Genomic DNA, 144,179 nt, shown 5'->3' on the forward strand with positions numbered 1-144,179 from the left:
AAGCGTAATATTATTAAAACAACAATTTATGCATATAATAACAGCATTTCACACTAAAAATACTTGGATATATCGAAATTTGGTAGTGAATTCCAATCTAGGAATCTCCTATGACTAAACTGTACTTTTTAATTATTTTTATGTACTTACTACTTATTATTAAATTATTAAGTACTTACTATAATAATTAAATAAATTATTTTATTTAATATTTAAATTAAATGATAAAATAATAGGTAATAATCATTGTGTAGGGGGACAGGCAGCCAGTGTGTATATATACATGTTAGGCTTACACCAAGATCCCACAAAGGTGCCACAAAGGTGCCAAATTAAAGACTGGGAGCTGCCGGGGCGGGCCCAAGGGCTGCTGGCGGCCCTGGCCAGGCTGAACTTCCGCGCTCTTATAATCACCATTGTTTAATAATCTTCACAGGGAGAAACAACTGTAAATATAGAAATAGTTTATTACAACATACACGGTAAAGAAAACAGCTCGGAAACTAAGGAAATAAAGCTGCCGAAAAAACATTAAAAGTCCATTTCAAGTTCAAGTATGTTTATTGTCGGTTCGTTCATGCTAGGCTTGCAGTTACACAACTGGTCGGGGTTCTGGGCGCATAATAAACCACCACTCATTGGTTGAATAGGGGATGAACTATCCACCTCTGGCGGCAAAAAATCAATATATTGATTCTATACAATATATTGATCTTCCTACCAACAACAATATATATATATATATATATATATATATATATATATTTATTTATTTATTTATTTGAAAAACAACACAGTGTGGTGTACCATTAGAGGTGTGAGACAGTTGATGGGTTGATATCGGAGTGTTTAGCATCACGGAAAGACATGTTGAATTAGTGCTAATATATGCTAATTAGTCAGCGGCTTCAAAGACCCGAGTGGGGGGGCTATTAAACCCCTCCCATTCTACCCCAACCCCCCCTCCTCTATAACCTCTCCCTACCCCTCCCCCCTCCCCCTACCCTCCCTACACCCCTTTCCAGCACACCCTGCCTACCGCTCCCAGCACACCCCTACCAACACCTTCCTACCAACACCCCCCTCCAAGGTATCGCAACATCCTGCAACAGGCAGCTCCGTCACTCTCTCCCTGCTGTAACTTATCCTTGGAATATAGACTTTCACGCCACAGCTCTCCACAACCACACAAAAAAGAATGCTGGACTTGACCTCTTAAGTTAACATCTGAGATCCTACATTCTACTTCAAGAACGATTGACAAATAATAATCCCAAGGCGATAAGAAAACAGTAGTGGATGTGACCTTTACCCCGGGGTAGTAATAGGGGTGACCTTCCCCTCGGGGTAGTAATAGGGGTGACCTTCCCCTCGGGGTAGTAATAGGGGTGATCTTCACCCCCGGGGTAGTAATAGGGGTGACCTTTCACCCCCGGGGGCTATATAACCTGGGTCTTGAAGAAGGCGCTGGGGTCAAGTTCACGTCTGAGAGCCTCTGAGTCAGGTATTTCCGGTGGGTTGCGCGATGGTGCTGGGAAAAGGGGTCAGTGTCTGTGTGTTCCTTTGTCTGTGTGTTCGTTTGTCTGTGTGTGTGTGTGGGGGGGGGGGATGGGGGATATGTACTAGTCTAGTAGTGCTTGCTGGGATTGACTCCATATGTAACAAGAGAGCAGTACATAGTAGAACAACATGGACAGCTGAACAGCCACAGGCGAGCGGCGCAAGACAATGGAAAATTCACACCTCAGAGAGCGCTAACCAGGCTACAGGTCAACTACGGTCAACGATCACGAGGTTAAACGATGCCGTTCAAGTTCAAGTTCAAGTATGTTTATTGAGATAAGCAATAAATACATCTCAAAGGGATAGAGCAGCTTAGGCTATTTCTACCCCCCCCCCCCCCCAACGATGCCGTCATGATAACTTACGGGGATTAACCCGTCCACGTCAAATGCAAGCCGAAGACCTCAAGTCCAGCTGGATAGGAGAGAGGACATCCAGAGGACACGATAGTGGGAAAATTAGAGTGAGGTGGAAGTGTATTTAAGTACATCATCTCATGAACACATGTGAACAACCGGTATTAGTAAATACGGTTCTCTTGTACTAAGTACCTTACCATTCAATTATCTTTGCCTCTGTTATGGAACGTAGGAATTGTTTTTTTAAAGTGTTAAATAGTCATATTTTCAAGTGCCATTCCAGTGTGTATTAATGGTTCCTGTTTTAGTGATATTGGACTTAACGTCCCCTCTGACTCCTAGTGACATAATGCCCTTATTACCCTGGTACTCCTCCCCCGTCAGTCCCTCAGTGAGATGTGTCAATACTTAGAGTATCCCACCGCTGCTACTAGTGTAATGCCAGATAACAAGAGTACCTCTACTACCATTACCCAGTCGAGGGACAACAGTGACCTTCCCACCTCTGGGTGAGACGACAGTGACCTACCCTCCCTGGGATCAAGATAAAGATGGCTTCTTCACTCTGTTCTTCCTGCCTCTGCCCGCACGTGTGAACCATGAGGCTCCATAATGTGGAAATGGCGTGATAGATGTCTGCTGTAGCCTGTGTGTATGGCTTTGGTTGTTGCCTGCAAGATGGAACTGTGTGTGTTGACACTGGTGTTGGAGCTGGAGGTAAGTGTTACAGCTGGTGTTGTAAACTCGTGGTGGAATGGCAGATTCCTCGCCCGAAGGGGTTCTTGTGGCTCGACCTGTAATTGTCGCCTTCCTCCCGTTTCTCGTAATTATTTACTTTTTCCGCTATCTTTTTCTCTTGCGTTCCGGCGAATATTTTTGGGGGGCGATTTCGTGACGTAATCGCATGTATACTCTTCGGCTCATGCTATCTCGCTTTTCTTGCTCGTCTTCCTTCCTGTTCTCCTGTTTCTTTTAGACTGCGGCCGTGTCAGGTTATCTTAAGATGATTTCGGGGCTTTAGTGTCCCCTCGGCCCGGTCCTCGACCAGGTCTCCACCCCCAGGAAGCAGCCCGTGACAGCTGACTAACACCCAGGTACCTATTTTACTGCTAGGTAACGGGGGCATAGGGTGAAAGAAACTCTGCCCATTATTTCTCTCCGGCGCCTGGGATCGAACCCGGGACCACAGGATCACAAGTCCAGTGTGCTGTCCGCTCGGCCGACCGGCTCCTGGGAGGGAAGGACTGACATTCGGAAGGCAGTGGAAGGGCGGGTATAAGGGAATAGGAGGAACATGGTTGTTGAAAGACCTGTGTTAGTTGAAAGTCGTATTAATATGTTATGTGAAGATTCGTCGGGGGGTCGCTTTAGCACCATGTCCAGTGGCGTTCATTTCATTTATGAAACCCATTCCCGCCATTGTTAGGCGCCATGTACCCAACAGCATCTATTATTAAAAGTTTAGTGAGGCTAGCCCCAGGCATCTGGCTTCCAAACTCGAGCAGACAAACACGCTTTCTAATTTGTAGATATAGTTATTTGATGTTCATTATCTCCATACTTTTTAAATGATTAAATCTTTAAAACCTTGATATTTAAGTTAATTCTGAATGAGTTAATCAGCACAAGAGACTGAAGGCGACATTATAACCAAAGTCAACACAAGTGTTCAGCCGCCTGGCTTCTCTTCCCTGCGCTGCCGACACACACTACGAAATAGAGACGGGAGCATTTGTGCTGAACCTTTGAAGAACAGGGAACCAAGAATAGACACCGACGTTATAATGAGCGTCGCCTTGCTCAGACTTGGCTTTATACTAGGTCTTCTTTGATGGTTCCGTTGGTGTGTGTGTGTGTGTGTGTGTTTGGGGGGGGGGGGAGTTGTCACGCTCCGGTGTATGCGCCGCCACAAAGCTGTCGAAGGTTCAGACAAGGATAGTGGTGAATCACCTGATTCAACAATGAATTACGTGCGGAGTGGCAGGCAGCGGCGCCGGACAAGCAACAGAGCAGAACCACGAGAGGCGGGAGAGGGAACATGTTCCAGGGATGAGTAGCAGCAGTTATGGTAGTCGCCTCACAACGGTATAATTCCCAGGCAGGGTGAGGTGCTAGATCATGTTTCCTTACCCTCCTTCGTCTTTGTTCATCTTGTAGTAAATATGTACCGGGGAGAAGGCGACTCTTCTCGGCTGCATCTTCGGGAAAGCCAATCGTTGAACTAGAAGGACCTGAATAATCATAGCAAGTTTCCAATCCCCAAGAATGATAAGGGATTAGGATAGAACGAGCGCGCTCCACGAGCCTGGAAGTCCCATGAAAACAAAAGACAGAAACACCGCGTCTGGCAAAGTGGGGTAACTTTCGACAAAGTGCATCATGAGTCATAGGTTCGATGACGTCTCATTCTCGACCTCTTCAGTAACTTCTACCACAACATCGTGCTAATATTAGAGGCACACTAGAGTCCCAGGATGGTGGTGACCACAGGCGTATTAGCCTAGCCTCCTACACACGAATGCTAAAGTTGACGTTTAGAAAAGACCAGGCTCAAAAATCATGCCCAGGAGTTAAATTTCCGATATTTCAGATATTTTGAAAACTGCAGGGGGGTTTGGGGAAAATATGACCCATCGCCGTTCTCAGTAATTAGCATATTTTCGGTATAAAAGGTCGTAATTGAAAACTGCAAATAGGTGCAGAGAGCCAGAATTCGGCTCAAAAATGACGCCCATGAGTCAAATTTCCGATATTCCATATATTTTGAAAACTGCAGGGGGGTTTGGGCAAAATATGACCAATCACCGTTTTCAGTAATTAGCATATTTTCTGTATAAAAAGTCGTAATTGAAAACTACAAATAGGTGCAAAGAGCCAGAATTCGGCTCAAAAATGACGCCCATGAGTCAAATATCCGATATTTCAGATATTTTGAAAACTGCAGGGGGGTTTGGGCAAAATATGACCCATCGCCGTTATCAGTAATTGGCATATTTTCGGTATAAAAAGTCGCAATTGAAAACTGCAAATAGGCGCAGAGATCCAGAATTCGGCTCAAAAATCACGCCCAGGAGTCAAATATCCGATATATCAGATATTTTGAAAATGCAAATAAATATTGATTTCGAAATAGGGCAGTTTTTTTTTCAAACAAATCACAAGGTGGGGGTAAAATAGATGTGGGATAATTGGATCGTTTCAAGTGAAGGTTAGATATATAGATAATGAATCAGTTTGGGAATAATTAACCTCACATGGACCAATAAGAAATGCACTTTCCTTTATTTTTGTGTCATGTTTTCATGAGGCTACGGGAGCTTGCCTCTATTAGACTCTGGGACAGTTTGTTTTGATGGCCTTAGTGAAGAATTAGGTTCATTTTCCATAATTATTATATAGAATTTGAGCTGTGTTAAATCCTACACTCTTCAATAGTCTTGTGGACGTTACTTTTAATACCACAATTCCATGACGGAATTGAGGAAGAGAAGTAGCATTTGCCGATGAATTACTGATACCAATCCCAGCATTTGTGAATATTAAACGGTCCATATGTGGTACTGGTAAATTTTGTCTCTCTCTCTTGCCCCAAACAACATCGACAAAAACTAACTTAAAGATCATATAGTCGGCAATAACAGTGTCGTGTAATTGGTGATTTAATTCACAGATTAATTGACAGTAGTCGAAGTGAAACACAAGTCGACGACTAACTAGTATTCTGATCGTTTATAGATTTCAGCAACAAATTTGGAGTATGGAGGAGCAATATGAATTATACCGGCCATATGAATACGTAAACAACCTCTCATACTCACAGTATGAATATGTTGTTCACGAGTACGTACATCATACAGCTCCAGTATTCGTACTCATCATTGTTCAAAATGACGTTACTGAATGCTGCGACATTCAGCAAGAGTGAGACAAAGTGGTACTGAACAACAATCGTTAATTTGAAGACAAACTACCCCAACTACTATTAAGAGCTACACGGACGCGTTGCGAAGTGAGGGATTGTACTAAGAGTCCACCTCTTAATCCACTTTCCTTCACTGTCGGGTGAGGGACGCTCTTGTCCGGAGAGAGTGTGTCGTATCCTCGTGTCTAAGGAATGATAAAGTGCTTATTGGAATTATATTCATTGACTCGTCTATATTCAGCCACAGCGTGCAATGAACTATGCACTATGCTTCATCTCCCAAGGTGAGAAGTATTTTGATATAAATATATTGCTGTATATTTTTTTTAATTTGAATAGGCTGTGTATTTCTGTCGCTAGGCTGGTGACGTGCTTACAATGTGTTCAAAGCATTGTGTATAGAGTATTTGTTTTACAACCATGTATAGTTTGATTACCAAACTGATTGTTTGATTTGGTAAAGGACTAAATGAGATTGGAATGAATTTTCAGTTATTTTTGTTATCAGTATTTTTTGTAACTGATCTCTCTTGTTCCACGGGTTCATGAGAACTAAAGTGGCTTCTGATAAAGGGCGATATTTGTTCTTAATTCCTTCATGTTGTTGAGGATAGTACAGATGTTGATTTGTTGAGACTGATGACTTCCTATTGCTGCTGTTGGATAACTTGACGTAACGCTAGTTAAGTTGACACTATTCCTCTGCCTAGAGATCAAGGGACATCTTCCTCTTAGGCTTGTCAATGCTTGAATGACTCCCTAATCCTTGAGGAGATGCCGCCCGCCTGTCCCAATTGAGATGTATTGGCGGGCTTTTCTACGGCCAATCAGAGCAACGCCCTTCTGGCAAAGGCCTGTTTTTATTGGCCGAAAAAGCACCACTGTACATGCTTGAACCTTTGCAGTGGTGTGGGGGGATGAGTGTTTTTTTTATTTAGAAGTGGGAAGAGGGGTCGTGACACGGCTCCTTGACCTTCCTAAGATGGGCTAAATATGCAAGTTGTAAGTATTCTAAAGGATGCCATTATTATCGACTGAGAAGGCATGATGTTGGTACCAGGGGTCACAGAGCCCTCCCTACAGATTAGTTTTTTTCTTTTTTTTTCCTACCACAGACGTGGCCACACATTTACAATGCTAACTAACACATACTATATACATTTTCTTCTGTCCTCCATGGACAGGGTGAAAGATTTGTCAAAATACAGTTCAGAGATTTATTGAACCACAGAAGGTGATCGTAGTGCTTTTAAAATGTTAGGCTAAGCTACATACGTAAATACATACACAGATTTATGAATGCATTAATGAGAATTTATAATGATGAAATGTAATTCTGAATGTGTATAAAGTATAAAGCTGATCAAAATAGGAGTGACAGGTTTAGTGGGTTGCTTGACTTTGTACGTTCCTAGTTAAGTTAGCAGGTTGTGTTTTCTAAGTACTGGCAAATCAAGAGAACGTGAGCTACCCACATAGCATAGAAGCCCCGAACTTCGGACCCAACCACCAGTGCGTGAACGGCACGGTCACTCAGCTAGGTGATTAGCCTGTTGTGAATGATGAGTTTTCTCGTAAGGAGTTGGAAGATGTCGTCCTTGACCAGGCTGCTAAACAATTTAATAAAGATAACGACTGTTATAAACAGAGAGAGCGATAATTAACCCACCACTAATAACCAAGGTTTATACCTTCAAGCAGCGTCATAAATAATTAGGGCCTGTTCGTCATAATTGAGTAGCCTCGGGAGGGAGTATATTGTGTGGGCCCCATGTATGGGTTTACTATGTGGATATCAATTTATGCAGAACAAATACACTTCTACACAAGTCATTTTCATTGGAGATTTTTTTGTCTGCAGATGACACTAGGCTGCGATTTGTATTTTTTGTCTGTATCTGATATGAGAATAAGAAAAAGCAGTTATGTAAAGACTGTATAGAGTACAGTCTGTACTGTGCTCTGTTCTGATACAGGTACAGAGCTTTTTACTGCATTTGGACTTGATTTCGTTTAATTGCCTTTTTTTTTTTTTTTTTAGATATATACAAGAGGCCAGGATACGAACCCATGACAAAGCGCTCGCGGAACGCCAGGTGAGTGTCTTACCACTACACCACAGGAGACTGGTGGATCTGATCTGATATTGATCTGTGCATTCTGTTTGACAGGAAATTGAATATTATTACCTGTTAATCCAATTGATCTCATTTTGTATGTTCTCATTCTATGGTCTCACTAATCAAATGCCTTTGCAAAGTCCGCGTATACCACATTTCCGTTATAGTTGTTCTTGTGCTTCCGTAATTTCCTCATTGTCGAGTAGTTGCGAAAGGCATGATCTTCCTGCACTAAATCCACGTTGACCTGGGTTGTAAAAGGCATTGTTCGCCATGTAAATGGAGATCAGACTCCTGATCACTCTTTCAAAAACTTATATTATGTGTGATGGTAGTGGGACTGGTCTATAGTTTTTAGCGAGTGGTTTGCTCCCTACCTTGTGTAGAGGAGCTATATATCTGCTGATTTAAGTGCTTCTCGTATCTCCTCTACATCCAGGCTCTTCTTCTACTACATTGAGTACTCGTGCTACTGGCACTTTACATTTTTGTCAAATTCCTCGTCATGTTGTCAATTTCTCTGTCAAACTCTTCAACGTTCATGTTTGTCGAGGTGCTAAACATAGCCTCATAAACATATTTTTGGATTTCACATGTTTGTATTATAATATTGCCGGAACAACCGTGGACATTTTCAAGAGGAAACTAGATTTATTCCTCCAAGGAGTGCCGGACCAACCGGGCTGTGGTGGGTATGTGGGCCTGCGGGCCGCTCCAAGCAACAGCCTGGTGGACCAAACTCTCACAAGTCGAGCCTGGCCTCGGGCCGGGCTTGGGGAGTAGAAGAACTCCCAGAACCCCATCAACCAGGTATCAACCAGGTTTTCTTGACTACTTGGGTTGGACGGTAGAGTGACGGTCTCGCTTCATGTAGGTCGACGTTCAATCCCCCTCAAACTTATTAAAATAAGTTAATTGTAATAAGCATATTACCGAACATTCTGAGCCGACCGTCCAAGTGGTTTAGTCAATTTATTTTGCACCCAATACCTATCGTGTGGGCGGTAGAGGAAAGGGTTACAGAGGCACATAATGGGCTCAGGGGACTGAACCCCAAAATTCATATAGATAAACAAGTTACAATCTTGATAGTTGGGCACCATTCTTTCACCCTTTTCCTATCCTAAACCCTTATCCACGTATCCCTCCCAAGTGCTGTATATAGCCGTAATAGCTTAGTGTGTTCTGATAATTACCTTAGATGTATGTATGAACCTTCCCTTGTAAATGTAGATAGTGTCAGCAAGGCGGACATTCCGCCGATCACACCTGGTTCTATAGATTGGTAGACTTTTCCTTTCGCGAGTGACGAGGCGCCGGTGTGACGGAGGTCAGGGAGGGGGGGGGGGGGGAAGTGACATGGAAAGGTCACAGGTGTTCTGGTGGAGACGGAAGGTGCTCGCCTCAGAGGGTCGCGGACGCGTAATTATTTTCACACCTGACTGACCCACAGACCTTTGTGCTTACCTGACTGTGGCTGCCTCACAGTAGCTGACTGTGGCTGCCTCACAGTACCTGACTGTGGCTGCCTCACAGTACCTGACTGTGGCTGCCTGACTGTGGCTGCCTGACTGTGGCTGCCTGACTGTGGCTGTCTCGCAGTACCTGACTGTGGCTGTCTCGCAGTACCTGACTGTGGCTGTCTCGCAGTACCTGACTGTGGCTGTCTCGCAGTACCTGACTGTGGCTGTCTCGCAGTACCTGACTGTGGCTGTCTCGCAGTACCTGACTGTGGCTGTCTCGCAGTACCTGACTGTGGCATGTCTCGCAGTACCTGACTGTGGCTGTCTCGCAGTACCTGACTGGACCCTTTATGTCCCGCCTACCAACCTTGTTGTACTACCTGCGTTGTTCCTTAATTATTCACAAGTTGGAATTCTTTGCCGAGTTTGACCTTAAAAATGGTGGATGGAGGTGGCTTCTACAACTTTTTTTCAGTGCAATTCCGCTTGTTGCCCACCGTACAAGGTACAGGTATTTCCTAACATGTCTTTTTCTCTTATGTCCTCTTTCCAAGTTAAAATAAGCCGGTTCTCGTCCGTTTTGTCTATTCGCCTCAGTATTTAGAATGCTGTGATCATGTCCCCTCTCTGTTTCTTGTTTTTTCCAGAGATGTGAGGGTTGGTTTCGTTAATGTTAACATTTGTTCGTAGTTTAGTTCTTTAAGTGAACCTGCTTTACACTGATCTTGTTCAGTGTAAGGTCGAGTTGAACAGGGGTGACGGAGACCATGTTCAGTATAAGACAAGGTTGAACAGGGCGACGGAGACCATGTTCAGTATAAGACAAGGTTGAACAGGGCGACGGAGACCATGTTCAGTATAAGAGAGGGTTGAACAGGGTGACGGAGAACATGTTCACTATAAGACAGGGTTGAACAGGGGTGACGGAGAACATGTTCAGTATAAGATAGGGATGAACAGGGTGACAGAGAACATGTTCAGTATAAGACAGGGTTGAACAGGGGTGACGGAGAACATGTTCAGTATAAGATAGGGATGAACAGGGTGACAGAGAACATGTTCAGTATAAGACAGTGTAAGACATGGGGGATAAAGAGAGAACCTTGACGCCTAAATGAGTTTAATAATTATATAAACATTTTGTTAACGTTATAGACACAATAAAGCGAAGGAGGAGGGGGAGGGGAACCTGTGGCAGGACACCTAAGATGAAACCTGTGGCGGGAACTGAGACTCTGGAGCCGCTACCTGAGACCCTCCCTCCCTCCCCCTCAGCTAGTTGGGCCCAGGAACTAGCACTCGACTCTAGAGTTCACTTAGGTGACCAGACCGTAGAAGGTAAAGGGACGACGACGTTTCGGTCCGTCCTGGACCATTCTCGACTTGAGAATGGTCCAGGACGGACCGAAACGTCGTCGTCCCTTCACCTTCTAGTGTGTAATTACCTAAGTGTAGTTACAGGATGAGAGCTACGCTCGTGGTGTCCCGTCTTCCCAGCACTCTTTGTCATATAACGCTTTGAGACTACTGACGGTCTTGGCCTCCACCACCTTCTCACCTAACTTGTTCCAACCGTCTACCACTCTGTTTGCGAAAGTGAATTTTCCATCTCAGTGTGGTCTGGTCAACATACTTCAGCCACGTTATTGTGACTCATCGCCTGCACACTTAGGGGAGCTCATTGTGGTAAACACACACACTGACTGTCAACAAAAGGGGCACATGAAGAACACTGTGAGAGGAGGAATGCGTCGCTTACCAACCTCAGACTCGCTTTTAATTACATGGATGATGAAATACTAAAGAAACTGTTCATGACTTTTGTGAGACTAAAAATTGGAATATGCGGCAGTTGTATGGTGTTTATATGTCAAGAAACACATCAATAAACTGGAAAAGGTGCAAAGGTTTGCTACAAAATGGCTTCCGGAACTGAAACACACACACACACACACACACACACACACACACGAACACACACACACACACACACACACACACACACACACACACACTAGCTAGAAAAACACCATTCCATGACCATATTAAAGTCTGAGTGAAATCACTGCAGGTCCGAGAACAAGGAAAAGGAATTACCCAAACGCAAGAGCTGAAGGGAAGAGAAACTGAGAGAGGGGGGTGAGGGAGAGAGAGAGAGAGAGAGAGAGAGAGAGAGAGAGAGAGGGGGAGGGGTTGGTGAGAGAGAGAGAGAGGGGTTGGTGAGAGAGAGAGAGACAGAGAGAGGAAGTGACCGAGTACCCGTCTATAACCTGACTGTAAGACAGACGGGGGGCCAGGGACAGGGAGAATGGACAGGTAAGCCACAGCCAGACTCCACACCCAATAAGAGATGCCGTGACAACCTCCGCTGAAGACGGGGCACCGAGTCATCTCTTCTTTATTGCATGATTAAGCAGTGTAATTGAATACTGCTTAATTTTCCCACAGTCACTGTGTGGGGTGATGGCTGGTGGGGAGGGGGGGGGGGTGAGGGGAGAGTGAGGATTATGCGCTCTCAAGCACACACCCGCAAATGAGAGCACACATCTCCCATCAAGAGTAAGAGCGTGCAACAGCACATTGAACACCTGCCACTGCAAGTGAATGCAGTGAAGCACGTATTAATTCATGCCTTTCCGTATGAATATAATGATTTCAAGCACTTAATACAGCAATTAATACAGAGGTAGGATGGTTTATCGTCAAAGCTCTCTTCCCCTCTGCACCTCTCTCTCTCTCTTTCTCTAGAGAGAGAGAGAGAGAGAGAATTCTAGAGGTTAAAAATTCTATTTAATACAAATCCCCAATTAAGACTTCATTAATTTTTAAAAATACGAGCTGATATTTCTTATAGGGCCGAACTCGACTTACCTACGACACTCCCACACCACCCATGTATCATTTTGAAAACTTGGATGAGGCTGACGACGTCTGACCTGCTGGTTTCGCCACGTGATGACCGCATCTGATAATTATAGCCACGCCCTTTGTGGTGTTTGGTCCTGGGTTCGATCCCCGGGCAGGGCAGCCTCTGGTGAACACACAGCGCGACCCTCACGGCAGCTTCCGTGTTTAGCGTGCACACACATGAGGAACTCTTCTTAAGGGAAGATGTTGTTTACTAACATGATCTTAGAAACATGGAGGGGGATGGGGAGGTCGTAGCTCATACTCCTCATAGCCTCATACCCCTCAGCTCGGGTACTAGTCTGGTGGCATACCTCTGAACCGTCTCCAATTTAGTCTTGTGCTTGACGAGATACCGACTCCATGCTGGAGCTGCATACTCCAGGATTGGTCTGACGTATGTGGTATACAAGGTTCTGAATGATTCCTTACATAAGTTACTAAAGGCCGTTCTTATGTTGGCCAAGTTGAAATAGAGGGAATATGATCACAACATACAAGATACTGAAAGGAAGGGAATGCAAGAACAGCCTCTCTACACTGAGAGAAAATGGAAGCTAAACGTGCCAATATATGGAAGGTCAACAAATGGAATACACTGAAAAAAGTTGTGGAAACCACCTCCATCTATAATTTTAAGGTCAGATTCGACAAAGAATTCGACAGTCCGAATTGTTAACTTACGCAATGTAACACAACTTGTATTCTTGGGTAATAAGTGTCATGAACTTATTGTTTACGCCTAAAAATATAGAAAATTATTATTAATCCTCTGAAACTTTGCTTTCGTCACCAGGATAACAATATTTTGAAACTTCTTCGAATTAGAAAACGGCCGAATTTGCGTCTTTTCGTTCACATAGAAAAAACTACTACATAAATCCAAATTAACACGTATTTAAACAACAGTTATACAAAAATTACCAGAGAAGATTAAGGAGTAGTTTTTAAGATATACGACGTACTGTAAATCACTTTCACAAATCAGCCCCAAATGTAGTCTATCCATGATGGGAGCGTTCATGGTGGCAGCGAACATGATGACAGCCTTCCAAGTCCAGTATATCCTGGTGGAAGCCCTCACCTTGCTCCTCCAAGTAGGCTTCCAACTTGTCCTTGAACTTATCAAGATGAACATCACAGATATGGGCTTTGAATGACATCCTACAGCCCGACGTGCCGCAGTTCTTCAGCAGTCTCTCGACCACAAGCTCCACACAGTGTTGAACCTTGTGAATGCCCCAGGAAGCCCCCCCCCCCCCCAGACGACACAGTGGTCTGGGGGGGCCATGCTGTTTCAAGTCAGTTTCTCCTTTCTACTCATCTTGTGATAATTCCTTCCACTCCAGAATCTTCTTTATCTGTGGCCCGACGAAGATACCGAGGTCGACCTTAGTCCTCGGGCAGTGTATAATGAAGACCGTCCTGAAGGCACTTGAAGGCTGGCTACTCCTTACCTAGAGCTGCGACAAAGTGTTTCATGAGGCTGTGGCGGAACTGCACTTTCCGATGGTCCACCAGAGTCCCAGGTTTGACGTTGTTTCTTCCCACGAAGAACTCTGGCTGCTGTAGTCAGTTCCACCTGTGGAACAGTCCACACATCCACAGGTGGAACTGTGGACTGTTCCAAAGCGGAACAATCACTTGGGCTGGACGGTAGAGTGACTGTCTCGCTTCATGCAGGTTCAATCCCCGACCGTTCCAAATGGTTTGGCATCATTCCTTTTCCTCCCTGTCCCATCCCAAATCCTTATCCTGACCCCTTCAAGTGCGGCTTGGCGGATTCTGATCTCTCAAAGACAAAGATAGCGGGGGGGGGGAAACTTGTTAAAACCGCATTGGACACAACTGGTGAATACACACACACGCCCACAACACACACACACACACGCGCGCCCACAACACACACACACACGCACGCCCACAACACACACACACACGCACGCCCACAACACACACACACACGCACGCCCACAACACACACACACACGCACGCCCACAACACACACACACACGCCCACAACACACACACACACGCCCACAACACACACACGCACGCCCACAACACACACACACACGCCCACAACACACACACACACGCCCACAACACACACACACACGCCCACAACACACACACACACGCCCACAACACACACACACACGCCCACAACACACACACACACGCCCACAACACACACACACACACACGCCCACAACACACACACACACACACGCCCACAACACACACACACACGCACGCCCACAACACACACACACACGCACGCCCACAACACACACACACACGCACGCCCACAACACACACACACACGCACGCCCACAACACACACACACACGCACGCCCACAACACACACACACACGCACGCCCACAACACACACACACACGCCCACAACACACACACACACGCCCACAACACACACACACACGCCCACAACACACACACACACGCCCGCAACACACACACACACGCCCGCAACACACACACACACGCCCGCAACACACACACACACGCCCGCAACACACACACACACGCCCGCAACACACACACACACGCCCACAACACACACACACACGCCCACAACACACACACACACGCCCACAACACACACACACACGCCCACAACACACACACACACGCCCACAACACACACACACACGCCCACAACACACACACACACGCCCACAACACACACACACACGCCCACAACACACACACACACACGCCCACAACACACACACACACACGCCCACAACACACACACACACACGCCCACAACACACACACACACGCCCACAACACACACACACACGCCCACAACACACACACACACGCCCACAACACACGCACGCAACACACACACACACACACGCGCGCACGCAGAGGAAACCCCGCCTCCTACACGCCACCAGTGTTGTAATCACGATGACAACACAGGCGACCCCTGACGTGCCTCCCTCCTCCTGCTGGGCTGCTGGAGCTGACAAACATTGTGAAAGCAATTATTGCCACTGTGTGAGTGACTTAGTGGTCGTTATAGCCAGGTCGTTATATCGCCAGGTCACTGTGCATTTAGGTAATTAATATATAGGTAGTTGATTTAAACAAGAAGTTGATGCTGATAATATATGATCACAATCATGTATTATCAATTAGTAATTGATCCTAATAGGTGATTCATTAAAGGTATGTCGCTGTTATAGTTTATAACTTTATTAGGTTATAACCTAACTTAATTAGGTATAACCTAACCTGATTAATTAAATTTCCATTCATTTTATTGATTAGATTATAACTATAGTTAGGTGATGATTTTAGGAAATTGTTATAGCTATATATATATATATATATATATATATATATATATATATATATATATATATGATATAAGAATGGAGGAAACAGCAGTTGGCCAATTTGTCCCTATTAGTTTTTATTTGATTTTATATGAAAGCAGGAGGGAGGGAGGGAACTATCAAGGGAAAGCGCCAAGCCATTACGACTATATAGCACTGGGAAGGGGTCAGGATAAGGATTTGGGATGGGACGGGGGAAAGGAATGGGGCCCCAACCACTTGGACGGTCGGGGATTGAAACGTCGACCTGCATGAAGCGAGACCGTCGCTCTACCGTCCAGCCCAAGTGGTTGGGCTCTGAGGCAGCTCCTGTTTACATCTACACAAACTACTTCGTATATATGTCTATCCTACGCTTCGAAACTATCAAGCGATCCCGTCTATTATCTCACCCGGTAATTGGTTCTATAAAATGAACCCACCCTATTTTTAAACCAGTATTTACCCAGGTCTTTCCTGAATCTAAATAAATCTAACATCCATTGTTTTGTGTTCAATGTTGTGTTGATATATTTACCAGTTTATTAATATATATAATTTTCCGCTTTTATCCATTCGTGTCCTTTAATCCTGCCCCCCCCCCCTCACTGTACAGCCCGTCCTCCTAACGTTCCCCCAACGTCAAGAAACTGAAGTACTAAAGTGCCCCTTTATCCTAACCTACCAGAGGACCCAAAACAGAAAACGGAATAGTACGTCAACTTCGCGAGCTGCTTCCATTTTCTAGTACGACACTTTTTTTGGCCTTAGGTGGAGCTATACGTCAAAATGCGACGTTCTAAATGATTCTTGGGGGGCTCAGCCTTGGCTGCTGTGTCTAGTATATCGTCATAGCTAGGTAGGCTATGTTGCTGGGATATCGTCATAGCTAGGTGACTATGTTGTAGGAGATCAGCATTGCTAGGTAACTGTTACTAGGTGATTAACATTGCTAAGTAACGGTAACTAGGTGATTAACATTGCTAGGTAACGGTAACTAGGTGATTAACATTGCTAGGTAACGGTAACTAGGTGATTAACATTGCTAAGTAACGGTTACTAGGTGGTCGTCATTACTAGGTAACTATGAGGCTATCCGAACCCTTTTTACAAACACTTGTCACACACCTGTCCGAACGCTCTCCATATCTGTCCAAACAGGAACCGGAATGTCACAGAACTCCTCCTCCCCCCCCCCCTTAAATAATTTAAATGAGCGTTGAGCAGCTGTTTGTAACAGACGTTTTGTACAGGTGTTATTTATAGGCAGGTCTCAACAGGTGTTTAGGGGGGGAGGGGGGAGAGGGGATGCCGGGTTTAGAAAGCCCGGGAGATAAAGAGATGAGGATGGCGGCCTTACACTGATTGTCGCAGCCTCACTAGGTGGTTGATGCTCATCTTGGGCTGTTTGTCACTTATCTAACTGGATTATAGTGTTGAGTTCCTGAGTCCATTATGTTCTGTGTAACTCCTTCCTCCCCCGCCCACGGGATGGGGGGGGGGTATGGGGTGCATAATAAATGGGTAAACTAAGCAAATTGGATGAGATAGCCATCAACTGTATCATCGTCTTCCCTACGATAGCTTGAAGGATGTCATTCATGTGGTTAACATCTTTTTTGGTGTGTGTGTGAAAAAGTCAGAGTGTGTGTGTGTATGCTATAGTCTCTCGTGTGATCTTATTGAAGCCATGGTAGATGTTTCATAGGAGTGGCTCCACCACACTACCCTGGGGTGTTAACAGGAGGATTGATTTATTATTATTATAGAAATCTGCAGCGGAATCTATCATTTTCTTGAGAGGAGTTTCGACACTGATGTTGTGTGTCTGAGGCAATGATCTGTGAGGTCGTGTCGACATTTGTCTTCCATCCTCGTTCCACTTTTTTTTAAGACATTTCTAAATGTGAACACACTCGCACACACGTTCAAAAAATTCGTACGTCAGAATAGTCAGTGTTCTCTCAGGAAGATACGCAATCGACGTCCACCCAGGCAGGGAGGAGCTGTTCGCAAGATGCAACTGTCTGATGGCTCCCAGCCTGACTATGTAAACAGATTCAAATACCTTGGCCTTGAGGTGCCACTGTATGGTCCTGTTGTATTCAGACTCTGTCGTCAGTATAAAGAGAGGCTCCGAGCTCTCAAGACTGTTGCTGGTTATCACTCAGGCTATGGTGACATTGTCAGAATTGTCAAAATGATGTACCTTGCATACATTAGATCTTCAGTGGATTATGCTGCACCTCTGCTTGTTTTGATGCCTGAAAGAAAGTTCGGAGGGCTTGAAAAATTGTAGAACGAAGCCTTGAGGATATTCCTTGGGTGCCCTCGTACCACAAAGATACTTAACATGAGAACGGAACTTAATATTCAGAGCATCGTTGATCGTGTTACTGAAATTAACTGTTAATTTGGTATGACAATGATTAGGTTTGCTCATCCTAACCCTTGCACAGAAGCTCTCCAGAATTTCTTTATTGAAGGTCAACATTGTTCCAAATGGATAACTGGAACTGAACTCAGAATGTATCAGGTTTATAATTTATACCAAGAGAAACAACAACGGCACTTTCCTGCACCGTGGGAGGTTACACCCTTTCCACCCAAGAAGCAAATTAGAGATCAGCCCAAGCTTCGTCTTGAGGCAAAGCTCAACGCCTTAAGCCATATTGATGCTCTGTCCACAGAGCATTCTCTCTCTCAAATCATGTACTCTGATGGTTCCCTACACCGCACCACGGGTGCTGCTGGAAGTGCAGTTGTCCTAACAATGGGCGATGACTTATATTTTGAGTGGGGAGTCCGTATAAACAACTGGGCCTCTACCCTTCAGACCGAACTATTTGCCTTGCTCCTTGCACTGAAATGTGTACAAGTCTCCAAACTTGATTAATTTTAAGTAACTCCTCATCATCCTTAATTGCTCTCAACTCTTTAAGACATAACTGTAACATGCTCGTGTGTCTGAAGCTAGACACGAGTACAACAAAATTATTAATGATGATAAGAGTCCATTTCATGTGGACTCCATCTCATGTTGGCCTCCGAATGCATGATAAAGCTGACGAGTCAGCAAAAAAATCTGCCTTTAAAGGAGAAATTGAGTATAACCTTGGATTGTCAATGAGCAATCTGAGAGCAATAGTGCACCAAGAACTTCAACAAAATCTTGTATATCTGAAGCAAAGTATAATTGACACCAGTAATTCCATCTATCATCATACTATCATGCAAGAGGAGCCACACATCTATGGTTCATCCAATAAAATCAGCAGTCTTCTAGATGTTACTACTGCTCAGCTTAGACTCGGTTACAAGTATCTCTGGGAATTCTCATTATCTGCTGATGTAGACCTGACCAAATGTAAACTGTGTCAACAAAATTATTCGCACACTCCTCCGTCACTGTGATGGAGTGCGGAAAGATACGTGAATTCAGAGACAATTCTATAACAAATGATTCAAATAGCTGTGTAAATATTTTATTCAAAATGATTTGCTACCAGAAGTCTCGGTCAAATATTCCCAGTTTGCTAACTGTAGGTAGTAACTAAGTGATTGTAACCTATCCACCGTTGTCCACTTGGACGGAAGGGGGGAGGGGGCTTGTGCAGGACAAACAGATAAACATATCAACTGTGACACTAGCTCTCCACATGTCAGTTGCTTAATTTAGAAACTGTACTTGTGGTCGGTCTCGAGCTCATTGTTGATTGTGACGATGTGCACTGAATTTTGTAACTAGCTCATCAAGATTGTAACTTGCTTAGCCTAATGAATTGTGGGGTTCAGTCCCTGAGCCCATTATGTGCCTCTGTAACCCTTTCTACTACCTCCCACGGGATGTGTATGGGGGTCCCCTACCACCCACAGGATGTGTATGGGAACCACTACCGCCCATAGGATGGGTATGGGGTCCACTACCGCCCACAGGATGGGTATGGGGTCCACTACCACCCACAGGATGGGTATGGGGTCCACTACCACCCACAGGATGTGTATGGGGGTCCACTACCACCCACAGGATGTGTATGGGAACCACTACCGCCCATAGGATGGGTATGGGTTCCACTACCACCCACAGGATGGGTATGGGGTCCACTACCACCCACAGGATGTGTATGGGGTCCACTACCGCCCACAGGATGTGTATGGGGTCCACTACCGCCCACAGGATGGGTATGGGGTCCACTACCACCCACAGGATGGGTATGGGGTCCACTACCACCCACAGGATAAGTATGAGGTGCATAATAAATGAACTAAACTAAACAAGGACGGTTGGCGGGATGTACTGAGCCAGATCTCGCTCCCTCGTAGTCACTGATAGCTAAGTACTGGTAGGTACTCCCTCCCCCTCCCCCACGTACCCACAAGATACCAGGAGAGATGTGTGCATATATTACAATCCTGAGCAGTCCAGATCAACCCACCTCAAGACTGGTAGAAAGGTCGTTGCGGACGACCCCCGTCTCAACCCTCCCCCCCCCCCTTCCTTCCACCTACACGACACCCACTCCCAAGACTTAGCTGTGTCCTGTTTATACCACAGCTACTATGGTACAATATACCCCTTAGTTGCTGTGGCATATACCCCCTTAGGTGTTGTGGCATATACCCCCTTAGCTGCTGGTACTCTGACCCCTTAAACATTCCAGTAACTTTAAAAGTTACAATGAAAGGCTTTCAGTTTCTCGTCGACATGTTGGTTGTGGCGAAGAGTCAACTTATCCTTGCTCACACAGCCTATCCTTGTGCTAGACCCGGCCTAGCCACAGGTTGGTAACCTGTGGCTAGGCCGGGTAACCACACGGATGCTAGTCTCAGGCTAGTATTGATATCACTAGTTCGTAATGATACCGCCGGCCCCTACACTCCTGCTAGTCACTAGATAGCAATTCTGCGGATATAGTTCTTGCTGGTAGTCAGGACACTGGTCTGTGGGTTGGTACCCGCTGGGATATGGGGGAGGGGGGGGGGGGGAATGAACCGGTGGTACTCGGGAAGCGTTGTACCCTGCGTGGGTGGTACCCCCAATACCAAGCGCCCAGGGTATAACCCCAGCTTGTTCCGACGATTGTAAAGCGTCCAGTTCTGAAGTTAAGTTGCTTAGCCATTAGCGTACGAGCGTGGACGTATTGAGAGCAGTGAGACGTACGTTTGGTGTGGGCGCTAGAGTGGTCGTACCCCACGCTAGCTTGGAACCACTCCCACCCACCCCCCTGAACACGACCCCGAGGCTCATGCGACCCTCAGCTAACAAGGTCGTAGAGCGACCCTCTCCTGCGTCAGCGAGCACGCGCTGGGCTCCTGCAGCGTGCACGTGGTGGGCTCCTGCAACGTAGCTCATCACGTGGGTTGCAGGCGTCCCGGGAGCGGAGGTACACGCGCTGCTCCTCAACCTCCCGCGTGCTGGCACAACCGGAATGTCACAAATATTTCGCTGAGCAAAAAAAATTACAGAACAAGGTTAGAGACTGACCTGTTTACACTAGATCCTTGAGTGTTTGTTGAGGCTTGCGTGGGTTCCCAGCCTACACCAGCCCCCAGGAGGGTTCCCAGCCTACACCAGCCCCCTAGGAGGGTTCCCAGCCTACACCAGCCACTAGGAGGCTTCCCAGCCTACACCAGCCTCCTAGGAGGCTTCCCAGCCTACACCAGCCCCCTAGGAGGGTTCCCAGTCTACACCAGCCACTAGGAGGCTTCCCAGCCTACACCAGCCCCCTAGGAGGCTTCCCAGCCTACACCAGCCCCCTAGCAGGCTTCCAGGAGGCTCGCGTCACTATGCTTGCTTTACTGAGCATAAACATGCTCCATATTGCCTTAGAAGCCACAGTTACAGCCCCTCTCCTGTGCCAGGTAAGTCCACTACGGGCTCACCGTAGCCTATGCTACTTGGAACGTTTTGTTCCCAGTAGATGAATCTTAAACAACAACAACAGGCTTAGAAGCGCAGGAGGGTAATTCTAGATTACAACAATCCCCTTCTTTTCCATCATCGACAACAAAAAGTCTTCCTCTGAGACTTACAAACAACAGCCTGAGGCCTGGCAGGACTAAAGAGCAGTTCGGAGGCGCAGAGATAGTACCCAAATTAAAATTTCACGCTGTTCGCCCACACGATGGTGTAGGTAACGAAGTCCTCCACCAATGCATAATGAAATCCCAATAACGTGCGTCTAAGGTTGATCAGAGACGTGACTTCGAGTCCACCGCCCTGCTTCAAAGACTCTCTCGCGGCTACAGCACATTACTGTGGCTTTACTGTGTATTGACGGCAGCGTTGAGAGAAGGACTTCATTACCCGAGGGATAAAAATGAAGTAGATTTATCCCTTTCTATCAAGCAGTTCACGCTGTCCAACCACGTGGTGTGACCTGTCCTTTATTGGTACTGCTTGTGTGGGTGTAGATGGTTCGTATGTAATTGCGTCGTTAATGGAGGTCAACTTCCAGGTCAACCCCGGAACTCACAGTTCCTGCTACGGCGCTGGGAATATCATATTGGCGCTTGACTTTCCAGTGGAGAATTTCGGCGCTGTGAAGAGGAGGGAGGGACCTGCTGCATGGATACCAGCTTCTCCACCATATCAACCTACCCTGGCTTTGCGCCCTGGATGAGGCCACTCCAGACCGACAACCAGAGCGCAACTCCATAGTCTCCTGAGACTGATGGATGCCTACTACGTTGTACTAAACGGAGTGAGAATAGCTTGAGCGACCTCGTCCCTTTGTATTTATTCCTCACTAAACATATTTCATCCCCAAACGTTCAGTAGACAGTGAGTGAGAGTACACACAGCAGCCAGCCGCCCCCGCGGGGTCCCGTTATCAGGAGGGGTTGCCGTTGCAGCTTAGTATTCAGACAGGAATTCCCTGCACCTGTGTCAGGCTCCAGCTGCCGACTACGGCTGTGCTGGAAGGACAAACATCAATATTTATATAAAGCGATACTCAAAGGAATACAAGTGAATGTAAACAACGTTTGTGTGTGTTTGTGTGCGTGTGTGTTCGTATTGGCGTCTGCCTTTCCATTGGAGACTTTCAGCGCCGTGGAGAGAGAGGGGGGACCTGCTGCTTGGGTAACAGCTTCTCCCCCGAATCAACCTACCCTGGCTTTACGCCCTGGTGAGGCCACTCCAGACCGACAACCAGAGCGCAACTCCATAGTCTCCTGAGACTGATGGATGCTTACTCCTCCTATTTACTATTTGTGTCTGCAGAATCGAGCTATTAGCTCTTGGACCCCGCCTTTTTAACCAATCTATTTTTACTCTTATTATGTTTACTACATATATTTCTCTCTAACAAGCACACACATCCACGGGAAGCGGTCCGTAGCAGCTGTCTAACTCCCAGGTACCTATTTATTGCTAGGTGAACGGGGGCATCAGGGGTGAAAGAGACTCTGTCCATTTGTTTATTTCGGCCGGGAGTCGAACTTGGGCCCCTTAAGACTATGACCACCAAGCGTTGTCCACTCAGCCGCGAGGCCACTGTGCACTTAAGTGTACTTAAGTGCACAGTGTACTTAAGTGTACTTACGTAACTACACTTACTTAAGTGTAGTTACAGGATGAGAGCTACGCTCGTGGTGTCCCGTCTTCACAGTACTCTTTGTCATACACCTCTTTGAAAACAAACACAAACACACACATGCACACACGTGCGCGTGTGTGTATTAACATAGTTGTGCACACCTAGCTGGGATGAGCTGTGGTTTATAGTTCCCGCCTCTCAACCCTTAATCGACTAGTGTATAGGTTCCAGAGCTGTTATATCAATATTTAAAGATGTATGTGTATGAAGTTTGCCTCCACCTCTTCACTTCTTAGCGCATTCCATATGTTTACTTCTCTGACGCTGAAAACGACCTTAAGTTCCCATCTGTATCCCCTTGTTCGTGTACTACCCATGCTAAACAGTATGTCCTTGTCTGCCTTGTCTGCCTTGTCTGAGTATTTTGTATGTAAAAATCGTCTCCCCTGTTTCTTCTTTCATCCAATGATGTGAGGCTTAAGTCCTTTAATCTTTCGTTGCAACTCGCATCTCTCAGCCCTGGATCTTGACAGGATGTGTTCCTCTGAACTTTCTCTAGCTTCGTTTTATGTTTAACGGCATAAGGGCTCCACGCTGGTGTAGCATACTCTAGCACTGGTCTGACATGAGCATTATACAAGATCCTGAAGTAAAGGCATTTCTTAACCAGCCATCCGTATGCTGCTGAAGATATTCATTAGATGTGGGCTGCTTGTTATAGGTGTAATATCAATCTCAAGTCTTTTTCTCTTTCTAATTCCAAAAGGATTTCCTCTCCTACTTGACACCTAGCATCCGGCTGCCTCTTATTATCCATAGAGATGTCTTACATCCTCAGTCGTATCTGGCTCCATCAGTGCCTGTTTAGTGATCAGATCAGTGCCTGATCTGGCTCCATCAGTTACCTCTTTACTTCGTCTCTTATTCACTCAAAATCCTCTAGTGCTGATTGATGTGACATTGTCCCTCATGGTGACATCTCGTGTTATCAAAACTCTCAGGTTCGATCTCTCTTGTGGATTCTCTTTGATAGTTATCCTCTAAAACCCAGCAGCCAGGACGAGGCTACCAAGTTCCCTGCATCGCGAACAGAAGAATATAGACAACTGCAGAGGACACACTTGTTGTTGTTATAGATTCAGCTACTCGGAACAAGTTCCAAGTAGCACGGGCTATGGTGAGCCCGTAGTGGACTTACCTGGCACAGGAGCGGTGCTCTCCCACGGACACACGTGCTAAGCAGCTCCTATTTATACCCAAGCAAACTCATGCTGAAACGCTCCTGTGCCAGGTAAGTCCACTACGGGCTCACCATAGCCCATGCTACTTGCCCCGCTCTTGTCAGGTAAGTTACGGGCTCACCATAGCCCGTGCTACTTGGCACTTGTTCCCAGAAGCTTAATCTACAACAACAACAACTTCATGCTGAAATCACTGTATCTTCAGACCTCTCGCTCTCCGAGCCAGCTTTAACCAGACACTGCAGCTAGCTATGATTACACTGCTAATGAAACCCGTTTTTGCAACCTTGACAGTGACTCTGCATCGTGTTCACCTTCTTCTCCCTGTCACCAAGGGCGAGATGCAGTGCAAGAATTATGCATATATCTATATATATTTGGCCAACTTATTCGAAGCGATAAGAAAGTTGACACATTATCAGCATCTTATCTTGCTAACTTGGATGTGCAGACACTCGTCTCTCTTAAGCATGTTGTCAGGGGTCCTAGATGTTGATGTCAGGGGACCTGGATGTTGATGTCAGGGGACCTGGATGTTGATGTCAGGGGACCTGGATGTTGATGTCAGGGGACCTGGATGTTGTCAGGGGACCTGGATGTTGATGTCAGGGGACCTGGATGTTGATGTCAGGGGGACCTGGATGTTGATGTCAGGGGGACCTGGATGTTGATGTCAGGGGGACCTGGATGTTGATGTCAGGGGGACCTGGATGTTGATGTCAGGGGGACCTGGATGTTGATGTCAGGGGGACCTGGATGTTGATGTCAGGGGGACCTGGATGTTGATGTCAGGGGGACCTGGATGTTGATGTCAGGGGACCTGGATGTTGATGTCAGGGGACCTGGATGTTGATGTCAGGGGCCCGAAATGTTGATGTCAGGGGCAATGGATGTTGATGTTAGGATCCGGATAGTGATGTTAGGACCCGGATAGTGATGTTAGGACCCGGATAGTGATGTTAGGACCCGGATAGTGATGTTAGGACCCGGATAGTGATGTTAGGACCCTGATAGTGATGTTAGGACCCAGGATAGTGATGTTAGGACCCGGATAGTGATGTTAGGAACGCGGACGGTGGTGAGCGCAGAGGCGCAGCTGCGGAGGTAATGAGATGTACGTCCATGATCACGTCCCCTGAGCTGACTCCCGCCACAGCGATCAGGACACGAAAATGGTGTTCCCTGAGACGCCTCGTCCCTGCCGGCCTCGTCCCTGAGATGCCTCGTCCCTGCCGGCCTCGTCCCTGCCGGCCTCGTCCCTGAGATGCCTCGTCCCTGCCGGCCTCGTCCCTGCCAGCCCGCACGTCTTTCTAGTTTTATATTAAGAACTTGAGAGTAGGAGACGCTGTCGAAGACCTAATATTCAGATAACGCGTATTTATATCTCCCCTTCCTAAAGCCATTCATACATGTCTAAACTAAGCTTGAGTGAATCCATCGCTCTTATATCCAGTAAATTGTTCCATAAATCAACAAACCTGTTTACATACCGGTATTTACCCAGGTCTTTTCTCAATCTAAATTTCTTGAATTTATGTTGGTGGCTTGTCTAAGGTCCTCTCTTCCCCATAACGTTGTGAAGAAACAAATTCTGGTAAGATATTTGTGTCCTTAATTGGTAGACTTTATGAATTGCTTAGTTTCGGCATTTGTTTTATCTCTAGTTAAGACTGATATGATATTTGTCATGACGGGTACTAAGATCTTCGCTGGTTACCTGTCCTGATTATGTTATCAGCGGAGCAGCTCTTTGTTGACTCACCTGGATAAACCTTCTCAGAAACCAGGTGTGTGTGCGCTTGCTTGCTTGCTTGCTTGCTTGCTTGCTAGCCAGCTAGCTAGGCGAGCGTGTGCTGTGGCATTAGGTGTACGTGTAATTACCTAAGTGTAGCTACAGGATGAGAGCTACACTCGTGGTGTCCCGTCTTCCCAGTACTCTTGGTCGTATAACACTTTGAAACTACTGACGGTTTTGGCCTCCACCACCTTCTCACTTAGCTTGTTCCAACCCTCTACCACTCTGCAAAAGAAAACTTTCTACTAGTTTTTTTCGGCATCTTTGTTTCTTTAGCTTGACTCTATGACCTCTTGTTCTTGAAGTTACCGGTTTCAGGAATTCCTCTTCTGTCAATTTGGTCTATTCCTGTTATTATTTTGTAAGGTGTAAATTCTAGACATATATGCATGAGTTGAGGTGGATATAAGTAGGAGTCGCCTTGTTATTCTTATCACGGGAGACATCTCCCGTCACGCAGGGTGCAGTCGCACCTCCACAGATCTCCAGTATCAGCTCTTGATACTGGTAATGGCTCAAAAGGGCCACCACTTACGGGCTATTCATGCCCGTGCCACCTTTTCGGTAGCTTAATCTTCATCTCTCTCTCTCTCTTTATTCTTATCCTCGTATATTCCAATCTTGCTCAGTTAAAGTGTCTTGATCTCATCTTGGCTTCCGGTTCCGTTGCTCTCATTTTAAATAGTTTGTCCTCACCATGTGCCGGATGTTCTGATTATACAGTTCACGAGATGTTGAACTACGTAGTGACAACCAGGGCGAGAAACATCATTATGGTCACACACACTTGGTGGTTATTCACCTCTTGGGTATCTCTCAAATATTGAAAATAGATTTGTGTTGTTTTAAGATTCAGCTACTGGGAACTAATGTTCTAAATAGCACGGGCTATGGTGAGCCCGTAGTGGATTTACCTGGCACAGGAGCTGGACAAGTAGCACGTGCTATGGTGAGCCTGTAGTGGACTTACCTGGCACAGGAGCGGGGCTGTAACTTGTTGAAAATATGATTGATTGAGAAAGATTAAGCCACCCAAGAGGTGGCACGGGCATGAATAGCCTGTAAGTTGAAAATATACTGGGCAGTTGTTTGTAAAGCGATTGGGGTGAGGTGAGGGAGCTGAGGTTGAGAGAGGTGAGGCATGGTGAGGTGAGGTGAGGCAGGGTGAGGTGAGGGAGGGTGAGGCGAGGTTGAGAGGTGAGGCGAGGTTGAGAGAGGTGAGGCAGGGTGAGGTGAGGTAGGGTGAGGGTTTTCCAGACCAAGCTACAACCCCCAAATACGACATACACCAGAAACAATGTCAATGATAAGGAACGTTAGAACGAGGACACGTGATGAGTCCGAGTGATGTCGGCAGGAACGTCATTAGTTTACGGGTCACAAATAAATATCACGGACTAAAAGTCGCTAGATTGTGAAGTTGTCGAGGCCAATGCGTTACACAGTTCGTAACTGTAAATACGAGAAGACAATTCGAACATAATCACTTCACTGAACAACTGATGGTGAAAATAAGTGTTTTGAGAGTAGAGGTTCGACCCGACAATCAGATCCAGAGGTAAATGTACACACACCGTCACCTAACTCTTCCAACCCTCCCTCCAAACCCCCCATTATCTAACACACAAACACACCCTCTCCGCCCCCCCCCCCCATCAACACGCACGGCAGATGTGTACTCACCAAACACACGGTCGAAATCAAACACTAAACACATCTTACAAACACATTACATGCCATGACTCTTAATAAGTCTCGCAGTGTTGGTAAAATTGAAGGTCATTATTTCGCGGGTTTTGCTTCCTCTTCCAAACGGGATCATAAGCGAGTGACGTTTTACTCTACCAGGAAAAAAACACTGAGGCCCTTAGCTACTGAGGACAAACTGAGGTTTCTGACCAGCAGGAGGCCTGGTCAGAGACCGGGCCGCGGGGATCCTGACCTACGGAATCTACGCAATGCAGGCAACACAACTGGACAACAGCGGAAGCATAATATGAGACTGGCATTTAAGTTTATCAGGGGAATTGACCAACTAGATATCGAGCAACTGTTCAAAGTTAGAAACATTAGAACAAGGGATATAGACGGAAACTAGAGACACGAGTGAATTACAGAAAGCACAGAAAGAGAACTTCGCCAATGTTCCCTTTCAAAACAAGTTAAACACGCCGTAAACAATTTGAATGTGTGCAACAATGAAGTGGCAGAAGCCACCTCACTGTACAAGTTAAAAGTACGAACAAGACAAGACAAGTGGAAGAATCTGAGTCATTGCATTCAAATAAGTATGATTTGGAAGACGAGGCTTGAAGCCTAGCTCGACCTTGCGGGCATATTTTGACGAGTGAGAACTTGCTCAAGAACGACTATGGTGGGGGTGGGTTAGAGGATGTGGTGCATGGGGCTGTGTTTAGGATGGTAGGGCTGAGGATGACAGCGAGGGCGGGAAGTAGGATGAGAGTGAAGGTTTCTCGCCACTACGCAGGAAGCAGGATTTTCCAGACCTGTTCCTGGGTTGGTTCCCAGGCCATCCCACTTCCCGCCCGGCTAGAGGTCGCTCTTCCCCCTCTCCTAGCCTGGACGTCCCAGCGTCCCCTCCTGCGTCCCTGCTTGATGGGGTTCTGGGAGTTCCTGTACTCTCCAAGCCCGGCCCGAGGCCAGGCTTGACTTGTGAGAGCTTGGTCCAACAGTGGGCCCACCCACCTGCGCCCCCCACCTGCGTCACCACTTGCGTTCCCACTTGCGTCAACACCTGCGCTGCCACAAGCCACTTCAAGCTCCTGCTGTTGTTGTCCTTTGATTGTTTTTCACTTTTGTCTTTCTTGCTGTGTCGCTTAGACAATGGCCCATGTTCTCCTTACTGTGTTAGGCGCTGTGTTGGGCGCTGTGTCACGTACTGTGTTCCATGAACTGTGCTCCGTGAACTGTGGCTGAACGTGTCTTGTGTTCTTTATTATTTATGTCATACGCTTAACGAGACGAATCTGTCTCCTTAATTAAGTCGTAGCTGACTCGTTAACTCTGTGTGTCTCGTTTCAGAGCAGACGGCCGCTCGTATCAAGGGTCTTCCCATTGATAACATAACGGAGCGAACACAACGTTCACTACGGCGGGAAAGTCCTGTTGACTGAAATATTTGGAAATGGTAAGATAAGAATTAAAGTTCATATACTTTGTCTTTGTCGAACTGTAGATTTGATTTGTTAAGCAGTAGATTATGTCGTTGTTTCTTGAGCAGTAGATTATTTTGGTGTTTCTTGAGCAGTAGATTTTCTTATTTACTCCTATAAGGAAAAGAGCAAATATTAGCTGTTTGTTAAATACTCTTAGCGTACACTTAATGCGTGTACTACATGCTGATATAGGTCAAAGGTCACAGGAGAGGTCATTAGGCAGTATCGAGGCCCTTGGTACACATCCTGAGACAAGCGTCCTCCTGAGAGCTGTGTGCTTGCTTGAGTTACCAGAATCAAATATAGATAAAGTGTGCGTCACTCCAATATCCCCACACCTGGAGTATCTGAAGATTTAGACATGATAATGGTCGCTTCTCCAGCTTCTGAGTTGTGGTTTGGTTATCAGCTGAAGATTTCTTTGGGAGATACACTGTTATTGGGCATACCTTTGGGCATTAGCGCGTTCCTTTGGGCAATAGCGAGTTTCTTTGGGCATTAGTGAGTTTCTTTGGGCATTAGCGAGTTTCTTTGGGCATTAGCGAGTTCCTTGGGGCATTAACGAGTTCCTTGGGACATTAGCGAGTTCCTTGGGGCATTAGCGAGTTCCTTTGGGCATTAGCGAGTTTTTTTTGGCATTAGCGCGTTCCTTGGGGCATTAGCGAGTTCCTTGGGGCATTAGCGAGTTCCTTGGGACATTAGCGAGTTCCTTGGGGCATTAGCGAGTTCCTTGGGGCATTAGCGAGTTCCTTTGGGCATTAGCGAGTTCCTTGGGGCATTAGCGAGTTCCTTTGGGCATTAGCGAGTTCCTTTGGGTATTAGCGAGTTCCTTGGGCGTCAGAGAGTTCCCATCGTTCCCTACACTGAGTATTCCAGTGGAAGATCCTGTGATCTTGGGACGATCCAGTGGAAGGTTCTGTGTTCCTGAGACGCCAGTGTGCGTTAGTACCTCCTGTGAAATTCCAGTATGAGTTCCTTTTAGAACTCTAATGGAAATCCATTTTCCCCCAGTCCTCTCGGGAAACTCCAATGGAATTACGGTGTTCCAGGGGGGCCCCAATTGAGGTTTCATATTTCTGAGACGCTTCATAGAAACTTCATATTTCCCTGAAGAACAGTTTTCTCCTTGAACGGGGTGGCGTTCCTTCTTCCTGGGACTCTCGAGTGTAAACTCCATGTTTACTGTTCACTCCAACGGAGGTTCCATGTTCCTGGGATACTCCAATGGAGGTTCCATGCTCCTGGGATACTCCAATGGAGGTTCCATGCTCCTGGGATACTCCAATGGAGGTTCCATGCTCCTGGGATACTCCAATGGAGGTTCCATGCTCCTGGGATACTCCAATGGAGGTCCCATGCTCCTGGGATACTCCAATGGAGGTTCCATGCTCCTGGGATACTCCAATGGAGGTTCCATGCTCCTGGGATACTCCAATGGAGGTTCCATGCTCCTGGGATACTCCAATGGAGGTTCCATGCTCCTGGGATACTCCAATGGAGGTTCCATGCTCCTGGGATACTCCAATGGAGGTTCCATGCTCCTGGGATACTCCAATGGAGGTTCCATGCTCCTGGGATACTCCAATGGAGGTTCCATGCTGCTGGGATACTCCAATGGAGGTTCCATGCTCCTGGAATACATCGATAAAGTGCCTTATTCTTGAGGGACTTCAGATGACTGAGAGTGGCTTAAGGTGACGGGGTAAGATGGAACATAAAGGCGACATCGCCACAAGAAACACTATGAATCTCGACTCTCTGGAATAATGATCAATCAGGCTTGTCGCTCCCGAGCGCAAGTCACACTCACGGAGACACAGACTTAGAAATGTGATGTGGAAAGAGGTCAGGAGTCATGCCATTAAACAACCGGCGGCTACCAACGAGAGGTCCATGAGCTAAAGCTCGACCCTGTAGGTACAAATAGGTGACTACACAGACAGGTGAGACAGGGGGTGAGAGAGAGAGAGAGAGAGATGCATGACAGGAAAAGGAAGGAATGCAGGGGATGAAGTTACAATAACGTGGCTGAAGTATGTTGACCAGACCACACACTAGAAGTTGAAGGGACGACGACGTTTCGGTCCGTCCTGGACCACTCTCAAGTCGAGAATGGTTCATGGACGGACCGAAACGTCGTCGTCCCTTCAACTTCTAGTGTGTGGTCTGGTCAACAAAGAAGGAATGTCATGGAGGGATGGTGGGAGGAAGTGAGAGATTGTGGAGGAGAGAGAGAGAAAATGGTGGGTAGAGGGAATAAAAAAGAGTCTGGGTAATTCTATGAGGTAAGAATCGCTGGTGTCTGGCTGGTACCGCCCAGTAAGATTCTTAAGAATAAGAATATCGTCGTCTCCACGACGAAAATAATACATTATCTTGCAAGTCCATTGTTCTTATTGGTGGAGACCAGGAGAGAAAGAGGGAGGGGGGGGGGGGGTGTTGGTGGTGGTGTGTGTGTGGGGGGGGGGTGATGGGGGAAGTGTTGATGTAGGGGTGGGGGGGGGGTGAGGAGGTGTTGGTGGGGGTGTGTGGCAGACCTTCACCAAACAAACCCAACTACTTCCAAAAAGAGTACAATCACTCATGTACAGGAGTACAATTACTTCCAAAACAGTACAATCAAGCCCAGGCGCGGACCTCTACTTTTTTTTTTTAGACCTGAATCCCAATCATCCCAAACATTAAACAAGATCAGTATCAAACAAGGAAACCCGATTGATCACATTGAAACAATACAAGCAACTGCTTCCAAAAAAAAGTCTATTGAATAAAAAATGTACATTTTTGGACTTATCCATTAACTTAAAGTCCATTAATCGCCAATTAATGAGCTTGAAAAAAATATAAAAAATAATCATTTTTTTTAACTGTTACTTTGAAAATAACATTTATTTTTTTTCACTGTAAAATCGTATGAGATGATGAGCCATCGAGTGAAGTCAAGGCGAGACCAACATCACCAGAAAACATCCAATATTGGTGAACTTAGCCACTAGAGATGTGCACGAGGGCTTGGACATCAGAAAACTTCAGTGACATCATCTGGGGGCACCTTAGTGACGTCATCTGGGGCACCTTAGTGACGTCATCTGGGGGCACCTTAGTGACGTACATCTGGGGGCACCTTACCTTTCAATGGTTCCGAGGATCAACTTTCGCGCGGCCCGGTCTCTGACCAGGCCTCCTGGTTGCTGGCCTTGTTAACCAGGCTCCTCGACTTCATCAGAGGAACTTCGGTGACTTCACCAGACTAAATAAAGTGACTTCATCAGAGGAACTTCAGTAACGACGTCACAGGAAGTTCAGTGACGTCATCAGAAGACGTTCAAGTGACATCTTCAGCGGAACTGGAGTGACGTCTACACAGGACCTCCAGTGCCATCATCACAGGACGTCACTGGCGTCATTATTTATTCCTCCAGCTGAGTTCTGGCGGATGTCGCCCGGCGCAAGTCATAATATTTTACCATGATAGAATTCACAAGAATATACGCGATTTACAATAAAACAATCATTATAAATTGTTGTACATCACAATGCTGTTTTACATTGTAAATGTAAGACTAATGGGACAATAAAGATCTTGAAAGAAAGGACCGCCGGGTTTACAACAAATTAGTTAAAGAAACTTGACATTAGGAGCATCAGGAAAATACATTCTATTTCACTATTTTCCTATATCCTTTGTTACCTATTTCCTATAGCCTATATTCTTATGTTTCCTATATTTTCTGTTTCACTACTTTCCTATATCCTATGTTACCTATTTCCTATAGCCTATATTCTTATGTTTCCTATATCTTCTGTTTCACTACTTTCCTATATCCTATGTTACCTATTTCCTATAGCCTATATTCCTATGTTTTCTATATCTTCTGTTTCACTACTTTCTTTGATTATGTTCGAAACTGAGAGTCGAAACTTGCTTCACTCACTTCCTGCCAACGACTCCCAGAATTAACCTTCCTAAAACAACCTACCTAACCTTACCCAGACCTAACTATACGTACAACTATAATGTAAATATTTATATATATTAAAAAAGTCGCCTTTTTTTAATAGCGTGGCATGGAAGTTTTGTTGGACGAAGACATCTGTTTTGTGCCGGATGTGTTCGCTATTACGGATTATATTGATACCGGCTTCATAAGGGTCCGGGGCTGACCGAAACGTTTACGGGCTATTCATGCCCGTGCCACCTTTTGGGTGGCTTAATCTTTATCAGTCAATCACCGAAACGTCGTCGTCTCCTCGTGTTCTGCTCTGTACCAAAGCCTGTACTACATAGCACGTTTGTTCCAGTAGCTGAATCTAAAATAACACCATTCTAGTGTGTGTGTTGGCCAGACCACACACTAGAAGGTGAAGGGACGTACTTCAGCCACGTTATTGTGACTCATCGCCTGCACTAGTGTGTGTGGTGTGGCTATCATATAGATACCGACTATAACCTGTTGTTTGAACCTTTGACACGAAGTGGAGGATTTATTAACGTTTGAGTCAAGTGATCCTTTGAAGTAATTTCACTTGAGGAATAAAGTTTAAACTTGGATTGACAACTAGTGGCCAACTTAAGTCATTTGACATGGCAACTGAAATATGTATGTACGTATGTGTGTAATATATATTTTTTATATATAGTTTTCCGAGTTATGGGCGGCGTCACACAGAACCTTCTGACTGGGAAAACTTGTTGCACGTAATTTCCCCGCCAGACGGCAGGTGAATCTCGTCCTACCTGACCGGTCATCCCCTGTCTCCTTCTCTCTCTCCCTCCCTCACTCCCCTCCCTCCTCCCTCCCTCGTTGCCTCTCTCCCTCTTACCGCCACAACCTCACCGCTCGGTGGCGACGAGAGGGAGAGAGGGAAGGAGGGAGATCTCCCTCCTGTCTCTCTCTCTCGCACCCTCCCTCTCACCCTTCCTAAAGCGAAGGTATTGTATCTACCTATGAGTGACTATGGGGGAGTTAGGTCTAGCTCCTCCCTCATAGGGAGTGACTGAGGCCTACCAGCCTTGCTGTACCCGTTGATTTAAAGCTTCACTATTCTAACAATCACTATCTTTGTCGAACCTTTTCTTACAGTGGTGGATGGAGGTGGCTTCCACAACTTCTTCCCTTAGTACATTCCACTTGTTGAGTATTTCCTGACATTCCTTCGACTCGTTCGCGATTAAAGCTTCCACTTATGTTCTCTTGTCTTACTTTCTCAAAGTTTAAGAGGTTGTCCTTCTCCACCTTGTCTATTACCTCAGTATCGTGTACGTTGTTATCATATCCCCTCTATTTCTTCTGTCCTCCAAGGTTATGATATCCAGTTCCTTCAGCCTGTCCTTATAACTTAACCCCTCTAAGCTCTGGCACTAACTAGTAGCGAACCTTCGCACTCCTTTCAATAGTGCTATTGAAATAGTGAAGGTATATTTCACAAGGTATGGATTCCAAACAGGTGCTGCATACTCCAGTATTGGTCATAGTCATCGAAAGGAGAAAATCTTCATGCAAATTGCACGTATCAACAAGAAGAAGAAGAATCACAAGGGACACATGGAGCCCTAATCTGATGCTCGGGTTTACATCAACATGCAAAATCAATAACGAATATCAATAGGACGTTTTCATTTACGAAATTAGAGTTCAGTTATGTGTGGTGTATGTAACTCTTCCATGTGACACCTGTCTCCACTCAGGCGAGTCACGTGCCCCCAGAGTCGTCCTGTTGCCTCAATCCCGTACCTCTTGCAGGTGTTTATTGGGAGAGGAAAACTAGGTAATTTCCTTAGCACAGAGCGGCCAAGGTTCAAATGAGAGAGTGTAGGTCAGGGACTGGCTGGAGAAGCCTAGTGGGTCGCAGGACGGTTGGTCAGGCGTGAAACGTGACTAAAGCCTACTAGCCGCCCCTCGGGTAGGTTATGATACTTGGCTTAGCTATGAAACTTAGCCAGCTTCGGGTAGGCTATGAAACTTAGCCAGCTTCGGGTAGGCTATGAGGCTTAGCCAGCTTCGGGTAGGCTATGAGGCTTAGCCAGCTTCGGGTAGGCTATGAGGCTTAGCCAGCTTCGGGTAGGCTATGAGGCTTAGCCAGCTTCGGGTAGGCTGCTAATTGTATCCTTGTCTGAATTAAGTAATTACAGAGCGCCAGATGCCATTTCATTTGGCCTAAGACTTTACAGCGCTAACTAATATTGTGTTGAGGTGTGTGTCTCAGCGCTTGTTCACGGAGTTTACAATAGACATGACGAGAGCATTGGGACATTTGTTACCTGCAGTTTACCTTCAATAAGTAGCTATACCATTAATCTGAGTCTGGTAATTATGACTACGTTTCCCCGAATTCTGTTGAAGTTAATCTATAGTGTTCCTTAAGCATATCTAATCAATCTTACCAAACAACTTTTTCATCCGTTTTCTGTTGGTTCATCCGGTGAGAAACCTATCAGTTCATCCGGTGAGTAAGCTATCAGGTCAACGGACCCCTTACACCGGACCTTGCGACCTGGATCACACTCCCAGGTACTTGAAGGTTGAGTACCATCACGTCAGGTACACAGGTAATTACTGTTGGTTATTACCGAGTAACTACCGTACTCGGTAATTACTGTACGAGTCTCGTTCCGTTATACCCCAGCCATGTTGTGAGGGAACAGCCTCGGTATATTTTGGTGGATTAATGATAACGTAGTACTGTTCTATTTTGGTGGGTTAACGACCGCGTAGTAGTTTGTGGGTTAAAAGACAACAGGATATTTTATCTGTTTATCCGTTACCAGATCAACGCCTGTACCTGTGACCGTTACCATAACAACGGCCGTCCGTTACCCCGCCCACCGTACCACTCTCTCGCCTCACTTGTTTTAGGAAATTCTTTGTCATTTTGTGGTGACTCAGCCTAACCTGTGTTGACACCGGTCCCCCTCCACCCCTCTCTGTGTCTCTCTGTGTGTGTCTCTCTGTGTGTGTCTCTCTCTCTGTGTGTCTCTCTCTCTAGCTCAGCTGAAGCGTGACCCGAGAAACTCATTTATTCCATGAGGTTATTGAGAAAATCTTTAAACCAGGACGGGGTTCCAAACAGCTTCCCGGGTAATCCCAGCCGCGCGGCTTTGTATTTCCATAACCATTTTTATCTGGGATTATCTTTTGTTTTCATTGAGAGTTCTGCCGTTTTTATAACTAATATTACAAAGGTCTAACATTGGGCTAACATCTAACATAGTTCTTGAAAGTATTTTATATGTGGGACGGTAGATTTTCAAACTTTAATTGCCATTAAAACTTCATCCCGGGTAATATAATGTGTGGGTATGTGACGAATCCCTCCAATGTTTTACGAGGAAATCTCATTAACTTATATAGGAAAATCTATGACAAAAAGATATATCTGTGAGAACATCTTTGGAACATGGCGGGAATGGTACCATCATCTTGGATAACTATCCTAGACACACACAGAGATCACACTAACGTGATGCATCAAATGACAGTTTGATGCATCACGTTAAGTTCAGTAGAACTTCGGTTTCAACTCTTTAACCCTGTCGTAGCTCAGTCGATTAAGGCAGTGTCTGGGATGCTCCCGGACGCAGGTTCGAATCCCCGTCACGGCCCTTGTGGATTTGTTAAATTAACTATCCTAGACGCTAGGGTTAACCCATGGATCATGACATGCTAAAGGTTTTATATATATGTTAGTGTAAATTTCTTGATCAGTATAGAAATAGACATTTTAATTCAACCCTTCTATGTATGTGTTCGCCGCCTAGGAACAGGAACTAAGACCTGAGAAATGTCCGCACTCGCTACGTCATCAATACTGTTTAAACACGCCAGCCTAACCAGTACATGAGGTGTGTGACGTCACTGTGACGTCATGGTGCTCACGCCGTACAGGTATTAGACACTACTCGAGTCCGGCCAAACCTGACTCGTCACTTCAGTTCCTAGGAACTCATAAAAACTTTATCACAGATAACCCGTTTAACCCAACGGTGGTCTGGATCAGCGCACCGCTGCCTCAAATGATTTTGCTAATTACTACTTTTATCTCGTATCTTTATTCAGTGTGTTAACTGAACGGTACACCAACAAGGCGTTCAACTCTATAGCTACAGTGTGTTCCGAAGATGAATCGTAAGATCATGCCCAAGGAGGAGTATATTTTTTCCCCATTGTTCACGAAACAACATGCCTGTTACTGCCTATGATAACGACTAATATTCCCCAAGATGCAACCCTCAGCAGTTGCCACACTTCCAGGTAGCTATATACTTCTAGTGACACAGCAGGTGTAAGGAAACATCTCGTCCAGCGAGGGAATCTAACCCCGGGATTATTAGGCCATGAGACAACAGCGCAAAAAAAATCTCCCTTTTTCAATAGCAAATATGTACACACAGATATGTCTGTGTACACTTAGACATAGAGAATCTCTTTTTCTGTTTATTTACAAGCTGTAGCTACTAGTTTTATATAATAATCATAATGGAGAAGCTTACTACAATGCCCTAGTGCTTTAATGAATGTGACGGAAAGACCCAAACATGTGTAACTATATTAAAAAACAAATTTTCGGATGTAGCCTACATCCTTTCTCAAGGCGCTGTATACAATGTTCTGTATTCAAGGTGCTGTATATAATAATCTGTATACAGTACCTTGAGAAAGGATGTTGGTTACATCCGAAAATTTGTTTTTAATACATTTACACATGTATTGGGTCTTTCCTTCATCTTCAATAATCATAATTTATTTGTAGATATACACTGGATCAATTACAGTGGTTACTTAATTAAGAAAACTAAGGAACTGCAGAAAGCCTATTGCCCATACCAGGCGGCTTCTATTTATATTAACCCAAATTCATTCACGTATATGTAATCAACGCTAGAGCAGCCCGTCCTCACCTCCAGATCTCCAGTATCATCTATTGATACTGGTAATGGCTCCAAAGGGCCTCCACTTACGGGCTATTCATGCCCGTGCCACCTTTTGGGTGGCTTAATCTTCATCAATCAATCAGCCCGACCTCCTTATAGCACGTCGCATTTTGACGTATACTAAGGCCAAAAATCATCGTACCAGAAAATGGTAACGGCTCGCGAAATTGACATACTGTCTCGTTTTCTGTTTTGGGTGGTCTGGTAGGTTAGGATCAGGGCACTTCAGTAAGACAGTTTCTTGATGTTGGGAAACCTTAAGAATTTGTTGGCTTGAAACGTGATCCCACATATATTAGACTACCCGTAATCTGTTCCACAAATTTCTAAATCAGTATTTACCCAGGTCTTTCCTAAATCTAAACATCCAATTTATATCCATTATTTCTCGTTCTATTTTGTGTTGATATATTAACACCTTACTAATATTAGCTTTGTTATTCCCTTTATCCATCTGCATACTCACCCATGTTACTCATTGCTCTTTGTCTTTCTATAGAATGTATAATAAGCTCTAATCTCTCTTCATGTGGGAGGCTTCTGATTCTAGGGATTAACTCTGTCATCCTTCTCTGTACTCGTTGATGTGAATTTATGACCATTCTATATGACGACCAAGTTTTAACTACATGATCTACATAAGGCCTAATAAGAGCAAATAAAGCTGAACATTAGTTGATTTATTGCTAACGCTTCTAGAAATAAATCCGTGTCCTATATTTTTGCCTTATTTCATAAATTCGTGCATTTATTTTTTTGTTACTTTCGAACTTTACTAATTATGACTCGTATATCTTTTTCGCAATGCGAACACTCAAGTAGATATGTGATATCTCTTATCAGTGAAGTGCGTGTGTAGACAGCTGGTTGCAAGGCTCCACGACCGCAGAGACCCCGCCCGTCTGTTGAGCGAGCGATGACCAACCTCCCTCATCTCCGTTCCAACAGTAACTTGAGTGACTAATCGTGGGATCCTCGCCCACTGGGACGGTGTCGCAGTGTTGCCAGATTTTGCTACAAATAGCGAATTGGGCTACTTTTGAGAGCCCCGCGCTCCCAAATTTTTAATTTCGCTACTTGCTACTTTTTTGGGCTAATTTAAAAGCAAGATGTGCTAATTTGGGCTATTAATGTTAAGAATGTACGATTGCGAGTTACATGAAAGTAACTAAGCTATAAATAATTGTAATTAATTGTAATTATTAATTAATACTAAATAATATTATTTAATAAATTAGTCCCAATTCAATGCAGAGTTTTCTTCCAAGCAGAGAAACTTGTAAATATAAATACAAGATAATAGTTAGATCGATAAATAAATAGACAACTTTCAAATATTGCACCAAGTAATGGCGAGAGGAAACAACTAGGCAGTATATATTACATTTGAAATTAATAATGAATGAATGGTAATAAATTGGTGTATGTTTGTAAGTATACCAGACAAAGTCCATTTAATGGCAGAATTTAGCCATTTTGTGTAAAAACTTTTATATCATATTATTAATTATAACAGTAATCGAAAAAAGTCATAGTTTGTATATACAAGAGATGAAACAGAGCCATGAGCTAGAGCGATGTGCTAAGTCCATAAGGAGGCCGAGCTTCCAGAAATACCTTCCTGTGATTGGCTGTTGCGGGGAATACCAACACTTTTATGAATAAAATTTAAACTAAGAAATAGGCCCTTGTGCACAACAACAAAGTTGTTGTGAAAAAGAACAACAATTTCTCTTTTGCACCTGACAGAAATCTCCATTTAACTGAATAATTTACTCGAATAAGAGGGCAGAGCAGCGTATCATTATTTGTGTCAAGGCAACCCCCAATAATAACGTCTCACGTTAGGTAGCTAGCCCATTTTTATGTAGCATCTGTTATATCCTGCAATATTTAATTATCACTTTATTAACACTTTAAATAATTAACACTTCACTTTTTTGGGTAAATTAAAGTTAAAGCAGAATTCCATAAGCAGGACTAGTGGGCTGAACTAAGATGATTTACTAAGTGGATGACACCTATAGCTGATCCCTTCCTGTGATTGGCTGTTGTGTGAATGTCAACGCTTATATGAATAAAATGCAAAATAAGAAATACGTCATTTTGCTCAATAACCTTGTTGTTGTACAAAAGAACAACAATTTCTGTTTTATACAAGACAGAAATTTCCATCTAACTGAATAATGTAGACCCATAAGAGGACGGAGGCATTGTATCGCCGATATTATTTGTGTGAGGCAACACCCTCTGGTGACGTCACAAGTTAGGTAGCCAGCCCATGTTTCTGTAACACTCGTTACATCCTGCAGTATTTAATTATCACTTTATTAATACTTTTAAATTCTTAACATTTCACTTTTTAGGGAGATTAAAGTTGAAGCAGAATGTCATAAGCAAGGATGGTGTGCTGAATAAAGATGATTTATTAAGTGGATGGAGCCTTTAGCTGATCCCTTCCTGTGATTGGCTGTGGTGTGAATGTCAACAAAGAATATCTTCCAATGATATGCCATTTATTATGCACCCCATCCCTCTTGTGGGCGGAGCTTGGAACCTCCTACCCGAGCACAACAACCCGCCTTATGGGTTGCTGTTTGGCTATTTATAGTGCGTTGGAAAAAAACTAGATGGCGTTAGTTGTTTTTCCAGGGTAATTTGTTATAAGTGTAATTTGATGTCAACAGATGGCGTAAGCTGTATCTTATGGCCACTGTTGACCAGCCAGTTGATAGTGTTCTCTTTTGCCGACAGATGGCATCAGCTGTCATTATTACTTCCGAATTCCTTTTAAACACTGATCTACAAATCCCTTGGCTTATGATAAGGTTTTATACCATTTATGATAAGTATTAGATAAAAGTTATTGCGTAACTCCAGTTATTTATCAACTGTTCAGGATATCATCATATAATGTCTGGTTAGGACGTACTGCTCTCGATTGATGAAGATTAAGCCACCCAAGAGGTGGCACAGGCATGAATAGCCTGTAAATACTGCTCTCGTAATATTATTCAGGGGGGTGGGGGAACTATCAAGTGAAAGCACCAAGCCATTACAACTATATATAGCACTCTGAAGGGATCAGGATACGGATATGGGATGGAACGGGGGAAAGGAATTTTGCCCAACCTCTTGGGCGGTCGGGGATTGAACTCAGACCTGTAGGAAACGAGACCGTCGCTCTACCGTCCAGCCAAAGTGGTCAAGTGTAATATTATTAAAACAACAATTTATGCATATAATAACAGCATTTCACACTAAAAATACTTGGATATATTGAAATTTGGTAGTGAATTTCAATCTAGGAATCTCCTATGACTAAACTGCACTTTTTAATTATTTTTATGTACTTACTACTTATTATTAAATTATTAAGTACTTACTATAATAATTAAATAAATTATTTGATTTAATATTTAAATTAAATGATAAAATAATAGGTAATAATAAAGCATTGTGTAGGGGGGACAGGCAGCCAGTGTATATATACATGTTAGGCTTACACCAAGATCCCACAAAGGTGCCACAAAGGTGCCAAATTAAAGACTGGGAGCTGCCGGGGCGGGCCCAAGGGCTGCTGGCGGCCCTGATGGCCAGGCTGAACTTCCGCGCCCTTATAATCACCATTGTTTAATAATCTTCACAGGGAGAAACAATTGTAAATATAGGAATAGTTTATTACAACATACACGGTAAAGAAAACAGCTCGGAAACTAAGGAAATAAAGCTTCCGAAAAAACATTAAAGTCCATTTCAAGTTTAAGTATGTTTATTGTCGGTTCGTTCATGCTAGGCTTGCAGTTACACAACTGGTCGGGGTTCGGGGTGCACAATAAACTACCATTCACCGGTTGAATAGGGGATGCTTAATGAACTATCCACCTCTGGCGGCAAAAAATCAATGTGTGTGTGTGTATGTGCAGAAATAATATTAATAAAACAATTAACAGTGTGTAGTGTACTCTATATATCCAAATATATTACTTTGAAACCCATATCATTCACTAAAAAAAATTGGGCTACTCTAATGACAAATTCGCTACTTTTAGACCGTCAGCTCGCTACTTTCAGCAATTTAGACCTGGCAACCCTGAGGTGTCGTGTTAGTCCTGGGTTCCTCGCCCACTGGGACGGTTGATATTTTTTATTGTTGCCGCCGAAGGCGGCTAGTTTATTGTGCACCCCATATTCATCCTGTGAGCGGTAGCGCAAAAGCATTACAGAGGGCACAAAAGGTATTTATCAGACCTCATCTTAGATTATTACATAAACAATTTCCTCTATCCTTCACACCTTACAGTTACAATGTCAGCTAGTTACAGAGAAAGTGCTATTTCAAGAGCTATATATTTACAGTAAGTCATCATACATTAATGGTAGGTCTTATCGCTAATACATAATAGTTTGACCAATGGGGATATTACAGATTCATAGGTGAGCTTCTGTTTATTATTAGTCCTCACAATACACTACTTGTTTCTGAATTTCATATGTCGTTCATCTACTGGCAGCGAAATGTGGATACAGTGCAAGGATTTCAGGTAATTTATCCTTGGTAACAAGATAGGTTGCCATATCATACAGTGAGCTTAGATTTATCTCTAAATGACTCAATTTTACTACAATCCAAGATATAGTGTTCGAGTGTGTGTCCCTGTCTTTGTCCACACACTTTACACTTTACTTCATCTAGATCCCTATACAAGCCGAACTGTCAGAGATACTTGTAGCCAAGTCTTATACGAGCTGTGACAACATCTGTTAGTCTACTGACTTTGTTACTGGTCCCATACATATGTTTTACTTCACACATTTCATTGTGATGAACAATGGACCTGCTAGTTCCAGTTTGTACAGTTCTACTTTCTTCAAATTCATCCAGGAGTTCTCGTCTAATGACACTTTTAAGGGACCTATTTGATAACTCAACATTCCGTTCAATACTGTCTTTATTTACTGCTGCCTTGGGCCCCTCTCCTACTGGAACGGTGTCGCCTTGCCTACCACACCACCAGCTCAACACTACCATATCCCAAGCCCCCGCCCCCACGGGTAGCGTGCAGGATATTACGTTTCTTGCTGTACTTGATGACGCTTTCACCGGTGCTGGATGATGCCGTCTTCACTGGTAGATGATGCCATCCCCACTGTTGATTCCACGACTCTGAAGTCTGGCTGTTACCCATGTGAAACACTGTATGTAGCATATATTCGTATTCATGCTCCAAATTGCTGTCTTCCGTGCAATTTTTCCCCGTTAAGCTCAAAAGTGGCGGATTCATTTGAGAATCGGTTTTGTATCGGACTCGTAAGTCTTCCTCTGAAGGCCATGGCATGCTGTGGAAAGGGAGTGGGAGTCCCTGTACTACGAATGATATACTGTATTGTATATATAGTACTGTATTGATTATGCTACACCTGTCATTCCTTGTTTTGGTAGACTGGGCAAGTTGGAGAAGATACAAAATAAAGCCATGAGAATAATCTTAGGATGCCCAAGAAATGCTATGATTGAGATAATGAGGATGGAATTGAATCTGAAGAGTATTGGGGATAGAGTTTTAGAGATAAATGTAGCATCTGCCATTAGATTAATGAGAGGTGGGGGAGTTAATGAATCAATCCTCTCAGTTGAACAGATGGGAAGTAATGAACAATGTATGTTAAAGCATAATAAGAGAGCATATATGAGTACCTTATGTTCTAATGTTATAAAGTATGATGTTATTCCAGAATGTATTGCTTTGCCTAAGAAACAATTCACATCACTATGGGAGGATTGTAACGTAGATGTAGTAATTATTCCCCTGCAAAAGAAAAAAAAATATGTATGAGATAGGAGAGTTGAGGGCAACATATGATTGTATAATTATAAAATTACCTACAGAAAACACTCTACACGTATATTGTGATGGATCAGTAGCTAGGGATGGGAAGGCAGGATGTGGAGTCTTGATCAGGGAGTACACTGACATCGGCTCTGTAGATACTGTTATTGGACGCCGCTTAACTGACAATGTCTCTTCAACGCAGGCTGAACTCCAAGGTGTATTAGCAGGATTACAAAAGGTAGTCAAATGTGGTAAAAATGCTTGTTTCTTTATAGACAGTAGAGGAGCGTTAGTCTTTAAATAGCAGACACCCAGTATACCAGAATATTGTGATAGTGTAGAGAGAATGTTAAGACATTGGAAAAAAATGGGTATAAAGTAAAAATCACGTGGATCCCATCGCATGTGGGAATACTGTTGAAAGAGGTAGTTGATGACATAGCCAAGAGAGCCTCGGAAAAAAACCTCTTGTCGATGTTGTATGTTGTTAAACTTTGAAACAAATAGACAATAATCAAGAACATCAAAGAGGACAAAGAAAAATGTAAGAGAATGTCAATGGTGGACAGAAGTAACACACTTAAGAATTATGCAATAATAAATACAAATTCGTCCTTCACTTATGATAGAGGAAAGTCTACTTGGAAGGACTCAATTTACATGAGATTAAGAGTAGGATACAAATATATCTGGCAATATGGTGTTGATGTCAGTGAAAAAGATAAGGAGTGTAAATTATGTAGTATGCCGCACGCCCACACCTTAGAACATTATGTGTGTGTCAACATATTGGTAACTACAGAAATAAGGAAATAAATAGTGAACTACATAATATTGCTTGGATGTGTGATAATGGCATGATATTAAGAATACTTAGGAGCTACAAACATTTTGCCCCAAGAGTGTAACACTTATATCCGGTGCCTACTATATTAACTTGCAATGTTAAATGTAGTTCTTGTACTGTGATTTGTGGATTTGTACTCACTGGAGTTGTGCGCCCCTTGAGGGACTTGAAGTAGAGGAGAGTAGAAATAGCCTAAGCTACTCTATCCCTTTGACATGTATTTTATTGTTTCAATAAACGTACTTGAAATAGTACACACAGAAATCACAATAGCGTGATATATCAAATTAACAAATCCAAAAGGGCCGTGACGAGGGTTCGAAACATACGCACGGGATGTTCCCAGACGCAGCTTAGTCAACTGTACCACAACTTGGTAAAAGCACTCCAGGGTGCAATTCTTTGACCATGTCGTGGCACAGCTGACTAAGGCGCATCTGGGAACATCCCGTGGGTGGGTTCGAATCGTCATCACGGCCCTTGTGGATTTGTTCATTGAAATAGTATACCACGGCTGTCTTGCGGGACATGTTGTTGTTATAGATTCAGCTACTGGGAACAAAAAGTTCCAAGTAGCACAGGCTATAGTGAGCCCGTAGTGGACTTACCTGGCACAGGAGCAGGGCTGTAACTTTTGAGTTAGTGGTTCAGTATATACTGTATTGTCTAGGGACATACCTGAATATTACAGTTACAAATTATATAACCATTCTCGTCCGAGAAGATGAGTTTTATCGTTGAATTTTGCTATTATGTTTTCAAACGTTCCGGACTCCGCCACGACTCTGCTGCCAGATGCAAAGTTCCGGAAGACTTAAAAAAACACTTAAATCACTCTTCCCGCTGGTGTCTAGTGCCGAGTGTGTAATCAATTGTCTTAATTATTAATTGTCTCTAAATAGAGTTTGATGTTACTAGTTTAGCGTAATTTACATGGTAGTCAGGATGAATGTCTTGTGAATTTACTATACTTAGTACTGTTTCCGGTTAGCATAACGTAGCTACGGTTCCTAAGACCTTCCCGGATACAGAATGTTTTACCATACAACTTACTAATTCGTACCCAGCAACACATACATATATCTATTTAACATTATTTCAATTAACCTTTAACGGTATGTGTATCTGTATTACTGTAGCTGAATTAGTGGGGGAAAATACATAATTTGCCTATGTGATAACTGCCGAGGTGGGATTTGTGGTGACGTGTGGCAAGGGGGAGGAAAGGTTATATAAGTGAGGGAGCGCTCGCCGCCCTCAGTCTTGCCTCAGCCATCAAGGGTTAAGTGTGTGTCGTCGCTCTTGAGGGACGCGTCCCATGTGAAATACTTTGTGCTTGGATTATACTCCCGTTAAGAGGTTGGTAAGTTTTCCCTCATTGAGGATTTGCCTCGCAATCTAATTAGCATACACACGCATCAAATTAATAAATGCGTTTATAGATATTCGCTAGTTCGAAAAGTGGAATAAAACGCGAGCCCTTATGATAATGGAAAAATACTTTTAACATAATTTTCGGGGATAGTGTGCCAAGAATATCGGTGGTGTCTCGGGGGAGGTTGGTGAGGGCCTAAGATGTATCTGTAAGGAAAGGGAATTAGAATCTCTAATATGGTTAATGTATCGAGGGCTTTGACCTGCCCAGGTGAAACTGTCGGATACAGCTAGTTAAGTCATAAAGTGTTCATCGTTGATTGGTATATTGTGTACTTGATGGACAGCTTTTATCGGTAAATGTCTGGTATTTGAGTAATCGTTTAGATTCCGGCGCTTAAGAACATAAGAACAAAGGTAACTGCAGAAGGCCTATTGGCCCATACGAGGCAGCTCCTATTCTATAACCACCCAATCCCACTCATATACTTGTCCAATCCGCGCTTGAAACAATCGAGGGACACCACCTCCACCACGTTACGCGGCAATTGGTTCCACAAATCAACAACCCTGTTACTGAACCAGTATTTTAGACCCAAGTCTTTCCTAAATCTAAACTTATCCAATTTATACCCATTGTTTCGTGTTCTGTCTTGTGTTGATATTTTTAATACCCTATTAATACCGAGGTCAAAAGAAAAAATCATTAAATTTATTTCATAGCGTTGATAAGTAATTTTTCCTTCTTGGTGGCCCATACCGGAGGCACTTCCTCTTCCATATCATTTTAACCCGTAATCTGCGCATTTTCCTCCCGGCGTTTATCCTTCTATCCAACTTTTTTCAACGCGTTTATTTGCCCTGATATTTAATTATGACGCCAGGGCGAGTTACCCTATTACCTCGAGCCTCGTGTACCTGGAGCAGGCGGCAGCAACCGACAATTCTCCCTGTAATTAGCGACTTATCATGGTTTCAAGCGAAGGTTAGACAATTACGTGAATGAGCTTGACGAGGTTGCAACTACCTCGCACGAAACGATAGGCTTTGCTGCAATTTCATTTTGTTCTTTAAGAACAATGACACGACGCCATTGATTAAGTTCTATTAGTCGTGGTGATAATTTTGTGGTCTGCAACGATATAGAAACCAAAGAATATGGCTGACTTTTGCTTTTTAGAGTTGGCCACACCTGGCAGCTCCTCAGACAACAGGACTCCGGCCCGAGCTGTTATTCACCAGGTGATAATTAAGAAATGTGCATGCCTGAATTTTTCTTCCCAGTGGCTGTATTACAAAGGAAATTATAACTCGGGTGCGAAGACGGTAGAAGCGTACTTGTGACGTCACGGGGGGCACAAAAACTTGGGGCTTGGCGCCTACAGTACCACCTTGGACGGTCAAGGGTGACTCACTCTAGTTTTACTCACTTACTCACTGGTGAAATGTTGTAAGCGGTTTTCTCGCATACATTCACTCTCGTTTTGTATTCCGCTGCTTGGTGATTCACAGGAGACGTATAAAAGATCTTTACCTGTCTAGACACACTCGTGATCTGTTGACTATGATAGTGGATCATTGTTGACTTTTCTTGGGTCTGGGATGGTTTTTAGATTATGCTCATCAATTTTTTTTGTCCTGTTTGGCCTTGCAGAGGTTTAACTTGACCTTTTGGGTTCAGCGGCATGAGTGCTTATGTTTATAATTGTTAGAAAACCTTTTAATTTGAAAAGAGGGTTAGTTTCTTTATTATCATTCAGTGCATGCACCCACACACGCGCGCGAGAGTTCTTCCATTCTTGTACAGCCATTAGCATGCATAGCGTTTCGGGCAAGTCCTTAATCCTAATTTTCACGTACAGCCCCAGGAAGTAGCCCGTAACAGCTATCTAACTCCCAGGTATCTATTTACTGTTAGGTGAACAGGTGAATCAGGGTGGAAGAAAGTGCCCATTTGTTTCCACATCCGCCGGGGATCGAACCCGGACCCTTAGAGCTACGAACCCCCGAGCGCTGTCTACTTAGCCGTCAGACCCCCCCCCCCCACATGCTTTCAACTAGTTTAGTATATTTTTTTAATCGTGGATAACTTGCCTATTGTGGGCGATGGCGGGAAGGTCAGTCACGTTAGGTAGAGTAGGCCTTAGGCCATATGTCAGTGTGACGCGCTATTAAGGATGGGTTTGACTTCGTGGACTCCCTCACCCTTGGGTAGGGAAGGGGGAGAACTTGATCAGCCTATCATACTTCCTGTCTTCGACAAGTCTCAGAAATGTAGGTAATTACTGCAGGAAGAACCTTGTATGCAGTGAGCTTTTTTTTTTTGTCCCCGTTGCGTTATTTTAATCATAAAATATGTTTAAAAGAGAAAATTAAGTTATTGTTTGCTCGTCTCTTAATTTAATTTAGTTTAAGCTGATAGCCTAATGAAGAGTTGGTAATGTTGACGTTTTGTGATTAATCTTACTCTTTATTTTGTTGTGGCTCGGTGTCCTCGGGGAAAATTACATTTATTTCTATTTATGGATAAATTATATTTTTTACGTTTACAATGCTAACCAGCATAAATACACTTCCTTTTGTCCTCCATGGACAGGGTTTGAGATCTGTTAAACATATAGTTCGGTTACTTATTAAACAGAGGCATTGTAGTGCTCTTAAATAGCTTTCACCCTGATGCCCCCTGTTCACCTAGCATTAAATGGGGTACATGGAAATTAGACAACTGCTTCGGGCTGTTTCCTGGGGGTGTGTAACAAAAAGGAGGCCTGGTCAAGGACCGGGCCGCGGGGACGCTAAACCCCGAAATCATCTCAAGATTATGTCAAGATAGCCTTTAAATGTTTCCATCTTTTAATGTGGCACTGAAGCCGTTAATGTAGCCTATTACGCCGATAAAGTGTTAGAAATATTTAGAACAATAACGCTTTTCACCAGTGGAAAAGATATTGGTAGATTTTAGATACAGTATGAATCTATGGTGAAAAGATAGTGCAAAATCCCCCCTATATGGTGCAAAGTATACATGACATCCTTTGATCAAAACTTTGGTGAGAAATATTAAACTATAGAGGTGTCATTACGTGTCAAATGTCAGTGGCATGAATTCCATGGTATTCACAAAACATGGCAAGACAAATATTAGGTTTCGTGGAAGATAGAAAAAAATCACACAAGGCGCGTGAACAGTATAGCACAAACTGCGGAAATATCACATCAAGGCCACTCGAGTAGGTATAGGAAGTGGCTTCACGTTTGCTAGGCTGTAGCAAATTACGTCCGCGTAACCTTCCTAGAGCCTCTAGTATCTACATGCGGTGTCTCGGGTAAGCCTTCCTCCTCCTCCTGCTGACCGCAAGTGCTACCTAGACACCTTGGACCGTTGAACTGGAATTATAAGGTGGCGCGAGCCTCCAGGATACAGACAAGAGTGAAAGCGAGGGCAGATTGAGGTGCTGACAGCACTAGAAACTACTATTCATAGGATTTAAACGGAATATTTATACTGTATTCAGAAATGCTAAAGTATTTACATGTATAATTGTTTACGATGTGAACTTACTGCACTTTGATTTTCATTAGTTCAGTATAGCCTAACAGAAAGCATAGAAATCGAACGAGATGTATGTTGACAAAAACATTTAACTAATGTAATTGAGGACATTACATTCAAGGTCAAGGTAACTTCAAGGAGGACCCCCCACGACTTGGGCCCCCCCCCTTTTTATATAATTGTGGGGGAGGGGGCTGGGTATATATTTTAATCCATTTATTGTACAACCCATACACATTAGGCGGCAGTGGAAAAAGATTAGAGGCACATAATGGGTTCAGAAACTGGACACCAAAATTCGTTTAAGTCTTGAGAAGTTAGTTACACATTTTAACTAGGTTTATCGGGACTGGCAGGCGATAGGTTGGTGGAAGGGGACACGGGAAGGGCGTACAGTGCTTGGGACTAGGCCTATTTATTTTTTTAAGGGGTGGATAGTATAGTAGACCCGACTCCTGTTGCTAGGCTTAGATCTTTTCTGTCCAATAGCTCATGTTAAGCTATACCCAGTTACAACCCTCATCACGGCCCTTGTGGATTGGTTCATTTGTTTATATCTTCTTCTTGAGGTTATCTTGAGATGATTTCGGGGCTTTTAGTGTCCCCGCGGCCCGGTCCTCGACCAGGCCTCCACCCCCAGGAAGCAGCCTGTGACAACTGACTAATACCCAGGTACCTATTTTACTGCTAGGTAACAGGGGCATAGGGTGAAAAGAAACTCTGCCCATTGTTTCTCGTCGGCGCCTGGGATCGAACCCGGGACCACAGGATCACAGGATCACAAGTCCAGTGTGCCGTCCGCTCGGGCTAGTGTCCCTATTGGAGATGCTAGTGTCCCTATTGGTGGTGTTAGCATGTGCACTAAAGGCTATACAGTAGTTGGTCTTCGCCTACTTTTGTGAGGAGGCAATGTGAGAGAAATAAAAGGCAGATGGCGATGAAGTACGGAAGAGATCGGTGGTGGTTCTCAGTGATGACTAAGACGGCGGTAGAGTCATAGTATAGCAAGACTAAAGATAACCTCAAGGTATATCCTGGGGAGTGATGAGGTGATGACGTATGCGGCAGCAATTTTATAGTGTGGATAGGGCAGGCAGTGGGGCTACTATAGTGGTAGTTGGGGGTGAAGGCCTCGCACCAATATTTCCTGGATAGGTCCAAAGCGTGCTTCTTAATTCGTTTCCGGTTAAAGTCTTGCTGCCCTCCGGAAGATGCTGAACGTTTAGAGTTGCGGCAAGTAGGCGTTTGGCACCTCCCAACCACGTCACATAGGCAACACACATATATTCTTTCAAACGTTAAACGCCGGCATTAGTATTTTTAACAAAAGTCTTTGTTCTTGGCAAAACGGCCCGAGGGAATTCTATATCCTGCCGACGGTGTCCTTGGCAGTTCCACACACACATGGAACAGACACGTACATTCCACGCACATACAACACCTAGCTAGGCTACTTCTGGAGGGACGACAATATTCTTATTTTTTTCTCCATTTATCTTGTACTTAAGGTTCTTCATATCCTTCGGTTATTCTTTGTTTTCCTATTTTGATAATTTCATGTTTTATTTTGACCAGTTTAGTTTTCCTTTTGTTTTTCTTTCGCCTTTATCTTTTCGACATCCATACTTTTGTATTCTCCTTCCGTTTTAGTTTTTGTACATGAAAGTAAGGATCAGAAAGTTCATAATTTTAGATTAATACTAGAGTAGGGGGGGGGGTGCAACCATGGAATACCATGAACAAATTACCATAAAATTTATTATTTTTAAGAGGACCCTATTTACATCGCTCTTACTGTTCACCTAGCAGTAAGTTGGTACCCTTTTGGGGTTACATTCTGTGGGGGGAGGTGGACCTCGATACAAGCTTAGCGTGTATAAACACACTGGCTCCCTGTCCCCCGACGCAATGAATTATAATTGGTATTTAAATATCTAGTATTATCGCTTATAGAATTAAATGCTAGTGCTCTATCGACTCTTTATTTCAAACAGTTATACATTTTTTAAAATCTTTATTAATATCGCAGATCCTTTTCACAATTGGACTTGTCAATTTTATGTAGGTATGACAAAGCCTCGGTCTGAGACACGGGAGACATCTCCGTCACTACGGGCTCACCATAGCTCGTGCTACTTGGAACTTTTTGTTCCAGGTAGCAAATAAAGGGTGGTGACCCTTTTGAGCCATTACCAGTATCAAGAGCTGATACTGGAGATCTGTGGAGGTGCGACTGCACCCTGCGTGACCGGAGATGTCTCCCGTGCGGTTGTGCATGAGTATTTAGTTCTTTATATCACAACGTGCATGAGAATGGCGTTCATATCGTGCAGCTTGGATATTATTGGCCTTGTATATGGCCAAATACAAATGATGTTTAATAGAACATTTCCGCCTTGTATAATCTAAAGAATGTTATATTTTAGGTTAGTGTTCTGTTTTGTAAGTTTTCTAGTTTTAACAAAATGTTAACATGACTACTCTACTACACTGTTAATGTAGTAAAGGTATGAGAATCTTAGGAGCAGGATGGGAATTACGTTTGTGATTTTGATTTCATTGTGTACTGCTATAGGTCACTTCATTTATAGTTTTCGGCGTAATTTGGTTGTTCAATTTGTGAAGAACGTTTTACTTATATTTAAGATAATATAAGAAAGGCCATAAAGAGAATACGGGATATTTTAGCTAATATGCGGCAGTTTATCTCTAAATCGTGTTTGTCTAATGTAGATTATGCTAAATATTTTAAAATAAATTTCCATTAACGTACTGGTAACTTCTCCCACACTGTAACTATCCTTTTTGCTCACCAATGTTTACACATTTACCTGCTAAGTACAAGTTTTTGCAATGTGCATTTATTATTTTGCATTCTCGATTACTGTTCGTAAGGAAAGCTCTTAAGGATCGGCATTAGGCTAGACGACTCTTAAATTATTGATGTTTCAAGTGAAGTTATTTACACCATAACTCGTGGTAACCAGAATTACATTACATAGCTTAATTCACGTAAAACACACGTGCAATAACTTGCATTATGTAGTTAGGGATAACGGAATACATAGTGTTCCTATGTAATAACTCGCATTGTAATATCTTGACCGCGCACCCTGCTACTACCACTGAGCTAACGTCAGTGTCACTCTGCACTAACATCTAACCCGTTAGATAAAATTCTGGATATCTCGCCTGGTTCATTTCGTACATTTTATACCTTGTTAATGATTTAATTTTCCCTAGTCTGTAACAGACGTCTTGATTGGGTTTTCCTGTTGGGCTTTCCCGTCTTGTGAATCTATTTCAGGATATAGATTTAGAAGATTAGATATTAATTAGGTATTAGTGGCATTAGAAAATTTATTGTTGGTAAAAATTTTTTATCTACAAAACAAGATTACCGATAGAAAGCAGAGTAGAGGTCCTCATTGTTTTAGAATTAGCTACTCTGAACGAAATGTCCATGTAGCACGGGCTATGGTGAGCCCGTAATCCTCAGAAATAGGTCTACTAAATAACGGGTTAAGACGAGGAAGTGTTTGAAGCGCTCTGCCTTAACTATGATCCCAGAGGCAGGGCGGGTCAGGGGAAAGGGTGGTGGCTGTGAATGAATGCCAAGGTGGCGTGGTGTGTAGGTCACTGGTGCTGGGGGCCACGGTTACCCCCATGGTAAGGGGGCCGTCTCCTTGGTTTGATCTTCGTTACACACACACTACCTACCTACATGTTTTTGTTTCAATGAGCAGAAGGGCTTGGTAAGGATAGGGGGGTGGGGGAGAGGAATGAGGTATAAGAATAGGAAATTCAGCAAATAGTGTGCGAGAGGGAGAGAGATTAGGGGCGTGGGTTAGATTCCGTTGTACAACTACCATTTATTTGTTTGGTCACGTTCTTGTGATTTCCATAGTGTATCGATGGGCGGGAAGAGGGATGTGAAGAGCCTGCAAGATTTTAATGTCTCTTATTCCTTGCTCCGATGCTGTGGGTCTCCACAATTGTTTTAGTTAGTTTAGTTTTTATTATGCACCCCATACCCATCTTGTGGGCGGTAGTGGAAAGGGTTACAGAGGCACATAATGGGCTCAGGGACTGAACCCCACAATTCATTTAGCTAAGCAACTTACAATCTTGATGAGCTAGTTACAAAATTCAAGTACAAGTCCACAGTTATTTCTTAGTCTTTGAGCATGCTGGGATCGCTTTACACGTACATTAATGCTCAGTGCGGTCCCAGCATGCTCAGAGTATGGATGAAATAACTGTTACGTCTCTAAAAGAGTGTAGGTGTTGGATGCTGTAATAACCATCCAGAACCTTTAACACCATCGATGGTTGAATGGTCAGGTTACTGGGCTTGTAACACGGAGTTCGAATCCTTTGAGGGGTCATTAGTGGTTTACCGTTGTAGAATTAGCTTCAATGTAACACACGCGCCTGTACGTGTGTCCCAAACTTCATTCTCTCCATGTTAAGTGACTCGTCTCGTTTCACCAGAGCCAGTGACCGTAAGGCAAGAGGTGTTGAGCATAACTATACCACCAGTCTCCGTGGTGTAGTGGTAAGACACTCTCCTGGCGTTCCGCGAGCGCTTTGTCATGGGTTCGTATCCTGGCCGGGGAGGAATCATTAACTGTAGCCTCTGTTTAACTCGACAGTAAAATGTGTACTTGGTTGTAAAAACGTTTCTTCGCGGCGGGGATCGTATTCCAGGGACCTGCCCGAACACATAATGTTTCTCATATTTTTTGTTTTTCTTTTCTCCCGGCGGCGGCGTCTCTCCAATAGCGTGACAAGAGCTGTTGCTCGACTCAGAGCCCACCACTTACAATGACAGTTCCCATGCGTGTTGGTACTGGGCGAAACCTCCCTCATCCCCCCCCCCCCTCCATCCCCTCACTGATCCACAAGTCTGTAACTCACGGGTACCAATATATGCTGGGTGAAGAGAGGCATCAGGTGTAATAAACTCTGGTCGAATTGGTTGTGAAGTGACGACCCCAGCTAATGCGCTACAGGTCACCATTGGCATGCCCTCAAGACCTGAGATGGTAGACTAGTAGTATGTGTATTAGTCCACAACCTTCCCTCCCCCTTGACCACGTACTTCAGCTGGCTCCTTACTTTGTACACGAGTCCAAGTTAATCCTTATGTGAGAGACTGAGTTAAAAAATACCAGATTACCACAGAATCCTTTTTGTCTTTTAAGAGTTCTTGTTCGAGCAAATTTATCTGAAAGGCAAATAAAGGAAACGGATAAAGAAATAATAATTTAGCTGTGGGTTAACCTCGTGAGGAAGTTGACAGTAGCAACCTTTGTCAGAATTGAAACCTTCAACGCATGCGCAACTTACTGACCTCTTGACCTAGCTTATTTAACTCTCGCTTCTTGGCTCACTAAGGGCTCTCTCTTCGCCACTTTCTGGTTCTGTCCCGCCCACCAGCGGCTCTGAGTCACCTTAGGAACACCGGTACAAATTTAGGTAACTGATTGCAGCCTACGAACGTGAGGCAGGCGGAGGAAATGACATCATTTTATACGCTAATATTCAGTAAGAATCTGGTTCACATTTAGCAAGACACTATGAGACTTAACCTGAATTGTGGAACACAACAAAAGTATTGGACCAGTTACAACAATGGAGTATTGCAGCAGCAATTTTTAATGCTAATAGAGCTGTCTGACGACTATTAGTTATAACAAAAAATAAATAAAGCGGTCGTTGACTCAGACGTGCGGATTTAAACGTGTGCAATTGTGACATGTCCAATCTGAAGATTTTATAGAACACAAAGCGACAAATAATTTTAAATTACTGTTAGTCTAGCGCACATTGGAAAAAAATCTAAAAAAAATCGTGAAACAATCGATAAATATTGAAGCCTATTACGGAATCGAACCCGCACCTCTGACCGCGTCAGGCACAAGCTCTACCTTGATGCGATCAAAGAGAAGGGGAGGGGGAGTTCAGTTCCGTCATACAGCCTCAATATTTTTGGTTTTATCACGTTATGATTTTCATTGTGCATTGACGAGGGTGGGAAATGGAGAGCATCAAGTCTCGACACCTGAGCGTGGGGCAGGTAACTCGTACACGTAGATTGTGGTAGTGGATGGCGAATTGCGAATTCTATGCAAGTGTGATAATACTTCTAGTCGAGGTATTTTAGCTCTTCATAGTCCAGTCGATAGTATTTGCCTGATGTGATAAGGGGCGCTGGTTTGAATCCTATGAATAGCCTCAATATTGATCAATTAGCCTAATGTTTGGATTGTTCTGGCCATAGAATACGCTAACGTAATGTTAAGATTGATTCTTAAAAAAAAAAAAATACGCAAGTAAATTACCGGGAATAAGTGAACAGATTTGTATAATTTGGGTAAATATCTTGCTTGTATTGTAATCAATTCAAGAAAGTCATTGCTTGCATTTAATAAGCAATATAGTCAACAAATATATAGTATATAGTTATGTAGCCAACAGTTAAAGGAAAATCTCTATTTTCCATTTATCGCTACATTTGTCACTTAAGCTCGACCTCAACTACTAGATTTTATCACTATGACATCACGTACTTGAAAGGGTTGGACTTGCCACTCGTCACGAAGATACTCAACCCAGCTCTTCACAACACGATAGTAGTTGAAGTTGACGTTAGCTCGAATTAACAGAAGTTGACATAGCTCGAATGCGACTTAACTGCAAATGGTAATAGCATTCTGGCAGTTTACTTGTATAGGGAACTGCCAGAGGTTGTGTGTGCACAAGGACAGGGGTACACATACGCCAGAGCATTACCTCTTAGTCTGAAAAAATTAAGCCGTTTTGAGATAAATATAAACTCGTGCAAACCCTCTTGTCAAGCGATAAAATATCTGAAATCCTTGCTCTGTATCCATGTTTCGCTTCTGGTAGATAAATGGCATATGAAATGAGGAAAGTGTAGTGTGCAGACCTAATAATAATCGGCAGCTTTTCTATTACCCTGCAATATCTCCATAGCTAAAAGTTACGTATTACCGAAAAGGCCAAACCATTAATGCATAATGAATAATTGTAAATACATGGCTATTGAAATGGGGAAAAATGTATAACCGTCATTATGGTGCCAGGATAGATGTAACTGTTAATGTATTAATCTCCGTTGAGGTATGATAAAGACCTTTTGTGCACTCTGTAATTTTGTTTGCACTACTGCACGAAGGATGAGATCGGGCTGAACGATGAACCAGCGGTCTCAGGTGACAACAATAATAAACACTGGTACTGAACCCGACTTGTTCGCCTGAAAGTGACTCTGGTGTACACTCACTCTCACTTATTCATGAAAGTGACTGGCGTACACTTGGTAAAGTCATGGTAATGCATTTTGGGTTGAAGCCAGATGTTTATACCTGGCGGCAGCACCGATTGTGGTCAGGAACCAAGGAGGTCGTACAAGGGGTGGGGGGGGGGGGGGAGGGTTGAAGAGGGAGAGAGGGGGGGGGGTATTTAAACACTTTCACTTACCCCCTCCCCCCACCCCACCCCACCACCTTCTTCCACCCGCCATTTATCACATTTCTTCAACTTGTTACAGTTCTGTTCTTCCTTGCCCTCTTTGTGTCTTATTGTTTGATAAGCCCTCACCGTCTTTGTTGCTCAGACACCCCCACTCGTTGTCCTTCCTCTCACTCCACTCCTTCCCCCCTCATACCCCCCACTCACTACCCTCCCTTCCTCATCTTTACTCACACTTGCTCCCCTTCCTCGCTAGACGTATTCCCTTACCCTAATCAGTGTTTGACCTGATTATCTTCCACTCGACTATTAATTATAAACATGGAACGCAGAGTGTTTTGATTATTGTTGCAAAAAAAAAAAAACTCAATGCATTATTATTGTTGACCCATTTTTACAACTTCATTATATTTAACGTTTTTCCTTAGTACCCCAAATTATTCCTTTAGGCACAGTAATCGTTGGGTTGCAAATATATTGTTATATATATTATTTATAAGCAAAGGTTACCAGAGCGTAAACCAGGAGGTTTGATGCCTTGTAGTGCTGGAACCTGAGCTGGTCTCTAATGGAACAATCAGTTGGCCTCCTATGTATATGTATAATGTATGTGCAAGACGCAATTTGTCGTTATGAAACCTCTTAATAAGGTTTTATAATGAGTGAGGAATACCTACAGAATAGGCAGATTTAAATCCAAACTAGACTACTCCCTACACATTGTAAGCCTACGGTCACCACAAACTGCCAGAGATTACCCCGATGGAAAATAGTCTTAACCCAAACAAGCTTGACACATAAACATGCCGGAAACAAAATAGCTGCGTCACGGAGAGCAAGATATAGTTGACCTTAGCGGGGGTACCTTCTTTTTTCTACTTTCTACCGAGTTGCTTGCTATTCGTGAGTTTTATTGTACGCTTTCGTTGGTCGCTTTCTTCGTGAATCACATTTTGCGTGCGTTCGTGTACAGAGAGAGTCAATGGCGTGCTTTGTTTATAAATCTTGGGCTATCCAGGACCATAAAACTCGACAGGATCTATATTACGTCAAGAACGCGTCAGGATCCATATTACGTCACCGGTGACGAGGGGCTAAGGTACAAGACTGCAGGCCCTGCGCTCTACAGGATCTTGCGACGGATATGACAGTCGACTTGGAGACTAGGCTGTACAAGCGTGTGAACCATACTATGGCGTCATATAGTTACTGCGCTAGGCTTGAGGAGTAACTAGTCTGTTATCTCGAATGCTACTCTAGAATATTATCATCTTTATTGACATATAAATTACAATTTTGCCTAATCTGAGGAATTCAGTTAAGTCTTTAAGATTAGAGTGAGGGTAATGCTGGTATTCACTGTCAGACAGGACAGGGTCATTCACAAGGCTGTAGGTCTAAACTGTAGGCTGAAGCACGTATGTATCATGGTTACAATCAACTACATTAGACTGTGCACACGTTTCAATGTACGAATATGTAAATACAACTTTCTGTTGTGCACTGCCACCCAAGGGCAGGGATAAGAATCGTAAGAAATAAGTTCATAAGAAATGCAGCTTAAAAATAATATAAATCTAATTGTTCTTCATTCTTTAAAATGGTCAAGCAATTTTGGATCAATTGGCGAGTCAAACACTTAAGAGGCTGAATCTAAAATAGTTTATTTTTGTACAAAAGTACAAAAAAAAAATAAAAATTCGTACTAGTCTAAATTTAGGTTAGGGTTTTTTCCCCTTGATATTTGCAATTGAAGTATTTTTTAAATTTTCAGTTTAAATTTCACAAGTTTCCTAAGGCAAATGCATACTAACTTGCATTAGCAATTGCGAGCATAGCCCCTTGGCTATGTAGGTGACTGGGAGGTTCTTGGCTATGCCCGAACAATTTGTTTGATTTAGACTTGCTGTTGGTTATCTCATGGTAGCGATAGTTGTTTTAGGCTAGTGTGCATAACTTAACTGCCTTGTTTAATCTACCCTGTAGGCTATGGGTTTGAATTGCTAAGGAAACGGTGGGAAGTTCTCCAAAGGTTGCCATGCATTTTACTGTTTCTATAGGCTAGTCCACTCAAGGAACAGGTGCTAAAAAAAACTAAAGTGGTTAAATAACAGTATCAAGGGTGCATTTTGTTCTTTAATCACCGTGGCTTTGTGGCTGACAGGCGGCGGTCTGGGCGGAGCTTTTTTGTGGCATGAAGTGCAACACAACAAAGGTCTGTAATATTGTGTGTTCATTTGCATAACTATCCAAACCCAAACAAAGGTAAATTAGCGGACGCGTGCCGCTGAAGCAAACATGGCGGACCCACACCAGACTTCCGCCTGTGTAACCAGTCATACTGTTTACCCCACGTGTAAGGACGACAAGTCGTCGTTCCCTACGTCCGATCCCTTGACGTAATTCGCAAGCGACTTCCTCATCCCGTGGTATTAACGAGGACGCACAACGGATCGCGACGGTAATGGAGCTTATTGCAAGTCACTTATCTACACAGCTCCTTTTTTTCCCCCACCAGAATTAGTACCGGATATATTGTGTATCTGGTGAAATAGCCTCAAAACGGATTACAATTAAATTTGGTTGGAGTATAAAGTTAAAAGATTGTGCCAGTAAGCACCCAGCTTTGCGGAGAGGGTGTGGAAGGGTTCTGTTCCTCGCCCTTCATACACACGCAGACTCTAAGTTGTTTTTTTTTTGTTGCCAGAGTTTACTTCCTGCTTCCTGTTCCAACATCTGCAGTTGGAAGTGGTCTCGTGGACTGTAGCGCAGTGGTTTGCACAGTTGGCTCACAATTGATTGGTCCAGTGTTCTGCGACGTTCTATGTTTGTACACTGATGCATATGTAATTGTTTGAGGCTAGTTGTGCTAGCGATTTGTCGGCTGCAGGTGAGGACATCCCTTGCTTTGTATGTACATATTTTATTATCGTGTTTTAAATACAGTAAAAAAAATATCCTAGGTAGGGTAATATTAGGGTAATAAAATAGTGATAGATTTTCACAAGTTTCATTGCACCAGACACCAAATGCAGTTGTAATTTACCACCTTTAGTGACTTTACCACCTTTTATAATTTTATAGTAGGCCTGTTATCATTGTCATAGTAGTTTGAAAGTTCCTTGACTTAAAATATTTTAACAAATGGTAGCATACAGTTTAGTTGTTGCCTTCCTTCTCGTATTACAAAATCTGAATACGAAACTTTGTTTCTCTCGCGCGCAACAGTCGCATTTTGTACGTTAAGCCCACAGTCGCTGTAGGTTATCTTGTTTGTTTTGGGAATAACAGATTGATACTGAATAAAATTAAGTGTGTTTGTGGGTGGGGGGAGTAATAGGCTAGAACACACAATGGGACAGTAATAGATTGTTTGGCCTCCTTGACTCTTTTCAAGGCGAAGAATTGCAACCTATTTTCATTATCTTTAAGGTGGTGACTGGGGGAGGAGGGTGGTGTACAGTAGTGGTGACTGGGGGAGGATGTACACTGTGGGTGTGGGAAGATATATACAGTGGACGTGACTGGTGTCGGCTGACGTACAGTGTGGGAGCTCTTAGAGACAGGAAGGTCACCCCCTCCCCCATGACAGCTGTGGTGGCGTTAGAGATAACTGCACAGGACGTTCCACCACGTCAAACACAAACGTATAGTTCTTTCCTGAACCCCTTACTTCCTCCCCCTCCCTCCGCGACCACAGCGGGAAGTTCAGTTGAACCCTTATCCCACTGCAAATATTCTCACAACATTCAGGCTACCATTATTTTGGCACCAGAGGATTGTCGCTATTTTAATCTCGTGATTGTCAAGATTTTTGTTTATGGGTGCCATTGACTCCTTTGAGTTGTATCACGTCTTCGTGTGCTATCGCTGTTATTGTGATTATATTATCTGTATTTTAAGATGTTATCAATTTGATTTTCTCAAGGATGACATACATGTTTGTAAGCTACCCTCGTCAGCTTTTTGGCGGCCACAGCTCAGCCCGCAACCTCATTATCGTCAGACAAAGTCCATTCCATCCAGCGGTCGAACCCACAGACGCATTCATAAATTTTAACATGCTGTTCATTCAAAACGGGAATTTTCTCAAATGCAAATTATTATAATAGCATATTGTGCATATATAGGTTAGGTATTTAGGTTCTGTTGGCGATTATTTGCATTTGTAGTACGTGAGTGAAGCATTTACAGCGTTGTGGTTCGAACCAAATTCGTCAGTGAAGCACTTGTTCCGGAAGTGCTCGGACGAAATCAGTAGAGTTGTGTGTTAACCGTTTTTCATTCATAAACAGGGGGTTTGGTGGTTGCATGGAATGACTTTTGGGTCTTTGGAGGACGGGCTGTTTACACCGTTGTGGTTCGAACAAAAGTCACCAGCGTAAAGTAAACATGGTAAAAGTAAAGTAAAATGGTACTTGGTAAAGTACCATTAGCTACAATCCAGGGGAAGGTGATTTGGGGGGGATCTTTCGGGGAAATTCGTTTCAAGAATAAGTTGCATACTCGTCTGGATGGATTAGTACTTTCAAATCGCCCATGTTGCACCCCTAACCCCAACCTTGACGACTTCCTGGAACTGCTATCAGGCCCAAGTGTGGTATGAGGGCGAGACTGGCGCGTCACTATCTATTTAGGAAGAAGAGAGAGGTTTGAATTGCTGGGAACACAAGTGTTTATTTGCTTAAAAATGTGTACACGAAATGATTAAATCGGAACATATCCTTTTACCAACTCTGCCATATTTTTACCAATTAGCTTTTATTTAAAAATAAGTTTACCATGACAACTATCGTTTAATATAAGTGTGAAATAATCCCCTGGGGTCTTAAATTCACTTCGCGGAGTGCACAAGAGCGCCTTTGTTAGCGCGCAGAGATATTACCGCCCTACCCTTAATTAAATTAGGAGTTTAGTTAATTTAATCTTTTAACTAGTTGTGGGGGCTGATGGCAATAATAACCCCGTTGAGGCCAACATCCTGGCAGACCTTGTCTAAAGGTCCAGCCACCCACACGTGCTTACTCTTGGCCAGACAAAATACTTGCAAAATTAATTTTCACATCAGTGAAAATTACCGTGCAAGATATTTTAACCTGATATATTTTTGTAGACTTGAGATTACTAAAGATTTCATTTTTTTTAACCATGCAATATTGAAATAACATGGTTTACGTTTTTTAATTGAGGCTTTGTGCGCTTTCTGGTCTTTCAGGTTTGTGGGAAGCTAAGGCGCCGGTGTGGTCAGGCGAGGCGAGGCTACACAGTCTGGGGCTCATCCACTCTCCCTGTCCTCGGTGTTGCACCTGCGTCAATATGGAGAAAATAAGAAAAACCATTATACAGTATATAAAGTAGACACTTCCTACTATTAAAGGTGTAGATGTGTGTGTATATATATACATAATTATAAACTGAGACAATCCCAATTGAGAAACTCTTAAGAAAAATCCGAACGAAGAACATTACAGGAAGATCCGTTTAAGAAACCTAAACGGAAACAGGGAAGTGAGACCGCGCATAGACACACGGCATAAAAAAATTGAGGAATTGGAGTTACTCACCTAAAGGTACCTCCCTCTTCCTGCCTTCTTGCCCACCACGACTACCACCACCCCCACCACCATGACGCGCACCACATTCAACATCACCACAATGTACTCGTCTGCGCAGTGTGTCCTCTCTGTAGTGGGATCCGTTGGGGTCATCCTGCTGTTTGCTGGCATACCGCAGTTGATCTACTCCCCAGTGGTGAAGCGTGGCCAACCTCATGACCTTTCTGCTGGGGGCGATACTAATCACTACCATGGTCGCCGGCAACTCCTTCCTCAACTACAAGTACCGGAGATTCGAAGCGGGAGGCTCGAGAACGCAGGGTAAGTGCAGCACTATTATGAACACACCAGATTAAGTCATTTCAGTAGTGTGCATATTGTGCAGGAGTTGTTACATATTTAAACATTTGTTGTTTAATAAACTAGGCAAGCCTAGGCGTCAAGTAAATTACTAAAAGTACTGTACAGTTTGAAGGAATATAAAAGACTGATTCAGACGATGTCATAACGTGGCTGAAGATATGAATAAACCGCATAGTAATTTTTTTCCCCATTTCATGTATTATGCTCCCCATACCCGTCCCATGGGCGGTGGTGGAAAGGGTTAGGCGCACATAATGGGTTCAGGAACAGAACCTTATAGTTCGTTTAGCTAAGCAAATATAAAGTGAAGAAACTGTTTCGGTCCGTCCTGGACCATTATAAAGTGGTCCAGGACGGACCGAAACGTCGTCGTCTCTTCACTTTCTGATGTGTGGTTTGGTCAAGACGGTTAATTTTGGTTGCAGGTACATAATTTGACATTAGCAATTTGTGACAGTGCCCGGCACTTGTTCGCCGGGCACTGGCGAACAAGTGCCTGGCGGACAGCGTTAACAAGCCAGTAAAGCGGACTTGCCACAGGTGAAGGCTGGACGCTCTTCTCATGCCCGCGGTGACGAGGCTTCTTGCCAGGCCAATCGCCTTGCCGTCAAGGATGTCTTAACCTCTGCATTCTCTAGTTTTTCTGTGGCACTTCCTGTCGTTTCCCCCCCCCCTTTCCCACCTCCCTGTCTAGGTTATCATGACCAACATATGCCCCCGCTCTTCTCTCCCACCATTCCAGTACCATCACCGGGCCGACAATTCGTGCACATGCGATAGGGGACTGGTATATGACATCACGGTTAATCAGGTACTGGCGCCTCTTCTCATGCGTGCTTCCGGGCCTTGAAACATTGCCATTGGTAGCCTAGCATGTACCTGCAACATTTTTTACTGCACCCGATAATTCTGATGGCTTTGTTGCGCATACAAGCAGCAGTAGGCTGCTGGATCGAGTGATCTCTAGGGGAGAACTAGATTAGGATTGGACAGTGGGAGTAGAGTAACCGTTTTAAAGGCACTTCTCAGGAAGTAAAGACGTAATTGAGAATTCATGTCTGGGCTGGGAAAGCAGGGTTATACTGAACACTTCTTGTGTCATGCTGGTGAACAGTCACAAGCTCTTCCCTCGACCTCTTCAAGGAGGTCACCCCTTCTGTACCATTACTTCCTCGCCCCTCTTACACACACGTGACCTCACCTCGGTGCGGTAATGACCTCAATATCACCTTAATATCAATCATTGACGTACTGCAGTAAAAACCCTAGGTGTTTGCAACGATCTCTTTTTGCTTGCGGGGACAGACACACTTGTTTGGCCAGAATGGCATTCTAAGCCTATTGATCATGTTTTGTCCTGTAGTGTCAGTTAGATGTGTGATTCTTGTCTACGCGTTAGAGGACAACATTGATCGTAAACAAATGCAGATGTTACACTAGTACAGTTGGATTCGAACACCCGCCCCCCGTACTCCTGATAAAAACATTCAGGTACCATATACAACAGCCATCTCATAAGTTATGTCACACTAGTGACTGGACAGTATGGTACATAACAATTATGTTATGCGTACCCCTGTACCCTCTATGTACAGGTACACCAGGCACTTTTATTGCTGAAGCTTCTACAACAGTGAAAAGTGTGTGGGGGGGGGGAACATAAGCACAATTAAAGATCATCGTGAATACCAGAGGGTCACAACTCTTCAAACTTGTAACAGCAATCATAATTGGTAGTGTTGAAGCGAAGGTTGAAGTCTTTAAAGAGGGAAGTGGACAGTTCCTGCTGGAGCTACCATGTTGTTGGTCGAGGGACGACGACGCTCCAGGGATCGAATGCGTCCCTGATGCCGGGAAATAACAGAGGAATGAGATCCCTTGAGTCAGGCTACGGACTCTCTAGTCTCTTCAGGCTACGAACATGAGACAAAAAATGTAGTCCAGGTAACACCGTCGGGTTCGTTCTTGGCGCAAAATCGGGAATTCTGGGTTCAAATGCCGGGCGGGCTGAGAATTGGTTGGGCGCATTTCCTATCGCCTAGTGCTGCTGTTCACCTAGCAGTTAATAGATACCCAGGAGCTAGGCGGCTTGTTGTTGCATCTTGTGGAGGGGCCAATTGAGGGAAGGGATGGAAGAGGGGCATTGAGAAAAGAGTGGATGGAAGTGAGGCACGGCAAATTGTAGAAAGAGGGGGCAGGGAGGGGGAGAGAGAGGAGAGGGTGCAGAAGAGGAGGGACGCTAGAGAGGAGTGACAGAAACGCGAGGGAGTTGGTTTAAAAAGGTGACGTGGGAAAAGGATAGGACGTGAAAGGGGGAATAGGGAATGGGAGTGTCGGAAGGAAGAATGGGAGGGAATGAAGAGACGGAGGCAATTTAGAGAGGGGAGAGGGATTAAGCCGGAGGTGGAGCTACCAAGTTGTGATGGTCGTGTGGGCCTGCGGGGCGCTAACACAAATAGCCTCACTAACCAGGCTATAACCAGGGGAACTTGGCGTCAGGCCGCACTATAGCAGAGTGAAAAGTATATGACCAGGCCACAGTGTAACCACACACAGATTTCCTATGGTGTACACTAGTCTCAAGTCATATTTAGTAGCATGTGATGGTACTCTCCACCCTGCGGGTGTTATTGCCAAGAATGACAGTGTCGAGGTCGCACTGGCATTGTACGTCATCTGTGTACTTCCAACCCGTCCTCCTAATAGAACGTCGCATTTTGACGTATACTCTACCTAAGGGCAAAAATCGTCGTACTACAAAATGGCTCGCGAAATTGACTTACTGTCCCGTTTTCTGTTTTGCGTCATCTGGTAGATTAGGATATGGGATTATAGTACACCAGTTTCTTGACGTAGGAGGGTAAAAATAATGGGTTGAAAACTAGCCACCTTGGTGTCATAACACTCAACATCGTGAGCGCAGCTAGAAGCAATTCATGACAAACTTAGAAAGTTCATTTACTTGCTGAGGACTCTGACAGCCTTGGATGTTTTCCTGGTCGCCTGGTCACGGGGGTTTCTGTGACGAGGCGAGCAGAATCACATCAGTCAAAAGCACATGAATTTGTTGATGTTAAGAAGGACGTAGATTTAAGCGATAAGTTTAAGCGTAATGTATTAAATTTTGCAGTTATGTTCGTGAATGATGCACCTTGCAAACCTAATTATATCATTCCTCGTAACTTGCAACTGATTTCTCATTGTCGGGCCTGTAAGTTTTATCGATGTCTTTTTAGGGTCAACTACTATATCTTTGCGACCCATAAGTTGCTCATCTCCCAGATACATATTTGCTTCTAGGTAAATTGAGGCAACATATGAAAAACTTTTCAAAACGTTTCTACCCAACCGCGAAAATCGAACTTTGAGATGGTGAACCGACTGCTCTCTTATTTCGCAATATTTTAGCCTAGTCCCTTATTTTAATCAACACTGTTTATACACGTAAACTTATCACTTTTCACTTATCAGTGTAAACATAGTTTCGGTGCTTGGTATTCTTCCCCAATCACGGTAAACAAGTTTTCTTAATGCCCTGGAGGTAGGAAAACGGCGGGTCAGCTCTCAACATTTTTGGTATACTTTGAGGCGGAATAAACATCGAATCGACAGTGAAGGAGAAATTGTAGCCTGCGACCAAGAGCAGTGAGAGCAAACACGGTGTGAAGCAAGGCATGCAATGTGAGAGGATATCCTTCACCTTGAACTAGTGCGTGTTCCTGGAGAGTGCAGTTATAGCCTAGTGTACTAGTAACTAAACCACGTCCTGAACTATCCCGGGCTGTAGCGCTACTAGTCACTACATTTACTAAATATTCTACACACTCCTAGTTCTAGGTCTCGCCCTCAATGTGGGAACGCTATAGCTTCAAGAACGTGCCTTTTGAGACAATCACGATGAAAACACTTATGTTTGTACATTAAAACATTATAATCAAATACGTTGTAAAACGTAATAAGTTGAAGCAGACCTCAGTCCCCCGTATATAAATGAACGATAACAATAGTGTTTGTTGTAAAGCCAATTCATCGGAGGAGGGACCCTTGCTGACCCACTTTGAGAGCCACAAGTATTCACTGGTGCGCGTAGGTGACTCACTTAGACGACTGGTGCGCGCACCTCACGATAACGGTGGTAGGAAAGCTTTCTCTGTGATTGGTGATCTGAAAAAGTTCTCTTGTGATTTTTAAGACGAAGTTTTGTACTCGAGATGAAGCATTTTTTGTTCAGGGTTGCTCTTAAGTTTATTGCTGTCATTTTTCGCAGTCTTATCTCGGGCCCCGAGCAAGTTCCACCAACAGTGACGTAAAATTAAGCACTTTGTTTCCTAGGTTTCTTTCCCCTTGATGTTTTTGTAACGGTCATCTTGTTGTTGTTTCAAGAGTCGACTACTCTTGACAAAAACACGGTCTCTAGTAGCCTCGTCTCTTTGTAGTGCTCGCCTGTAAAAGACCGAATTCGTCTGTTCCCTCCTTTCCATCTTTCACTCTGACCCCCCCCCCCTCACTACCCCTTATTCACTCTCCCCTCTCTCACTACCCCTTATTCACTCTCCCCTCTCTCACTACCCCTTATTCACTCTCCCCTCTCTCACTACCCCTTATTCACTCTCCCCTCTCACTACCCTTCTTCACCTCCTACCTTTGTTACCCTTCCTTTCCTTGCCCTTATTCATCTCCCCCCTACCCCACCCTTGACGTTTCCCACGGTGATGAGGTCTTAAGCAGCTGGGTGTCCTTTGGTGTCAAGCTACAGCCCCGCTCCTGTGCCAGGCAAGTCCACTACGGGCTCGCCATAGCCCGTGCTACTTGCAACTTTTTGTTCCCAGTAGCTGAATCTATAACTACCTCTGGTGTCTTCGTTGGCTCCCGCCTCGGTCACTAATATAAAGGTGCTCTTAGCCCTCAAGAATGCCACATCTGGGGCGCCGCCTCAAAACATTCATGTTAAATTTAAAGATTAGACACCTGGCCCGGTTTTACCTTGCAAATATTCTTAACTCTTCGATTCTTAAGACTCGCGAATAGATTTCCCCGAAATGCAAAGGGGTTTTTATTTGGATGTTAAGAAGTGAGGATTAGTATTGCGGGTTATTAAGGCCCGTGCCACCTCTTGGGTGGCTTAATCTTCTTCAGTCAGAGGCTTCGTAAGTGGAACACACACACAGCCCGGCTCTCACTGGGCTAGGCCAGAGGGCGTATAAAACCATTTAACACGCTCAAAAAATAGTTGTAGGTATTAAGGAATTCACTAAGGCAGCAGCAAGGTTCCAGTTCCGTAGGCGGTCGTTGTGTGTAGCCGCAAAGCCACTGCACGGAGAGTAGTGTGTGTGTGTGCGCTCGCCTAGTTCTCACCTTTTGAGCTTTAGCTCTTTGGTCCCGCCTCTTAACCGTCAATCAACAGGTGGGTGTGTGTGTGGCAACTCTGGCGGCGTGGTGGTGTCCTCCCACTGACAAGCGCAAGGTTGGAAGGGAAAAAATGCAGGTGGGTCGGCGGAAGGGAGGTGGGTAGGTAGCGTAAGATAAAGAAGGGAGTGAGGGAGAGATGGAGGATGAGAGGTAGAGGGGAGATGGAGGGAGGGCTCTTAAAGCGTTTCTAGACCAGATTGCACAATTTGGAGCAAGAACACAAGGTGGTTGTTAGGTAACATTCACTGTATTGGTCGGTCGGTCTGCCTCCCCCTATATCAATTTTTGTAGGTTTTCTGTGTAGTAGTTTGCTTCTGCATCTATGTTACTGTCTATCGACCTCCACCCACCTATGCCTGGCTGTCTATCGACCATCTGTGCCCTCAATTGACAGTATCAACCTCTCCCTCCTACATCTGACAGTTTATCGAACTCCTCCGCGCTCTATCGAACTGTCTATCAGCCTTTCCCCCCCCCCCCCCCCCACTTGTGAGCGGGGGGGGGGGGAGGTGAGGTGACCCCTGGCAGTGAGTATCATGCCAGCAAGAGCCTAACGATGCCTCTCCTCCATGGTGTAAAGTGTTGTGTGGTGCTGTCAGTGTGATGTTTAATTACCCCTAAATTATCCCATTGTGATATTGTTGTACTTGATCTCTTGGTGTGTTTTGCTTAAGATTGTGTTCTTTCAACGGGTGGAAGCGAGAGCGCTGGTTGGTTGGTGGGTGGAAGCGAGAGCGCTGGTTGGTTGGTGGGTGGCGGGAAGAGCGCCGGTTGGTTGACAACGGGTGACAGCAACAACGCCCGAACAAAGTTTCGCATGGCGCAACAAGGAGCTCAAGGTCGCAAGAGTTGTGGCCGGCGGTTCCATTAATGTTGCGAAATGTTGCTAGTGAGAGTAGTGGTCAGTGATAGTAATATGCGCCTCCGGAACAGTCGATTAGTATAATAGGCAACTAACCAGCCAGATTGCAAGTGATAGCAATAGCGGTTTACTGATTATCGGGCAAAAACAAAATAGTTAATCATGTTATGGAGATTGAAATATCTTAGACAATATTGATCCAGTGAGGTGTTATATAATGTGGCGTTCCCTGCACTTGGCCATGGGACTAGATTTCATCACTGAACAGCGGTGTGTCCAGTGCCAGTGATTCAGCACTTAACCAATACGCTGTCGGTGTGATAAAAAGATTCACTGTTTTTGCTACACGCGCGCACGTCCTAGCCCCTGAACGGACAGCGCTCTGGGGGTCGTAGTTGTAAGAGCTCGGGTTCGATTCCCTGTTAAGACACACACATGGGCAGTTTCTTTCATCTGGTGTGTGCGTGTTCAGATAGCAGTAGATGGATATCTGGGAGTTATCTCTCCCCCTCCCCCAACCGGTGACTTTTAAGTATATGTAGTAGATATGATGAAAATAGGTCGGGAGTCTGTACACTAGAGAAATAAGGGTTTGAAAAGTGGAGCCCAAGAGCTAATAACACGATCTTGCAGGCACAACGAGATTGAAGCTTGAGAAACAAATGAACCAAAAGTGTTAGATTTATTTTATCGTAAAAGTAACAGGAAAAAGAAATTAACTAATGAGCAAAGCAACATTCATAATTTAAGCAGCAGACATGACAGAAAAACCACTTGATTCATTGCATTAGACAACCATAGCTAGAAAGGCGGGGGTACAAGAGCTAAAGCTCGATCCTGCAAGCACAAATACGTTCAGACACTAGATTACATTCTGTTCTGCTCTCAAATATAAAGATGACTGCTTCGTTTTATTCTCTTACATAGCTCGCACCAAGATGAGCTTTGCAAGAATAGCTATGACGGGACCCCCTCGAGTGTCGCCTGAGGCTCCAAGCAGTCTCGGGGAGGGAAGGAGGCGGTGACCTCACAAGGAAGTGACATAAAAAGCCCCTCTGGCATTTCCTGATCCACTACACTGTTTACCTCCAATCTTACGGGCTATTCATGCTCGGGTGGCTTAATCTTTATCAATCGACCTCCAATCAATTCACACTTTTCCGTGTTTAGTTGGAGGGGAAGTTGAAGGTTTTCTTACCGGTGTACTTTTTGTGGGAACTCCACGATGGCGCTGCGTACCCTAGGACTGGTCTAATGTTGGTGGTGTACCGTACCGGGGGAGGATATAATGGGTATTTGTACTTAGACACACACGGGAGACATCTCCAGTCACGCAGGGTGCAAGTTGCGCCTCCACAGATCTCCAGTATCAGCTCTTGATACTGGTAATGGCTCCAAAGGGCCACCACTTACGGGCTATTCATGCCCGTGCCACCTTTTGGGTGGCTTAATCTTCATCAATCTAATCTATCTTGACACACATTTGATGCTATAATTGATTGATTGATGAAGATTAAGCCACCCAAGAGGTGGCACGGGCATGAATAGCCCGTAATTGATGCTACAAGTGCTTGAATATACATATACTATACCACACACACACCTGCCTCAAGTCACTTTCCTCACCTTGTCTTCCTTACTCGCAACCTAACACCGTTATTGAGGTCGCCAACCTGTCCTGGTTCGACTCCTCGCGTTCTCGGGTTACAAGTGGGATAGTTGCCAGCGTGTCTAGACGCAAAGTTCGTTTTCTTTTTCATATTTACGAAACGTGTGTAAGTCAATATGATCTCCCAAGTTCATTATTATTCGTCATATTGTGCGTACGTAGAGCTTTAATACGCTTTATCAAGGATGTAATTTAATAAAAAAGATATGAAGCACAATGGAAATGTTTTTAGATATGTCGTAGGAGTGTAGCTGGTTCAATGACCACTTGTCATTTGATAAGTGATAAGTGATACAGTATATATAGATCTACTGTATCTTCCACCATTACTTGTCAGTGTTAAGGCAAAACTTTTAGGCCTGTGCCATGCTTAGCGTTAGGCTAAAAGATTATTATTGCAACATTTCGACGTTCTATTGAATCGGTAAATTTTTGAAATTTGTGGCTAGCCATTTTGTAATTTTTATATATTTTTTCTTGGTTCTATTGTGAACCTGGGCCGATAATGACGATGAAAATGTCATGTCATGTATGATTGTCATGTCATAGTTCATTTCTACTGATTCTTGCAGATTGAATTATACGCTGTACTAGCCTATGCGCTGTACATAATTATGTGTACATTGCATTAATGTTGAAAATTACATAATTTTGAAGGTCCAAAAATGTATATAGGTCTAATCTTGTCGTGGCCTTGAGGTTCCTCTTCTATAGTATTAGAGGCGCACATATATTATAGCCTAATATTAAATGGCATAGAATTTACCATTTAAATTAATGTATTTAGTTTGTGGTATTACAGTTTCTTCAAAACGAATTGGCAGCTCTGTACATCCCGTTGCTCATTAAATTTTAGCTTTAGTCGTTTATATATGGAAAGAGCGAAGAACCCCCACAAAATCCCCTCCCTCACAGGCTTAGACACGCAAACACTCATTCTAAAGTTTCGACTTCTTTGGACCAAGTAGATTGTCTCTAGCCAATGGCATCCAATTACACAACTAGAGACAACAACTTTTAAATGTATGAACACGTTGTACTGAACGGGGTGAGAATAGCTTGAGTTACCTCATCCCTTTGTGTGTGTTTTACCTCAATAAACTTATTTCAATGCCAGAATAACACCGGACTTCCTTCTCTTGCCCATTTAATCTCCCAGGGCCTCTCTTGGTTACTACTTCCCTCTGCTGGAAGTAGAGGTGGCGATCTCTGCTCTAGTACTCTACATCCTTCACGCGACTATCCACATTTCCTCCATTTTCCCTTGTGATCTTTTCTCTCTTCCTCGGTCCCTCTTCCTCTTTCAACTTTCTCAATTTCTTTCTGCGCGATGACTGATAAGTAATTTAATGCCTTTCAAACACCATTGTTTCCCAGACATGTCTAGACACTATCAGACTTGCTCCTTGGGTTAGCCTTAGGCTGGAAGTGATGATAGGCACAAATTCTTTGTACTCGCTTCTGTTCACAAGTAGTAATTGGGCACCTGGTTGTTAACTGAGTGGCGGTTCGTGTTGCTGGGAAAATGAGCACAGTAAGACTTATGATCTGTGGGAAGCTTGTCAACAGGCGTTGGAATTCAGGGCGTCCTGTACCCTCCCGTGTAAACACCTACAGAAATCTTGTTACTGTTTTGTATCTTAGCTCGATGGTGAAAAATGGAGAGATGGTTCTTTTGGTGGATTAAACCGGGGTGGAGAGTTTTGTGTACTGGGAACTAAAGGGAGATGGATTTCGTGGAGGTGATGACGGGAGATCAGGTGGCCAAGGCTCCTCAGCTGTGAAGGTCGTTGGGAGAAAGCAGTGACTGATCCTCCCTAGCCGACGTGCGCGTGCGTGTGTTCACCTAGTTGGGCTTGCGGGGGTTGAGTTCTGCTCTTTCGGCCCGCCTCTCAACTGTCAATCAACTGTTGTACAGGTTCCTGAGCCTACTGGGCTCTATCATATCTACATTTGAAACTGTGTATGGAGTCAGCCTCCACCACATCACTGCCTAAGGCATTCCACCTGTCAAGTGCTATGACATTGAAAAAGTCTTTCTAACGTCGTTGTGGCTCATTTGGGTATTCGGTTTCCACCATTGTTAAAGTTTATCAACCCTGTCAATTCCTGAGAATATTGTAGGTAGTGGCTATGTCTCCTCGAGTTTTCCTGTCTTCCAGCGACGTGAGGTGTATTTCACGCAGCCTTTCCTCGTAATTCATGCCTCTTGGTTCTGGGACTAACCTAGTGGCATACCTCTGAACTTTTCCAGCTTCTTGTGCTTGACAAGGTACGGGCTCCATGCTGGGGCCGCATACTCCAGGATTGGTCTTACATATGTGGTATACAAGGTTCTGAATGATTACTTGCACAGGTTCCAGAAGGTAGTCCTGACCTATGGGGGGTGGGCGGAGGCCAACGCTTCCCGCACGACCATGCGTCAAACATTTAATCTCGAGTCACCTGTAAGCCAGGAGTAAATTACACGTTACATCACAACCGTATCGAATGTAACAAGTGACAGATGTAACACGTCACTATGCAAGTTGCACAATTACTCTCACGCGCGTCTGAATGACTCTAGGAGCCGCTTAGGCTGTCATGACTAACTTTGGTTGTTTACGGTAAAAAGGAGTGAATTGGCTAGATTATAAATTAACGATAAATGGTACAAAGAGCTGACTAGGCTAGGTTATAAGGTCATTAATTCGTTACAAGCAATAAAGTTTGATCAAAGCTGGTCACTGAGGTAAACCCATAAAAGTTGTTTGACTCGTTTTTGGGGACCTGGATGCCCTTGGAAGCTTTTTATCTTTAGAGTTGTAGCTGTTTCATAGTGTTATGGAGAAAATAGCCAATGAAAATAACTCACTGTGTCTCACTGTGTCTCACTGTGTCTCACTGTGTCTCACTGTGTCTCACTGTGTCTCACTGTGTCTCACTGTGTCTCACTGTGTCTCACTGTGTCTCACTGTGTCTCACTGTGTCTCACTGTGTCTCACTGTGTCTCACTGTGTCTCACTGTGTCTCACTGTGTCTCACTGTGTCTCACTGTGTCTCTCAAGGTTCTTAAAATTAAGAAGGGTTGTGATTCAGCTTCTGACTATCGTGACTACCACCTATTTGTCTTAATTCCGGGGTCAACTACCCTGAACAAGACGAATCACACTGATACCACTAACCACACAAACCAGCTAGGCGTCATGCCGGAATGTAATCATGGTTCTTAGAACACAGACTAAGGCAGTGCCTTGTTTGTGATGTGTGTCTATGTATGTATTAACACGATGTACTGAACGGGGTGAGAATAGCTTGAGCTACCTCATCCCTTTGTGTGTATTTTATCTCAATAAACTTGTTTCAATTTAAATTTCAAAGGCAGGGCCATTTATCAGACTCTGTGTTTCTTGTATGTCGTCAGTCTGTGCATGTGTGTGTGTATATCTGTATCTCTGTCGTTTCCTCGAAAGAGGAAACGACAGAGATACAGAGATAGCCTGGGCGGGGGTCAAATTCTGCCTGGGGGGGGGGGGGGGAGTTGTACCTCCTATACAAGCCTAACGAATGAATGCACAATGGCTGCCTGCCTCCCGACACAATGAATTATTAGTAATTGTTATTTCTCTGGCAAGTGGAATTCTATAATATGACAGATTGCTGGAACAGGGAGGGAAGTATTTAATATACATGTACGTTCGTGTGTGTGTGCGCGCGCGTGCAGGTTATTATTATTATTATTATTAACATCTTTATTGACAAAATTAATTACAATTTTGCCTAATCTGAGGATTTTGATAGTCTTATTAAATTGAGGTTAATGCTAGTATTCACTGTCACGCAGGACAGAGGGTCATACATAAGACAATAGGTCTAAACTGTAGGCTGAAGCACATATATATCATGGTTACAATCAATGTTTTAATGTGGATATGTGAAAACAACTTTCTATTGTGCACTGCCACACAAGGGCAGGGATGGGTTCATAAGTGATACAGCTTAGAATATAAATAGAAATTGTTCTTCATTCTTTAAAATGGACAAGCAAATTTTGGGTAAATTGTTAGGATGTCGTCCAGAACACCTGAGTCAATAAAATAGTTACACAGTTGGTGGTACAATAGGCCAGGAGGTCTAAAGTCCTTTGCAGGTGTCGCCTATTGACATGGCTCGAGTGCATGGGGGAGTTGTGTAAAACCCTGGTTTGTGTCTCAGAGAGGCTGCAGGATTCAAGCAAGTCCAGAAAAACTTCTGGTTTCAACTCTTTTTGACCATGTCGTAGCTCAGTCGATTAAGGCAGAGTCTGGGAAGATCTCGGACGTAGGTTCGAATCCTCGTCACGGCCCTTGTGGATTTGTTCAGGTGTCAACTCTGTGCTTGCAGGATCAAACTATAGTTGCTAAGCCGCCTATGTATTCCCCCTTCCTATGCCTATGCCTTCCCTTCCCCGCCTATGTATTCCCTCTTCTTCCAGATTTAGCAAACTGTTCCTCTCTACTTTCCTGCCGTAGCACTGCCCCGCTGGTCCCTCACTCCTGTTGCAGTCTCCTCCAGCAGGGGAGCCAGAGTGAGGTCACTCTGGCCCCTCCCTCCCTCCCTGTAGCAATGTGTCCCCAGTGTAGGTTGAGTGGCTTCACAAACGAGCTCTCCGCTTTCCGACGACGATAGCTTTCCAGATGTTGATTTCGGTGACAGCGTGACGCGGAGGCGGTGGGGCGTGGGGGGGCTCACGCGAAGGCTGCATAAAAGCATACATTTAGTCCACTTAGGCGGAGAGGTGAGCAGGGGGGGAGGGAGAGCCTGGGGGGAGAAGAGGTTGTGGTGAGTGTGTGCTTGGGAAGGTGAGAGGGGGTCGGTAGAGTGTCAAGGGTGAGGAACACTTGGCACACTCATGGCTGTGTGAACGTTTATCCCTTTGTCGCCTTCAGCTGTAAATCCTGGTTCTCTTTACGTCACTTATATCTATATCACTTAATTCCACTATATATAACTTAACTCCTCGGTATTCTTTGAATACCGGGGAGACACTCACTCACTCTACAGGGGCCTGGTGGATAGCGCGCAGGACTCGTTATTCTGTGGCGCGGGTTCGATTCCCGCACCAGGCAGAAACAAATGGGCAAAGTTTTTCATCCTGAATGCCCGTTACCTAGCAGTAAATAGGTACTTGGGAGTTAGTCAGCTGTCACGGGCTGCTTCCTTTGTGTGTGGGTGGGTGTGTGTCGTGGAGAAAAAAAGTTACACAGTTGATTGACAGTTGAGGCGGGCCGAAAGAGCAAAGCTCAACCCCCGCAAACCCCCTACGTGAATACAACTAGGTGAATACGCACATACACATACAGGGACTGATTCAAAGCACTCAAACCGTTCTCCTTGGAATGAAGGCAAGAAATGTATCTCATAATATACATATGGAAGATCAGGTCCCAAACCTGAATAATAAAAACTACATTTTGTAGTGAGAGAGATGGCAGGAAGTGCAAAATAATCCAATGAAAAGTCGGTGTCATGAGCAAATAATAGTGTAAACATCAGAACTCCACAACTCTTAAATTTTCAGATTCTGAGAAATGATGCTGGAAAATTAGCCAGGCTATGATGGCTATGTGGGGTCAGGCGTTCGAAGACGAACCGCCTCAGACGTGGCTGTCACCAGGGCAAGCTGTCCACAGCCCAGGCTACGAGGGTGAAAGAACTCTTGAAATCGTCACGCGCATAAAAAAAATGCTGTGCTCTTATGTCTGCAATAGATCTGTGCTTAGTGATAATTGTGTGTTGGATCTCCTTACTCAACTGTTGCTGCTGACGTAGATTGCGGCGAGACTTCTATTTTGTAACTTAAAAAGAGTGCATGCTGGTGAAAGAGGGGGAAGAGAAGTGGTCTCGAGCGGAACAGGCGTGGAAACACAACATGGGCGGGCTAGCGGGAGTTCTCGTTCGGTCTCATTCTCTCTTTGACGTTCTCTCTCGTTCTCTCTGTCTGACTGTCTGTGACGGACGGAAGTTCAAACAAGAGGCTGCAAGATTGGCCTACAGTCAGACGCAGACTTGCATACATTATTAGCCTATTTACTGTGTATTTGAACACTACATGTATGTGTGTAAGGGACAAAACCGCCACGCTAGCTAATGAGTAGCCTACAATTACAGCCGCGAGCACAAAGTGCAAGAGGCTGCTGAAGAAATCTGATACACAACCATTTTCAGTAAACAATGCGTGTGGTCACATCTCAAGGATGAACCTTGCGAACCATCAGACTATTAGTGGCTGGTGAAGCAAGCACGTGTGAAGGCCGAAGCTCTTGCTTTGTGTTGTCAGTCGACGTGGTTCATTTTGGGTCAAACTTTGAATTTGAATGAGTGAGTCTTGTAAGAAGAGATACCGTTTTCTATAGTTAGAAAACAATGTTTTCAATTTGTTGAAACTGTGAGGCTCTTTACTGATAAAATTGAAACCTGCATTTGATTTTAAATACGATGGAATTATTGATTTAATCGAAAATGCACCAATTGCTTAATTGATGGTTGATCTAACATCTACATACATATTGTGACAATTTTTGCTCCTGCATAATAAATGATTTTGACTGCTTATTCCTCCAAAGAATAGGAAATGCCCATTATCCCCGCCTTAACTTTTCTTTCACCTTTGCCCAAGATAGCTTGACGGTACTTGAAGGCTGCCAACTCCGTATCTAGAGCTGTGACACATTGTTTCATAAGTCGACAGCCGTCAGGTATCTCTTAAGATATCGCAGCTGTCTTAGATATCGATGTCAGCAGCTGTCAAAAGCGAAAGCAAAGTTCATGGGCATAATAGCCAGTTTTCCTACTCTGGAGACACGAGCAATCGGAAAATAACATTACCCGGGGAAAATTGTTAGTGTAATTAATTAACAGAGGGAAGGAAAAATTTCTCGGCTGAGTGACACACCATTTGTGTTATCAAGTGTGATATATGACGCCATTAGATAGGTTATCGTGTACGTGAAGTCGGCTGTGATAACGCGTTGGCAAATGGAATAGTTTAGCCATTAAGAAATCCAATTTTTAATGTCAAATTAAAATGTAAGTTTAAAATATTTAAATGCAGAAGTTGCAGCTGGGAGAGGATTTATCAATCATTTACATGTGCACTTAGGAGACCCAACAACTTGGCCTGGTCGGAAGAGCGACAGCCTCAGTTTTTGCAGGGTCGGTGTTCGATCCCCCTATAGTCAGTGGTGGTTGAGTGTTCTTATATCAGAGCTTGTCCTCATATTCCTCTCCAAGTGGGGATACGAGCAGCCTGGCTTTAGCGCTTTCTCCTGATGAGTGAAACTTGTGCACTTAACTCTATCATGGCTTAATTTGTAATTAATTAAAACAAATTTACCAGTTCGGAACCACAGCGAGGTCGTTCTCGCCTAATGTTGATATTGTGTCAGCCTCGTACAGCTCTTTCGGCCTCATAAACTGTTTAATAAATTGAAAGAAAGCCGGATGATTAAGAAGTTATAAATGCTATCAATTATAGATGCTTGGTAAGCTGACGTTACCACAGACAGGAGGGGGGGGGGGGGGGTAGAAATAGCCTAAGCTACTCTATCCCTTTGAGATGTGTTTTTTTCTTGTCTCAATAAACATACTTGAATTTGTGTAGGTTTGGCTATGAGTACCTGCGGGAGTATACTCGACTTGCAGAAATGGGAATAGTGCTATACAGTATAGCCTTCCCGGCTTGGTGCCTTCTTTTGATAATTGCTGAAAGGGGTCTGACTAAATGTAGACAGTTATTCACATACATTACGTCACTGTAATGGTGGTGGGGGAGGACTCTAAAAATTTATGAATAATACTATGACAAATGTTCAGGAAGCGTGCATTCCATTCAAAATGATGTACTACCAGAAATGTTAGCCAAGTATTCAGTTAGCACATCATGGCTGTGATTGCGAACATCACGTTGCTACCCATTGGGCAGGTGTAGGTAGTATGGTATGTAAATAAAGTTATATGTAACTAACTTACCACACGTGTAAATGGCTTACCTTAGAGATCGTTGGGGTTCAGTTTTTGGACCCATTATGTGACCCTTAAAACAGTTCTGGCACCCATCCACTAGGTGGGAATGGGGGTCCATGATGAACTAAACTAAAATTCTCAATGTATTAGGGCCTCTTTGAATCGGTTACGTTAGTTTGATAGACTGTTGGCGTATGTTTACAAGGCTGCAAGTTAGATAAATTAACTTTGGGGTTCAGCTCTTGAGCCCTTTATGTACCTCCTTTACCACTACCGCTCACGGGACCCTCTGTCCTGCGTGACAGTGAATACCAGCATTATCCTCACTTTAATAAGAATATCAAAATCCTCAGATTAGGCAAAATTGTAATTAATTTTGTTAATAAAGATGTTAATAATAATACTAAACTAAATCAGTCAGTGCGCATACAAGGCTATCATGCGCATTTAATAATTAGTCTATAAACGGTAATTCAAGGGAACTTAATAGTAAAGTAGAATTGTAATTGGTTCAGAATTAATGGAAAATTGTCACTATCCAGGATGAGTCACTAGTGCCAGGTATCTCGGGGTTCGCATCTTAACTGTTACTTAAGATACTATCTTGAGGTTATCTTGATTTCGGGGCTTAGTGTCCCCGCGGCCCGGTTCTCGACCAGGCCTCCACCCCCAGGAAGCAGCCCGTGACTAACTCCCAGGTACCTATTTACTGCTAGGTAACTGGAGCATCAGGGTGAAGGAAACTCTGCCCATTGTTTCTCGCCGGCGCCCGGGATCGAACCTGGGACCACAGGATCACGCGTCCAGCGTTCTGTCAGCTCAGCCACCGGCTCCCCTATATGATAATCTCACTATCTGTTTTATCTATCTATCTATCTAACAAGTACCTGGTGCAGGTGATGAGTCACAATAACGTGGCTAAAGTAAGTTGACCAGACCACACACTAGAAGGTGAAGGGACGACGACGTTTCGGTCCGTCCTGGACCATTCTCAAGTCGATCCCTGGTGCCTCCATTACAAATCCCATCTAGCCCTACTAACACGTGTTTTTTTCCGCAGAGAGCCAACCGTGACTCCGCCACTGAAGGAGTGACCACCGGGGACCCCGAGGACAAACCGCCAAGTTATGACGCTATTCTCACTTCTGATGGTCTCCCACCTGACTACTATTCCATTCTCTCTGAGAAACCCCCAAAGTAAGTCTTGTCTTCGGCTGTTCTTTGATCTAGTGGTTGTTATCTCGATTCCAGAGTTCTTTCACTGTTGGACAGACTTGGTGCTGGGCTAAACACACGCGCACCTACCCTCCCTCTTGTTTAATATAAGAGTAGCAGAAAATCCATGCCCATAACTTAGTGCTAACCAAAAATTCTCCAGTACTCCAGTTAAGCAAAATCCAAACACAAATTTCAGACTGGGGAAAAAAGCCAAGGTATCATTTGCAGTCTGACTAAAGATAATTCATGTAATTCAAGTACATTAGTTAATGAAAATCATATTATACATGCAAAAGATATCCAGACTTTGTTCAGATATGCATTGTAGTATATTTAGTGCTCCTAATGTAATTAATGTTTCCTAATGCCTGTTTCTCTAAATTTATGATTAGGCTGTAAAACTTTTCTCTTTAGATTTTTAATATTCATTTTGTTTCCAGGTATGAGGACATTGAAGGTGGCGTCTCAAGCACCAGCCCAGGCTCTAGATCATCTTCCATTAGCACAGATACAAACACTGATTCCATTGCCATTATATCAGAAGCTGCGTCGTCTACGGAAGTTACATCGTTTAGCAGTGTGGGGATCGACAGTCTGCCACAGGTGTTTCAGTCAAAGGCAGTTACTAAAGATGAGCCGAATTCATTCGAAAAAGTTGTGGCCAGTATCAATGCTGAAAGAAGTCGAGAAAGAGGAATTGAAAGAAATAATGAATCACAGGTTGAAAGTAGTCATAAATCATATGACGAAAGAAGTAGAGAATCGCGTGAAGGAAGTCAAGAATCGGAAGGAATTATAAATGAAACCATTGATAATATATATCAAGAAACAGGCAGCAGACTGGAAACTGATGCAGAGAGACCCGAAGGCCCAAAAGAGATCAATCACCGTGATGATAATTCACTTAGAAGATTAGAGTCACGAGGCTCTGTAGTAAATCTTGGGGAATCAGAGTCGTGATAACAAAGGAACTGGGTACTGTAATTATTAAATTAATAACTTATAAAATTTGTGCCAAGTTACTGATGGTTTCTGAAGAGCTGCTGACTAATTAGAAGACTCATTATTTCAATAGTATTATTCATTACATAATTTTAAGACCGTAGATGTGTAAATGTGTAATTAAAAGTTTTGGTGAACCTAGGGAAACTAGTCTCGTGTCAATATACATTGACATATGATTAATCCTTAATGCATTTGCATTATAAACTTTGTAATTAATGTATTTTACACATTGTGATACACCCTCTAATAATAATAATAATGTATTTGTCTACTGTACCTGTGATTTATGAATACTGTAGCGTGTTAGTTTTGTCCATTTTATTGTAAATACAGTAGTTACATTTATAGCTTGTTGGCCTTCACTAAGAAGCTAAATGTAGTTTATTTAGTTATATGGCTAATGTGCCAAATATTTAACTGATTTTCTACTGAAATATTAATACAATACTGTCTTGAATGTTAATTTGACATTTAAATTTAGTTTATTAAAACCCACTGTATAAGTTGATAATCATTGGCCTAGTTGGAGATGTATGATAGATTTGATACCTCGAGGCTTAACAAATTTTAACATTTGAAAGTTTTTTAGAATGCAAGATTTGTGGTCTGTATATACTGTACATGCTTTAATGGTTCGCATTGACCTTGTATATATATAGATCTAGATACTCTACTAAAGAGTATCCAGCCAATACAATCGTAAAATGTTTATAATCTCAAATGGCAATTACATGGCTGATGTAAGCTGCACTTTTATTCATACATATCAATTCCAACTGTACCTACAGTTTTACTGCAGGTTGTGATACTCGCACTAAGCTAAGGCTCCCTGATTCCCCCTCCTCGTCTTTGTGATAAGAATTTTATAATGAATATGAATAATTTTGTAACATTTTTATTATCCCAGTGTTTGTGTGTGTTTAAAGTGATCTATAGACAAAAATACTACTGTACTTTGTGTATCACTACTCTCAGTAACTGTACTAAGCCATTTCAGTACTGCATAGGGACACCAACACAGGCCATCACATCTTTAATGTTATATAATATATATATAATATATTATTGTGCACATTGTGTAAGCCCAACAGAATTGTATGAAACTTGTTTGAGAAATACTGGCTGTCGATAATGCATTTGTTTAAACTTCTAGGATACCATCATGACCTCTGTTTGAAATTTACTAGTTAGACTATTTCTGCTAGTGTTATTGATCATAACGATGCCCGACCATAGGCCAACCTCGACTACAAACCACGTTCCTTGTTATCCCTGGTACTGTGCACCTGTGCAAAAGCCCACCATGGGGGATATAACAGGTGCACAGTACCAGGGATAACAAAGGAACGTGGTTTGTAGTAGAGGTTGGCCTATGGTCGGGCATCGTTATGATCAATAACACTAGCAGAAATAGTCTAACCAGTAAATTTCAAACAGAGGTCATGATAGTATCCTTGAAGTTTAAACAAATGCATTATCGACAGCCAGTATTTCTCAAACAACAAGTTATATACAATTCTGTTGGAAAATGTGACCCACCGTAGCTTTTAGTAATTGGCATATTTTAAGATATAAAAAGTCGGAATTTCAAACTGCGAATACGTTCAGAGAGCCAGAATTTGGGCCTCCAGGGTCATCCTAGGTCTCTAGGGACCACCAGGGACCTCTAAGGGCCTTGAGGGACCTCCAGTGAAATTCAGGTGGCATCCAGGGGCCTTTAGGGGCCTCCAGGGACCTTTAGGGAACCTCCAGGGCCCTCCAGGAAACTTTAGGGGTCTCAAGGGACGACACAACACGACATTTCACTACATACAACGAAGATAGCACAAAATTCACAAGAAATTCGCCTCAAATCACAAGAAATTTTGGAAAAATAAAACGACACAACACGACAAACGACGACACAACACGACAAACGACGACATTTCACTACATACGACGAAGATGGCACAAAATTCACAAGAAATTCGCCTCAAATCACAAATTTTGGAAAAATAAAACGACACAACACGACAGACGACACAACACGACAAACGACGACGACAACAACACGACAAACGACGACACAACACGACATTTCACTACATACGACGAAGATAGCACAAAATTCACAAGAAATTCGCCTCAAATCACAAGAAATTTTGGAAAAATAAAACGACACAACACGACAGACGACACAACACGACATTTCACTACATACGACGAAGATAGCACAAAATTCACAAGAAATTCGCCTCAAATCACAAGAAATTTTGGAAAAATAAAACGACACAACACGACAGACGACGACACAACACGACAAACGACGACACAACACGACAAACGACGACAACACGACATTTCACTACATACGACGAAGATAGTACAAAATTCAAAAGAAATTCGCCTCAAATCACAAGAAATTTTGGAAAAATAAAACGACACAACACGACAGACGACGACACAACACGACAAACGACGACACAACACGACAAACGACGACAACACGACATTTCACTACATACGACGAAGATAGTACAAAATTCAAAAGAAATTCGCCTCAAATCACAAGAAATTTTGGAAAAATAAAACGACACAACACGACAAACGACGACGACAACAACACGACAAACGACGACACAACACGACATTTCACTACATACGACGAAGATAGCACAAAATTCACAAGAAATTCGCCTCAAATCACAAGAAATTTTGGAAAAATAAAACGACACAACACGACAGACGACGACACAACACGACAAACGACGACATTTCACTACATACGACGAAGATGGCACAAAATTCACAAGAAATTCGCCTCAAATCACAAGAAATTTTGGAAAAATAAAACGACACAACACGACAAACGACGACGACAACAACACGACAAACGACGACACAACACGACATTTCACTACATACGACGAAGATAGCACAAAATTCACAAGAAATTCGCCTCAAATCACAAGAAATTTTGGAAAAATAAAACGACACAACACGACAGACGACGACACAACACGACAAACGACGACATTTCACTACATACGACGAAGATAGCACAAAATTCACAAGAAATTCGCCTCAAATCACAAGAAATTTTGGAAAAATAAAACGACACGACAGACGACACAACACGACAAACGACGACGACAACACGACAAACGACGACACAACACGACATTTCACTACATACGACGAAGATAGCACAAAATTCACAAGAAATTCGCCTCAAATCACAAGAAATTTTGGAAAAATAAAACGACACAACACGACAGACGACGACACAACACGACAAACGACGACACAACACGACAAACGACGACAACACGACATTTCACTACATACGACGAAGATAGTACAAAATTCAAAAGAAATTCGCCTCAAATCACAAATTTTGGAAAAATAAAACGACACAACACGACAGACGACGACACAACACGACAAACGACGACACAACACGACAAACGACGACATTTCACTACATACGACGAAGATGGCACAAAATTCACAAGAAATTCGCCTCAAATCAAGAAATTTTGGAAAAATAAAACGACACAACACGACAGACGACGACACAACACGACAAACGACGACACAACACGACAAACGACGACATTTCACTACATACGACGAAGATAGCACAAAATTCACAAGAAATTCGCCTCAAATCACAAGAAATTTTGGAAAAATAAAACGACACAACACGACAGGCGACGACACAACACGACAGGCGACGACACAACACGACAAACGACGACACAACACGACATTTCACTACATACGACGAAGATAGCACAAAATTCACAAGAAATTCGCCTCAAATCACAATAAATTTTGGAAAAATAAAACGACACAACACGACAAACGACGACATTTCACTACATACGACGAAGATAGCACAAAATTCACAAGAAATTCGCCTCAAATCACAAGAAATTTTGGAAAAATAAAACGACACAACACGACAGGCGACGACACAACACGACAGGCGACGACACAACACGACAAACGACGACACAACACGACATTTCACTACATACGACGAAGATAGCACAAAATTCACAAGAAATTCGCCTCAAATCACAAGAAATTTTGGAAAAATAAAACGACACAACACGACAGACGACGACACAACACGACAAACGACGACACAACACGACAAACGACGACATTTCACTACATACGACGAAGATAGCACAAAATTCACAAGAAATTCGCCTCAAATCACAAGAAATTTTGGAAAAATAAAACGACACAACACGACAGGCGACGACACAACACGACAGGCGACGACACAACACGACATTTCACTACATACGACGAAGATAGCACAAAATTCACAAGAAATTCGCCTCAAATCACAAGAAATTTTGGAAAAATATAACGACACAACACGACAGGCGACGACACAACACGACAGGCGACGACACAACACGACAAACGACGACACAACACGACATTTCACTACATACGACGAAGATAGCACAAAATTCACAAGAAATTCGCCTCAAATCACAAGAAATTTTGGAAAAATAAAACGACACAACACGACAGACGACGACACAACACGACAAACGACGACACAACACGACAAACGACGACATTTCACTACATACGACGAAGATAGCACAAAATTCACAAGAAATTCGCCTCAAATCACAAGAAATTTTGGAAAAATAAAACGACACAACACGACAGGCGACGACACAACACGACAGGCGACGACACAACACGACAAACGACGACACAACACGACATTTCACTACATACGACGAAGATAGCACAAAATTCACAAGAAATTCGCCTCAAATCACAAGAAATTTTGGAAAAATAAAACGACACAACACGACAGACGACGACACAACACGACAAACGACGACACAACACGACAAACGACGACATTTCACTACATACGACGAAGATAGCACAAAATTCACAAGAAATTCGCCTCAAATCACAAGAAATTTTGGAAAAATAAAACGACACAACACGACAGGCGACGACACAACACGACAGGCGACGACACAACACGACATTTCACTACATACGACGAAGATAGCACAAAATTCACAAGAAATTCGCCTCAAATCACAAGAAATTTTGGAAAAATAAAACCACAACACGACAGGCGACGACACAACACGACAGGCGACGACACAACACGACAGGCGACGACACAACACGACAAACGACGACACAACACGACATTTCACTACATACGACGAAGATAGCACAAAATTCACAAGAAATTCGCCTCAAATCACAAGAAATTTTGGAAAAATAAAACGACACAACACGACAAACGACGACATTTCACTACATACGACGAAGATAGCACAAAATTCACAAGAAATTCGCCTCAAATCACAAGAAATTTTGGAAAAATAAAACGACAACACGACAGGCGACGACACAACACGACAGGCGACGACACAACACGACAGGCGACGACACAACACGACATTTCACTACATACGACGAAGATAGCACAAAATTCACAAGAAATTCGCCTCAAATCACAAGAAATTTTGGAAAAATAAAACGACACAACACGACAAACGACGACATTTCACTACATACGACGAAGATAGCACAAAATTCACAAGAAATTCGCCTCAAATCAAGAAATTTTGGAAAAATAAAACGACACAACACGACGACACAACACGACAAACGACGACATTTCACTACATACGACGAAGATAGCACAAAATTCACAAGAAATTCGCCTCAAATAACAAGAAATTTTGGAAAAATAAAACGACACAACACGACAGACGACAAACGACGACAACACGACATTTCACTACATACGACGAAGATAGCACAAAATTCACAAGAAATTCGCCTCAAATCACAAGAAATTTTGGAAAAATAAAACGACACAACACGACAGACGACGACACAACACGACAAACGACGACACAACACGACAAACGACGACAACACGACATTTCACTACATACGACGAAGATAGTACAAAATTCAAAAGAAATTCGCCTCAAATCACAAGAAATTTTGGAAAAATAAAACTACACAACACGACAGACGACGACACAACAAACGACGACACAACACGACAAACGACGACATTTCACTACATACGACGAAGATAGCACAAAATTCACAAGAAATTCGCCTCAAATCACAAGAAATTTTGGAAAAAATAAAACAGGACAGACGACTTTTCCCCATACTCCCCCACTCTCCCGACGTCTCCACTACTCTCCCACTCCTGCATTATCCCCCTACTCTCCCCAACTCTTGAATTCTGCTACGCAGAATTCTTGTAAATTTTGAGTCATCTTCGTCGCATGGAGTGAAAGGTCTTCATATTACTCTTCACTTACTGCTACTGTGAAAACCTTAATTTACGTTAAGGACTATCAGGCTGACTTCGACAATGTGCCATGTATTCAACCCCTTCAACGTTCTCACTCCCCCCTCCCCAAATTTTGTTTCACTCTTTTCAAGATGCACATACGTAGTTTGATAACGTTTCACTGATGCTACCGTCATTATCACACTCTTACACCACACACCAAGGGACACCGACATTAAAAGCACCAACATTTGACAAGAAACAGACGAATACGATGAATTTTAAACCAAGTAAACGGCAATAAATATGGTTAGAAAACTTATGCACAACTGACCTAAGAAAAAGGTAAAAGAAAAACTAGTCACGTTTCTTTACATTGATAACATAAATAAGTACTGTCAAATTAAAACAAAACACTAAGGTTCATGTTGCTCATATTTATTATATTCCACAAGATTGCATCTATTAATAATACCAAGTATTTACCACCACCTAGGCGAGGATTACAGTTGACAAAAATATTCCCTATAAACCAATTTGCGTCAGTGTACAGCCTGTTTCACCAAAATGCTCTCAAGGAACAAGGTGATCAGTCAACACTTTAAACCCTTAGGAACAACCATTTTAACATTAACCATGAAGTGTTATTGTGTCAAACTTTTACATCAAAAGGACTAAAGCCATTTGGGACATTTTCATACTTCATATCCAATATGAACACTTTATTAACAAACTTTTTAAATTCTAGCCACTGTCACATGCGATGGGCCTAGACTGTTACAACAATAAACATGTCATTGTAGGAATAACTATAGCCAGCCGTTAAAGAATTCACAAACAGCTGTAAACATTAACGTGTATAATTAAGGGATATTTATTCAAATACAAACATTCATCGGACCCACATTAATATAGAAAACCAGCCGAACAATAGTCATAACGCCATACACCAGATATTAAACATAACAGAGGGAACAGATTCTATAGTTCTAAGAACAATTTCAAAGTACACAATACACAGACTTAAAACTTATTTATTTTGCATCTTGCTTCCCAATTTTGAAGTCTTATGCTTCACCGGCCGCCTTACTGCTACAGCCACCCGTCTTCATCCATTTTCTATACTGCGTCTGTAAAGTTAAAATGTTTGCATTAATTTCAATATTCACTTTAGCTCTTGCCCTTCCAACACTCAAGCTAGAGTAACTACACACCAAACTATTTCCCACTACAAACTATTCTCTAACCACCATTCTACCACAAACCTACGATGTTCTGAAAGTTATCGTTAGTAGTCACGTTTCCTCCCTTTATATTACTTTTACACGTTTTCACTAACAAAATGGCCCGTCAACCATACTTTATCGAGTACCAATTTATACCATTTGACATTAAAACTGCTATCACTTACCGTTATAGTCAACTGAAGAATATGTACATTCCTTCATTCTTCCTAACATTTACACTAACCAGTAAGAAACTGCAGTATTCTTGCAAACTCTCAACGTTCAATATTTCTAGTGGTGCAGAAGCAACACCTAGTTTTCATCCCCCCCCCCCCTCTTAACTATTCATAATGCCCTAGACTATTTTCACCGATTACTATTAGGTCCTCCCAACTACAACGTCATTAACACTTATACCATTCATTATTTACACAATTTTTGAATCTTTCCGCTTCAAAGCTCATTTACTGACATTTCCCTACTAATTATGGTAGCCTATTCCATTTCTATATTTTAACTGGCATTTTTACTGCCTCCTAAACCCAAGTCTCATAACTAGGAGAAGTAAACTAGTTAATACTAACTTTCTAATGTCCCACAGATGCTCTTTCTATAATTCTACAGAATATCTTCAACACTTTCCTGCTAATTATAAATATTAACTGAACGTTTTAACAACTTGCCTTTTGTTTCAGATATTCCTGCAAAGTTGCCAGCCGCCCCGTGTTCAACACCGTCCAACCACCTCCACCGAGACTTGCAGCTGTTCACGCCAGAACTAGATTCGTTCCTCTTGACTAGTTCTCCGTTCACTTTAAGTTATTTCTCAAGAATGAAGACCCTTTGCCAAGCCAGACCCTAGAAAAACATAAGTTATTTATACCATTACAATGTTTTATGAAATTAAGTTATTTTTGTTCAAAAAATTATAATTTCTGTATAACACTTTATACCTCGTGTCTTTGTAATCTTTTATATATAGGGCAACACCAGGGTACAAACTTCAGTACTAAACCTTATTCAATAAATTTAAATTCTTAATTTGTTTAATACATACGTCCTAATAGCTTTTAAGTTACATTCCAAACAATATTACCACGCATTCTAGTGACTACCGATACCATGACTGAATAACATTACGCCCACATAAGACGTGGCATGTCCACTAGTAGCCCGTAAATTACCGACATGCCAACACTATTACTTACAAAATTGACTGTCTGGGAAAACAGTGATCCCAGACACGCAGATTTCTACGTTTACTAACTACGGCCCCACTGAATATATATTATCTTTACTGAAAGCTTTACAATACAAGCTTCGCACTACTGAAGAAACCACATTAACTAGGAAAATTGCCCAAGTAGTGGGGGAGGGGTGCAAGGAAGATTTAATACAATACCAAAATATAATTTTTCAATTTCTACCCAACAAACTATTAGAACTACTGTACCCGAAAATTTCTTTACCCGCTGCAATGGACACTACAGATATCAAGACTGAAGAAATTCAAACTTGCATAACTTATCAAATATCCGGTAGTAACCAAAGTAATTCAGATAAAATTGGTTCCGTGAATTACATTACAGAAATCCACACCGACCTGTTAAATAAGAAAAAAGTGGGTTTAATACCATTAAGTTTTAAAAGCGTCAAGATTCATCGAAGCAGCCTAGTTCTACGAGCCTTTTGGGGGGGGGGGGGGGGGCTGTGAAAACACCCTCAGACCATTAAGCCACAGAAGATACCCATAAACTGCCACCAACTACTATCAACGCTACGCCACAGGAATAAGCTGTACATTTAGCTCCTTTCAGTACTTACAAGCCATTTAAAAATTTAAGTAATACGACAGCTGACTAAAATTGAGCTACAAATTCCAAAAATTCTGCAGCAAGTTGTATCCTTTACTCTAATAATTATTGCATTTTAAACAAGCCACGTACTTAAATACCTTACGTACCGCCTAGATATTTAGACTTTTTGCCCGTTCTAATGCAGATTTCAAACAAAAATGTGGACCAGCCACTTAATGCTGTACATCTAAATCTTAAACGAAGCTAATTATTAATACTATTGTTAGGATACGTCAACTAGGGTTCCATGTAAATAACTTTACCAATTCTATCACACGCCACCCAAATATCACCGTCCCTCTGAAGGCATCACAGATAACAGAGCCCACATTACGCTACGCCAACAACCAGGTCACACCATAATTAAATATCGACACCTGCACCTTATATGAGTTAATACATTGAGTAATAAAGTCCACGGTAACCTTACCTGATGACCGGTGTAGCTGCAAATGATGTAAGAAGCGGGACACCGCCTAAGGAACTACGTCTGATGGCTGTCAGTCCCACACTGAGGCAGCCGCCGGCCGCTCCTGACCTTCTTGCCTAACACAGCGTCATTGGTGACGTCACAGTGCTTAACGACCATTATCCTCGTGCTGTGCTAGTTAATGTATATGATTTACTTTAATCAGTATATTATAAATCAAAACAGCGGATAAAAACTTTCGAGATTCATAAATAATGGATTCAGGAACTCGTCCCGTGTTCTACATATAGTCTATAGTAATTTTCGCCATTTTAATACTATATTAGCAATGTCAGACTGATTATTTTTAATAGTAACACAAGAAAAGATGCCAGTATTTTTGACTGGCACTGTGTGTTAAGATTTCCTTAGATAAGAATATTCCTTAACAATTTAGAGACACTTGCAGTTTTGATTCTTATAAAATGATATGCTGAAATTTGGTTTAGAAACTAATTAAAGTCTTAAGTGCTCTTCGTCAGTCCTAATCAAGGCTAATATACTTTGAATACAGTAACAATGCAAGCCATAATTTCAACATTGTCAGAGGCTGTCATAAGGTTTATTGGGAAAAACTGTAAAACAGATAATACATAAAAACATGTATATACATTATGTCCAAACCTATGTATAGTGTTTTATAATCATAAATATCTTGAAATTTATGTTATTTTGGTCATTTGTAATATTCTCTTATCCTTTTTATATTTGTAATATTTTTATATTTGTAATATTCTTATCCTTTCACAAATTAGTGTGATAAATTTGAAAATATAATCTACAATATGTATTTGTTATTAACCTATAAATCTTTGCTAACAATTTATAAAGGAATCTGGAAAACACCTTATAGCTAATGATGGACTACCCGTTGTGCTGCGAATCTCGCAGTCGGCCGAGCGGACAGCACGCTGGACTTATGATCCTGTGGTCCTGGGTTCGATCCCAGGCGCCGGCGAGAAACAATGGGCAGAGTTTCTTTCACCCTATGCCCCTGTTACCTAGCAGTAAAATAGGTACCTGGGTGTTAGTCAGCTGTCACGGGCTGCTTCCTGGGGGTGGAGGTCTGGACCTAGATTCAGGAAGCTCTGTGTATTTCTTCGTAAGTGGGTTTGCTACGAAGGTTCCTAAGTGCGCCCTAAGAAGATGCTTAGGTGCGATTCAATAAGGTATACTTAGGAAGAAAAATTGTTGGTTCACCTGCGTGCCGATAGAGGTCACTACTGTGTTTCGTTTGGCCAATCAGAGAGCAGCAACATTCTTCATATTGAAGATTTAGCGCTGGCTTATCGGAGCTCTACTGCCGCCTATTTACGTCGAATTTTCTTATAAAATTAGTATATTTCGAAGTAAAACAATGTTTTTTCAACTTCTACAGCCAGCACCGACATTGTAGTAAACAAATATGTTACATTTGTTGTTTACCTACGTAATTCTAAGTAGATACTGTGTAGCTGTCCTTGTTGCTCGGAAGATGCGCTGACAATTATTGTATATATTTACTGAATTTACCCAAGGGCCACTAACTATCTAGTGGCCTCGAAGAGGACAGAAAGCCGGCGGCTTGTTAAAGGGCCCGCCAATTGTCTTAATGATATTTTTTAGCTGGAATTTGGTATTTACGGCTTCAGCGGGTAGGCGGTTCCATGGGTTTATAGCCCTCTTGGTGGAAAAAAAAACATCTGTTTTCAGTCCTACTTGAGAGAACATACTCTCCAACACTATATCTGTGATTGTCCTGTTATCAGTGACTTCATACCAAATGGTATGAGGTATTTTGAGCTCTGTAATTACTTCATACACTCAGGAATATTGGAAGATATTCTTGTGCTGCACCCAGATTTTGCCAGTGGAGGCTAATAGATCAGCATTAAGTATTTTGTTCTCTCCTAATTCCATGTATGACTGGCCATCCTGTGAGGTGAGGATGTTGGGTGAGCTGGTAGCTGGTTTTTGATCTACACTGTGTGGTCCTTTATACAGAATAGGAAAGCAGCACATTGCTGTGTATACCTAAACATGTTTAAAAATACATTGTTTGAGAGGAGTTTTGTAGAAACTGGTAAGAGTAATTATAATATAATGTTTCCATGATTCAGTGCTTACCTCTTGTGAAAATTGCTTAGAGTTGTTTAGTCAGAGTTGATTTGTTTTTTGTATTGAGGCTGGTATTTTCTAAATTGATTCCATGTACAGTATGTCTAACCATCCTGTGAGATGGGAGTATTAGATAAACTTATAGCTAGTTTTTTATTTACACTGTGTAATATTCCATATAGAATAGGGTAGCAGCACATTGCTGTGTATACCTAATCTTCTTAATAAAAAAAATCAGTAATAAAGATTTTAAATTATAGTTTGTATTATTACAAATAAAGTACTGTATTATCCTTATTAAATCATGTTGACCATGGATCATTAAGATCTCATGTTGATATGTAATACAAGTCATATTTCTTTTGAACTGCTAATCCATGCTAATCATTCATTAAATTGTGCATTATGTCTCAATTTTTCACTTCCTTGGATATACTGTACAGTACAAAAAGATAGGATAAAAATAAACCAGTAATATTTCTTTCATTATATTTTTCATTTAAATAACTGCATCAATATTTTTACAGCTGACAGGATTTGTTTTACCATACAGGTGCATTATTTGTTAAAAAAAATTTGGTTTATTGTTACACACAATGGTGCTACATAGCCTTCCCAGCTTGGTGCCTTCTTTTAATACTTACTGATTAAAAAATAAATAATAAATACATTTTATTCAGGAAAAGTACATACAGTTGATTTACAAACATAATGTTGGATTTATAGACAGAGCTAGTACATACAATACCTAAAGCCACTAATACTCATAGCATTTCGGGCAAGGTGTGGGGGAAAAAACACAGACTAAAACTTAGTAATCGGGATTAGGTATAAATTGTGTTGAAAGAAGGAATAAAAAATACAAAAAGGGGGGTTAGCATAGCATAACTCAGCAATTGCACATGTTGGTGAACAGCGTTGTTTAAAAAATAGCAAGACATGGGTTGACATTTAGGAGGTAAGTTAGGTTACATGGAGTTAATTATAAATAAGTAAATAAGTAAATAAGCAAATAAGTAGCTTGTCATTTAAGTTTATCATGCCCGAAACGCTTTGCGTAATAGTGGCTTTAGGCATTGTATGTACTAGCTATACCTATAAGTTAAACAATCCTTGTAAATATTTATTGTATGTATGTACCTTACCTAAATAAAATTGTATTGTATTGTATTGTAATTAGGCAGTACTTGGTTTAACTCTTAAACTGGTTGAGAGAGGTACAGCCTTTGACATGATTCGGGAGGTCATTCCACATTCTGGGTATCTTGATTTGTAGAGCACTTCTAGTTTGGTTACACACAGCCAAATTGAGTAACAGGAAGAGGTCTTGGACACAAATTTGTTCCATGCTAAATGTAGAGGAATCAGCTGAGTATTCCTCAAATAAAATAAGTTGCCTCAGCTTATAAGGTAAATAAAATAAGCATTTCTCAAATAAGTAGCTGCCTCACCTCACTGCCTTACTGCTACATAGCCTTCCCGGCATGGTGCCTTCTTTTGATAATTACTTGTTCCACACCCAAATTGTATAACAGGAAGAGGTTTTGAACCCCTACTTCCCTCTCTCTTTTTTAATAATCTACAGTATATAGTCATAATTATAGCTTTAAGTATTCAATGAATAAAGTTTGTGACATTTTTACCCTTCTCCTTACCTAACATCATTTGTGCAGCATATTTTTATTTTATGTCTCACCCAGATTTAATTTCAAAATAAAACCAAACTAAATAAATTAGAAATGGGTATGAATAGCTAAGGTACACCCTTACTACTAGGTGAACAGGGGCATTTGGTGATAGTAAATGATCCCATCAGGCAGGGCTCATCACCTTCTCTCATATTTCATGTTCACCAGTGTTTATTTACTTAATAACTACTGGTATAATATCTTGCTATTATAAAACTAATTCTACTATCATCAATCACATATTTACTTCAAGTTTCAAGCAGAGAATGCATATATAACTAACACGAAGGACTCTTCTTCACTAGATTCACCAGCTATAATATTTTGGTCATGTTCCAATATCATAAATCGATCCCAGTGTTATGTAGTAGAGAAAAAATGACTTATATCCAGTTTACGTAAAGCTACGAGTGGTCGAAACCACACTTAAATCCCGGAATGAACTTACGAAGGTTTTTCCACTTAGAGTAGCTCTTTGAATACGGACCTAGCCGCCACGAAGGCGCTAAGAAGGAATTCGTTCTTAGCTAAGAGGAAAAACCTTCGTAAGTACCTTCCTGAATCCGGCCCCTGGTCGAGGACCGGGCCGCGGGGACACTAAAAAGCCCCGAAATCATCTCAAGATAACCTCAAGAAGACATTACCTTTCCACTGCTCTCCTTTGCCGATGCTGTCGCTTTGTGTTAGATCACTCATCCCCTCTCTGCACTCCCAGTTGACACTCTTAAAATCTTTGGCTCTTACATCCTTGAAGGTGAAGTCTAGGCTCCACCCCTAAAGGCACCTTGCGCTACCCCTTCCTAGTCCCACAATCGTCGTCGCCCCTAAATTAACAAATGCACCCTTTCCTGGGTCTACAACCAATTGACTGAACATAATGGGCTGTGAAAAATTCTTGTGAATTTTGTGCTATCTTCGTCGTATGTAGTGAAATGTCGTGTTGCGTCGTCGTTTGTCGTGTTGTGTCGTCGTTTGTCGTGTTGTGTCGTTTTATTTTTCCAAAATTTCTTGTGATTTGAGGCGAATTTCTTGTGAATTTTGTGCTATCTTCGTCGTATGTAGTGAAATGTTGTCGTTTGTCGTGTTGTGTCGTAGTTTGTCGTGTTGTGTCGTCGTCTGTCGTGTTGTGTCGTCCCTTGGAGGCCCCTGGAGGTCCCTGGAGGCCCCTGGATGTCCGTGGAGGTCCCCGGGAGTTCCCTGGAGGCCTCTAAAGGCCTTCTAGAGGTCACTAGCGGCACCTAAAGGCTTTTTGGAGGTCCCTGGAGGCCCCTGGAGGCCCCTGGAGGTCACCTGAATGTCCCTGGACGTCCCTTGAGGCCCCTGGAGACCCCTAAAGTTTCCTGGAGGTTCCCTGAAGGTTCTCGGAGGTCCTGGAGCCTCCCTAAAGGTCCTTGGAGGCCCCTTGAGGTCCCTGGAGGCCCTTGGAGGTCCCTGGAGGCCCCTAAAGGCCTCTTCGAGGTCCCTAAAGGCCCCTGGAGGCCACCTGAATTTCACTGGAGGTCCCTCAAGGCCCTTGGAGGTCCCTGGTGGCCCCTGGAGGTCCCTAGAGGCCCCTGGAGGTCTCTGGAGACCCATAGGATGACCCTGGAGGCCCAAATTCTGGCTCTCTGCAAGTATTTGCAGTTTGAAATTCAGACTTTTTATACCGAAAATATGCCAATTACTGAAAGCGGCGATGGGTCACATTTTGCCCAAATCCCCCTGCAGTTTTCAAAATATCCCAAACATCCCAAATCCGATACCTGAGCCATATTTTGTAGCCAAATTCTGGCTCTCTGCACGTATTCGCAGTTTGAAATTCCGAATTTTTATATCGAGAATATGCCAATTACTGAAAGCGGCGGTGGGTCTCATTTTGCCCAAACGCCCCCCTGCAGTTTTCAAAATATCCCAAACATCCCAAATCCGATACTTGAGCCATATTTTGTAGCCAAATTCTGGCTCTCTGCACGTATTCGCAGTTTGAAATTCCGAATTTTTATACCTTGAACATGCCAATTACTGAAAGCGGCGGTGGGTCACATTTTGCCCAAACCCCCCTGCAGTTTTCAAAATATCCCAAACATCCCAAATCCGATACGTGAGCCATATTTTGTTGCCAAATTCTGGCTCTCTGCACGTATTCGCAGTTTGAAATTCCGACTTTTTATATCGAGAATATGCCAATTACTGAAAGCGGCAGTGGGTCTCATTTTGCCCAAAGCCCCCCTGCAGTTTTCAAAATATCCCAAATATCCCAAATTCGATACTTGAGCCATATTTTGTAGCCCAATTCTGGCTCTCTGCATGTATTCGCAGTTTGAAAATCCCACTTTTTATACCGAAAAATATGCATATATATAATGCATATGCCAGCCAGTCCAAGCCTAATCTTAAGATAATTCTCCTATCCCTCAATTTATTCTTTACCTACTCTTCACAGCAAGTCTTTGTCACCCACATTGAACAATATTCTAAGTCTTCACCACCCCAAAATTTGCCTCGCCACCCAGTTTTTACCCTACCATACATCTTTGCTACCCATTGTAACGTACGATTATGTTACGTTGTTGGGTAGATTAGGTACACAGTGATTAGTGAGTTTCATATTTATTTAGTAGTCCTGAATACAGCAGTGTCGTAGACGTTGAGACGGAGCTTGGAGCAGAGCAGAGAGCTGAGTGTGGGCGAAGTCGCGGAGCTCTATGTAGGAGAGCGGTATAGCTCGATGCGGTCCTAGTCTGCTGCCTGTTCTGTATCGAAGCTGTAGCGTCTGGGAGACGATTAGAACGGGCCCCTCACTCCTCAGGGGGGCTCCGAACGAGCCCTACACCACCCAGGGGCGCCCCAAACGAACTCTACACCTTTCAGGGGGCCCCAAACGAGCCCTCATACCTCCCAGGGGGCCTCAATCGAGCCCCACACTTCCACGGGAGTCTCAAACGAGCCCCACACGTCCCAGGGGGCCTCCAAACGAACCCCACAACTCCTAGGGGGCCCCAGACGAGCTCCCACACCTCCCAGGGGGCCTCAAACGAGCCCCACACCTTCCAGGGTACCCAAAAGAAACCCTACACTTCCCGTATTGATCGTAGAAATCCTACACTTCCTATGTTGATCATACTAAACCTACAGTTCCTATGTTGCTCATTGGAACCCCTTGACTTGCTATGTTGCTCATTGCAACTCTACACTTCCTCATGATCATCACAGAAACGGGGGTACCTTTGACAAACCGCCGTCTCGTCAAATCCACGGGCATGGCTATTAAGGCCACCACCTGATACAACACTCAAGGCTAATGTCTTGCCTAAACACGTAAACAAAAATAAAGAATAACGAATATCGTAATATGTAAGTACACACGGGAATACTACTTCCTATATTATGATTAAACAATAATGGCTGTAACAGTTATTTACTTACGGTTAATCTATTTGAACCATGTCAATCGTCAGCGCGTCAAGTGACCGTAGTTGAGGAAGTAGGACTGAAGACGGTCGTCTCAACCTTGCTGGACCGTAATATCACAGACTGTCAACAAGTGAGCCCTTGTAAGATAGGTTAAGATCTGGCCACCAGAGGCGCTAAGTCTCGCCCCTGTTATTACGCTATGCATATAATGAGCTGTCATTTGCAACAGCAAAATGCATTCATGTTCTATAATGTCTATACGACAATTTCGGGAATTTTATAAATAGCGGATTTAGCGTAAACCATAATATATGCGTTTTTGTTTTCTGTAGCAAATTATCTTTTAGCCTCTTACCTTACAAATTGACTTTCTTCACAACTCTTTACACGACGGGATGTTGCAACAGCAATAGGGGATATTGTAGCAGGAATAGGGGATATTGTAGCAGGAATTGGGGATATTGTAGCAGGAATTGGGGATATTATAGCAGGAATAGGGGATATTGTAGCAGGAATAGGGGATATTGTAGCAGGAATAGAGAATATTATAGCAGGAATATTTCCTTGTAAAACTTTTACATTCATCAGCAACATTACAGTAGGTAAATGTCATATTCATTTATTACTAAAGTAATGCTAGGAGGCCTAGGGTGACCAAGGGGTAATTCTACGGATCGACTGAGGAATAACTAACTTCACAAAGGCTTACATGGTTTGGTCTGTTGGCCTCAAGGCAAATAAATGAAAATCATTTTATTTCACCCTGAGGCCCGATATAGTTTAATACAGATATTAAAAGAATTTCACATTTAGACGAATATTTTGAGATAAAGGAGATATGGAGGATTAATATAATGATTTAAGAATGATTAATTGTAATTTTCTTGATTAAATTCAATGAGGAATGACATCATGGGGCAATCATTATATACTGACCAAGCAATCTATTGAGACTTGATTATGGCCTAAGTGACTTGGATAGTGTAGGTATAGATGTATGACTTTAAATGTATGATGCAGAATGTGTATATACATCATTTCATTGATTAAAACTATTAGTTTGGTGGCAATTTCCACATTCCTCCTGTCCTCTCAAACTATTATCACTTTTGTCTATTAGTATAACCATTTCACCAATGGGATCCATACCTCTTCCTGCTCCTACCTGATATAGCCAGACTTCTCTCGCTATCAGACATATTTTCTATTAGACTGGTTATCACACATCCATTAATAATAAGAGTAAACACATGAAATTATCAATAATAGTTTTAAACTAAGGAAACAAAGCTGCCAAAGGAATACAAGAAATTCACTTTCACAGAGTGGTAGTGGTAGACAGTTGGACCACTACCACTCAATGGTAGTGGTCCAACTGACAGAAGGTGGGGGGGAAAGGAATCGTATTTTGTTACCAGTGTTTGACATACGACTTCCCTATATTTCAGAACACAGCACCAACAATAATCATGTGAAGTTGGAGGAAAAAACCATGTAATGTTACGAACCAGTTTCCGGAAATTTTACCAGTGTTCTTTGTACATAATAACTCTATATTTTGGAAAGATGAAATTTTAATCATCAAATTACAAACTGTCAAAGGTGCCATTTTTTAACAAAATAATCTCAGTCAACAGATTATTTTCTTACCATCTCAAGAGATTGTATATCCTGATTTTGTATTTTAATGTTGCCATTTTTTCTGTATTCCTGCCTCCCCCATTTCCTTTCAGATTACAATGCTAAAACTTTGCCTGTAGGTTTATGTTATAAAATTAAATTTTGTAAATTAAAGCTTCAGAAAAACAGAGTTCATAAATATCACGCATATGAATGAATGTGATTCAGGTCCCTTAAGCTCTTTGACCATGTTCGGCCTCGTCGTCTGGCTCCTTGCTGTTCCAACATTACTACACTTGTTTGCAGACATCCTTCTACTCATAAATAATTAAATATCAAAACCAAAATGTGCAAAAATCCTTGAGCAAACACCTAGACAGAACATTAAAAAATGACAGTGTGATTGTATTGTTGTTACACCACACACACACACACAAATGTCACAAGCAAAGTATACTGGACCATTGAAACTCCACAAGAACATGTTTGCCAAAACATTCTTCATACAACATTAAAAAATAAAATAACAAAGGCACAAGAACATTTAACATAGAAAAAATAAAATTGGCTGTAAATTACTGTATTATGATAATGCAGATTTCACTACAAAAGTTAAGAAACCTGGATTTAAATCCAAATTTTGTATAAGCAAAAGCAAAGTCAATCCATTATTTTAGGTACAGAATTTTGAAGTTTATTGTACAATATACCCACAATGCAAAACATTCTATTAAATATGAAACACAATCACAATTATAACTATACGAAAAATTGAATTATGTTTGCAGTTGCTGTATACCAGACAATATCCAGGGGGGGTACAGAGAAGAGAGTAGTTTTTTTAGTTTTATTAATAATCTTATATAAATCTGTTTTAGCACATCTAAAACTGGTTGAAGTTTGGCTATCTTAACAAAGAATAGATTGTTTGTTGTATAAACAGACAGCAGTAAGGCATTGTCTACACGTCTTGAAATCTTCAGTCTAGTTCTTACACTTTCATTCATCAAAAATGTTTTGGGTTATTTTGCTGTAATAATTTTGACAACATTTGTGGTCTAAATGTTAAAACTGTGATTGCAATGGATAAAATTCAATTTTCAACATCATGCTATACAGTATATCACTTTCACTGGAAAATAACATCAACAATGAATAAACTAATAGGATATAAAAATTTGATCTTGGTGGTAGTACAGTATTTTAAAGTATCATTTCCTAAATACTTATAAAATAGGAAAAAAGACAGCATGAAATGATGCACATAAAATTGCTCCTCCTTACGATTTCCAGATAACGCAGATGCAGAGCTACAATGGCACAATGGTATACGTCTCATATGGAATGAAAAATGGAAATGACCAGTGGTGTCATCCATCAGAATTGCTGGTTGAACACAACAACATGCACAATTTTTAAGGAGAAAGATGTGAGATTGAACGTTTCACGTTCCCACCCCTTTGAAAGAGTGGGAAATGGAGAACTGTACTGATAATGGATGAATAAATATTAGTTTTTTGTTTAAGTTGGTACCGAGCTAATATTTTGTGTGCCGTATTATTTCTCTCAATTTACTGAATACCTATTCAGTAATTATAACAAAAAAGTTTAAAAAGTCCATTGATATATATTATTATTATATGCACCTTTTATGTCAATCTTCTTATATTCCTTAATCACTGGCTGTTATTGTGATCAACCATCTCTCTCTCTCTCTTTCTATGGTTCAGAAAAATTAGTGATCTACATACGCACTCATATACATTAAAAAACAAATATGCATCAACGATTAACAAATTCTGTATCTGGTATTTGGTAAATCTGATTAAAAGTCAAAATTATGGTATTATGTTTTGGTTTTCTATGTACTACAGCATTACAATATGAATGCCATACATACCTGACAACTTGAGCAATCTTGTAGATAGTTGACATCAACCTTATAATGCTTACAATGCTCAGAGCTCACAATTTTGTACACTATGACCATAAACATAATAAATGAAATAATGAATATATCATAGCTTGTGCTGAACATTATCTAATGCACTTCTATAATAAAGAAATTAATTTTTTTGTTAAAACTTAGGCCAATCAATTAACAATTTCATAACAGTTAAGTGATGGTGGTTATTTCTTTAGGAATTTTTTTTTAATTGTGTTTCTCTTTAAGAGAAATGTGTTTCGATAATGTTCACGGCAAAATCGACGTTTGCAATCTCCTTATTTGTTTTCAACACACTGATGTGACTGGCGGCTGAATGCACCTCGAGGGAGACACAGGCCTTGAAGATCGAGATGGTCATCAACACGTTTGTATCAGACATCTTTGGCTGGGGAGGTAATGTATCTATTGGTTGATTTTTTTTTTAATTGGCTTTTCAGTATCACTCTTGATATGCAGATTCCTTAATGTGCTTCTTTCCCCAAGTAATCCCCATATTCACTTTCACAAACAAAGCAACGGACATTCATCACACACACATGCCGATACTGTCTCACAAACTAGAGTACATACGTGAGGAAATTGTTTAACAATATCCTTAAAATCTGTCTACTTTGCCTGAGGAAAGTTTTCCAGAGTCCACAGCTCGGTCAAGGGGGGGAAATTAACACTCGAGAAGACAAACACGTTTTTTCCCTTAAAAGAAATTAATGCATCTCCTCTCACTTAATGCATTAAAAAAAATATATGAAAAAAATTAAGGCTACCACTATATCACATCACAGATGAAGAGTGCTGGGTTTTGTTCCCGGAGGCTGCAGCCCCGTGGCAACCTTAGCTCATACCACAGTGACTCAGCCAGTACCAGTGACCTCGCCAGTACCAAGAGTGACTCAGCAGGTATCAATGACTGAAGTCAGCACTGTTGACTTGGTCAGTACCCACAGTGACTTGGCCAACATCACAGTAACTTAGGCCAGCTTCATAGTGACTTGGCCGGGACCTAAGTGGTTCTACCAGAACCACATCAGCTTAGCCAGAACCACAGTGACTTGGCCAGAACCAAAGTGACTTGGCCAGTATTAGTGACTTAGCCAAAACCACGGTGACTTAGCCAATACCAGTGACTTAGCCAGTATCACAGTGACTTAGCCAGTACCAGTGACTTAGCCAGTACCAGCAGCTAAGCCAGTAACACAGTGACTTGGCAGTACCACAGCAACTTTGCTAGTACCACAGTGACTTGGCAGTACATAGTGGCTCAAGTCAGTACCAGAATGACTTAGCCTGTGACTGAACCATTATCACAGTGACTTAGCTAGTTCTGTTGGGACCTTCAAGAGTCCCACACTGATTTCAGCTAAACTAACAATGGCCGTGGCTAGTCACTATCAGACCCCAATTGGTTATTCTTTTTCCGCTTTCTGGAAGGTTTCTTGACATCTTCTTCCTAAAATATGAAAAAAACAATATTAATATGATGCAACCTTCAAGTGCATTAGTAGGAGTACTAAATCTACAAGACTTTCATTAGGTTAATAATTACAAAAGCTTAAAGGTACAGTATTTCAGATGACAGGCATTTTGCCAAATTCTTGCAAATGTTCTCTGTGCTTAAGAAAAAACTGTGCTTAAAAAAAAATAAGCAATTTTGGTTAACTTTAATGTTAAAAAGTAATGTGCAGTAATATTCAGACTACAGTGTCTCAAAAAGCCATCAATGGTTTGGCATCTCTTTATCTGAAGGATTATTTGTTTACATTTTTGCGGGAGTTTTATTGCCATTTCTGGTGGCTGTGGCTTTGTTTGAAGCCAGCAATGGTTTGTTTTGTTTCACTGACTTTCTAGGTGCCTTCCTCAGTGGTGGCATAAATACCTAAATATATGAATGGCACTGATTTCTGCGCCTCTGTGAGGGGCCCAGGTTCTGGCTCTTGGTCCTCAGTAGACCATAAAACTCCACAATTGATGAGGTCTAGTAGTATGACACACTATGGGTAGTACAACTTGACTGGGTGGACAAACTATTTAGCATGGGTGGAACACAAACAAGGAAACACAGGTGAAAGCATGGTACTCAAATGAGCCACATTACAAAGAATTTTCTGCAGTGTCAGGGTAGTTAACAAATGGAATGCACTAGGCAGTGATGTGATGGAGGCAGACTTCATTCACAAATTCAAATGTAAATATGATAAGAGCCCAATAGGCTCAGGAACCTCTACACCAGTTGATTGAGTCGAGAGGCAGGACCAAGGAGCCGAAGCTCAACCCCTACAAGCACAACTAGGAGAGTACTATCAGAGATAGTAGCTTCAGGGAGCTTCAAGGAATTTTTTGGGCTTCCCCCCAAAAATTAATAAATACACAACGATGAATATATTAAGGTTCTCCTGAACTATGAAAAGAAAATCTGTTGGAATTGCCTATCTCAGAAAATTGGGGTTTAATATTAACACCTTTGTTTCTTAGAGACGGAGGTGACATCCAAAATTAAAATATTTGTTAAAATTCAAGTTTTGGTCCGATCTTATGGGACTGGTTTTAAAATGTGCGCCAACGTCTTCCCATTCTATTGCAAACCGAGGTGAAAATTGAAGTGAGAAACGTGAAAAGAATAAATACATTTGTGAACAGGTGTTGCGGGTGTGCCAATGGGTGCTCGCTCATGGGTAACGCTTGGCCGACTTTTGGCTTTGCTGCAGGTGGGGCTTGCTGGGGTTTTGGACCTTATATGGACCTACCCCTGAAGGGAATTCTATTGCAAACAAACTAATACCAAAATGAAAGATGTAGCACGAGAACTTCGGTGACAAAAGTGAAAAAAGCACACACATTTTATTGCTCCTGTGTGCTCAATATGCAATGCTTGGCCGATTTCTGGGTTTGGTGCAGGTGGCACGTCGGGCTTTTAGACCTTATATGCTTATACTCCTGTAGGAAATTCTATTGCGAACATTTTGATACCAAAATGAATGACATACAATAAAAATTGAGGCGAGATACTCAAGAAGAGTAAATACATTTGTGAGTGGGTGTGCCAATGGGTGCTCGCTCACGGGTAACGCTTGGCTGACTTTCGGCTTTGCCGGGGCACACCAGGCGTTTGGACCTTATGTGCAAATATCCCTGCAGGGAACAAATTGATATCAAAATGAAAAACGTAGCACAAGAATTGAGGTGAATAAACTGAAAAGAGTATACACATTTCAGTTTTGCCGCGTGCTCAGGGGAAACGCCTAGGCCACGTTGGAGTAGTCTGGCGTGCATACGCCCAGAACACAAAGTGTTAAAACTGACCACTTCAATCTACACCAACTAAGTGCCATAACATTTACTATTGGCTATTGCCATTCTATTCTTGGTTATAATGTATCAAACTTAACCAACTGTACACAAATTGTCATAATTCCATTATTATTATTACATATATTTAACATATTTTCCTACAGTATTATCGATAAGGTAAATGGAAGGGGAGTGTACATAATTGTAGTTAGGAGTTTTTGTTTCGCATTTTGGAATTTTTTTGTTGTTGTGTCTTGGAATAATTTTGATGGGCATTTTGGAATTTTTTGTGGGAGGAGCAATGCAGACTGGGGCTAAGAAAGAGAATAAGAATAGAAGTAGCATGAAAACTACATGAAGGAGTAACAGTACCAACCCTTGTTTACGGATGCAAGATGATGTGCGTGAACTTGAAAACTATGAATTAGAGCAGTAGAAATGTACAATCTGAGAACCATGTGCTGTACTAAGCTAGTATAAAGAGTACAGAATAAAAGGCGATTAAAAGATGTGAAGAGCAAATTTTGGTGAACTGCAAGACAGCCTTGTCTTGCAGTTCTCCTCCAGCCAATCTGGAGATTTCCTTTTCTTCTTGCAGAAATTCATGCGTAATCTCTCTCATGATACTCTTAATTAACAAAAATATTTACACACTTACCTCACTACTTTCCTCCTCACTTTCCGTTTCCTGTTTTTTTTTGCCTTTTGGTTTTCTACCTCTATTAGACTTGGGTTTTCTTTGAGGTTCAGGTGCTGGCTCCTCCTCCTCCTCTTCCTCGATAAGAGCAAAGAGATCACCATATTTTTTCTTCTGCATTTCACTACACTGATTTTGGGCTGTTTGTAGCGTGTCCTGCATTGTTTCTAATGCAAAAAATGTTGTTTGCCCACAAGCTGTCCTCAAGTGATTAAGGTGTGACAACACTTGGTCCAATGGCACTGCACTGGCTTTTGTACTTTGGTTCCGTTTCCGTTTGTTTGGTGATGGCTGAGGTTTATTATTGACTACATCATTTATGAGCTTGGCCATCTTGTCCTCGTACCGCTGGACCCAATACTGTAGGATGGTGGCCACGGTTGGATCCTCTACTCTGAACTCCCGAAGCAGCAACGTTCTTAACAGGATTTCAGATGGCCTGGAAGGATAAAAATATTTTATTTACATATTCTTTACCAACTTAAAATATGCTACCAAAAGTTTTTAAAAATTATAGTCGATACGTTTTGATGGTAGCACATCACGAGATATATCCATGAGCAGTAGGCACATCTCAGGATGTGAACAGAGATGTGACTGAGAACAAATGATGTATAATTAGATCAGGGTGTATACACAGTTCTAAGACACTATTAACACTTTCGCGCTATCTGGACGCGCCGGCGCGTTCGGTTTCGTCTAACGTAAACGCATAGTGGACATAAAGTTATGTCAACTTTTAAAATATTTGTATAAAATTCAATTTTTATCCGATTTACTTTGGGTTTGTTTCAAACTGCGCGCTATGAGGCTCTCTTTCTCACCACTAGGCTGCATGGTACAATATGTTCATGAAAGGTGTGGATAACTTCGATCAAATGGTATTTTGTCCCAAACGGGTTGCAGGTGGGTGACTTTAGCCGTTTATACTGGTAATTCTTCCCCCATATCATGTATTATATGCATATGTCTGTTTAGGGAATTTTATTCCGATCAATATACAACCAAAAATAACTGTGTGCAACAAGTATAATCTTGACAAACATAACAAAAGTAAAAATATTTCGTGTGTGTTTGACGCTCACTGATATGTTCCAGCGTTGTTTTATATTTGTCGCTATTCTAACTTACGCTTTGTTGATATTTTTTACCTATGGGCACATAGAACATTCTATTGCGAACACATTGACATAAAAATGAATGACGTACATAGAAAATTAATGTCATGAGAGTGAAATAAGTATAAACTTTCAAAGCGCCGTGCGTCGTCCCGTCACCGATACCGGGTAACAATTTCACCACTTCCCACACTCTTGCGGGCGGGCTGCATCATTATTCTACGCTTATATTCATATCACCATGTTGGGAATTTCGTTGCGAGTCCATTGATACCAAAATTAACGCTGTAGAACAAGTGTGGAGGTGATTACAATCCCAAGAGTAAAAACATTTTGTTGCTGATGGGCGCTCACGGCGAGTCATCTACGTAGTTATTAATTTGGTGCTGGTATCCCTATATGTTTCTTGACTTATTTTACTAATGTTCTTCTAGAGAATTTTATTGCGAACACGTTGGTACCAAAATGAAATACGTAGCATGAGAACTAAGGTCAGAAGAGTAAAAAGAGTATACACATTTTTGTTTTTACGCTTAAGCGATAAAAACGCAGCGCGCACATTCGGTTGGCTGAGTGACCTTTGCGGAGAGCGCGAAAGTGTTAAATATATAAAGTATAGTATAATGAATAAAGTATAATCAGTATAATAATGAATTCAGAAGCGTAGTAGCGTAAATTGAGACTATGACCGTGTGCAGCATCTGAGCAGGTGAGCTCATTAAGCCCCCTGCTCAGGTGAGCACAGGTGCGTAGTCTCAAGGGGTTCTGGGGAGTTCACCGGGTGTGTGTGGCGCGTGGCGTCCGGCCAGGCGTCACTTGAGAGAGGGTCATGTTGGGGTAGGGGCAGGTGAGTTATCTCAGGTTACATTACTTTTTAGCATACCGCGGGCCAATGGTTTAAGGTGTGCGCGCTTGGGAGTACCCAGTGCACACGTTCAAATCCTCCTCGTGGCTCTAGACTGATTTTCTCATGAGAATCAATTATATTTTTTGTTATTTCAATTACACTAGAGCAAATAAGAACATACAGTACATGGAAATGCTAAGTGACAAATCCCAAACTAACAATGCACTTACGATTCTCTCCGCAGCATCATGAGGATGTTGGACAAGGCTTCTCCGTGAGTGTTGGTCACGATGGCAGAATGTGAGGTAAACTTGAGCTTGGGCATCACAGACAAGCAACAGTCCACAGGAATCTCGTGGGCTTTTGCTAGTTGCCACAGAAACAGCTGTTCCACAGTTTCCCATTGCAAACTCTTTTCTATAAAATGTAATTACAGCCATTAGTTTATAATCAGTAAATTAAAACTTGATACAAGTCTTAGTAAGTTTCTGGAAATGTAAAGTTCCCCACTAACAGTGTACAGAAAAAGTACAGTGTTTTGCCTTTTTGGAAAAGGCAAAATATCAAAAGGTGCAAAATAGGGCTTCAAAGATCTGAATCGAGTTCAAATGTGTTTGGCTGTGCTAAGCTTAGAACCCTTCTTCTACTTCTTCTTGAGGATATCTTGAGATGATTTCGGGGCTTTAGTGTCCCCGCGGCCCGGTCCTCGACCAGGCCTCCACCCCCAGGAAGCAGCCCGGGACAACTGACTAACACCCAGGGACCTATTTTACTGCTAGGCAACAGGGGCACCCTCCACTAAGATAAATAATATGTATGTACTGTATAACATTAATGTACTGTACATGTATACAATTGCTAAGTGAATATAAGAGGTTTTATTAATAACTTATAATAATATCCTACAAAAAATGGAAAAGGTTAGCAATGATTCACCAGAGATGAATTTGTTGCAGAGATAAATATATTTCTAGATGTGTTAGCAATAAAATGCATATTATTCTTGAGCTGTATCTTGCTCTTGCTAGGTCCTTTTAGTGCAATGTTTAAGAGTACAGTACTGTACTGAATTTGTCCCACCGTCATCATCATCATCTTGCTTCTCAACTTCACCAGATGAGAAGGCAATAGCCTGGCATAGTTAACAAACCAGTATAGAAAGTAAAGGCTTGATACACTAAATGTTATACCTATCCATTGACCAAGTATTACACATCATATAGCACCACAGAGCACCAGCACATCCACACATCAGTAAATCCCCTCAAGCAATACCCCACAAATGACTAGGTGCCCAGTGTTCCTTGTGAGTTGTCACATACCAGGATACACAACTCTTACAAAAACAACCTTACTTGCCAAGATATTCCTTTTGCTACTTGCAATCAATCCCCAAATCCTACTCTCCTCCCGACACACACACACAATCACCAATATCTATATTTTTCTGGACCTTCCTCTCCTCTTACAGTCAAAAGCACACACACGTGTCGTCTCACCCAAGCATTAAACATAACTAAACCAAAACTATCTTCTATCGAACAACTTTTTTTTTAACATTTACAAGTCACATATTAGTGACATTTAATTCCTTATTTTATGCATTCTCCTTGCAGTACACATGCTTGCTTCTCAGGTTTATAATCTGCAGTGATCTAATTTGTGTAATATTTTATGTTTGTGCCAATGAGTGACCCATATACAGACCAAAAAATAGCATGTTTCATATAAGTGTATTTGACCCACTAGTGACATCCTAATTCATCATTAAATAAATGAGGTGAGAAATGAAGAATTGTGTGTGGCATCCCCGTTCCCTTCACTCATCGCCACGCTACTGTAACCATCCAACCCACACACTACTAAAACTAACTACCAGAAGCACACAGCTACCAAAAGCAGTCAACTTCACAAGGCCACTACAGCTAAGGCAAGGTAGGTTGAAGACAGATGTAAAACATTGCTATACAGTTGGAGGTTAAAGCGTGAATTATTCAAGAGCATGAACAAACTGGTAAATTTTATAGCTTAAAATATATACCCCTGCTGTCACATATTCAAATTGAGAAACACAGAATACTCACCCAATATTGCTGCAAAAGAGCTGTTGTCAAACATTTGCAAAGAGCCCTGAAGTACCATGCACACCAAGTCATGTAGTTGTGACGAGTCTAATCGTTCTAACACCAACTGCAATAGTTCTGCATTCCCTCTAGTTTGTTTGGAAAAACTGTTATATATATCAGGTATTATCCAACTTAACACTCGAGGATCATCTTCACTACACAGCCGCAAGTCCTTAATGATAAACCCCGCAAAATCCTTCTGTCCAGCAGCTTTGCTCAGGTCACGGTAAGTAAGAAAGGAACACTCGTTATTTTCTTGGACTTTCTCTGTCTTAATGTTGGAGGCTTTGAGGAAATACAAAAAGTGGTAGCCCACGTGGAGGGTGATCTTGTGCATCTCAACCAGCAACAGCAACAGAGGTTGTCTTCGATGATCATCCTCCGGTAAGGTAATGAGGTTGTCAAAGAGAACATACAAAGGGCGCCCCAAGCTTTCTTGAATGCTTCTGAAAAAATTCACAAGATGATGATATCCTGACGTTTACATTTAGGACCAAATGCATTTTAGTATTCAGACATAACCACAACAAATAAGCCAGCAATTAAACTGGCGGTAGAATCTTTAGTAAGGACTCAAGAATTCCCGGAAAACCGACAACATACACTCCTGAACCATTCCTTGCTTTTTCTTCCCTTGTTGACACACTAAAGCTCTGAACACAAATAAAAATTAAGTTATATACAACATCTCCAATTTACTGTGAGGTTTGCAAATCATGAAATCAGAAGGGTATTTTGATTATATGAAGGTTTAGCCTAATTTAAACTTTAGACTATTCACGAAATATTCAAATCACTGCTAAAACCACACAACCGTTATGCCGGCATATCTGTTGTCCCCCAAAAAACAGCACAATGTAATGACATGCCTCTTTCTGATGGGTTATTGGCGAGTCCTTGGTGCTACTTGGGACTATCTGATAGTTCCATCGAATTCAATCCATGCCAGGTTCTTGCAAGTCATTGTAAGTCCACCGAGGACCAGAGGTCAAAACCTGACCCCCCTTCTATAAAGGTACAAAGGGGCAGAAAAGACCACTAGAAAGGTATGCAGAAAAGATCATCCACTAGATAAACAAATCATAGAGAACGAGACCCAGAGAACCGAGTGAATCACTTGGCTGTAAAGCACCCCGCTCATAAATGAATGACCAAGGTGCTCCTTTAAGTATAAAAAACGAGGTCTCATTTTTTACACTTTGTTTACCTTACAGCTTGCCTGTTTTGACTCGCCCACCTTTTTGTTGGCCTTTTCTTGGTTAGGGTGATCTAGCATTCTCTGCTCTTTGTGCCTCTATAGAGGGAGGAGGCAGGTTTTGGCCACTGGTCTCTGGTAAGCTTACAATGACTCATAATGGCCTGACATGGCTTGAATTGGGTACACCCACCAGAGAAGCCCTCCCAGAAAATATTAATTCAATTTATAAAATAGAAAAAATCTGGATACATTTATTTAAAATATAAATAGCGCTTAAGCAATAATTCTAGAAGCATGATATAAATAAATAAATAAACTTTCTCTGCCCCACTTTCATTGCACACTCACAATGGTCCACGACGAACCAAAATAATGTCACTTCCTTTATTTTCAGAAATGTATCGAGTGTTTACATTTTAAGCCGCGTTATTCTCTCTTACGTTCCGTATACTGTACCCAAACTTTACATAACTTCACCTCCATGAAAGTCAGCTATGGCAAATGTGTTTGAAATCCCCCAATTAACATTTTTAACATTAACAGTTATGAAATTACATTTTGTCCTTAAAAGAAATGGCCAATAGGTTTAAGTCCACAACAATGTTTATGATCAAGAACCATCCTGAGAGTATTTTTGAAACATTTAGAAATAAAATGCAAAATCTGTTTTGTTCTGTCTTAGAAGTGTCAAGTTGTCTAATGATAAACTTGGTTTAAGACGTACTCGGCTGAAATATCCTGAGGCAAGAGAGAGGTACCCGGTGTTAAGTCATCTGCCAGGAGGTGACAAAGGCAAGTTGCCAAATTGACTGCTTCATCCTGATCTAGGTCTTCACTAAATATTAAATCACATATCTTCTGTAGGTGGTCACATCTGCAAAAACAAAACAAAAACAATGTAAATTTATGACTATTTCAATTACTTTAAATTTAAGTTTCAGATTTATACAATTCACTTCAGCAAAGAAAACTGACAATGATTATAAGAAACATTATAATTATTAAAATACAAAATAAATTGTTTGCCAACCCCCCCAAGAACTAGCATGTGGGAAATGGAGTCAATATCAAACATTTTCTGTACTAATATTTCATCCTAAGGGACAAAATAACACATTCATTAACCATAAAATAAAATAAAATAACTAGGCAACAACAGCTAAAGTACAATCAAAAAATTAATAAGAACACCAGAGAAATATTATTATAAACACTTTACATTAATTTTCACATATGAACACAATTACAGGGCACAAAATCATTTTCTTTCCCGATATTAAATGTATTCAGACTCTTATTAGATCTAGTATCAAATGTACATGTGCTATTAAAATACCGTAGTTAGACAATTATACATATTAGAAGGAGATTAGAAACCAAGCAAAGGGGTGAAGATCCCACCTGTCCTTGCACTTGATGCACTGCAATATTGATGCTATCAACCAGTGCAAAAAAAACTCCAAAGCTTTAATGTAATTCAAAAATGTAAATATTGATGCCTCCTTGGACTAATGAGCATCAGCTTCAATAGATTAGGTGGGTTGACTATGTATGCTTCTGATAAGGAAAGAAATCACTTCAAACTGATGTTTGTCAAATTGTAAGAACTAGCTGAAAGATCAGCTTCGGTGCTCACGTTGGATATTATCAAGTCAAACTTTTTAAACATTAAATAGAATAAGGAAAACATAAGGACTGAAAGAATTTTAGACTGGATGATTAGACTGAGCATTATCTGTCCATGCCTTTGCTCTCCGTATTTATGTGGAAACTCATTCTGAAGCACGAGCAAGTAAATGCAAGTACAAAATTGATGTTTCATCATATTGTACTCAATTCTGTTTTTTATGGCTAATATACAAATTATTCGCTGCACCCTTTAAACATACCTAGAGGGAACATACACTTCCACTCATCTTGTGTGCAAAAGATACACACAAATACTGTTTACCATATATAATTTGACAATGTACATTCAAATAATAAATTATGGTACTTACCAATTTAAATGAGCTTCCAATTAAGTCCCTTCACCATCTTCAATGGAGAAGATTGCATAGCCCACCACAACAGGTTATGCATTAAAACTATGATTCTTTCCTGTTGACTAGCTTCTACCTCACTGCTATCAACACAAAACACTTTCACTTTCTTGAGCTTCAGAATTATAATACTCAATGTCTGAATCTTCAAGCAAAGTGCTAATTATATGTGAAGTTTTTCTTGGACTTTTTTTAGCAATTGCCAACACTACAGTTCTTTCACACTTGTATCACTGACTTTCGTGATAATTGTTCTGATACATTTTGGAGTTCTCCAATTCATTACATGCACTATTATAAATAATTCCAACACAAAATGTTACAAAGAGATGAGAAATATATTGGAAATCACAGGAACAAAAGACATGTGGGCTCCAGGGAGTTCCCTGGGCCCACATGTCTAGGCCTGGGTGGTTTTCTTATACAGTACTTAATATGACATCTGCAAGCTCCACTCGGTGCCAATATATTTCAGAAGAGTTGTGGCAAATTGATACAAATCAAATTAAGGAAGTGAAGCTTGCAAAACAGTGTATGATGCTAAAATGTGCAATTGTACTGCTATAGTGTTAATATTTATTATTAATATATTCACAGTACAGGCATTTCCCCAATTACAAATGAGTTACGTTCTGAAATGAGCAAATCATTTGTTCGGAACGCGGATCAATTTTCCACAGGTGCAATGTTATAACTGGGAGATGTGTTTCCAGGCCATCAAAGATTTTCACAAAACCAATATTTCTGAGACATCATATATATATACAGTATATATATACAAACAAAAAAGTTTACCTTGAAAGATGGAGTTATCCTGCTTGTCAAAGTTACCTGTTTTTGAAGAGTGAAGTGGTACAATTACACGAATAAATAAACGAAAATACATGTGCACGGTAATGGTGGTCCACCATTTTGTAATTGGCCTCATGAGTAAACGCCCCCTCCACCCTCCTCCTATCACATGCCCACGGCCCGCCACCCCACCAACACGGAGGACACGGTTAAATCATGTGAGTGTGGGTCATTGAGGACTTGAGGCAGCTGGTGGGAGAGTATCACACACCCACCCCTACACACACAATTAGGTGAGTACACACACACACACCCCTACACACACAATTAGGTGAGTACACACACACACACCCCTACACACACAATTAGGTGAGTACACACACACACACCCCTACACACACAATTAGGTGAGTACACACACACCCATACACACCCAGCCACCCTCCCTACCACCCACTTTCTCTCAAATGAAAGATACGATGAAAACCTATTCAGACTTCTACCATGTATGGTAGATGTCTTTGAGTCTAAATAAGCATAAATTTATGCAAGATGCTCAAATGAACATTCTGACTCGGTGACAAGTGAAAATATTTCTTAGAATAGTTTTATAGAAAGAAAATCTTAGGTATCTTGTATGTTTCCAACCTTAAGAACATCTTGAATACTGTGATACGAAAGTGAACTTTTAAGTCCAAAGTGACCATTTGAACTGTCACAAAGAGACTTTCCTATTATTTTATGCTACAGAACTTACATTCAAAATTGAATGGTGGATATTTGCTTCGATGAGCAGGTAGGAAAGAAGGAATTATCAAGGCAAAGCGCCAAGCCATTACGACTATATGGCACTTGGAAGGGGTGAGGATAAGGATTTGGGATGGGACGGGGGAAAAGGAATGGTGCCCAACCACTGGGACGGTCGGGGATCCGTATTTAAAGTATTTAAAGGCTTGACATTTCCTCGATCCTTGGGAATTACGACCAAGACTCCAGGTTACCAAGAAATATATTTTGCATTAAATAGTATTCTGGTCCTAAACCCCACCCAGTCTTTTTCATTTTTTCTGGCAAATTTTAAAAAAAAATAAATAAAGAGGAGACATTATTGAAAACGACATTTTTACCCATAATGGCTTTATCAAATCATCAATAAAATCTACTCGACTTTTTGTTTTTCAACAGGGCATGAAGAATACATTTTTATGGTCCAACAACCATTCAAGTTTGGATAAGCTTGAATGAATGGTTAGCATATCGTAAATAATACAGTAAATGCTAAGAATAAATCAGCAGATAAGATCAAATTGTGTTTTCCTATACAAAGATAAACTCTTAAGCTATAAAACACATTACCCTTTTTCCTCACAGCAACACACAAAACAAGCTCTTCCTACCTTTGTTTAGTGTCCTTTTCATTTTGGTATTCCAGAAGAATTGTCTTCATATCACTCTCCAAATATTCTAAGTGTTTACTGAGGTCCACTTTCTCCTCCACACTACACACATCATTCACTTTGGTTTTCACCTCCACCAACTCTGTCACTGGGATGGGGGCGGCAGGTGAGATTTCCTCCACTTTGACTTTACTGGGTGCAGGTGGAGGAAGGGGAGCCTTTGGGGTCAGTGGCTGCTCCTCCTCCTCGTCACTAAACATGGCATCGTCCTCGCCTATGTGGTTACTGTTATTCACATCATTATCATTATTAACTGTTGAGGTTCCAAAATCCAGACCTGTCTCCACCATAAGGTCCATCCTGGTAACAGAAGCTGAAGACACTGGGGCAACAAAGTCCTCAGGTTTCACATCCCCAGAGGTTGAGTTTGAACAGAATTCGGGGAATGTTTCACGAATGAGCTTCCGCAATTCTGCATCCATGTGGCGGTTGTCAAAGAGTGGATCGAGTGATTGCACTACTCTCTTCTCTAAAATTTGCCGAAGGGAATTGTGCACTCCTGATCGAACCTTGTCCGCCAAAGGAGGATGGAAGTTTGGAATTATCTGCAAAAATTAATATATCATGAATGATGATAACTTTATTGGCAACAAAAATATAATTAACATGACTAACTAATGTGAACTGAACAACAAATTGGAAGGCACCTGGAATGGGGAATACCCTAACCCTAAACCCTCAACAGGGAGACATACTGGACCACATCCAAAACCCAAGACTGTTCCAAAGGGACCCACACAAGCTGAAGATGGATGAAAGCAAAGGCAAGAAAAACAAGTAAGAGGATAGATCGACCCAAGAGGATTGACACCAAAAATCAAGACGCAATGCCTCAGCTAGAGCTGACCTATAAGAACCTGGTTGTTAACCACCACGAACAACGGAACCAACACACAAAAGCATTATGCAGGAGCCCGAAAGCAGAGCTCAATAGGAAAAATTACCCAAGAAATACAGAGGGTGAGAGCCACTGGAACATGAGCGACAAACTGAAGCGAGCCACAACAACCACTGCCACAAACTAAAGCGAGCCACAACAACCACTGTCACAAACTGAAGCGAGCCACAACCACCATTGCCACAAACTAAAGCGAGCCACAACAACCACTGTCACAAACTGAAGCGAGCCACAACAACCATTGCCACAAACTAAAGCGAGCCACAACAACCACTGTCACAAACTGAAGCGAGCCACAACAACCATTGCCACAAGGAATGAGAGTACCCCAAAGAGAGAACAATTTGAAATACCCAGCCACCATACAAAGGGGGGAAAACCAGAGTTCAACATGATGAAATGCCTCTTTCTGATAGGACCTCGATGGCTCCATTCCGTTGAGTTACACCAGCCTTTGGAGTCCTGTATGGCCTACCAGGGACCAGGGGCCAGATTCACAAAGCAGTTACGCAAGTACTTACGAACGTGTACATCTTTTCTCAATTTTTGACGGCTTTGGTTACATTTATTGAACAGTTTACAAGCATGAAAACTTCCCAATCAACTGTTGTTATTGTTATAAACAGCTTCCTGGTGCTTCAGCACTCACTGTTTAATAATTGTATACAAAGCTGCCAAAGATTGAGAAAAGATGTACAGGTTCGTAAGTGCTTGAGTAACTGCTTTGTGAATCTGTCCCCACAGCCAGAACCTGGCCCCCTCTCACAGAGGCACAGGGGATTGTCACAATCACCCTAAGAAAACGTCCAGAAAGTAAAATAAGCAATATAGACAAGTGCATTGTTTACAGAAATCAAAGCACTAACGCAGTCAAATGACTCTACAAACGATTCACTCGGAGACTTGGTCGCACTCCCCCCCCCCCCCCCCAAAGTTATAGCTGGCCACCAACAGGTGGTACCACCATCTCGAGTGCCTGGTTTCCACACCATCTTAGCCTCAATCCAGAGCTGAAGACTACGAACTGATACATCTGGCAGATGGGACAGGAAATCAGGGAGCCACCGAGGCCCTACCAGAAGGAAGGATCATTACATTTGACACTGGTTTTTTGGAGGAGCTGAATGGTGACTCCCTGAAGCTAACAACAGAGTAGAAAGAAAACAAAAGACGGAGTGAAAAAGTGAAAAAAAAAGTGAAAATGACACTCACAAAGATGAGACATGGAATGGGAAACCTAATTCAGGGCAACACAAGCCTGACAGAGACCAAGAACATTGATGACATAAACAAGCTGCTAGGACCCTGTTAGACCTTCAAAACCCTCGGGTCCAAATACTAGCCCATGACATGTTAGGAAAACATTGCAGACAAAGCAACAAACTTGTGAATATAATGGGCCTGAGGGTAGACTGCAGGCTGAGTAGACTTGATGACACTCAGTGGCCAGCCTGAAATAAACGAACCTTGGAACAGGGAACCAAAGAAACTGGAGTTTTTTTTTATAAACATATTTAAGTATATCTGCATTTATGCAACTATGCTAGACTATATAAAGGGTTACATATTGAGCCAAGAGCTAGCTACATGATGCTAAACAATCACACTCATACAACAATCAGTCACACAGGAACAAGTGATCACTTGCTTGCACTGGCAAACTTGATACCTTCAGAATTTAGTGAATCAAGGAACATCATAGTAAATGAAGCAGCAACAATACTAAAAATTCCGTCTCAGGATTATTAGGGTAAACACCTGTGTGACGAGGATCACACCACAGAGGAATCCTACTCAACTAGTGTACCCAGATCTTGTACCCATTATTCTGGAGGCTACTGGACCTTGATAGCCTTTAGCAAGTTATCTGTCATAAGCAAATTGGTGGTGATGCATGTAATTACAATCATGTAAAGGTAATATCCCACACCCATTATCATGAAATAGTACAATGTGATCAAGTTTTAGTTATGTTCTCCAGTCTATACAGATAATAAAAGTAAATGACATATTGAATGACACAAACAGCAAGAGAAGCAGCTACTGCCCCCCACGAGTGTTCATACTGGATAAGACAGCAGAAAACTTACCCTACAGATAAAGTCGAGGAGGGAGGTGGTAAGAACTGGGTGCGGCCGCATGGAGTGGTACATCACGAGAATTCCCGGCTCTGCAAATATATTAGAATAAATATAACCACACAGTGTAGGCACTAATTGCAAAAAGGGCAGCTTAATTCTTGTCCTTCAAATACTATTACTGTATTCCACCTTTTCCTCAAATGCAGCTTGGAACATTTCAGATTATTTATGTGTATACCAAATTTATTAGAGTAATAGTTTATCCTTTTGAGTCTCTTGCTTGTTCCCCTTTATTTATATTTCTAATACAACAGCCCATCCTCCTGTTTGGGTACTACTTATGGTAACGATGAGGACCATTGCATTGTACATATATCGAGGTAAAAGGCAATTTAGAAAAAAGTAAAAGGCAAGTAGAAATTGGTACTGTTGAATTTGGACAAACCGATAAAGTTTTTCTACTGACATTGCAAAGTAAACTTAACCTAACCTAACTAGGACTAAAACATGCTATCTGAGTGTATATATGTATAACATATATGTGCTATACAAAGACTAGGCATATTTAAATTTGGTTTTTTGCTTTTTTTTTCAGAATATATAAAGTGAATAGTACAAAATTCTACTATCTAATTGTCCATTATGTCTATGTATATACGATGGTTCACATAATAATAAAAAGTACTAGCTAAACAGCAAGATGAGTTGATTACTACCACTTAGGCTAATCCAGTAAATAAATAGAGTACAGGAAATATGCAATATTACAAATGTGACCAATTAAATGGAGGTAAAAAGAGAGGTCAAGTTGATCTACACACATGTATCTGGAACAGCACCTTACTACTCCTCTACCTTTCTCTTTTTCTCTCTCATTCTTATCCTAATGCAACAATCTTTTCTTAAACAATATCATCATTTCCAACTTCCTGTGTTACACTTCTCACACGATTTACGTTCATACATACCTGTCATTGCTTGCTGGGACTCGAGTAAGCACAGACCCTAAATCATTTATGATTTAGGGTCTGGTCTAGGGTCCCCCCAATCTTTGTTGTAGGGGATGCAAGGGCACTTGACCTATATTGGGAATCTCTCTCTTGTAATGAATTACAACTGAAAACCCTCTCATTTATTGTTGTTGGCCTTTAATCAGATATAGAACTGGAAGAACTTTTCCCTTTTTCTTATTGCATAGTACAGAGAAGCGGTCAAACTCACCTATATTCATGATGTTGTCTGTTTCAGTATTGTAAAGGAGCCAATCATAAAACAGTGCCAGCTTTGAGTTGGCTGTTGCAACAGGAGATGTGCAAGATGAAAGAAGCCAGCCAATCACAGCCCAGCGTGGAATAATATCAGAACATAGGACTTCGTTGGATGGGTGGATACAGCCAATAATAAAACGGATGAGGTCACATCTTAATGTCTGGCTCTCCGGGGTGTTCAGGTACTGAGAAGAAAAACATAAGCCAGATATTGCAAACAAAAGCATGAGAATTATATGTAAGTTTTAAATCAGGTGTTTAATATGAAAATAAGGAATATTCTAGCTCACCAGATGAATTACAACATACTCATTTAGAAGAGGAATTTAGCTATAGAGTATTAAGTAAATATGAACCTATCCAAAACCTCTTTTTTTTTTAACAAATATCTACTAATAATTTCCTAAGGGCAATGCAAAATCAGAAAAGATTGGGGTCACCAAAACACTACATGGGCCTAATTTCCACCGAAACCAAGCACGAGATCTTTAACTGGATAACCACATATGTTCTCAAAATACCAATATTGAATGTACAGTAATGAAACGCCCCACTGCCTCTCTGGGCGAGACCCCGTGGCTCCCTGAACCTATGTCGCTAAGATAACTTCCCATTACTGAGTCACGTCAGTCACAGGCATCCTGTTGGTCTACCCGAAACCAGATCCAGAACCTGGCCAGCTCAAAGAGGCACAGGGATCAGGGGATTGTTACCATCACCTTTACTCAGACAGCAACCAGAAATAAGCAAGACAATACAGACAACGGCATGGTTCATGAAAATAAAGCACCAAAACAGCCAATGGTCCAAAACAGAACAGTGGCCTTTAGTCCACTCGTCCAACATCGCTCCCTTCTGCTATGCCTTCTTACATTTTAGGCCAGACTTGACTATAAATAACTTGACCAAAAGGTCTGTTGTTTGGAGTGGCGTGCAGGCCCATATTCATTACAACCCAACGAGTCTACCATTTCTTGCAGGAACTTGTCTAATTGTTTCTTGAACACCTCCACTTTAGTTCCCACAATATTTCTTATGTTTGTTGGGAGGACACTGAAAAGCTGTGGACCTATGATGTCCATAAATTGCTCTCTCATTGCACCTATGGCACCCTTACTCTTCATTGGGTCTTTTCTACATTTCCTACCATATTGTTCAATCTTACAAATCATGAGTGTCTACCAGAAACAAGGACCAGAATCTAGCTCCTTCAACAGATGCAAGGGGAAATTCCGAGATACATGCTCACAAAAGAACCAAAAGAAAAAATCACCAGTAAAGTTGTGCGCCAAAACAAATAACTGCATAGACAACATATGTAACCCTGACGTTAATTATGCACACACTTGTTGTCAAGGTCCAACCACTAGCTAGCAGCACTCACTCACCACCCGATGGGGACCCAAGTGAGTCAAGGATCCCAACTGGCCACCCACTCCAGTCACGTGCATGGCGCTGTCACCTTTAGTGACAGGCTCTCAGTCAGGCTTCAAATCTCAGGTGTTTCCTTTCCTTTCAGACTTTGTCCTGTGGGAAGGCCTGTGTCTGTGTACCTAAATACACCTTCGTACAAGTGTTTTTCTGACAACCTGTTGCATAATCTTCAATTCTTTCTTTGCCTTGACTATAAGTGTGACTGGAGTTGCCAGAATAGCCCTTGCCTCCAGTCTGGGTTATCTTTCACGACAGGGTTCGGCAGTCTGCCCCTCGGGGCTTCCTTCTCTCAAGGGGCTTCATCCTAGGTAGTGCATATGCTGCAGATCCTCTGTGGGGTATGATGGTTGGTGTAGGCTACTGTTTGGGATGACACTTGATTCTGCCATCAGCAAAAAATTGCACGAACCATATCCAGGCCTTGTGTTTTGAAGGAAAGAGGACCAGGTGGAACATAACATAATTTGCGAGCTTTTATACAGGCACCTGGTTACAAGCTGATTATCACAGGGAATTACTGTACCATTATTTTTAGTCAGCCATTATCGACCATTAGAGCGAAAGGATTAAAAACGACGCTGGTAATGAGAATCAGTATTGTACATTAACAAAACTTGCTAAGAAAGAAGAGTTGAAAGAGCATTTGTAGACTCTTTATGTGAGCAACAAATGAGGTACAGCTACACACAATCCAACTGCACGGATGTGCGGCTATGAGCATCCCAAACAGGAATGAGTCCTAGAAATAACATTGACATTTCAATATACTATGGTGATGTTCCCTTCAAGAAGTAACCCCACGAGTAAAACCGGACAAATTTTTCAGAATATTTTACAATTTACTCCATCTCTCTCTTACACTCTCATGAGATCATTCTAAAATATACTTGCTCACTTTGGTCTGTTAAAATAATGTTTGCCTTCTCCACATTCCAGTCTTATTAAAACATATTCTCTCTACACTTGCCTTTTCATCACATGAGAGAGATTTAAACTTTAACTAAACAGATCAGACCTACAATGTTAAAATAATTAAATTGAAACAAAATTATAATAGAAGTTAAAAGACTAAACAGGAAACCAGTGTCAAGTGAGAAGGTAAGATGAGTATTTACTATATATTTAAGTATGTGTGTGTGCATGTATATGTTTATGTATGTGTATATGCGTGTAGCAGAATGTTTCGTTTGCCTCTAACACACACACATTCCAACAAGCACTACTTCCTTGTTTGCTTATTTTCACATTCCTGTCACCGTACCTTGTCTCAACTGCAAAACCGTTGCTTTAACTCGCTTACAATGAACGAACAATGAACGAATAACGAAAGAACAATGTTCATTCATTATTCAGCCCGTCCTCTACCGTTGTCACGTCACAAAAAATATACATTTACTAAATTCCCTGAATCTAACCAAACCAATGGACACATGCACAGAAACATGTATGTTTGTAAGTTGCTATGATTTATACCACATCATATTTTGTCTGCTGGGAATTTTGACATCAAAATATGATAAGAACATAACATAAGAACATAAGAACAAAGGCAATTGCAGAAGGCCTATTGGACCATACGAGGCAGCTCCTATTTATACCCACCCAATCCCACTCTGTGCTATGTGATGTGCTATTCAAGAGGACAGGTTGCATTATTATGGATTGCAGACGCACTTTGTATAAAGGGTGAACTTGGATAATGCAGCTTAGCATTTTGAACAAAGCAACATTCCAATAACTGACTTTGCATATACTACTACCCATTTCCTTTCATCTATTATTAGACAAACAATCAAAGGTTACATTCTCGCCATTGTTTCTTCAGGCATCTCTTATGAATGAATCTGTGCTTCTAGGTCTTCAATATCATCGCTAGGTTTTCACTCATGTGGGGCAGGGGAAACTTCTGACCTTTAGTGGGTGTGGGAGATTCTTGGGAGACATACTCCCACATCAAGTCGGTGCACAGTGGGAGACAGACACAAGTGCCATTTCCACACCTCTACCCCTTATCATCATTGTATATGCATAGCTAAATGTGCAGCAATGGGTGAAGATATAGGCCGCAACTGTGCTATGCCTAATTCAAAGAGGCGTGCCAAAATTTAACCTCTACAAATTTTGGGTAGAAAGAATATTTTATCTACATTTATGCTTGCTACTCTACAAAACATTTACCTTTTTCTATGTACTCATGCATTTATATAACACTTTCTCATCTCCCTAAATTCATGTTTTCTTTACAGAACCAGTACACAATAGGCAAATCTTTGTATTACTATCTTTTTATCTACCAATACCATCTTGAACTTACATATCCATAACCCATTACATAACTCTAAAATTCTGAAAGAAAAACTACCTCTACCTTTGCTTTCCCATAATACTCCCATATCTCGCATGCATTAGAGGCTCCTACCCTAAGAAAATCCCTCCTTCCCTCTTGACAACCAACAAATGGGTAACATACATAATCCAACAATCAATCCCAGAGGTTACAGTTTTCTTAGCTGAAACACACACATACACACACTTCACAAACAGAGTAGCAGACAGTTGGAACAAGACAGGTGAGAAGGTGGTGGAGGCCAAAACCGTCAGTAGTTTCAAAGCGGTGTATGACAAAGAGTACTGGGAAGACTGGACACCACAAGCTTAACTCTCATCCTGTAACTACACTTAGGTAATTACACACACACACACACAATTACACACAAACTCGGCTGTAAACAAAAAAATCCATACTGCTGCTACTTAAAACTAATGAAAGGTTTAAAAGGAAATGAATTAAACTGCTACTCTACACACCTGTCTCTGGAACCATTCTTGGTATCTTTTTTGCATACCAAATTTGACATCTGTACATAGGAACACTATCTTTTTCTCCATCTCTGGGGTTAACCTCACTACAAAGAATCTTCGTGATGTTCGTGTTTGAAGGAGTTGAAGAATTCCTGTAAACAAGTATTTAAATATATTACCAAATAACAAAAAATAATACTGTACTTTTTTTTATTACAGAAGGAAGCTAATGTATTTAAAAGGAAAAAAGTTTCTTTATGTATTTATCTTGGAACCCTAATCATCATAACATAGCTTGAATTGTAGCAACTTAGCTAAATCCTATAGTATCGAAGAAATGCAATCAGACATTACTTATGCACATACAGTATTAGAAAAATATCGCAGACACATGTCCATCTACCATGTCACCACCCAAATACCACACAATAACAATCAAACAAAATTGCATCCTTACTGCGACTCTCCCAAGAATAGAACGTAAGGGGGTAACCCATATAATATTAAATATTCAAATATTTACTACTCTCCCAAGAATAGAACGTAAGGGGGTAACCCATATAATATTAAATATTCAAATATTTACTTTTAAGTTTTAGTTTACTGCAGGTAAAATTTAAACCAATGATGAAATAAGAAATTTCTTCAAATTCTAAGAAATCAGCATTTACAACTGCAATTTTGTTGCTGTAAAGATACCATTTACAACCACTTTCAAGAACCGGCAAATCTTGAGAAAAATATCCGGTACACACCGCATCCAAAGAGCTACATTGTTTATAAAAGTGAAAAGTTCCACTTGCATGTTAATTTAATGGGGGGTGTGTAAACAAAGAGAGATATTTCCTGTGGCAGCTGCAGCAACAGAGTCATGAATCAATGATGAAGTGATGGGGTGGAGGAAGGTCAGTATATTTCTGATGGCGAGATGCAACATGTTTGTGGGGAAAATAAAAAAAAAAGTAATAGCTTAAACCAAATTTCAGTTCAGATATATAAATACTTAATAAAACCTTTCTGTAAAGTATTTTAGAATCAAGATGATTTGATAAAAACTACACAAAGCAAATTTCTATACTTAGTAAAGCCTGCCATTTGAGTCGATATATATATGGTTACACTTAGAGGAGCAGCTGCCGTGTTATCCTAGTAATTGCCCTCTAAAGAATACAAATTTGACCATGAAAAATGCCATCTACAAGATTTAGAATTAGTCTCTCTACAAGATTTAGAGTTAGTCTCATGGTGAATAAGTATATTGTATATAATATAATCATGCTATAAAATGCATTACCAGCCATATAATACAGGAATTGACTTGAAATACTGTACAGGAATACAGGACTTGAAACAATCGAGGAGTTGAAGCGAACAACATCAACGAAGGTCCATGATACAACAACAACATAAAAGGAAGACTTGCACAAACTTGTACAAAACTGCACTTCTGTTTATGTCATTACTCATCCAAGACACAACAAGCTACAAAACTGCTGAGCATCAACATTTTTCCATGCATTTTAATTACCCAACAAATATTACAGTCCTGCAAAGCTACTAAAATGCATAGCATTTCAGGCAGTCACCTTTCAGAGGCAATGTAATACCAATGCTTAATGTCAAATTCTTATTGGATCTGCAATGCCTTGAATGAGTAAAGGAAAAAAAATGAACGCAACTTTAAACTCCTTATACAATCATACATCTCGTTAAGCATGACCATCACATACATCATACATCTCGTAAAGCGTGACTTTTACATGCCTTTAATGCAAGATGTATATTTACTCACCATGGGACATCTAAACAATAATTAATTAAACCCACCATAGGTAGCAGTTAACATAATACTTGGCTCAAACAAACATAAACAAAATAATAATAATAATAATTTCTTAGGGACTAGACTTGCAAACTGAGACAATCTTATTGAGAAACTTGATCAAATATTTTTGATGCAAAATCCTTATATGATCCTGTTTTTAAAGCTGTGGCCTGTATCATTCGTGCAAAATATAAACCTCGAAGCCAGCAGCTTCCTTGACCCAGACTACCTTCTCACATGAGAGAAGACATCTGGATACAGAGATGCTAATACCAAGATATGTGAGAGCTGAGTCAGTGACTGCTAATGTCATTGCTTTTCCCTCTGAATTATTGCGGAGTATTTATTTGGTGTTGCCGACACCAAACTAAACACGAACTAAATGGTTGAAAGTATGCAACTGAAAGAATGGGACAGCCAATATTGCAAGATATCATGACTGTGGATTACCTGCAACGAAAACATTCTGCTTAAAGGAGATGTGTGTGCCTGTCTAGACAAATCAGTTTAGCACACCAGCCATGTGACAATGTTAGCTTCAACATGAAGCTCTCAAATTTATCCGTATGAATGTACGAGGGACTACATTGTGATTGGTCGGCTGAATTATATGTACATAGACGTAAAGATAAATAGACAAGTAAATTTCAATGCCAATCAATTAGAACTGCTGTTCAGCATACCTTTACATCTAACCCTTCCATAGAAAAAAAGCATTTATATAAAAGAATTTTATATTTAAAGGTCAATAAGGAATTACTTACCAGTAAAACTTGCACACAAAGAGGTCGGATTATGTATCAAATCTCTCCAAAAGGCTTCAATCTCCTGTATTTTGGCAATATTCTGCAAGAGCCGAACCAAGTCTCTTCCAATCATTAAGCAATCCTGAAGGTGACAGTAACACAGATACAGTAATCAAAGTATACAAGGAATTGGATGGTAAACAAATTTTCAGAAAACTCTTTTTTTAATTTTTGTAAACATTTAAAATGTACATTATTGAGATTCACAAGTACAGTACAAAACAGAAGTTCATGAAAAAACTTAAAATTGTGTATATATTTTTACTTATGTCCTTGATAAAAGTGATTATGACAACAACAAAGAATGTTTATCAAATTATACTTAGGAAGTTTCATTAGCACTGTTTTCATATTCGACTGAATTTTCTCTGCATTACATAAAAAAAAAAGCGTTGAATGTAGTAAAACACCAATTTCTGGGTGAGCCCCATCTGCCCCCCCCCCCCCCCCCCAGAATTTATAATGCTAATATAATGCCAATCTACTAGATGCCATCAGTCGTGTTTTTTTTTTTAGGTTTACCAAGGACCATGAGCCAGAACCTGACCTGCCCCCCCCCCCCTTATAATGAAGTGCGACACTTGGGCATTTGCCACTTTTTTGTTGAGCATTTGCCACTTTTCTGTTGGAAGTTTGGCACTTTCTTTTTTGGGGGGCCAAGAAATTTGAGATTAATATTTTCTATGTATTAAATATTGTATTAATGTAATAAAGGTATGCAAGTAACGTGACACTCACATAGTGTGCCTGATCACAAAAATATGGGACAGTGATCATCCAGTACAGTAAGGCATGTACAAAAACAAACTATTGGGAATACGTTTCTTAGGAAACTGGGTTTCTGTTAGCTCATCGGCAAACTGTTAAACGTTAACTATCATTCATGCACGAAAAGCAACTTAATTTTCCTTAACTTAAGTTTCCTGTGGACCCACATCCCTAGTTATCATCTTGAGGTTATCTCGAGATGACCTCAGGGCTTAGCGTCCCCGCGGTCCGGTCCTCGACCAGGCCTTCTTTTTGTTACACACCCCCAGGAAGCAGCCCGTAGCAGCTGTCTAACTCCCAGGTAACTGGGGCATCAAGGTGAAAGAAACACTTTTGCCCATTTGTCTCCGCCTCCACCGGGGATCGAACCCGGAACCTCAAGACTACGAATCCGAAACGCTGTCCACTCAGCTGTCAGGCGCCCATAAAAAAAAAGCACCTACAACATACACCTACAATATCTCTCAAGAGGAGCCAAGCACTGCGCAACACACAAAGTGGTCTCGGAAAAAGAATGCTAAAAAATCAAACAAAAAAAAATTCTTAAGCATGCAAAAGTAATTACTTCAGTAAGTTTTTAATCTGTGAGCATCAGAATTAGACCCTTAAAAATTATTTATATTTTATCACACACGTACAATACTGTACTTACCTGAAAGCGTTCTCTCAAGAGGCCAACGACAAAATTAACCTCTTTTTGTCTTAGGCCAGCAAACTGTGGCGCATGATGATCTTCTAAGATACGCAAGTATGTGTAAGTCACTGATGCAACGATCACTGGAAACTTGTCTAACCATGGTCTGAAAGCATTGAAATTCATCATAAACTTAAGAACTTACTTAAATATTATGAAATACTAACTCCTTGATTTACATGAAAAATTGATAAAATTCCATCTGTTTTAAAAGCTATATACACAACAGTACATGTATATAATTTGACTTAAGTCTCTTCCCATTTTACTTATGCAGAATTCTGTTCCCATCTTGTAAACCACTCACCGATTTTCTCTTAGTATATCTACTAAGCTTTCAGCCAACCAAATATTTTTCGGCGACACATCTCCACCGGCAATTTGTCTGAGGAGGCACCAAACAACTCCTTCCACGTTATTTATGCCCGTCTTGACAAGTTCCCGAACCAGCCACAAGAGTTGTTTTCTCGTGCTCTCGGACAACCGCGAAAATCTCTCGCCAATAATCTGGTGTATCAGCGTCTCTGTCACCACCTTCAGTGAGTCACGGGTCAGGAGAGTCAGATCATGGTAGTGCTGCAATGTAATGCAAATGTCAGATATTGCACCCAAATGAAAAATTATTCTTTGACATTGTAAATTAAAATAAACCCACAAAGGACTAACATAGTAAATTCAAATGGAATATCTGTAACTATCCTCTACTCAATATACTTTAGGTGCCGTTTCCATCATGTCTGTAGTAAGTTATGCTGATAAATTGGTTAGGACATGCCAATAATTCAACCTAATTATGAGCTGACCAATGAGCATGAACACAACTGTCAGACAAGTTCCAGTGATCAATTGTTTGTCCAACGCTCGTAACAAGGACTCCAGATATGGGCCAACTACTGTAGTGTAACTACTGTACTGTACAAACGGTCCTAGACTACCTCAATTCTACTAAAAATACATATAAAACTAGGTTACTACAACTATTTAATTGATGAAATATTGATATAAATAAGGCAAATACAGTAAGCAGCCATTTCAAGTTTCCCCAAGAAAAATACAAGTACACACACACACAAAAGTCCCTTTACTTTAACAATATATATTTACATATATTTAAACCCAATTTGTATCTCACCCACTCAACATTCTTACCCGTGAGGCTATGGATGGGTCGGCAAGGATGCTGACCAGCAGACCCATGCAGAGTTCATCGTGAACCTTGCGGTCATCTAAGACTTTGTTTAACGCATGATGTGACTCCTCTTCTGTCAAACCACGAGTCAAGCTAATAACACTGTTGTAGGCCTTATCATATTTCTAGAAAAACAAAAAAATAACATTAATGTACGGTATTTAAAACAATTACCAATAATATTACATACTGAATAAAGTTAAAATATACAAAAATGTAAACACAATATTAGAGCTTTATAAATTAACGAGTCAATTAAGGGTTATTCATTCCTAATATTTAAATACTGTATACAGTGAATTGTGATTTTAGCATTGTACGCACAGCCCGGCTTCCTGTTTTGGTAGTACTAATAGTAACGATGAGGACCATTGTACATTTATTGACATATATTGCAATTAAAAAGTAGAATCTGTACTACTGAATTTAGACAATCCAGAAAAGGTTTTATATTTATGTTGCGAGGACAACCTAAATTAACCTAACCTAACCTTCCTAGGTCTAATACACTATCTGAGGCCTAATATAGTACATGTGTGTGCTATACTAGGCCAGGAATATTTGTTTTTTTAGCTTCATTTTTTGGGACTATAAAGTGAATAGTACCAAATTCTACTCTCTAATTGCTTGCTTGTACTATGGTGCACATAGCTACAAAAACTACTATCTAAACAAGAGGATGGTTATTACAGTTCATTTTATAAGCACTACATACAGTATAGTCTTTTAATATGTACCACATACTGTACATATAGTGTATTATAATTTAATATAAATATACAGTACAGTACCACATATGGTGCAGTATAATTTGAATACACCCAGAAATATTACCAGACACTGACCATATTACTAGATCACAAGTTAATTTTAATACAAAATCATTACTAAATTATAACTACAGTACCTGTACTCTTAAACATACAGTACAGGACTGTATTTAAATTATTCTTATCATTATGTACACACATGAACACCGAGACCCACATGCTCTTGCTGGATTAAAACAGTTGTGCCAATCAAAAATCGTACTACAGTGTGTATATTATATTCTACTACCCAAGTGATAAAAAAAACTCCTCTAGCACAGTGTTCAGCATAATAAGCTTGCAGCCAAATGGTCCTGGGTTTGATTCCCACACAGGATGTGATGTTTACCTGAAGAAGGTTGTTGTTAAAGATTAGCTACCTGGAACAAAAAGTTCCAAGTAACACGGGCTATGGTGAGCCCGTAGCTGGAGAAGGTATCGGGAGTGTCTCGGGAGTTCTTCTACTCCCAGAGCCCGGCCTGAGGCCAGGCTCAATGGCTCGATGTTTGGCCACATACCCTTACACCTGATGCCGTTATTCGCCTAGCAGTAAATAAGTACCTTGGAGCTAGGCAACTGTTGTGAGTTGCATCCTGGGAAAGATCAGTAGTTGGCCTAAGTTGGCCTCAAGAAGCCTACTAGTTTTCCTGTTCCCGACAATGGGAACCAATTCATTCCAACACTGTTTAATGCAATTTAGGTTAAATACAGTATCCTTGAACTGTAATCCCTGAAGAGAATGTCTCCATATACCTGTATAGTCTAATATAAACATTATTTTGGAGATCCATGAAGCATAATAGGAAGGCTCAAATAGAATGGGTCATCCCACAAATCCAAACTGCACATGATATCATTTCTAAATAACATTTCAGTCACATTTCCTGTTGCATAGTCGCTAGTGAACAAATACAGTACACGTACCTAAACCTATTGACATTACGGTGGATAAAAAAATGACTGCAGGTTATTGGAACACTTACGGTATAATTTTTTTGAGACAATAGTCTAAAATATGACACTGGAATGGATGCTGTATAAGAACTACCCATGGCAATAGCAGCCAGAAAATAACATTACCCGGTGTTAAGGCACTCGGTAAGTGTTCAGATATGCAGGTTGGTAGCATCCACACAATGAGCAGCATCCCGATTATAAAAATTTTGCCAGTACTGTATAAAAATGTATAGTACCATATGGTCTAAAATGTGCCTTCTTTCATTGCAAAATTATCATGAGTCCTAAAATTGGTTGCATGGTTGCTGAATAACCAGCAACCATACCTGGTTGCCAGTTATTCAACGTCATAGATGTCCAGACACTGGCATACCTTGGGTGTTACATTGACACAAGTTATCTCAATGTTTGGTGGCTTATTTCTAGGGAATCATTAACATTAAGATCCGATATTAACATGCAAGGTAGTATGGTGTGTTTGGCATGTGTCGGTGTCATTTTCAATTGATTTGGAATTCACTAGTCTTGGTATTGTGCTACCGGTAAGAGGCTAATTATGGTGCTAGTGTTCGGACACGTCACTTATTATTCATAATACACATTCCTAGATCTCTCTCTACCTGTGTCATACAGTTTAAGAACCATGTATCAACTGTACCTGAAAGCTGAAGAGAACATCTTAAATCAAATTTAACGTGTTAAACTTCAAAATAAAAAAGAGAGATAATTTGGTGGCTTTCCCAAGAGATTATTGAAAATAGTCCAGTACAGTAGGAAACTTATTGTAACAGGTTTGTATTAGATATCTTTCAGGTTTCAATATGTTTTCGGAGTATATTCAGAGTTAATAGTATTTCTGTGATTGCATTCTATGTACCGATGCAGGGACTAGAAATTTTTTTCCTATTGTCCACAACCAGTAACCGTTGACCATTCAGATTACGGCAACTTTACCCTCCATCTTATTTCTTAGTACTGTACTGTATACTGAACATATTTTTTTTTTTTTTGCTAAAAAAAACTTCTTAATCCTTTTCAATAGTAATTTTTTCAACTAAATTTCCTACATTTTTGATAAATCTCCATCTCAGCCTGGTATGCATGAACATTGTCTAACAAATATTTAACATAAGCTATACAGCACAAACTAAATATATTAAACACAAGATATACCAGAACATTGAATATACAAGAAAATCAACTGGAGCCATGCGGGGGATTCGAACCAGCAACATGGGTACTCCAAAGAACATGCCTTAAACCAATGAATCCCGATACGTTATACGTAATGTAACCTGGGATGCAACTGAATCCACTAGGGATCTTGAGGCATCGAGCCGATATCAAATCAAGTTTTTATATATTACCCGCATGCACTCTAGTGTGCATTGAATATACATACATACATAAATGCTTCAAAAATCAGTCTCAAATAGTCTGTTTACAACATTGCCATTCTTAATTACTATTCCTGACAATACAGTATTTGTATGAATAAAATATTTAAATCCTAGATTTTTGAGGGGGAATAGGCAGCACAGAAACTTAAGCAAATTTCATGCTTACTATGACAATGAATTTTATTAATGAACACAACTTGTGTGCATACGAACTTGCCTTTCTGCGTACTTAACAATGAACAGATCTGCAGAGATTCTGGGACTTTCACTAACAATCTAGTTCAACTTGCTGAAATCATATTGTCTGATACAGTTCTATAAAAGTTTAATTCCTGAATGGCAAGTTTTCTACACATGGAGTGGTGAAAATATTTTTGAAGTCGAGGTGTATGTGCCTAAAAAGAATTGTTATAATAATACTGTATTTTTATCAAAATAAAGATCATAAAATGTGTATGGATACTAGTGCGGAAAGTTGCACATCGTCAGTAATTGGACGGAAAAATTTATTTAAAAAAAATTACCAATCCGAAAAGAAATACATACCATGTTACATTGCATACAGAAATCAGATCGTAATGCTCATTAGTTCTTATGATATAAGGAACTAAACATGATGGTGTCAGATGCCAGAATTGGGACATGACCAGAGAGACTGTGGAACCAAAGAGCCAGAGCTCAACCCCCACAACCATAACTAGGTGAGTACTGTCTGTCATGGGAACAGACTCTACCTCCAGGCAGAGTCTCCCACCATCCCCTTGATAACTGGTCTGCAATAGGCCTAATATGCTATGTACCTTTATGTACTGACCATATAATTTTCACACTATCTAATTGTCACACCCAAACACCCATACAATGTCTGAAGATTTATTAAGTCAACCATAATGCACACACACACACCCTTCAGGAATCTGTACACCATTTGATAGACAGTTGAGAGGCAGGACCAAAGAGCCAGAGCTCACCCCCACTGCAAGCACAACTAGGTGAGTACACACACAAATATATGCAATACTGTATACCTATCAATGTAAAGTACAGTGAAATGCAAGGGTTACAAGTCGAGGAATGTGAAACAAATATATAACTAACAGGTTATAAGAGTATTGACTTGGGCATTGCTGGAAGAGAAGCTAGTGGTAGAGTGAAAAATTCTGCCCCAACATGGGCCTAACTTAAGTCTATAGTAATGTGGCCGAAGACAGGCGACATGTCATGGTAGTCGTAACGTTCATAATCCATTGTCATATTTCCCACTACTGCAGTCATGTCCAGGTTCAAAAACAGCCCACTTGACTCATATGTTCAAGAATAATCAGTCTTTCCCCAGGAAGGTCAAACTTCTAATTCCCTCCAATCTGTAAGGTCTATTCTGTGTCTTGTGTTCACCTGTGATTTTATGCATATGTAAGTCCCTGCATGTACCTGTATTTGTATGCATTGAAGTCTCTATTGTTTATGTATTTGTAAATGTCTATATATCTGTTTGTGTAACTGACTATTCATCTCCATACTCAGTGTAGGCTATCTAGGCCTAATCTGATCTGAAACATAAACATGAAGTCATCACATTTATTAACCAAGGACTCAGCAGCTACAAGCTGTCAACACATTAAGGGTCCAGGTATATACTGCTTACACTAGCACCTTAACACATTTAGAACACACACACGCACATTCATTGAATCATCTCTACACACTCGTACACAAGAAAATGCAAACGGCTGCCTGCTTATACCAGATTATAGTGTAGATGAACATTACAAAAGATTTAAACTTAAACAAAAAAAATTATTCAATTCCAGTTGCCATTCATGATTTTTGTTAAATTATAAACATACTACACTTATACTGGTGAGGCTCCTTAAAACATGGGTGACATTTGGGTGACTTCCTCTTATGTTCAGCATATTTTCTCCTATCCAATATAATAATGCTTACCAATTGCCATATACTAATGCCAATAAGATAAAAATAAGCATCACACACTTTCCTCCACGGAGTATACAATATTTCACATGGTATATTTTGTAAAACCGCACTATAATACGCTGTACGTAAATTGTGTCGTGTGCTCAGTATAATATCCTTCATGTATGAAGCGATTAGTCTTGGGTATAAAACTAACACCCATAATAGTACAATGCCATTAGCCACATTCCAATTACACGCAGACTAGCTAATGTCTACACTGCTAATTTGTAACAATAATTATCCCCAACAAAAATCAAATGCAAAACAACAAATGTTCATGTTGTATTTACATACTATCATGAGCAGTAATTGAATCAAATATTTCCTTAACACTAGCAGAGTGATAAACAATGTTATCTCCCGGTGCCTACGCTACATGTCTGACTGGAAAGTGGTTAACTGTACAACTTCCAATTTCATTTGACCAAGGTTATTTATAATTAAATTTACAAAATACAATGTTTGGATGCAATGTTTTGTAAAAACATTGCATCCAATGTTTTATAAAAACATTGTATCCCAAAACAAAAGTGGTGCTCTATGCCTTGTAACAATCTTATGTATAATCCTTATGATATACTAGTAGTTAAGTAAACTATTTACAAGTTATAAACCAAAAAGAAATCCGAAACAATACTGCATAGCCTTTGGCAATATTAATTTTCAATGCCAGATCCAATACTGAAACCTTAAAATCATAAGTCTTCGATTCACCACACGTCCAAACTATTTTACAACCATAGGCCTATGTGAATTAAGTCGACAAGTACAGCATAGCACCCACACACATTACCTTAATCAAGTACCCAGTAGTAAGTGCCACGCACGACATTTCCAAACCCATCATTTACCACAATCTTGCACGTATTGCAAATACTTCAACATGCAATCAAGGGAGCCCCCGAGGGATGAGAGGCAGTAGGCCTCCGGGGCCACCAGCCTCCAAGCAACATGTAGAGGGATTATTAATCCACATGTAGAGGGATTATTAATCCACGCCAAGATGGATTACCAGTGGCAGTGTAGCGGCCGGATACCACCACTGGCAGGCCTGTGTGGGCCTCACTGTGGCCGGCGTGTATAAGGCACATTTACCATCATAACTTATTCATAGCCCGCTGTAAGCAATTGCATCTTGCACGCGGACCTCCCCCCCCCCCATACTAGGGGGTAGGCAAGGAGGAGGGGGTTTATTAGGGGGGGCCTTCCACCCCCTCAACCCATTTTCAACACAATCCATCACAATCCAAATCACCAGAACCCAGACGGAAAAAAAAATAATCCAAAACCACTTAAATTCACCGCTTAAGTGAGCGTTGCCTTATCTCATAACCACACGAGTCGAACCACACGTATTACAGCTGTGCCACTGTCACCACAGGTGCTGGGAGGTGCAGCAGGAGTTTAAATATGGGTGTGAGAGGCCTGAGAGGCCAGAGAGGAGTGGCAGGAGGCCAGAGGAGGTCAGTGTTGACACGATCAGCTGTTTGGCGAGGCGGGCCCCCCGAGTGCGCCATGATCATGTGTGCTGCCTCCCGGGCCACCCGCCACCACCTATCTCTTTTACACCACTATTACCTCGTCCAGATCGATGCGGCCTTCGATGACCGACGTGGTAAACAACCGGGATGTCACGGGTCTCTCGGTGGTCATTGTGACGGCATAATCGTACGAGATCCGGGAGAAAAGCGGGTGTATCGGCGACACAGGAGCCAGCACAGCCCTCACAACAGCCGCGCAGCCATGGCGCGGCGGAATACACAGTTGGCTGGAGTGAGGCGTCGCGCGGCTCCCCCCCCCCTTAACCCTCCCTTAGACTACAGGGATCATAAAACACTATTTCATTATCCTCTCCATTCCTGCCTTTCCTCTACGGGCAATACTAACGTTTTATTCACCATTAAAGCCTGTTGGATATTGTTGGTGTGTTGCGAGCGGGGTTTGGGAGGTATTAAGGGAGAAATTGGGTGAAAAACGTCGGGTAGGCACATGACTGTACCTGCAAGACCCCTATTTCAACCTTCCCTTTTCTCTCTCCTCTTTACCGTGCCAGTTGCCCGGTGGTCGTCGGTGGGGGTGCACGCTCGCTCCTCTTCCTCTTCCTCCTCTTGTTAGCCCCTTTTTTTTTTAAAACATTTATCTCGTCTGCATAATGGTCAGAGCCGCGTCTCAAGCTCTCATACTTAACGCTGCTGTTGGCGAGCGTTGAGGAAGGCTGTTGCGGGGAATGATAACACAAGAAGGGGGAAAATAAACATTGAAAACACTTGTATTTGGAGCGGTGTAGAGCAGCCTGTGTGTGTGTGTGTGTGTGTATGTGCCTCCCACAACGTTACTGAGACACACATAGCTCCTGTCCCCCACACTCCTGTCCCGTCCCCCCCTACACCACCATCATCATCCACCACTATCACCACCATCCTCCACCACTACCACCACCCTCCATCATCACAACCCTCCACTACCACCATCACCTTCCATCATCACAGCCCTCCACCATCACCACCCTCCACCACCATCACAACCCTCCACCATCTTCACAACCCTCCACCATCTTCACAACCCTCCACCACCATCACAACCCTCCACCACCACCACAACCATCACAACCCCTCCACCATCATCACAACTCTCCACCACCATCACAACCCCTCCACCATCATCACAACTCTCCACCACCATCACAACCCTCCATCACCACCCTCCACCACCATCACAACCCTCCACCACCATCACAACCCTCCACCATCTTCACAACCCTCCACCACCATCACAACCCTCCACCACCATCACAACCCTCCACCATCTTCACAACCCTCCACCACCATCACAACCCTCCACCACCATCACAACCCTCCACCACCATCACAACCCCTCCACCACCATCACAACCCTCCACCACCATCACAACCCTCCACCACCATCACAACCCTCCACCACCATCACAACCCTCCACCACCATCACAACCCTCCACAACCATCACAACCCTCCACCACCATCACAACCCCTCCACCACCATCACAACCCTCCACCACCATCACAACCCTCCACCACCATCACAACCCTCCACCATCACAACCCTCCACCACCATCACAAACCCTCCACCATCTTCACAACCCTCCACCACCATCACAACCCTCCACCACCATCACAACCCTCCACCACCATCACAAACCCTCCACCACCATCACAACCCCTCCACCACCATCACAACCCTCCACCATCTTCACAACCCTCCACCACCATCACAACCATCACAAACCCTCCACCACCATCACAACCCTCCACAACCATCACAAACCCTCCACCATCATCACAACCCTCCACCACCATCACAACCCTCCATCTTCACAACCCTCCACAACCATCACAAACCCTCCACCACCATCACAACCCTCCACAACCATCACAAACCCTCCACCACCATCACAACCCCTCCACCATCATCACAACTCTCGACCACCATCACAACCCTCCACCATCTTCACAACCCTCCACCACCATCACAACCCTCCACCATCTTCACAACCCTCCACCACCATCACAACCCTCCACCACCATCACAACCCCTCCACCATCATCACAACCCTCCACCACCACCACCATTAAAATAATAATAATAAAAAAAACACCACCATCACAACCCACCACCACAACCCACCACCACCATCACAACCCACCACCACAACCCTCCACCACCACCACAACCCACCACCACCATCACAACCCACCACCACAACCCTCCACCACCATCCCAACCCACCACCACCACCACAACCCACCACCACCATCACAACCCTCCACCACCACCACAACCCTCCACCACCACCACCATCACAACCCACCACCACAACCCTCCACCACCACCACAACCCTCCACCACCATCCCAACCCACCACCACCACCACAACCCTCCACCACCACCACAACTCTCCACCACCATCCCAACCCACCACCACCACCACAACCCACAACCACAACCCTCCACCACCACCACAACCCTCCACCACCATCACAACCCACAACCCACCGCCACCACCATCACACCATAATCATCACCATATACCAACTTAAACCTTGGTATTAAAAGCCTACCTTTCACGCAGACATCAGTGATGATATATATATATATATATATATATATATATATATATATATATAGAGAGAGAGAGAGAGAGAGAGAGAGAGAGAGAGAGAGAGAGAGAGAGAGAGAGAGAGAGAGAGAGAGAGAGAGAGAGAGAGAGAGATAGTGTCGTCTGAATTGAAAATCCTGGTGCAAAACCTATAGATTAATTACAGCATTTTTTAAGTGTACACTATGACAGGATGTGTGATTTTTGAAGAGGCGCGTACGTGCGAGTGCGCGCACGCCAGCATATCCGTCCCGGCCTGATTGTACTGTCTATCAGTACAGAGAGTAGTACATGTGTGACTTGTTGTACTGTATATGTATACATGTAGCCGTGGGTTAATATGTGGACGGTTGTGTATAAGGTGATTCCCCTCTTCTTCCCTTTCGCCCATCTCTTTCTCTCAGAAAAAATATATAACGAAGCATTGAAGTTTCTACATATACTGAAAATACGGAAAACTCTATGCAAAACACTACCAATATTTCAGACTTGTCTCCATGAAAATCGCATGGGGGGTCTATATAAATGTCAATATTTCTTAAAATGATTCACTTGGGCCGACCCTGACTGGCCTATGACACTATAGTACCCAACATGCATCATTACCCCCATCTCCCCCTATTCCCTCCTTGGCTTTCTCCTCTCACTTTTCCTTCTATCCCATTATCAGAAAATCTCCATAAATGTTAATATATCTTAAAGTGTTTAACTTAGGCTGGCCCGTACTGGACTATGATCTTCCTGTACCTCAGACCATTCTCCTGCAAACTTGTGTTAGGGTAGCACCAAAGTGTTAGGCCTCCGTCCTTGGACAAACATTCTATATCTATTAAAAATGTCTCTTTTTGTCCAAAGTTAAAGGCCAAATGCTTGGAGCTAGCCTCACCCAGCTTTGCAGGGGGAATGGTCTGGTGTATGAGAAGGATATAGGCTAGTCTGGGTCAGCTCCAGCTTTTCACTCTAATAACAATATAGGCATTTAACCCAACACCCGCCATTTTCATGAAGTCCAAACTGAAATTGTGGATATGTTTTACACAGATTGCTCAAGTTATTTCCGCCATTTATCTATGAATATTTATGAGCTACTGAAAATTATGAATTCATTCAGGTTACAGTGATGGAGATAGTGAGGAAGACGGTTATGGTGAAGATAGTGAGTAGGGAAGATGGTTACGATGATGAAAGTAGTATATAGAGTGAAGAACGTATATAGTGAAGATGTAAGATGAAGGGGAGGAGAACAAGAGGAATATGAGAGAGAGGCAAGTGAATGATGAGGGGAAAGGGAGGGGAGGGGGATCGACGGATACTGGGAGTAGAGGGACAACCCGTCCTCGACTCAAGTCATTCCATCCAGTGGTCGACCCCCACAGACGCATTCATAAATTTTAACATGCTGTTCATTCAAAACGGGAGTTTTCTCAAAAATAAATTAATATTATAATATATTAGCATATTGTGTATATATAGGTTAGGTTAGGTTAGGTGTTTAGGTTCTGTTGGTGCTTATTTGTAATTTGTAGTACGTGGGTGAAGCATTTATAGCGTTGTGATTCGAACAAAATTCGTCAATGAAGCACTTGTTCCGGATATGTTCGAACGTCAGCAGTTGTGAGTCGTGTGTAAACCGCTTTTCATTCATAAACAGGGGGTTTGGCGGGTGCATGGAATCACTTTTGGATCTTTGTTTGGAGGACGGGCTGAGCATTTACAGCGTTGTGGTTCGAATAGAGGTCGTTAGTGAACCACTTGTTCCGGAAGTGTTCGAACGTCATCAGTTGTGAGTCGTGTGTAAACCGTTTTTCATTCATAAACAGCTGGGGTTTGGCGGGTGCATGGAATGGACTTTGGGTCTTTGTTTATGAGGACGGGCTGCTGTGTTTCGGTAGGGAGCCGAATGCACAACCACCTGGGTAATTGTTAAGCCTGTCCTCCTAAGGTTTTAGCCCCGCAGCACCACTCCTGTGCCAGGTAAGTCCACTACGGGCTCACCATAGCCCGTGCTACTTGGAACGTTTTGTTCCCAGTAGCTGAATCTTAAACAACAACATCCTAAGGTTTCCCAACGTCAAGAAAACGGTCTATAGTGTCCGCTCCTAATCTACCAGAGGACCCAAAACAGAAAACGGGACCGTACGCCACTTTCGCGAGCCGCTTCCATTTTCTAGTACGATAATTTTTGGCCTCATGTAACGCGTACGATCGAAATGCGACGTTGTTTGTAAGAGGACAGGTTGAACTTGAAATTGAAATTGAAATAAGTGTATCGAGGTAAAATACACACAAAGGGATGAGGTAGCTTCCTAGCGGTAGCCTCGCACCACAGAAAACTGTGCCCGGCGCAGGGCGACACAGAAAACGGGATGCTGGCGTGATACACTGCGTGGCGTGTCGGGAAGAAAGGCACCACCGCCGCGAGTCATCCAACATTTACGCAAACCCTTACGAAACCCGTACATCTTTCGACAATCATGGATACATTTATAAAACAGTTGATAAAACGCTTTTGCGTTTCAATGCCCGAAACGCTATGCGTATTAGTGGCTTTAGCTTCTGTATGTACTAACTCTATCTATAAACCCAACATTATGTAAGTCATCATCTATGTATCTACTTTTACATGAATAAAAATTTGAATTTGAATAAGTTCCGAAGCGCCCCGAGGTCGTTTAGAACAATAACCTTGAGTTCTGAAGTTTCCAAACTCGTAAACTGTTTAATAAATACTTAAAATGTACAGATGTCGTAAGTGGACGCGGAAATCCTTGACGAATCCTCTGAATGCTAATAGGTCTTAAGTCTCCTACATTATTTACCTGAAGTTACCTGAAGTGAAACTATCTCTAGTGGCCTGAGAGGACAGGATAATGACGGCTTTGTGTGAGTTACAGTGGCTCCTTGTGTGAGTTACAGTGGTCCCTTGTGTGAGTTACAGTGGCTCCTTGTGTGAGTTACAGTGGTCCCTTTGTGTGAGTTACAGTGGCTCCTTGTGTGAGTTACAGTGGCTCCTTGTGTGAGTTACAGTGGTCCCTTGTGTGAGTTACAGTGGTCCCTTGTGTGAGTTACAGTGGTCCCTTGTGTGAGTTACAGGGGTCCCTTGTGTGAGTTACAGTGGCTCCTTTGTGTGAGTTACAGTGGTCCCTTGTGTGAGTTACAGTGGCCCCTTGTGTGAGTTACAATGGCTCCTTGTGTGAGTTACAGTGGCTCCTTGTGTGAGTTACAGTGGCTCCTTGTGTGAGTTACAGTGGCCCCTTGTGTGAGTTACAGTGGCCCCTTGTGTGAGTTACAGGGGTCCCTTGTGTGAGTTACAGTGGCTCCTTGTGTGAGTTACAGTGGCCCCTTGTGTGAGTTACAGTGGCTCCTTGTGTGAGTTACAGTGACTCCTTGTGTGAGTTACAGTGGCCCCTTTGTGTGAGTTACAGTGACTCCTTGTGTGAGTTACAGTGGCTCCTTGTGTGAGTTACAGTGGCTCCTTGTGTGAGTTAGTGGCTCCTTGTGTGAGTTACAGTGGCTCCTTGTGTGAGTTACAGTGGCTCCTTGTGTGAGTTACAGTGGTCCCTTGTGTGAGTTACAGTGGTCCCTTGTGTGAGTTACAGTGGTCCCTTGTGTGAGTTACAGTGGCCCCTTGTGTGAGTTACAGTGGCCCCTTGTGTGAGTTACAGTGGCCCCTTGTGTGAGTTACAGTGGTCCCTTGTGTGAGTTACAGACACTGAACATTGATGGGGATCGAACTCTCGGCGCGCCTCAATATTGGCTGCCAGACAAGGAACAAGCGATAGTAACAATAATGATACATTTGACATTTAGAACTGGCAAGAGTTTCCGGTACTTGACTAGTGCCTTGTGTGATCTGACGAGCCTAGAACACAGCGTATAACCCACGCTCTCACAAGACTTGACACCTTCAGTTTTGCTTATCGTGGTAAAACTAGAAAGTCAGAGTTGTGCTGTCAATACTGACGGAGGCTCCACCGAAGCTGTTCTCAGCGCCAAGTGATGCATCGCGTGTCACCGTTGTCTCAAAAGGATTTTCCAGTCTGCCGTGTGCGGGGCAAGCCTAGTGCTGAGCAGCAGCCTACTGCCGCCACCTGGAGGCTGGACCAAGAATGATGAGCACCTGCCTAAATCAATTAAATTACGAACCAATTAAAATCAAATTAATTATTAATTTGAACCAATTAAACCAATTAAATCAATCGAATCAATAAATCAATCGAACCAATTAAATCAAATAATTTACAAACTAGTAACTTTATCCAGCAAGAGGCTACTCTACACCTGTTTTGAGCTCACGTCAGGCATATGCAAGAAATGCTGTGTGAAGAGTTGCGAGGACAACAATAGCTGCATTGGCGTGCATAGTTCTGACTTCTGGCAAGTGAATGGAACTGTGATCCAAACAGACTGAGCCATACTGACATTCACGAATGATTGTCAGTGGAAACCAAATTAGTCTCTTAAGTCTGGCTTAAGCTGTTTAGTCTCGTTTTATTTCGTAGTTCTCAAGTGCTAACGAGCCAAACACCTAAGCTTTCGGCCTAAGGTATCGCTTCCGCTCCTACAATGTGGCCTAGAACATCCATTTTTGTCAACCGAATGTAGAATTTGTTAAAAAGAAAACGGAAAGAATTATCACACATACTCAAACCGCTTCTTGAAAATCAACATTTAATTAAAACTTTGAGACAACCATGTATGTTACAAAATTGTTTACAAGGAGTGAGTTTCTGTACTAGTGAACGGCAGCACTGTAACTTACAGGGCTGTATTTTGTAATGGGGGATATTACAAGGTTAGGAAGCTCTTAAATGCCAAGTTTCGGTGAGCAGCCGAACGAGTGTGTGTGTGTGATGGTGATAACTTAAGAGTCCCTCAGGTGTGTGTGGTGAGTCACTGTAGCGAGAGAAGAGAGAGAGAGAGAAAGACTGTAGTGAGAATAGAGAAACGAGACTAGAGAGAGAAGAGAGATAGACGGATGCGTTGGTATCAAATGAGGAAGCGAAGTGAGGCTATGTTTACCTGCCGGAGGAAATGTGTTTACAAGTGTGTGTGTGTGTTCCCGCACTCATCCACCTGTGTGCTGGGATTCAGCGACAGCTCCTGGACCCGCCTCTCGGCCATCAATAAACAGGAGGTATACAATCTACCATCACTCTTTTAAAACGACATTATAGGCTACGACACAGCTATCTCTCTCGTCATAGCTCGTTCCATATCCTGGCTTCTGGCTCATCTGAGTGGTCAGCTTCCCCTGGTGGTTGCCACTTCCGGCCCCCTCTTTAGTTTTAAAGAGTGGGTCCATGTCTAGCTCCTGTACACCGGGGAATATTCTCTAGGGTCGTCATTAAATCAGACTCTAGTTCTGCGGCCGGATAGCTGCACCATCAGAGCACATTCTCGCAGTCTCTGCTCGCGTAGCTGAT

The 144,179-nt window shown here is 42.1% G+C and overlaps 1 protein-coding gene, 2 long non-coding RNA genes and 1 other non-coding gene across 5 annotated transcripts; 2 read left to right on the forward strand and 2 right to left on the reverse strand.

Annotated features, from left to right (window-relative positions):
• Positions 1–5,947: 5,947 nt before the first annotated feature.
• On the forward strand, positions 5,948–40,765 carry LOC123765356 (uncharacterized). The gene is made up of 4 exons (XR_006773706.2): positions 5,948–6,128; positions 7,886–7,940; positions 29,307–29,412; positions 39,216–40,765. It is a non-coding gene; the product is annotated as an uncharacterized lncRNA (long non-coding RNA).
• Positions 40,766–62,669: 21,904 nt separating this feature from the next.
• LOC123765245 (uncharacterized) lies at positions 62,670–82,430 on the forward strand. Its single transcript, XR_011230243.1, has 3 exons — positions 62,670–63,356; positions 80,382–80,518; positions 80,980–82,430. It is a non-coding gene; the product is annotated as an uncharacterized protein (transcript).
• Positions 82,431–88,555: 6,125 nt separating this feature from the next.
• Positions 88,556–95,843, reverse strand: LOC123765244 (uncharacterized). Its single transcript, XR_006773690.2, has 4 exons — positions 95,829–95,843; positions 91,361–91,529; positions 89,758–89,932; positions 88,556–88,978 (listed from the first exon to the last, which is right to left on the reverse strand). It is a non-coding gene; the product is annotated as an uncharacterized lncRNA (long non-coding RNA).
• Positions 95,844–101,030: 5,187 nt separating this feature from the next.
• IntS3 (integrator complex subunit 3) lies at positions 101,031–136,384 on the reverse strand. Of its 2 annotated transcripts, none has more exons than XM_045753737.2 (14): positions 136,197–136,384; positions 129,433–129,597; positions 128,591–128,859; positions 128,242–128,389; positions 126,780–126,903; positions 124,197–124,342; positions 119,908–120,139; positions 118,696–118,775; positions 115,648–116,252; positions 112,141–112,290; positions 110,177–110,664; positions 108,323–108,509; positions 106,089–106,566; positions 101,031–103,592 (listed from the first exon to the last, which is right to left on the reverse strand). In XM_045753737.2, exons 1-14 carry the CDS (start codon positions 136,269–136,271, stop codon positions 103,524–103,526), a joined length of 3,216 nt encoding a protein of 1,071 aa, XP_045609693.1. In that variant the 5' UTR covers positions 136,272–136,384; the 3' UTR covers positions 101,031–103,523. The 2 variants fall into 2 exon arrangements, with proteins under 2 accessions (XP_045609693.1, XP_045609694.1); XM_045753738.2 differs by lacking the exon at positions 136,197–136,384 and adding an exon at positions 135,921–136,153.
• Positions 136,385–144,179: the final 7,795 nt, after the last annotated feature.

This window comes from Procambarus clarkii, chromosome 33 (genome assembly GCF_040958095.1).
Source record: "Procambarus clarkii isolate CNS0578487 chromosome 33, FALCON_Pclarkii_2.0, whole genome shotgun sequence".
In the NCBI taxonomy this organism is placed as follows: domain Eukaryota; kingdom Metazoa; phylum Arthropoda; class Malacostraca; order Decapoda; family Cambaridae; genus Procambarus; species Procambarus clarkii.

Excerpts from the sequence above, each read along its gene's own strand:
- IntS3 (XM_045753737.2), bottom strand. The coding sequence starts at position 136,271 with ATGACCACCGAGAGACCCGTGACATCCCGGTTGTTTACCACGTCGGTC. Across the intron at positions 128,390-128,590 it reads GATATACTAAGAGAAAATCG|ACCATGGTTAGACAAGTTTC; the intron begins GTGAGTGGTTTA and ends CAATGCTTTCAG. Across the intron at positions 118,776-119,907 it reads AGACAACATCATGAATATAG|AGCCGGGAATTCTCGTGATG; the intron begins GTGAGTTTGACC and ends ATATATTTGCAG.